Here is a 142,023-nt window from a genome sequence, read left to right on the forward strand (position 1 = left end):
TTGGACAGAGAGAGAGAGAGAGGTTGAACAGAGGGAGAGAGAGGTTGAGGGGAGAGAGAGAGAGAGAGAGGTTGAACAGAGAGAGAGAGAGAGGTGGAACTAGCAGTCATTACCATGTCGCTCCGGAGCATTGAACCGGACCTGGAGTGATGCCTTCACTAACTCAACTGCTCTTAACATTTTTTTCCCTTTATTCTTTGAATAAGTGAGAAACGCCACGGCCCGTTTCACAATCCCTGGGAGCCGTTTGACACCGTGATTAGTATTCAACGTAACGATTCACTCAGCGTTCAAAGTACCAAGGGACAAAGATACTTTCATAACGCTAGCCGGTTCCTGTCCAGAAACAATAGCTTAGCTTATCTTTGCTTTTCCTTCAGCAAAAACACTAGCATAACTTCGTTTACCGTATTCCTGAGCTGACAAACTAGCTGAGCATAGCCTAAACAGGGTCGTTTAGCCTTTTCAGTTTTTTTCACGTTTAACTGCCCTTTAAAAGGCACTAAGTCTATTGGCGGTAGACAACATGAATATTATTATAATGTTGGAAATAAATATGTATTTTTTTTTGGCATTTTCTCATTTAATTAGCAATAAGTGTTTTGAGAAAAGGTTAAAGATTTCACAAAGTGGTCATTATGTGATAGATCGAGATAGAAGATACGTCTATTATGCTCCTTGTTTATTAAGAGCTATGTTCACGAGAAGATGTGGATCTCTGACCCCACATCAGAACAAATGTTTTTTTAAAAAGCTTTAACCTGCTTTGGCCTTTTGATTATGAGCCAACTGAAAAACAAGACATCACGCATTGAAAGAATAATGGTTAAAAAAAAAGTGAAATCAATCATCCATAACATTCCTGTTTTAATTATTTAGCCGCTGCTTTCATCCAAAGCGAGTTCCAAGCGAGTGTGAGAACCATACGAGGCCGGATCGATGCGCCGCACTGCTAGGAGCCCAGCTCCCCCCAGCAGCGGACTGAGCCACGATCAGAGGGTCTTCAGATAACCCTGATGACTCAGTGCTACCTGCACGCCGCCGTGGAGCCTGATGAACGCAACAACAGGAAGGAATACTGACACCAAACAAAGAATTGGTCAGATGTTACTGGAAGAGCTGAGTGTGATGTTATTAAAAGTAACCCTTTTTTTTTTATATTGTTTTTGCATTGACATGATGAAGGATTTGATGTTTTTGGCTAATGATGCTACGGCTTCGAACGTGATGCTAACGCCGCTAACTTACATGCAAGTAACTTTCTAGATTCAGTAACCGGTATTCTCTCTCTCTCTCTCTCTCTCTCTCTCTCTCTCTCTCTCTCTCTCTCTCTCTCTCTCTCTCTCTCTCTCTCTCTCTCTCTCTCTCTCTCTCTCTCTCTCTCTCTCTCTCTCTCTCTCTCTCTCTCTCTCTCTCCCCTCCCCCCCCCTCCCCCCCCCCCCCCCCCCCCCCCCCCCCCCCCCCCTCTCTCTCTCTCCCTCTCTCTCTCAGAATACAGGCATATGTAAGTGTATGTGAATGTGTGTAACTAAGTGTGTATTTATGTGTTTGTGTGGTAGGCTTTATGAAGGGAAGAGGGGTGTATGGCGGGGGGGGGGGGGGGGGGGATGTGATGACTCTTTAAAACTAATGAAAAAATACTTTGTGAGTTCTGTGAAATCTCCGACCCGGCGCTCACACACCTCGTTACAGCGCCTTACCCACAAGCCACTTGGAGCCGGCTGGCCAATGACGTCCCTCCTACACCTGTGCCACCGCACGCCGACCCACCTGGAGACGAGGGGTCCTGGTCTGTGCAGCCGGGTCCTGGCGGGTCCTGCTGGGTCCGGGTCCGTCCCGGGTCCGTCCGGTCTACAACGGTTAGCGTGCTAACTCACCGTCTGGCTGAAGGTGGCTGGCAGCAGGAAGTGACCTCAATAAAGAGCAGCCAATAAAGGAGGTGTTCCATTTGGGCCTGACCTGAGGTCGCAGAACGACGTTCTCCTGGTGGGGGGGGGGGGGGGGGGGGGGGGGGGGGGGGGGGGTGGGGGTCTGAAACGTGTCAGGTTCAGCTGGTCTGACTGTAAGCAGCGGAGGCTAACTAACGCAACGCGGCGTGTTCAAGGCCGGGCTTTAGGGAGGCTGTTCCAGTGAAGAGCACGGGACTTAACGGATCTCCTCAGGACGGTACGAAGAGCCTCCAGACACGGTTCATACAAACACTGGAGCTCCATGGGGCCGGCCATCCTCCTTTCATCAGCCCAACCAGCGCAGGGTCTTCTGGGTGGAACCCCTCTCTGTCATTACAGAGCAGGCACCCCCTCCTCTATCAATAGATACCTGCCATTAGGTGGGGTTAGACACCCCCTACTCCAGTGATAGATACCTGCCATTAGGTGGGGTTAGACACCCCCTACTCCAGTGATAGATACCTGCCATTAGCTGGGGTTAGACACCCCCTCCTCTATCAATAGATACCTGCCAATAGCTGGGGTTAGACACCCCCTCCTCTATCAAAAGATACCTGCCATTAGGTGGGGTTAGACACCCCCTCCTCTATCAAGAGATACCTGTCATTAGGTGGGGTTAGACACCCCCTACTCTAGTGATAGATACCTGTCATTAGGTGGGGTTAGACACCCCCTACTCTAGTGATAGATACCTGTCATTAGGTGGGGTTAGACACCCCCTACTCTAGTGATAGATACCTGTCATTAGGTGGGGTTAGACACCCCTACTCCAGCGATAGATACCTGTCATTAGGTGGGGTTAGACACCCCCTACTCTAGTGATAGATACCTGTCATTAGGTGGGGTTAGACACCCCCTCCTCTATCAATAGATACCTGTCATTAGGTGGGGTTAGACACCCCTACTCCAGCGATAGATACCTGTCATTAGGTGGGGTTAGACACCCCCTACTCTAGTGATAGATACCTGTCATTAGGTGGGGTTAGACACCCCCTACTCTAGTGATAGATACCTGTCATTAGGTGGGGTTAGACACCCCTACTCCAGCGATAGATACCTGTCATTAGGTGGGGTTAGACACCCCCTACTCTAGTGATAGATACCTGTCATTAGGTGGGGTTAGACACCCCTACTCCAGCGATAGATACCTGTCATTAGGTGGGGTTAGACACCCCCTACTCCAGCGATATGCTATCAGCGGTGAGCGTCTGGTCCGTTAATCTCCTGGCCGTGCTCCAGGTATACAGAGTGCGTATAGCGTCTCCATTAGCGAGCGTGCGCCTCCTGGATCCTATGGAGTCCTCTCTGGTTAATGGGCTCCGCTGATCCGCCCCATTGACTACTTGTTAGTCCCTCTAATTCGAGACGCCGCCAGCGCACTCCATCTCGCCGGGATTAATTGTCGGTTAGCATTCAGGACGCGTCGCGGGTCCAGGAGCAGGAATATTCAGCACGGGTCGCACGCTAATCCCTCTCCGGCGCGGGGCTTCACTCTAATTCAATTTGAAAAAAAGTGATAAAGGCCTGAGAGGGAGATTGGAGACGGGGATAGGACTCAGGGTATTACCCCGGCTAGCGTTAGCGGTGATGGACGCGTATTGACTTTAGCGCTCCGTGATGTGTGCGGGTCTTAGGGGGGGGTCGGACGACCACGGCGATGCGGCCAGTGTTCAGACTTCGTCCTCAGCTGGAGGAAATTGGTATCGGAGATCTTTTGGATCTTATCACTGTACGCCAACATGTCAGGTCTCCGAGGCGCGGGATAATACAAGTCCTGATAATGTCACATTGATCCCCCCCCCCCCCCTCCCCCGCCACACCCTCTCACCCCCCAGTCCCCTTGAAGCCCTCCTTTGTGCAGCAGTCAGATTTGAAAAACCAATCGTTTGGAACAAGTTGGATAAAAGTTCACAAGAGCCTCTCCCGTAATATCCCCTCGCTCACCTTCTCCTGGAATCACATCTTAGCGGATTGATGTCCTTCCAACAGGAAATGGAGGAGAACCACAACGTCTCTCCCCCCAGTGGGGGTCCCTCTCCCAGTAGGGTGTCCTCTCCCTCTCCCAATGAGGTCTCCTTTTCCCAGTGAGGTGTCCTCTCCCTCTCCCAGTGAGGTGATCCTCCCTCTCCCAGTGACCTTCCTCCGTGGGGAGCAGGTCGCTAAAGGCTAGGACTGTCTCTTCAGTGCACTGCTGCATTCTGGGAAGTGTTCTTCTTCTGTCTCTTGCGTTCTGTTGTGACCGGAGGTTATCCGCAGGACCTCGCTGAGGTGGGAGGTGGTGGGTTGGACCAGTGGAGGGATAAGTCGCTGATAGAGATCTCCTCTAGGGAGTTCCAGGTTCAACCAGGAGGCTAAACCAAAAACGATTGATCCCAGAGAAAGCTTTTGTTCCCAAACGCCAGGTAATGTTGACAGATGCTGTTCTTTACCGTCCCTCTAAGCCCTTAGGTTATCTAGTGTGTGAAGTACAGCCAACAGGCGGGATATTTACATGGTTATATTGATGTTCCATGAAGGGTCATGATGAAGTGTAGCTGGCGTAAGGCTTCTGTCCCAGAGCAGACCTCCTCCTCTTTCTCCTCTTCCTCCTCCTGTGTCCTTCCAGTGGCCCAGTTAATCCATTTGAGGAAAGTTTGGCCTATAGGGGATTAGACTCAATAATCACTTTATAACGAAGGTAACTTTTAATGGCTTTCTCCTCTCTAACCTAATGGCCACATAAATCTACGCCAACATCTCAATTGCTTGCATTAGCATTAGCTCCCGCTCCGAATGGAAATAATGGGTGCGATGCTTGGAGTCCATCTTGGAAATGATTGAAAATGTTAAGTCAACTACTTTAGGTTGGCTAGACTCCGTATCCAGGTCAGGGGAGACCAGAGGCCGGTTCTGTGAGGAACATCTCAGAGTTCTCCAAGCAGCCGCCGACCTGACCGCGCCGACGACGACCAGTGATCTGTTTCACACTTACTATGTCATGATTGACATGATCGACGACACCATGGATGAGGCCGTTGAAGATGGATCAAAGGCATCTCGCTGGTCTACAGCTAAGGATGGATATATAGATGGATCCATGCTATAGATCAGGATGAGTTCTATAGATGCATCCATGCTATAGATTAGGGTGAGTACTATAGATGTATCCATGCTATAGATTAGGGTGAGTTCTATAGATGGATCCATGCTATAGATTAGGGTGAGTTCTATAGATGGATCCATGCTATAGATTAGGATGCGTTCTATAGATGGATCCATGATATGGATTAGGATGCGTTCTATAGATGGATCCATGCTATGGATTAGGATGAGTTCTATAGATGCATCCATGATATGGATTAGGATGCGTTCTATAGATGGATCCATGCTATGGATTAGGATGAGTACTATAGATGCATCCATGCTATGGATTAGGATGAGTTCTATAGATGGATCCATGCTATGGATTAGGATGAGTTCTATAGATGGAATAAAGCAGGACAGACAGCCGTGCAATGGCTCGCTCTGAACCACGCATTATGCTGCTCAATTATCACCTAAAGGCTGGTTCAAATAATGAGAAACACAGCCTGGCTAGCAGACTGACTGACTGGCTGGCTGACTGGCTTGCTTGCTAGGCTGTATATCTGCCATCATTTCCCAGAAAAACATGGAATCAAATCAAACCTGGAATTAAACATGGGCAGGAGCCCCCTGGCTGTCGGTGGACGGAGGGCCTCCGATGGGCTCCAGACGAGGCGCCGCGAGGGGGGAGAACACGCAGAACCGTGTTTACATTCTGCGCTGGCTGCGTCTGCGTGTTTCTGGACGGAGACGAGGAAGAGCGGTTTGGCACCGGGGGAGCGCAGCTCCCTCTGAGCCTCAGAACAGATTCTAGGAATGCATTATTTCCTTTCCAAAAAAGATGGATGACTAAACGGGCTCTCCAACGACACGTGAACGTCTCCACCGCCGCGTGGTTTCTGCTGTAGCTGGAGGAATAACGTCATAACAAGAAGAGTTTAAAGGGGGATGTTTGCGTGAGCTTTGTGCCTTTGAGGACAAAGTTATGACACGTACTGACTCCCCTCATGGAGGCTGGAGGCCCCTCCAGCCTCCAGAGCCTTCAGTACGGCTCCGTCTCACGCTCCCTCTCACCTTCTCCTGCTCCTTTACGTGTTCCTCCTCTCCTCCCCAGACCTCCTCCCTCCTCCCCTCCCTCCTCCTCCCTCCTCCCCTCCCCCCCTACACAGGGCACGAGGCCTCCAGGACGGGCACAGGGGCTCCAACCCACAGACTAGCCCCCCCGCCACCCCTCTTCCGGAGCTTTTTTAAGAATCAATCAGAAGCGGCGGCGCTGCGGCGCGGCTAACAAGACGCCGCCGCCACCGCGCCACCGAGGCTCACTTCACCGGTGGCAACCACCCAGAGAAGCACAGCAGATGGTGACGGAGACGCCTCCGCCCACGCCTCCGCCTGCACCACCCGAGAGAGAGAGAGAGAGAGAGAGAGAGAGAGAGAGAGAGAGAGAGAGAGAGAGAGAGAGAGGCAGAGAGAGAGAGAGAGAGAGAGAGAGAGAGGCAGAGAGAGAGAGAGAGAGAGAGAGAGAGAGAGAGAGGCAGAGAGAGAGAGAGAGAGAGGCAGAGAGAGAGAGAGAGAGAGAGAGAGAGAGAGAGAGAGAGAGAGAGAGAGAGAGAGAGAGAGAGAGAGAGAGAGAGAGAGAGAGAGAGAGAGAGAGAGAGAGAGAGACAGAGAGTGAGAGAGAGGCAGAGAGAGAGAGAGAGAGAGACATACAGACAGACAGACAAACAGACAGAGACAGGGACGGACGGACAGACATACGGACGGGATTATGGGATTAGAGGAGGGCGGTGGTCCCGGGCTCCAAACAGACGAGGTCATGAGTTCAGCGCGGCCCCCGGGGGCGGAGGAGCCCCGCGGTGTGACGCGCTGCCAGGGAGCCGGCCGGCCCCCGGGGGCCTCACAGCCGCCCTGCTGCCAGGATAACAGCAGCACACACACACACACACACACACACACACACACACACACACACACACACACACACACACACACACACACACACACACACACACACACACACACACACACACACACACACTTTCTCCGCCAGCAGAGCAGCCTGTCACGGGCACACTGGGTAGCACCACACATATACACACACACACACACTAACCACACACACACACACACGTATCAACACACACACCCTCACACAGTGCACACACGTTCACTGCAAACACGCACACACTGCACACACGTTGAACACAAACACACACACACACACACTCACTAACAATAACAGTGTGTTATCGTTTCACGGACGTTAAATAAAGATGAATAAAGATCGCACCTCTAGGGCCTCCTGCGACCGCTACAGAGGGTGTTGTGTGTTCTTTAGTGTGTGTGTGTGTTCCTTAGTGTGTTGTGTGCTCTTTACTGTGTGTTTCGTGTTCTTTAGGGGGTACGCAGTATAAGAACTATAGAGTGTCCTGCGTGTTCTTTAGTGTGTTGTGCGTTCTTAAGTGTGTTGTGTGTTCTTTAGTGTGTTGTGTGTTCTGTTGTGCGTTCTTAAGTGTGTTGTGTGTTCTTTAGTGTGTTGTGCGTTCTTTAGTGTGCTGTGTGTTCTTTAGTGTGTTGTGTTCTTTAGTGTGTTCTTAAGTGTATTGTGTGTTCTTTAGAATGTTGTGTGTTCTTCTGTGCGTTATTTAGTCTGTTGTGTGTTCTTTAGTGTGTTGTGTGTTCAGTTGTGCGTTATTTGGTCTGTGGTGTGTTCTTTAGTGTGTTGTGCGTTATTTAGTATGTTGTGTGTTCTTTAGTCTGTTGTGTGTTCTGTTGTGCGTTCTTAAGTGTGTTGTGTGTTCTTTAGTGTGTTGTGTGTTCTGTTGTGCGTTCCTAAGTGTGTTGCGTGTTCTTTAGGGGGTATTGCCCTCATTTGCGTCACCGTGCCCTGGCTGTATCTCGGCGTGTCATCACTACCGTCGTGGGGGTGCTCCGTCATCAGGGAGGCTGTACGGAGGTAGTCTGAGGGTTCAGCCTCTGTGAGGACCTCCTCGGGTTCATCTGACAGAAGAGGCTTACCGTCGCGCCTCCGCCAGCACTTCAATTAAAACGTCGGCGCCCCGCTTTCTCCCGGCGGCAGTCAACCTTGCAGTCGGGCTTTATCCATTTTTACATTCTCGTATTCATTATTCTTCTAATTGGTCGCGTTCCCAGCGTGGATTAAAACCGCTCGGCTTAACCTTGACGCGCGCTCGCGTCGATAGCGCCCGCCCACGGTAACCGCAGCGGGGGTGGGGGGAGGGGGGGAGGGGGGGGTGGGGGGGGGGGGGAGAAATCGGGGGTCACGGAGAGAGAGAGGCACAACGTGTTCATCCGCCGGGCGGCACTGAGCGGTCCTACACTGATCTGTACCGGAATTGAACCGGCAGCTTCAAAAGGCAGCGGAGCAGGTTCCACAAGCACAGACAATGAAGAGGAAGGCCTCCGACCCCCCCCCCCCCCCCCCCCCCCTCTATTGACCGGCCCGCCACAGCCCCCCCATAGCACCCCCTGCAGCCCTCCCATACAGTCATGGAACTCTCCATCACGCTGGAAATTGACTGGTTCCATCTGTAATTGCGCTTCCGGAGGAAGTTCAGCTGACTAAACGGATGTATTCAGCCGACGCAACGGGGGTCTGTGCCATCACATGGCCCTGGGGTACCCCCCCCCCCCCCCTCTTGCACAATGCTATGGTTTGGTTGTATAGGTCACGATGGGGGCGGCGGGGCGACCTACAGCGACGTTCAGCAAAACAAAGTCTGCGTTTCTGATCCTGATTGTTTAACTGCTGCGCACGTGTATGGTGTGTGTGTGTGTGTGTGTGTGTGTGTGTGTGTGTGTGTGTGTGTGTGTGTGTGTGTGTGGGTGTGTGTGTGTGTGTGTGTGTAAATGCATGTGTGTGTTTGTGTGCATGTGTGAGTGTGTGTGTATGTTTGTGTGCGTGTGAGAGTGTACGAGTGTATGCATCCGTGCGTATGTGTCCGTGTGTGTGTGAGGACGTGTGTGTGAGCGTGTGTGTGTATGTGGGTCAGGACCTGATGCAATGCACCCTGCTGTCGGTCGGCTCGGCCGTCGGTCACTGGGTCCACTGCTGGTCAACTTCACTCTTTATATCCGACAGACAGCATATCAGTTGAATACTAACTTGAGTATTTACTCAAGTATTAACTCAAGTATTAAACTAGAGTATTAACTAGAGCAGGGGTTGGCACGTGGCAGCATAATCATTGGCAATCAAAAAGAAAGTAGTATTTTTTATTATATTATTATTATTTAAAAAATTAAATGCACAATACGGCAGCATAATTATTAATCCCGCACTTTATTCTGAGTTTCTAAAAGGGGTGTTCTAAGATGGGACAGATGTAACTATAATTTGTAAGCCCATGTAGCAAATATGACAAAGAAAAAAACATTTAAAATGTTGATGCATGATTGTTGACGTAGGACTTTATGGAAATAATACAATTCCAGGTCTTTGGAAATGTTTTCGGTCGCTGTGTGATAATTCAGCTTCATACTTAATATATGGTTGCTTAAGGCACAAGTCCTTTTTCCATGAAAAAGTTAATGCGCTTTAAAATGATGCGCATCAAAAGTTAGTGCGACATATGTGATGGAAAAAGGGTTATATCGCTCTAACGCCGATTTTGTCGCACTAACTTAATTCGCTCTGCAGAGGTGGTTTTGGGAAAGTTCTAGCGACATAAAAGTAATGGAAAACGGCTGAAGTGATATAGAATGTCGCGCATGCACATTGTTGATGGAAAATCATCTAGCGGGTCAGAAAAATGCGCTTCAAAACGGGGCATTGTGACACAATTTTAATTCGCTATAATCATTCTGTCGATGGAAAACCGTTTAGGCGCTTCTTATGTCGCTACAAATTAATTCACTTTAAGAGTTAATTTGCTTGAAAATCTGATGGTAAAAAAATGCTAAAAATAACTAAATTACAAACTAGAGCACTAACAAGAGCGTTAACTAGAGCACTAACTAGAGCAATAACTAGAACACTAACTAGAGCACTGACTAGAGCACTAACTAGAGCACTCACTAGAGCACTAACTAATGCGTTAACTAGAGCACTGACTAGCGCACTAACTAGAGCACTAACTAGAGCACTAACTAATGTGTTAACTAGAGCACTAACTAGAGCAATAACTAGAGCACTAACTACTGCGTTAACTAGAGCACTGACTAGAGCACTAACTAGAGTGTAAAGTAGAGCACTGATTAGAGCGTCAACTAGAGCGTTAACTAGATTACTAACTAGAGCGTTAACTAGAACACCACTGAGCAGTACAGACCCCTCCCTGGTGGTGAGCGTCCTCCTGAGGCAGCGTTGTGCTGCAGCAACAGGTCTCCTATTAGAGCACAACACCATCCCCGGGGGAACGGCAATCTGTGTTCACAACCAAATGACATCAACCAACAAGGAAGAAACATAAAGACATTAACCAGGGAAACACACCAGAAAAAACACACACTTGTGTGCTCTACTTGTGTATGCGCTGGTGTGTGTGCGCTCTTCTAGTGTGTGTGTGTGCGTGCGTGCGTGCGTGTGTGTGTGTGTACTCTACTAGTGTGTGTGTGTTTGTGTGCTTTAGTGCTTTACGATTGTGTGTTAGTGTGTATGAGTGTGTTTGTGTGTGTGTGTGTGTGTGTGTGTAAGGTTGAGATTGGACAAATCACAAGTTATACTTAGCTCCTCCCGATAAAATCCATTTGCAACACTTTTCTGCAGTAATTCACACTTCTTTAAGTGATTCTTAAAGGCTTGATGGGAGATCCGCCCAGGAGAAGGCCTCTTGGTTTCCAATATCTATGTAAACACCCGTCTCCCGGTGGCTCAGCTCAGACCGCTGTCTGACACCACGGCCCAATCTGAACCCAGGCGGATGCCTTGCCTCTGTTTACATCGACGCACACAAACACACAGCTTGAAACCTGGCTGTCAAGCTGTCTACTGATGACAGGCTGCTGCAGGTAGCACTCTCTCCTCTCTCTCTCCCCCCCTCCACGCTGGTCTCTCCCTCTCCCCCAAGGTGCCCCTCCTCTGGGAGAGAGAAAGGAGAGAAGTGAGAGAGTAGAGAGAAGAGTTTATTCCCTCTGCAGGTCCTCAGTTGACCAGAGCTACGAACACCCTGCCTCTCTCAAGGGAATATTAAGTGAATTAATTGGATTTGCGCACTCAGTCACACCACCACCACCACCTCCTCCTCCTCCACCACCTCCTCCTCCACCACCTCCTCCTCCACCACCTCCTCCACCACCACCTCCTCCACCAACAACCCTCCCCCCGCTGAGTCTGAGTCCCCGCTGGGGACTCAGTACTGGATCTCTGTCTCTCTCCGCCGGATTATCACCAAGCACAAAAACTGATTGAATCCAAATGACGCGTTACTCTTCCTCAACTCAACACACTCAACCCCCCCCCCCCCCCCCCCCCCCCCCCCCCAATGGAGGAGCTTTGCGTGAGAAAATGTCAATCTAATTGCCATGGTGACCCCCTCTCTCTCTCTCTCTCTCTCTCTCTCTCTCTCTCTCTCTCTCTCTCTCTCTCTCTCTCTCTCTCTCTCTCTCTCTCTCTCTCTCTCTCTCTCTCTCTCTCTCTCTCTCTCTCTCTCTCTCTCTCTCTCTCTCTCTCTCTCTCTCTCTCTCGGCCGGGTTGTCCCTCGCCCGGGGAGACAGCCGCAGCGGGGGGGCCGTTGTACTGGGAGGGGATTAGTGGTGAAATGGAAACCATGGCGACTCGTGTGTGCGTGCGTGTGCATGTGTGTGCGTGCGTGCGTGCTTGGTGGTCTACTTCCTCCACTGATAAGGATGTGACAGCAGATTTAAGCACAGTGGAACCTCACTGGGTTTGGTCTCTCCAGTGAACCACACTGTCTGGTCTCTCCAGTGAACCACACTATCTGGTCTCTCCAGGGAACCACACTGTCTGGTCTCTCCAGTGAACCTCACTGGGTCTGGTGTCTCCAGTGAACCACGCTGTGTGGTGTCTCCAGTGAACCACTCTGGGTCTGGTCTCTCCAGTGAACCACGCTGTGTGGTGTCTCCAGTTAACCACTCTGGGTCTGGTCTCTCCAGTGAACCACACTGTGTGGTCTCTCCAGTGAACCACACTGTCTGGTCTCTCCAGTGAACCACACTGTCTGGTCTCTCCAGGGAACCACACTGTCTGGTCTCTCCAGTGAACCACGCTGTGTGGTCTCTCCAGTGAACCACGCTGTGTGGTGTCTCCAGTGAACCACTCTGGGTCTGGTCTCTCCAGTGAACCACACTGTGTGGTCTCTCCAGTGAACCACACTTTCTGGTCTCTCCAGTGAACCACACTGTCTGGTCTCTCCAGTGAACCACACTGTCTGGTCTCTCCAGTGAACCACTCTGGGTCTGGTCTCTCCAGTGAACCACACTGTCTGGTCTCTCCAGGGAACCACACTGTCTGGTCTCTCCAGTGAACCACACTGTCTGGTCTCTCCAGGGAACCACACTGTGTGGTGTATCTCACTTTACTGTCCAATACAGACAAACAAACTTACAGCAGTAAACATTATGAATTGATAAGTGAGAGGAGTTCAGCGCTAGAATGTGGGACAACCTCCTGACTGAATGCCAGCAGCCAAAGCACACATGTGAACGCTGTGTGTGTGTGTGTGTGTGTGTCTGTGTGTGTGTGTGTGTGTGTGCGCGTGTGTGTGTGTGTGTGTGTGTGTGTGTGTGTGTGTGTGTGCGTGCATGCGTGTGTGTGTCCGTTCCCCCATCATGCTCTGAGTTTCACAGACACCCTGCGGAGCTTTCCCGTTTGGTTGCCATGGGCACCATGAGGTTGTGGCTCCACTCATCGCCCTCAGGCGCGCTGGTTCGCCACTTGGAATAAAGACGGAATGCATTGACCACGCCCCCCTCTCCACGCAGTACGTCAACGTCTCCAGGGCCCATTAGACGCCCTGTACTGTACATATCATACATATCGTTGCATATGTTATGAATGTATACAGCAATTTGACTACTAAGTGCTCCGTAGTTGTGTATGTGTATTTCTTGTGTGTATGTTACTCGGTCTGCATGTACAACAAGCTGCTCACAACGTATAGTTGTGTGTATTATAGATATTGTTGTGTATATTGTATATATCGTTGTGTATATTATATACATCGTTGTATATATTATATATGTTGTTGTATATATTATATATGTTGCTGTGTATATTAGATATATCGTTGTATATATTATATATAGCGTTGTGTATATTATATATATCGTTGTGTATACTATATATATATAATTGTATACATTATATATATCGTTGTGTAAATTATATATAGCGTTGTATATATTATATATATCGTTGTGTATATTATATATACATAGATTCCACCCTTTAAATAGAATAAATAGGAGGAAACAGATGGACTGGAGCTAAGGAAGATTGCAAAGGATTCCCGGAGCATTGTAATAGCCAGATATATGTTGTCCATCACTCTCATTATTTTATTGTCCCCCTATTCTGCAGCGGTGGCACTCAAACGAACAGAGTTCCTCTTATTTGATTTGTATATTTCCAGAACAGTCTGTGCCACATCATACTGGTTAGTAACTTTCCATGACAGGTGAGTAGAAGGAGCCATCCTCTCAGGCTGAATCAATCTGTCTGCGTTCACATTCATGCTAGGGGCCGCTTAAGTAATGCTAAGCTCGTTCCTGTCAGACACGCCACGCTTCGACTGAGAACAAGTTGTTATTGAAGCCGACCGGGGCTATGCTAAGGGACAAAGGCTTTCGTCATGAGTTTAACAATATACTACATTTGCTGCAGTGTAGACACAGTTTTTTCCTCTCGGAAATGTGCCTTTGACAGCTCAGGCTAATTGCGATGCTATTTGCAATATTTTACAATTCGACCAATTCTAATTCCTGGTAAAAAAAACATAAGCAGCCTTTTGTTGAGAGAGAAACCTGTATTAGATATATTATTAACATACCGCCGCTTCAGTTCCCCCATTAAGTGTTTTTAAATCATGATTGGGTATAACGAAAATGTCCCAGTAAAATAATGCTAGTGAGTGAATGAAGAGCTACCTCTCAAACCTCTCCAATATGCTGCTCTACTTCATCGTCAGACTAATGCTTTCGCTTAACGTTCGCTTCAGAGGAAAGCTGCAAATGATGACAATTATTGACAAAAATAAACTCCCACACACTCCTCTCGATTCGGTGTGGAAATGATATCTTCCATCTCAACAGTTTTTCACTGCAGCGCTAAACTTCCGAGCAGATGGTGTCATCATACAGAAGGGATATAAAACCTTGAGACGAATTCAAAGAAATCACAACCAGCAAAAAAAACTGCAAATACTGCATTCATTTTTACACCAGGAGTCAAAACAATGCGTCTTTCGCTCGCAGACGTTAACAATGCTAATGGATTCTGTTAGCGGTTAGCGGTAGCCTTGGGGCTGGGGGCTCATGATCTGCTGTTTGATTTGTTCATCAGAAGCTGCTGGAGTCAGCGTTAGCCGCGGTAGAGCTAGCAGGGCTGCTACAGACCGGGTGGCCCCAGGGGTCTGGTCCCGGTCAGTGGGGGCAGAACAGTATTCAGTACGGTGGTCATGTGACCGGGGGGGGGGGGGGTGAGGGCTTTAGGGTTCGGCCAACAGGACCACAAGCGGGCGGGCGGGTGAAGAGGTCTCTCGAAGAATTCAAATCTGCTGTCACATTGGATCTGCTCCAACACTAGAGAGATCTCTACGGTGGATCTCCTCCAACACTAGAGAGATCTCTACGGTGGATCTCCTTCAACACTAGAGAGATCTCTACGGTGGATCTCCTTCAACACTAGAGAGATCTCTCCGGTGGATCTCCTCCAACACTAGAGAGATCTCTACGGTGGACCTCCTCCAACACTAGAGAGATCTCTCCGGTGGATCTCCTTCAACACTAGAGAGATCTCTATTAGGGATTTTAACCGATGACAGTTTGACCGATGGTTGACCCCATCAAGGTTAACCGATCAATGTTGTCGCTTGTCGGTTAAAAAAAAATTGGGGTCAGTGTGGACTGGGGAGCGTGTGTTGGTTTCACTTCACACAAAAAGATGATCAGATGAGGTGACTTACGGAAGTTGGAGGGACACCGCGTCTCTAGCCCGCTGTTTAATTTCTCCTCAAGTCTTAATTATTCCCGCATGCGAGCGGCGGAGAATATGATCTCAAAATCATTATTGACAGTAGACTAAACGCCATAAAAGTACGGTTAGCCATCTCATTCCAAGATCTTTTTGTGTGAAGTGAAAAACATTATCCCTCACTCTCAATTTTTCGGAGCTGTCAATTTCTTCAAATGAGCCGCGGCAATGTTTCAGATGAGCTCCTGACCCTGCCCTCTTCCGATTGGCCCCGCTCTCTACACACGGTCAACTTGCAGCAAGCATGCCTTGTGTTTCAATTCAGTTGAAACCTCCACTGAAGGCCAAGGACTTTCTCAGCGTGTTCAGCCCATGACTGAACGCCTGATAGTTCTCTTGACCCAGGCAGTGGCACTCTGTTTCTGGGACGCTTACATGATCAAAGCGTCTTACTGGAAACACTTGTTCCCAGTCAATATTAAAGGCAGAGCCAAGCCAAAGAATTATGTGCTGGAAGTCCTCATGAGATGCGTGTTTTACACGCATCTCATCCTCACACGCCTTGGATACGATAGAGGAACAGCCTAACCATTATTAATCTCTGAGGAGGGTAATGTTGTCATTGTGCTACCAGACAGCTCTTGTCAAGTAGATACTCGATATCTAAAAGGAACATGGCTGCCAGACAAGATAACACAAACACTGGGAAACGGGCTGGAGTCTATTCCCTCGTTTTCACCGAGCGGAGCGGGACAGCTTGGTTGCGCTGAATCTGGCACGCGGTTCCACCGCCGACGGTACCCTTATGGTGGGCGGGGTTTAAGCCGGATGGCGATAGCCGCGGCAGCTACTTAGGCATCGTGACAACGTAGCAGAAACACACAGTGTAGCCTGCTAATAAATGTCATGAAAACCTGTCATAAGACCGCGACACATTAAACAAAGGGAAACTATGGAGGACGTCCGCCTCTTGTTTCATCCAAGGCAAACTTTGGCGCGAGAAAACGAAAGTAACTACGTTTTCTCCGTTGTCCAGAAATACCTTGCGGTTACTGTGTTTGTTTGTTTTTATCCCCCTGGCGCACGGAGGTAATGATTCTGTCGACCAATCAACGGACGGCTTGTGTCGCTCCACCTTTTCGGAACCCTTTTCTGACCGCTTGGTTCCCCAACGGAGGAGTACCGAAAATAGGAGCTTCTCAGCGCGTTTATTTTGGGACCTGTCAAACATTTGGCGGTGGAAACGGCAACATAAGCGGACCGATCGGAACCGAAACGCAGCGCAGCGCTCGGGGGAGCCTATCGGCTCACTCCTTCCTTCGTTCCCCATTGGCTACCTAATGAACCCTATATAGCACACGATTGAGGAGTGCGTCAGGGGGAAGGAAGCTAGTCATGACATCATAACCAGTGACAGCTCGTCACTGGTGTGCCCAACATCTCACCATACTTGACCACTGGCCGGGCGATCACATGGGCTCTCTGGTGACACCGCGTCTGTCGGTTGGCCATAGGGAAGTGATGACATCACCCAAGGCCTTATAAGACCACGAGGTAGCCCCTATGAGGCCAGAGGTATAAAATGATCCAGGCATACTCAACTCAACTTGGCCTTTGCTTAAAAAATAACATACTTTAGTTTGAAGCAGATTGATTTTACCCTCCAAACACCACCATTTGGAGTAAAAGCATGATTGATGAATGATACTTCCCCTTATAAAGAAAACACTTTGATTAAGGGCGATTTAGCTCATTTAAAACAAAAAATTAATGACACTAATTCATGGTTTATAGACATTTTGGTCTAGTCCATGAGAAACAGGTGAGCGTGTGTGTGCGTGCGTGCGTTTGTGTCTTTGTGTGTGTGTATACCTTCTTTACATAATCTGTCAGAGTCATGGTCGGTAAAAACCACAATTGGATCCGAAACTCGATGTTTGGGAAACCAACGTTGGAGTTATTGTTGGAACACAAACACAAACAATGGAAAACGAGGAAATGAGCGTTGAATCAACCGGCCAGCGAAGCAGCGGAGGGAAACATGAGCCTGGCTCGCGCTGCGCTCACATCTAATGGCAGAAGATTAATCAACGTAATCACCGAACACATCGCCTCCCGGGGAGAGATCTGTCAGAACTTGTCCGTACTCTCTCTGGTCTATCTCTCTCTGTCCGTACTCTCTCTCCCTCTATCCGTCCTCTCTGGTCTCTCTCTGTCCGTACTCTCTCTGGTCTCTCCCTCTCTGTCCTTACTCTCTCTGGTCTATCTCTCTCTGTCCGTACTCTTTCTGGTCTCTCCCTCTCTGTCCTTACTCTCTCTGGTCTCTCCCTCTCTGTCCGTACTCTCTCTGGTCTCTCCCTCTCTGTCCTTACTCTCTCTGGTCTCTCCCTCTCTGTCCTTACTCTTTCTGGTCTATCTCTCTCTGTCCGTACTCTCTCTGGTCTCTCCCTCTCTGTCCGTACTCTCTCTGGTCTCTCCCTCTCTGTCCTTGCTCTCTCTGGTCTATCTCTCTCTGACCGTACTCTCTCTCCCTCTATCCGTCCTCTCTGGTCTCTCTCTGTCCGTACTCTCTCTGGTCTCTCCCTCTCTGTCCGTACTCTCTCTGGTCTCTCCCTCTCCGTTACTCTCTCTGGTCTCTCCCTCTCTGTCCTTACTCTCTCTGGTCTATCTCTCTCTGTCTGTACTCTCTCTCCCTCTATCCGTCCTCTCTGGTCTCTCTCTGTCCGTACTCTCTCTCCCTCTATCCGTCCTCTCTGGTCTCTCTCTGTCCATACTCTCTATGGTCTCTCCCTCTCTGTCCTTATTCTCTCTGGTCTCTCCCTCTCTGTCCTTACTCTCTCTGGTCTATCTCTCTCTGTCTGTACTCTCTCTCCCTCTATCCGTCCTCTCTGGTCTCTCTCTGTCCGTACTGTCTGTTCCTCTCTCTGTCCCCTCTGGTCTCTCCCTCCCTCTGTCCGCAGTGGATTGAGAGGGAGCTCTGGTCAGTAATAAAGTTGACCCCAGTTGAGTCTGCAGCCCTCATCTCTGGGTCACCCAGAGTCCTCTGTCTGCTCTGTGTGAAATGTCTCTGTCTCTCTCTGATTACCTGTATGTCTCCCTTCTCTCGCCCTCCCCTACGCCCCTTGTCTGAACGATGTCTCACTCTCTCTCTTCAGATTAAGTCTCCCTTTCCCTGTCTCTCCTTCCATCTCTCTATCCTTCTGTCTCTCCTACCGTCTCTCTATCCCTCTGTCTCACCTTCTATCTCTCTGCCTCCCCTTCACCATCTTTCTGTTCTTCTTTCCACTTCTGTTTCTCCTCTCCGTGGCACTTTCCTCTCCTCCTCTCCATTTCAGACTCCCCTCTCCCTCCCCCTCTCTAGTTCAGACTCCCCTCTCTCCCCTCCTCTTCCTCTCCTCTCTATTTCAGACTCCCCTCCCCTCTTCCTCTCCTCGCCTCTCTATTTCCGACTCCCCTCTCCTCTCCTCTCTATTTCAGACTCCCCTCTCTCCCCTCTCCCTCCCCTCTCTATTTCAGACTCCCCTCTCTCCCCTCTCTCCCTCTCCTGATTGAGCCACAGAGAGAGGCTGCCTGGAACAAGCTGCCTATTCCATTTTAAAAAGGGCAGCCCCGTCTTCTGATGTTTGGCCCTTATGCAGATGAGCTGAGTTACGGCTCTCAGAGGGGCCGTGCTGTGTTCTTCTTTGAACCCTTTCTAGAATTTATTTAATAAATCTAAATGAACTCCTCGCACTCCCAGAGAGACCTCCCAAAACCGCAGTCAAACTGCCATCACACCCCCTTTCCCGTTGCCCGCGTGCACACAGAGGAAGCTCCGCGCACGCCGTGCGGTCCGACAGTTAGAGTACTGCCGGAATATACGACGAAGGGCTGCAATGCAACTACTGTGTGTGTGTGTGTGTGTGTGTGTGTGTGTGTGTGTGTGTGTGTGTGTGTGTTTTGCTCCTTACATCACACAGACGGTCACACGGACATACAACTCATCCATCGTCGCATCATTACTGTCCTCCCCCTCCCCCATTACTGTCCTCCCCCACCCCACACACACACTGGCCGGCCGATCACAGATAATGGCTTTAATGTGAATCAGGTGCGGTGTGAGACGATCCCCCTCCCCATGAGGTCACTGCTCCCCCCAGCGGCCGCTGGGCCGACGCCGCGAGCGCCCGTTTGAAGACGGGCCGCGGGACACTGATCCCCACAACGGCCCTCATGCATAAACATGGCGGGAAACCGCGCACACATTCCCACCAGAGGAACCAGAGCCTGGCTGAGCACTGACCTCTCCGTTTCAGAGTCCCCCCCCCCCCCCAAGCCCCGCCCGGCGCTCCAGCGTGGATACTGGGCCATGCGGAGGTTCTGCCGTCCTGTTCTCAGGGAGACGCTTCCGCCCTCATATTGGATTTTCAGCGGTATGAATATAGATTTACATAAGAGGATGAGAGCCAGGAAGGAAGCTACACCGCAGAAAACCTGCTGTACACCAACCTCAGCGGGGGGGGGGAAGAGAGAGAGAGAGAGAGAGAGAGAGAGAGAGAGAGAGAGAGAGAGAGAGAGAGAGAGAGAGAGAGAGAGAGAGAGAGAGAGAAACAGCCAGACAGAGAGACAGACAAAGAGAGAGAGAGCGAGCAGGAGAGCAAGCGGGAGAGAGAGGGAGAAACCGAGAGAGACAGTCATGAAGCCGACACGGTTCTGAACGCACCGAACATCAGCCGGAGTGAATCAACCCAAAACCCTGCGTCAGCTCGGACCTAAGGCATGAGAGCTAGAGCCTCTTCAGGTAGTGGCTCACGGCAAGAAGGCATGAGAGCTAGAGCCTCCTCAAGTAGTGGCTGTTGGTCAGAAGGCCTTTATACCCAACTACCACAATCACTTCAGAATTGTTCCCACGTTCCTCTTGTTTTGAGTTTTCGCTAGCATTAGCAGCTGCTAATGGTTCCATCGCTAGCATTAGCAGCTGCTAATAGTTCCACCGCTAGCATTAGCAGCTGCTAATGGTTCCATCGCTAACATTAGCAGCTGCTAATGGTTCCCTCGCTAGCATTAGCAGCTGCTAATGAAAAAAGAAAACCATGATACAAAATACTTACAAAATATTTTCGAATTAGTTTGAGTTTGAGTTTTTTTTTGGTTATGGTGGCATTATCATAATAAAATGTATATTATCATTCATTTTTATTAATATTATGTTCAATGATAACGTATCATGTACCCTGTATGCTTAATGTATACACGTATATGTTTATATACTGTATTATTCGACACGCTGAAACTGTGTTTGGTCGTGGCACGCGCGTTTGTGTCTTTAACAGTTGTCATTTGTCACATCCTTTCTGCGGCGACGCCGGTGAATAAATTCAGTTTCATCCTCCGCTGCTTTTCAGACGCTCGGAACACAAGGACAAGAGAGCCGGGATATCTCTGATTGATGAGCTTGCAGAGCTCATCAATTAATTTCCTCGGTTGCCATTAATTGTGCTGCTAGCCAGATTGGTCGTCACGGAGATGAGTGGCGTCTGACGGGGTCTCCCCAGGAGAGATGAACGGGCGCAGAGAGGGTAGACTTCTGGGACATGGAGTCTTTCTCCTCTGCCAGTCCTTGGAGGGATAACTAGGAGCAGGAATCCCTCCTGAAGGAACATCTCCAGCCCCCGCCCCCTGGACAGCCCCCCCCAGGGGGGGAATATACCGACAGGGAAAGGAAAGCACTGAACCAATTCAATCCCAGCCAACATCAAGTTCAAGAGTTGTACTGGTCACATACAGATCCATGAAACGCCGTGAAATGAAAAGTGGCCGTGCCTGCAGAGATTGTGCAACTTTCAAAATAGTAAAATAAGCTGACACAAATAGAATAAAACATTAAATAAAATAACATTTAAAACAAATTTGCCCTATATAGAATATCAAGTCTGTGACCTTTTTACATTTAGAAAGTGAAACAAAGTCCGGAGCTCAGAGCTCATGTGTTTACCGGCTGCTGTGTTGTAAAGTCGTAAACTGTGAAATAACGCTGATCTTCTTCAGAGGGGTTTCCCGGACAGCACTACAGAGTGTAATTGGTTTGACCTCGAGTGATAAATGGAGCTGTTGTAAGTGGCTTTGTAACTGCTTCTCATTTACATTTTACAAAGCGACTTACGAGTGAGGCTGCGAATGATCAGAGCCTGCGACCGAACGAGGAGTCAAACTTCTCAGCGCGGAGAAGTTTGTGAAACAACCGAGAGTACTGAGGGGTCGGGAAGAGATTTACTATTTTTTGAATCATTTACTGCATATGACTCAACAAAGCTGACGCAAATCTTAGAGCAGCTCAAGAAATATTTGTCTTTATTTATTACATTTAATAAGATGGGACTTTCTCATTGAACGCGACTCAAATCTTAAACCTGCTAAATGAATCCTAGTGTTTGGGATCATTGGTGTTACTGCTCGTGATTGAATCCATTATCCCGGAGTAGCAGGAGTTCTGGTGGGACCAGGAGCAGTCAAACATCAGAGTACCACATGTTCTCACCCAACCAACGTCCTGGTTCACCACCCAGAGGCCCCACAAGATGCTCTCACCCGTTTGTTTTTTCTCTCTCTCTCTCTCTCTCTCTCTCTCTCAGACGCGGTTGTCTTGTTTCGTGGTGGGTACTTCATCTTTACCGCCACCCTTCCTGCCTTCCTCGCTCTAATCGTTCTTCTCCTCCTTGTCTTGTCCATGCTTGCAGAACAACTATTTCAGCTGCTGATTACTTTATTCTCCGTTCAATCTTTATCTTCTCTCCTTCCTTTGTCATCTCCTAGTTCCTAGCATCGATCCATACCAACACGTCTTCTCTTCTGAACGTTGTTGTTGTACCGTGTTCGGTCTTTATCTTCATCTCCTTTTCTACATGGTGTATCTCTCCTCCTCTTCCCTGGATTCCAATCTCGGCTTACAAAACAACAGCTTGTAGACATTGGATGTGAAGCAAAGCGAAGTCCTGCTGTGTGCGAACAGACAGGCAGCGGGCAGCGCACTCTGGGAGAACCACGGTAATCTGAGGGTAATGTCAAACTGAACTGTGGCGAACGATCAAACCAGTTTTCATTGTAGGCTTTCGTTTTGAAAATGTTAACAAAAAAAACGCATGTTAGGAGTTCAAAAAGTACAACACCATAATGTAGCGCATGCAAACCGAATGGAGGGATATCTGGGTCAGAACCAGGAAGCGGCGTGCAACAGCTCGGGGGGGGCTCGAACCTCCAGAAGGGAGCTTTTATCTCTCTGAAACCTGTCGTAGTAAACACGGCACGCATCCCAGATTCATCGACTGCCTATCAAACAACACGTCCACATTGGTTTTGCACGTCTTTTTTCAGTTCACACAGGACGTACGATATCATTCATAGGAGGCGGGATGGAAGCTTGTGGTCTGGTGTGTGACGGAGCGGCCGCTGGTTTAACATCTGAGGTTTCTGGAGTCTGAAGAGGAATGGTCCCTGCAGCCATTTTGGACATGGTAGGGCGCAGTACTTTCACCCATAACCACTCCGGACAGAACCGGACCTGCAGAGTTAATGCACCTGCCCTCTCTCTTTCTAACCTACTCCATCTTTCTCTCCCTCTCTGTTCTGCTTCTCCATCCCCCTCTTTCTCTCCCCCTCGTTCTCTCCCTCAGTGTCTCCCTCTCTCTAACTCCATTACTCTCTCTCCATCGCTCTCCGACATGACAGACATTTAAGTGACTACAACACAGCAGTAAGTGGCTGCCGAGCAGTCCTTGTCAGACACTTACAGACCATAATAACACCTTGAGTACGGTGCAATTACTGGAGCGCGGCCAGGCCAGAGTGCTCCACGAGACATTTCATCTCTGGCCTCGACCTCGCCACCCGGTCATCAATGTAAACATTTCCCATTAGGGCCGATTACAGCATGGCACTGAACTCAAGAGCCAACGCACTCTGGCCCGACCGCTTTCATACAAACATTCACCTGGAAACGGTCAACGGTCAACGAAAGCCTTCCTGTGGGAATGGAGTGACGCAAGATTGTCTCCAAAAGGCTTCCATACTTGTCGAGTTTTGGGCCATCTTAAAAAGGTTGCAAATATAGGTTTTTTTGATTAGAGATGGCTTAAGTTTAGAAGTTAGGTTAGGGATGGCTATTTTAGGTATTAGGTTAGAGATGGATCACTTTGGTGAGTTTAGTGGTTAGGATATGGATAAGTTCAACTGTTATGTTGCATACGGTTACGTTTAGGTATTAGTTTAGAGATGGTTCGTTTAGTTGTTAGGTTGCATATGGTTAAGTTGATGTATAAGGTTAAAGATGGGTAGTTTAGCCATTAGTTTGGAGATAGTTCATTTAGTTGTTAGATTGCATGTGGTTAAGCTTAGATGCTAGCTTAAGAGATGGTTACATCATGGACATATAATAAACAACCATCTAACTGCTTCTGTACTCACATCTCTGCATAGCTGACCGGCCAGTCACAGCTGCAGCTTGTTCATTTTGGGGTGCTTTCGGCCAGTCACAGCTGGAGCTTGTTCATTTTGGGGTGCTTTTCATTTTGGTGCAGCGGTGCGCCAGTGTACATGACCAGCACCGCCCGCACCGACTGGTCCCCCCTAAATGTAACAGACCCCTTTGATTACTGTAATTAGCTACACCTGTGCTCCCCTGCCGACGTGTGCCGGTTGGGTTTGACGGAGCGGAGAAGGAAGGCCTTAAACTGCGTTTAGGAGCACAAAGGATTCAAACCGGCACCTTCAAAGACAGATATCTCTTACAGACTATTGCCAGTAATAATGATGTCTAAACTTGAACAGTTGAGGGCTTGTTGGTCTCGTTGTTTGTTGTTGTTGTTGTGTTACTACTTGGTTACCATGGAGAGCAGCGCCTACACAATGTGCATTCAGAAACATGCCCTCATTTATTTTCGGGTGATTTCTCGGGGAGCTGTGCTCTTTGATGTTCTCTACTTTATTTGGCTCCTCCGCGGCATGCGGCCAATCAAAGACGTTTAGTTGTTTTTTTCTCGAGTCATTCCTGAAATCAAAGCGTTGGCGGTTCCTGAGGCTAATTTGTTAGCTTTGCCACATCCTCCTCCCAGCTCATCTAAATGGAACCTCTCGGGTGGAAAGAGCCAGGCCTTGGGGTCTGCGCTGATAATAGATCTATCTCGCAGTCGCTGCACAGCTGATCAATATTGATAACCTGCCCAATAAACTCCCGAACCATTAGCCGTGACACAGCGGCCGCCTGCTGATTGGCCGATAGAGACATGCCACGATTACGTTGTGACATGTCGATAACCTTTGATGACATTTTCGCAATTTCAACAAATGACGGACGTGCTCACTCCCGCCACCTATTACGGCCACGGCCACGGGAACACACAACCTGTCCCGGATCACAACTCCTTCACAACTACCAAGTAAAGCTCCGTTGGTGCGCCATTCCACGATTGTTGAAATAAAAAATGTATAAACCTAATTTTTTTCTTAAATAACCATTCTGTTAATTTACATTCTTTTCTGGGAACAGGTCCATTAAAAAAAAAAAAGCTAGATGCATCGCTGTCGCAGTCATGACTGACATGACTGATGCATACCTCCATCATCTACTGGGATTCACCCAGCAGCTAGGGCACACTGGTTTCATCCGCTCACGATGTCGTTTCCTGTCCAGCTGAGACGATCATTTCACGTCTCAAGTCTCTCCTTGTGTGTTTAGAAGGCATTACAACAGTACTGCTCCCTACTGGTACGACAGGCTTTAATAGCACTGCTCCATACTGCGACTGACTGCTCCATAATGGGACTGATCGCCTGTAGTCTACTGCCCTCCAGGGGTTTCAAACACGAACTACACACTGTAGCGGTCTACATTTTATACTACAACAAATGAAATATAGGCGATACAGGTATAGGTTTACATCCACAAATAAAGCTGACATCTCAATAAAATCAGATTACTACGAGATAAGTCGTTACGTTTCTTTTTTGCTTCGCGCATATTTTAACGGTGACGATTGGTCTTCGAGGAGACCCGTAGTCCACCTCCTAGTGTTGACGTGTGATTAGCTTAGCCCGTTAGCTGGCGACCCGCTACATACTTGCTGTCACACTGAACCGTCAGACAGGCACTGCCCTGGTACTGGTCCAATAACGCACTGGTCCGTTGAGCCACTGGTCCGTTACTGGACCGTTGAGCCACTGGTCCGTTACTGGTCCGTTGCCCCACTGGTCGGAGCCCACTGTGGACCTTGTTGTCAACATGGACGACGCCTGGGACGAGATCCGCCGTCTGGCCGCCGATCTGCAGACGGCGCAGTTCGCTCAGACGGTGCAGAGGTAACGGATCTCCTAACCCTAACCCTTAACCCCTAACCTTAGTTATGATGAAGCTTGGTACCGGGTCTGCCAGCTGTGAGCCGGCGGAGTCACATCTGGTCTATGGTTTCCTGCAGGTTGTCGGAGAGGAACTGCATCGAGATCATCACTAAGCTGGTGCAGGAGAAGCGTCTGGACGTGGTCCACACGCTGGACGGGAAGGAGTACATCACCCCGGCCCAGATCACCCAGGAGGTCCGCGATGAGCTCTACATCCAAGGAGGTCCGTCTGACCCCCGGTCACAAACCCCCTAATGCTGCTAGAGATTGAGTACTGCAGGAAAACAGAACTGAGTACTGCAGTATAGCAAGTACTGTAGTATATACACCACATAACACTGTTTTGAGTATTTTAGTATGACAGTAGTATGACAGCTCAGTGTTGACCCCTGAATGCTGGTTTCTCTCCCCAGGGAGGATCAACATGGTGGACCTCCAACAGGTGGGTGTTCCCCTCGTAGCGTTACTACTGAATCGCGACCGGTTTGATCCGGCTCCTCTTCATTCATACTACTCCACTCTCATGCACGGTCTGATGTCTGACGTTTCAGATCATCAACGTTGATCTGAACCACATTGAGGCCAGAGCCAATGAGATCACCAGAACGGAGAGGGGAATCCAGCTGGTCCTGGGACAGCTCATTGATGTGTGAGGAGAGAACTTCTAGGTTTACATTCAGGGCATTTAGCAGACGCTGTTATTGTAAGAGACTAACAACGTTTAATGCACACACGGCTGAGTCGACCATGCAAGGCGACAGCAAGCTGGTCAGGAGCAGTCAGGGTGAGGCGCCTTGCTCAATGACACCTCGACACTTGAGCTGGGGATCGAACTAGCAACCTTCAGGTTACCAGCCAATCCGCTCTACCTCCTGAGCTAAGCAGACCCCTGGTTGCCGTCCTCCCATGCTTTTCATTTTCTTTATGCAGGTTTGAAAACATTTGTCCATCTAAGACAACGTGCATATTTAGAAAAAAAATACTGGTATATTATACATGGAAATCTCACTTCTATGACTAAGAAGTTGAATTCCGCAAGTTTGCTTTCCAAACGTACTACTCTTTCTTGCGTGACTTTTACCAGCGCGAGGGGGCACTTGGTTATTCTGCTGTCCGCCCTGCAAGGAACTGAAGAATCTTTTGAATTCTATTCAATTATAATTTCAACAACGTCTTCTGAGGAGGGGCTGACCGCCTGTGCTCCTGCAGGAAGTACCTGGAGCGCCTGGCCGAGGAGGTGAACGACAAGCTGCAGGAGGCCGGCCTCATCACCATCTCGGAGCTCTGCAAGACCTATGACCTGCCGGGGGACTTCCTGACAGAGGTGAGTCCGCTGCCAGGTGTCTGTGAACGCGTCTCACTCGCTCTCCAGTCTCCAGTGGCGGCTTATGTCGGGACTAGACTCACTCATAGGGGTGTGAATCTTTGGCTTCAGACGATTCGATTCGATTAATGATTCAGTAGTTGGCGATTCGATTCAAGGAAAACATTTTTTCGGTAGGACTGACAATCGATTCATCGATGCATTGCATGAATCGTTACACCCCTACTCACTCATAAAGGTTTGTCTCTCGCCCGCGTCCAGGAGCTTTCCCGGCGTATGGGGAAGCTGGTCCAGGGCCAGTTTGACCAGTACAACCGAGGGGTCATCTACACCCCCGCCTTCGTAGCACGCCACAAGGCGCGCATCAGAGGGCTGTTCAGCGCTGTCACCAGGTAGGGAACGGAGCAGCAGCAGTAGTAGTGTGTGTGTAGTTAGAGTAACGCTGTCACCAGGTACTGAGGGAGGGCGAGGAGCAGAAGTAGTACAAGTGGTGGTGGTGTTTGGGTTAGGTTCAGACACCAGGAGGAAGTGATGCTGGTTACGGTGTCGTCCTCACCCCTTTAGCACCTTAACGCCATGAATCTAAAAACATAATGGTGATCATAGTGGCTTCAGTCCTCTGCTAACTCAGTGGTGGAAGGGCAGGTAAAGGTGGTTTGAACGCGTGATGCAGTGCTTTAACGGTCCTCCTCTCTCCCTCAGACCCACCCCAGTCAGCAGTGCCATCGGAGCCTTCGGATTCCACGAGCACCTGCTCTACTGTAAGCCCCCGCGCTACGCTGCTAGACTGACACACCATGACCTGTAACTTCAGGATCATTATCCACCATGGACGTGTTCCTCCCTGGGTTCGGGTCGGTGGTGTAGCCGTTCTATTCCCGACTCTGCTAATTCTGTGTTATGTTTTTCTCCAAATGATGAGTCGGGAGACAACTGTTGCATTGCCAACAGAGTGGGTCTTTAATCCGTGCAAAACTCAATATAAGCACACCAACAAGATGTCTGCCTCACATGCACTCATCTCTCCAGCATGGCAGGAAGGGACCTCGCGGGTCACCCCAGGGTCACACCACCCAATGCTCCAGTACAAAGCTCTCAAAACAAATATACATCCATACAAAAGTGCTTCAAGGTAAAATAATTAGTTCAAAGAAAAGAAAGGATTCTTGAAATCGAACTTGTACACGGTGACATTGGCACCGTGTGATTCTGTCCGGTCAGTTCCGCTCTTCTATTCAGAGAGCGTTCTCCCAGTAGGTGGTGCTGGCCCCCCTTTCCTAGAGCGCCTTCCTGTCGCTGCAGGCTGATCTACCGTCACACATCTAGGGGGACACGCCCACGTATGAGGTCACTAGAGGCTGCTCGTCGCCACTGCTGGGCGCCACACCTGGTGGTGGAACGGAGGCCGTCAACAGGCCCCCCCCCCCGACTGGCCCGGGTTCTAACGTGTGTGTGTGTGTGTGTGTGTGTGTGTGTGGGGGTGTGTGTTGCAGCCGTGCTGGAGGAGCTGGTCAACTCGGGGCGTCTGAAGGGGGCGGTGGTGGGGGGCCGGCAGGACAAGGCCGTCTACATCCCCGATATCTACTCCCGCACCCAGAACAACTGGGTGGACTCCTTCCTGCAGCAGAACGGTTACCTAGGTAACCCCCTCACCCCCGTCTCAGCCACTGCCCTCCCCCCGTATAACCCCCATCTGTTCCTTAATAACCTGTCTCTGTACTGTCTAACCCCTACCTGCTCCTTAATGACCTGTCTCTGTACTGTCTAACCCCTACCTGCTCCTTAATGACCTGTCTCTGTACTGTCTAACCCCTTCCTGCTCTGTAATGACTTGTCTCTGTACTGTCTAACCCCTACCTGCTCTGTAATCTTTCTCTGTACTGTCTAACCCTTTCCTGTGTACTGTCTAACCCCTAGTTGTCTTTACTGTCTAACCCCTAGCTGTCTCTACTGTCTAACCCCTAGCTGTCTCTACTGTCTAACCCCTAGCTGTCTCTGTACCGTCTAACCCCTAGCTGTCTCTGTACCGTCTAACCCCTAGCTGTCTCTGTACCGTCTAACCCCTAGCTTTCTCTACTGTCTAACCCCTAGCTGTCTCTACTGTCTAACCCCTAGCTGTCTCTACTGTCTAACCCCTAGCTGTCTCTGTACCGTCTAACCCCTAGCTGTCTCTGTACCGTCTAACCCCTAGCTGTCTCTGTACCGTCTAACCCCTAGCTGTTTCTACAGTCTAACCCCTAGCTGTCTTTACTGTCTAACCCCTAGCTGTCTCTACTGTCTAACCCCTAGCTGTCTCTGTACTGTCTAACCCCTAGCTGTCTCTGTACTGTCTAACCCCTAGCTGTCTCTACTGTCTAACCCCTAGCTGTCTCTGTACTGTCTAACCCCTAGCTGTCTTTACTGTCTAACCCCTAGCTGTCTCTACTGTCTAACCCCTAGCTGTCTCTGTACCGTCTAACCCCTAGCTGTTTCTACAGTCTAACCCCTAGCTGTTTCTACTGTCTAACCCCTAGCTGTCTTTACTGTCTAACCCCTAGCTGTCTTTACTGTCTAACCCCTAGCTGTCTCTGTACTGTCTAACCCCTAGCTGTCTCTGTACCGTCTAACCCCTAGCTGTTTCTACAGTCTAACCCCTAGCTGTCTCTGTACTGTCTAACCCCTAGATGTCTCTGTACTGTCTAACCCCTAGCTGTCTCTGTACTGTCTAACCCCTAGATGTCTCTGTACTGTCTAACCCCTAGCTGTCTCTGTACTGTCTAACCCCTAGATGTCTCTGTACTGTCTAACCCCTAGAGTTCGACGCCCTGGTGCGACTGGGCATCCCGGAGCCGGCCGCCTTCATCAGGAAGCGGTTCCGCTCGGGCCGGCTGCTGTTCCTGCGGGCGGCGGCCGTGGGCCCCGGGCTGGTGGACCAGCTGGAGGCCTCGGTGGAGGAGGCCGTGAGCTCGTCCACCTGGGTGGACCTCCAGGTACCTGCACCTCACACCTCCGTCTGTCTCTGGAGCGCGGCACAGAGGAGCCGGCTCCGTTAACCTCTGATCCCCACAGGGCCCGCTACAGGGATCAGACCCTCCCCACCTTTCAAAGACCCCGTCAGGCCTTTAAACACATGACAAAGTGGTCATGGGACACACCACTAGAAAGATTAGATCCTCAACTTTACATTTTTATCACAACTACTGTTTGCTTAACGACAGACAAATAAGAAGCATGCAACAACAAGATCAATATATATATATGCCGCGTCATTTGGCGCGATATCTAAATTATACTTCATGATTGAAAGTGATTCTCCAGAAGAGTCTCCAGTGATTCCAACAGTCCAAGTCCTATCACTCTGTGGCTAAAAGCCGCCGAACTAGAGGCAAAAAAACAAGCCTCAACCTTTTTCTAGTTACAACCAATGACTGTGTCTTACCTTTGTCTTTTAACACACGCACACACATGCACACACCCCACCATCACCTAACCCGTGTGTGTCCCCTCCCCCCCAGCCCATGCTGCCCAGCTCTCTGTCCCAGGAGGACGTGGGCATGCTGGTGAGCCAGGCCCTGAGGAACGCCGGGGTCACCACCTCGGCCCGCGTCCTGGGGGACAGCGTGGTGGTCAGCGAGAAGTTCATCAGCGGCTGCCTGGCGCTGTTCGACGACGCCATGCAGATGAAGGCCCACAAGGTACCCCCGACCCCTGACCCCTGACCCTAGCACGCCATGCAGATGAAGGCCCACAAGGTACCCCGACCCCTGACCCTAGCACACCATGCAGATGAAGGCCCACAAGGTACCCCGACCCCTGACCCCTGACCCTAGCACACCATGCAGATGAAGGCCCACAAGGTACCCCTGACCCTAGCACACCATGCAGATGAAGGCCCAAAAGGTACCCTGACCCCTGACCCTAGCACGCCATGCAGATGAAGGCCCACAAGGTACCCCGACCCCTGACCCTAGCACGCCATGCAGATGAAGGCCCACAAGGTACCCCGACCCCTGACCCTAGCACGCCATGCAGCGGTATATGCGAGTACCACACAGAGTACCACACAGCGAAAACGACCAAAACCACGTCCGAACAGACGGCCTGACTGTAGACATGCTGGGGACTCATTAACCCCATGACCTCAGGGGGACGCCGTCACTCAGAGGTTCTCCTTCTGTCTCCTCCCCCACCCAGGAGGTGAAGAACAACCCCGTGTTCCTGCTCACCGAGGAGGAGGTGAAGCAGACCTCCCCCCTGACGGACAGCTCTGCTCCCTCCAAGAAGGAGAAGAGGGAGGCGGAGCGCAGGAAGAAGACGACGGGTGAGGAAGAGGAAGGAGGAGGAGGAGGAGAGGATTAACCTCTTAACATTTAGGATTTATAACTTTAGTTAGATTTAACTTTAGTTGTAAAGAGTGAGAGAGGAAGAGAGCCACAGCCAAGCCATGGCCCCTCCCCCACAGCCTCCTCAACCAATGAGGAGTGTTGATTCTCTGAACCAATGGGGGAGGAGGAGTGGTAGAGGCGGGTCTCTGGTCTGCTGAGGCTGATCTGTGACGGGGGGGGGGGTTGTGTTTCTGTTTCCAGAGGGCAGCGGGAGCGTGAAGGGGGGCGGGGGGGGCAACGCCCGTGAGTTCAAGATCCGCAAAACCAAGAAGAAGGGAAGGAGGGACGAGGACAGCGACGAGGAGACCGGACCCCCCTCCCAGACAGGTGAGACCCCCCCTCCCAGACAGGTGAGACCCCCCCTCCCAGACAGGTGAGACCCCCCCTCCCAGACAGGTGAGACCCCCCTCCCAGACAGGTTACCCCCCTCCCAGACAGGTGAGACCCCCCTCCCAGACAGGTGAGACCCCCCTCCCAGACAGGTGACCCCTCCCTCCCAGACAGGTGAGGCCCCCCCCTCCCAGACAGGTGAGACCCCCCCTCCCAGACAGGTGAGCCCCCCCTCCCAGACAGGTGAGCCCCCCCCTCCCAGACAGGTGAGCCCCCCCTCCCAGACAGGTGAGTCCGGAACCCGGTGGGAGGTTCTAGTCATCACCGTTAATCCCCGGTGGGAGGGGTTAGTCATCATACCTCCTGGTAATGCTAAGCCGCTACATTAGCTCTTACATTAGCCCTGAGCTAGCCTGGCTAACCCCCCGCCCCCCCCCTCCCGCCCCCCAGGGCGCGGGCGGCCGGCGGAGGTCCCCTTCATGACGGCGTCGGAGGTGGCAGTGGTGTTGGAGGCGGCGGCCGGAGACTTCCCAGAGGAATCTCTGCTGGAGCTGGCGGAGCATTTAGCCAGGTAAGAGGGGGTTACCGTGGTAACGAGGGTTTAGCCAGGTAACGAGGAATAAGTCAGGTAACAAGGAATAATTCAGGTAACGAGGAATAAGTCGGGTAACGAGGAATAAGTCGGGTAACGAGGAATAAGTCGGGTAACGAGGAATAAGTCGGGTAACGAGGGATAAGTCGGGTAACGAGGGATAAGCCGGGTAACGAGGGATAAGCCAGGTAACAAGGGGTTAGCAAGGTAACGAGGGGTTAGCGAGGTATCAATGGGTTAACGAGGTAATGAGGGGTTAGCGAGGTAACGAGGGGTTAGCCTACATCGCTAATGTACTTTTAATGCACTCCTACTCTTAAAGTCGCCCCACCAGTGTTGTGGCAGATGCCTCAAAGCCGGACAAGAGTTTGGTTTCATTTCCCCTAACGGATCCCATAGCCATCCTATAACACTGTACTACACAACTGAACTACACAACTGCGCCAGGAGTTGCTCTGACCCTTGTGCTGTCCGCCCAGGCCTTTGAGCAAGGCGTACCAGGAGGTGGTGCGCTCTGTGTTCCTGTCCTCCAGCAGCTCTCCCTCGGGAGCCAATAAGAAGAAGAGCATGAAGGAGCTGCAGGAGGAGGTGACCAACCTCTACAACAACATCCGCCTCTTCGAGAAGGGCGCCAAGCTGCTCCCAGGTAAGACCCCCCCCCCCCCCCCTGTCGGTACAGTAAGGATGTTCCTAGAACCAAGCACTAACCATCACTAGGTTAACCCATTCCCCGTACACAACAGAGAGCTAGGATAAGATGCTACACAATGCTAAGTACTATTCATTAATAAAGCCGATTAATGGATTACTCTTCAGTGCATCAGGGTTAGTGGTATCAGGTGTGTAGTGACCTCACTGTAGGTCAGGTGTGTCGGTGACCTCACTGTGTGTGTGTTTGTGTGCGCGCGGGTCAGAGGAGACCCAGGTCCACGCCACGAGGCACGTGCTGAAGACGCTGTGCACCGACGTCACCAACGCGCTGGTGAACTTCCTGGCGGCGGACCTGATGATGTCGATGGACCAGATGACGTCGGGGGAGGAGCCTAGCCTGAGCGGCGAGGTGGGGGTGCCGCCTGTGCTTCAGTGACATCACAAGTGGGCGTGTCCACTGAGCTGTACGTTGGGATAGATCGGTCCACCGAACTGCCAAGTGGACCACAGCCATCACTGGCATGACTTTAGATCATGTCGTCACTACGATGGGTCGCTTTGTTCAAACCCTTTTTAATATTGGAGACCAACTCTGGAGAATACATAGTGGTACAAAGAGAAGTGAGACGGGTCTGAGTTATGAAATCCAGAGTGTTAAGGACTGGAAGTGGCAGCCTGGACAGCTAAAGAGTAAAGAAAAGTTCCCAAACCACTTAAACCTGGACTGCCAGCTGTGTTCCTCCGGGGGGGAGATCGGTTGGTTCCCTCCTCCGTCTGACTCCCCTCACTCACGCTGAGCGGCCGTGAAGCCGTCCTCCTAACTCTCCTTAACGACGCCAACATGGCCGACGGCTCGTTAACACCGGCACTGTGTCACTCAGGTCCGGGCCAAGATCCTGGGGAAGCTTCCGGAGGAGACCAGGGCGCCCCTCATGAAGCTCCACCACAGCCTGAGTGGGAAGGTCAGTGGGGGGACGGGGGGGACGGGGGGACGGTGAGGGGGGCCCGGATGGGGCTGGATTGGGGGGGGGGGGGGGGGGGGGGGGGGGGTTTATAAAGATAGCCGTTTTCTGTTCCAATTCTGCCGTCCGGAATCAAAGCCCGGTCCATAGACATGTTTAGGTTTCAGGTTGGAGATTACGTTTATTAAGTTTAGATCTGTTTGGGTTCGGTACTAGGTTTGGTGCGGTTAAGGTCTTTTGGGGGGGAAAGCAATGCATCCTGGGAATAAAGGCTAGTCTGCCGATAGGTGGGGCTCAGTGAAATCATCCTGGCATAGTTTAGCGTGTGAACAATGTTGTGTTGCGTGTGCAGAGCATCGAAGACTTCCTGAACAACGTTGAGACTGCAGCTGAGGCCTGTGGACTCCTTCTGAAGAAAGGCGACAAGAAGAGGGAGAGGTAACTCAAAGCTAATGCTAACGACACTGTGGCTAAAGCTAAGATACTATGACCTACTGTGGCTATTGCTAACCATGCTGTGGCTAAAGCTAACCACAATATGACCTACTGAGAACAGATGGACTTTATCCATCGTATCTCAAACGGTGGGCCACAATCTGTTGTTTAGGAAGTTCAGTCACAGAAATATCTCATCACGTTGATCTTCACACCTTATTGATTGCAAAATGTGCTCCTTTTCTGACCTCTTTACTTTATTTTACTGTTTATTTTGACTGTGGTGATTCAACATGATTGAATCAGTTCTCAGATGTTTCCAGTTTTATGCACTGGATACAACAACTGTCAAATGACCCTCAGACATAAATAATACCATGGATACTAAACCCTCTCGTCGTCGTCGTCCCCAGACAGTCTCTCTTCGTGCACCGTAACGCTCTCCTGGAGCAGCTGAAGCAGACGGAGGACCCGGCGCTGGTGCTCCACCTCACCAGCGTGCTGCTCTTCCAGGGCGCCACCCACTGCATCCTGCACGCGCCCGGGCGCTGCGTGCCCGGGGTCATCAGCACCCTCAGCGGGCGCATCCCCACGGTAACCCTAGCATCCCTACGGCAACCAGCCTCTATCTAATCCTAGCATCCCCACGGCAACCAGCCTGCCTCCAACCCTAGCATCCTCATGGTAACCAGCATGCCTCCAACCCTAGCATCCCCACGGTAACCAGCCTCTATCTAACCCTAGCATCCCCACGGTAACCAGCCTCTATCTAACCCTAGCATCCCCACGGTAACCAGCCTGCCTCTAACCCTAGCATCCCCATGGTAACCAGCCTCTAACTAACCCCAGCATCCCCACGGCAACCAGCCTGCCTCCAACCCTAACATCCCCACGGCAACCAGCCTGCCTCTAACCCTAGCATCCCCACGGTAACCAGCCTGCTTCCAACCCTAGCATCCCCAAGATACTTCCTTTCTACTTCAAACTGTTGTGTAGTTTGTTGGACTCCAGGCTGTCCAAGCTGCCCTCTGACCCCTACCTGCTCCTCAATGTATCTGAAATCACTGTCGTCACAATCTGCGGTCCTTTTGTTGGGATGAGTAGGTCACTTAATAGTAAATTAAATGGTACCAATATTTCCAGAAGAACCATGGGGAGGTGGTAGCGCAATGTTAGTTTGCTCATAGCTCTGTGTGAGTGGAAACCTCGATTAATGTGAAAGACGCATCAAGGGACCACAACACTGCGTTACACACCACCTCCTCTGTCTCTCTACACCCCCCCCCCCCCCCCCCTTCCCTTCTCCTCCTCGCTCCCGTCTCCCTCCATCTCTCTCCCCCCTCCTTCCCTTCTGCTGTCTCTCCCTTCCCTTCTCCCCCTCCTCTCTCACTCACTCTCTCTCTCTCTGTCTCTCGCTCTCAGGAGAGCCACCAGCTCCTCTCTCAGTACCAGGGTCTGGTGGTGAAACAGCTGAACCAGGGCAGGAAGAAGACCGCAGAGAAGGAGGTGAAGAAAGAGGGGAAGGAGGAGAAGGAGGACGAAGAGGAAAAGGAGGAGGAGGAGAAGGAGAAGGAGGAGGATATCCGCGGGGAGCTTTTGTCCCTGATGCCCCAGGTGAAAAACCTGGTCCTGGTCCAGAGGAAGACCTCGGTGGGCGAGGACTAAGACGAAGACCCCGTGGTCGAGGACTAAGACCCCCTCAGAGAGCAGAGGAGGGGTCGGGAGGTCTTGGGGTACTGATCAGAGGTCGGCTTCATTCTGATTAGAATGCGGCCAGAAGGGGATTTAATTGAGTTGAAATTGTATTCAAAATGTTTCCATGAACATGAAAGTCCTCAATGACGTTCAACTGTAATTCAATATAAATAAAATCCCACTTTCACAGAGAAAGTTCAAGCTTACTTTGGGTCTTTTGGTTTCATTTTTAAGATTTTGCTGGCCAAATCATGCAGCTCATCAAGTAAATTAAAAAATAATAAATTGACATATTAATACATATTAACCCGAGCTATTTGTGAACCGAAAAATACAGGAGGGAATATGAAATAAAAGTTAGACATATCGCACATAATACTAAATGTAAGTCACAACACATGGCGAGGAGGTGAGTCAACTGTCTAACTGCCCTCTAATGGACACTCGTGGTACTGTAGTGCCTTGTAATCCATGTTTTGGACACTAGAGGGAGTGGTGGAGCTCCTGAGAGTCACTAGAACCGTGCAAACATTTCTCGTCTCGCTTTTATTTATAATAACCAATTGTATTTCCTGTTCAGTTATTCCTCCACATCGGCGCAACCCTACATACGAGGCTATTTATATCTGCGCCAACTCCGCCTTGTTTGTTTAGTCTGAATACAGCACCAAATGTAATAAACAATCGCGCTTTTTAAATCCAGCCTCACTTGGACTACATTTCATTCTTTGGGGTGCTTTAGTTTTATAACGCCTACATGATAGTAGGCTAGTACACGTCCGTCATGATCCAGATCTTCAGACAGACAGACAGACGTCTAGAGGAGGGGTCTGAAGTAGGCCTCCCCACTCCAGAGAGGATTGCCATGGAAACAAGCATCTCTCCCGAACTAAAGCCAGATAATATCTCCTCCCCACTGCTGAGACCCGCGCACTAAAAAAAGACAACTTTCACCTCCCGTTGCGGGACGTCATAAATTCACCTCTCAGCTCCCGATGTTTGTTCAGGCTATATGACGGGTTTGATATGCTATGGTTTTGCCTGTTAAACATCAACATGTATTGGTATCGCACCTCAGGCGCGTCCGTTCATCGTTCATCGTTCAAACTAAACGAGTGACCACTTCTCTCGTCACGACATTAGAGTGTGAACCCAGGCGCCAGAAATTAGTCCTAGTTTAAACAGCGGCCCCCCAGGGTCCTGTTAGACGCCATTAACTCAAAGAGAATATCAACCATCACTTCAACACAGGATCACGGCGGCCCACGACACCGCGCGCCCTCCGGGGAGACGTTTAGAGTTACGGTTGCCTGGCAACCTCCTCCGCGATGATTAAAGCGGCCTTCAAAAGCCCGCCCCCCCGCTCACTCATTAGTCACCGCGGGCTGCATAATGAGGCCCTCGGAGCGCTGATTAAGAAGTGTCTGTGTGTTCCACTCACCGGTCTCCCAAGGAGTGGAAGGCGGTCATCCAGATCGAGGCCTCCCTGAGGGCCCCGCAGGTCGTCGGGGACCTGGAGGATAACAACACAGTGAACTTCTGCTGTGTTGAGGCACGACCGTGTCCGATTTCGGCGTGGGTCCGAGTCTCTGGACCTCTCTGGACCGCGACCTTCCCGGAGGTGAACTCCTCTTTGATGGTATTTTAAAGGACTGACATTAGGGAAGTCGGCTTGCTTTTAAACGCCTCGCTTCGTAAATCACTCGCACCGTTTAAATTAACGACAGCAGCCGAGTGAACTGGAGCACCGGGCCATCTGACACCTGCGCTGACTGGGAACTGACTGCTCCGGTGGGGCGATACATGGGGGCTCCGGTGAGGGGAGACACGGGGGCGTTGGACGGTTGTCGAGGTGGGCACGTCGCTAACACGTTACCCATGGGGCGCTGGTATCAACAGAGCTGCCACTGGTTCCAGTGAACACACCTGACAGGAAGTGAGAGTCCCCGGCGGGAAAGAGCAGGCGCGTGCATCAGACCTGAGCTAATTAGCAGCTAATTAGCAGCGCGCTAGCTCCGACAAACAGCGGTGTGTTCGTTATCCTGGCCGTGCTATTAACCCAGAAGGATAGGCGGGGTCAACTCGAAGAGTTCCACACATTGCCGATGATTAAAGACAAAGTACATTTAGTTACACGGTACAAACCGTCCAACCAGCTGCCTCCGTTTAATATACTGAAGAAAATTGGTTGTTGATTAAAAGAAACGAACATCTTAAGTCAGTGGTAACAAGGTAAGAAATGCCTGTTTTTATTACATTCAACTGAAGTACAGTACACTGTAATTGCACATGTTCACTAGATATAGCAGCAGTCTGACCGGCAAGTAGGCTAATCATCAATAGGCACATATAAAAAAAACACAATCGACAGAAATCCACAGTTAAATCAGGTATAATTCTTGTAATGTGGCCATTTATAGAACATGTTTAAAACGCACGTAAGCAGATATTATACAAGCCATGGAAAAACGACGCACCACCGCTTCAAGATTTGGCAGATGGGTGAGGAGCTGAAAGCCTTCCTCACCTCAGTGGCTCCCAGCCTCTTCGGCCCCTGACGCCCTCTGAAGCGCAGATCATTCACCCCCAGATACCCACCGAACCTCAACCCCAACGGCTGACATATCACCGTCCCAGTGACGGCAGGAATGATTCAAATTGGTTTACTTGTGGCTACGAATCATTAGGTAGTCGACACACACACACACACACACACACACACACACACACACACACACACACACACACACACACACACACACACACTTATCAAAAGTGTATCCTCAAATATCTACAACAGCTTACATGTCTGCAATCTTCCACGACCCTGATAATATGCATATCAGGCGGGGCCCACCAAGTAGTGGGTTTCCCCGGGGGGCCCCCCAGATCAGGGGACGGGGGGGACAGCGCCCCCTGGCGGCGCTACACCACCGAGCGGTGCTCCCCACAGACGTACACGGCGCTGGGCTGTATGCGACGCTTGGTGTGGCCCGGCAGCTGCGGGAGGAACTTGAAGTACTTGGGCATGAGGTCCAGGCAGGCGTCGCGGAACTTCTTGATCTGCCAGTAGTAGATGAGCGGGTTGAGGGCGGGCCGGAGGTAGCACAGCCAGAGCAGCCAGGCGCTGGTCTGGAAGAAGCCGTCCTTGTGGTAGAAGGCGCTGCTGAAGGTGGCCAGCAGGCTGTAGGCCGCGAAGGGCGCCCAGCACACGGTGAAGACCGAGAACAGGATGAGGATGGTGGTGAAGGCGCGCGTCTTGAAGCCCATGTCGATGTGCATCTGGAAGGGGCGCTGCAGGCTCATGAGGCCCAGCTTGCTGGCCTGGCTGAGGCAGATGCTGTCGGTGTGGCTGTGGACGCGGACGGCGTTGTGCCGCAGCGTGCTCAGGATGCCCAGGAAGGTGTACAGCATGACGGCGAAGGGCACGAAGAAGAAGGCCAGCGTCAGCGTCACCACGTAGCCGCGGTACGCCGCCTCGGGGCTGTAGCCGAACACGCACTGCGGCGCCCGCGACGGCACGGGCAGCGACGGGTGGCCCACGGCCAGCGGGAAGGCCAGGGCGAAGGCCAGCGCCCAGGACACGACCACCAGCGCCTTGGCCCGCCGCGGACTCAGCCGGTCCTGCTTCTGCACGATGATGAGGAAGCGGTCCACGCTGATGATGAGCAGGATGGCCGAGCCCTCCACCACCAGCAGCCAGAAGAGCATGGCCGACACGCGGCAGAACGTGTCGCCGAACACCCAGCGCGTGGTCACCACGGTGACCAGCGCCAGCGGCATGCTGAGCGCGGCCAGCAGGGCGTCGGCCAGCGCCAGGCTGGCCAGCAGGATGTTGATGGCCGAGCGCATGGCGGAGCGCCGGTACACCATCAGGCACACCACCACGTTGCCTAGCAACGCCATGAGCAGCACCACCACCAGGGCCAGGCAGAAGAATACCTGGAGGGGCAGCCCCACGCCCGGAGCTGGGGGCGAGGCCGTGGGCGGGGCCGGGGGCCGGGGGGAGGAGCTCTCCGTGGCGTTCCCCTCCATGGCGCCGGGGGGGGGCGTGGCCGACAGGTTCAGCAGTCCGACGAGGGCGGCGTGGACGGCGGTCTGGACGGGGGGGGGCGCGGCGGGGGCGCTGAGCGTAGGGCGGACCATCCCGCCCCGCTCCTCCTCCTCCTCCTCCTCCTCCTCTGGGAGGGGGGGGCGGCGCTAAGCATGCTGCCCGCCACGCCCGGACCCCAACCTCACTGCTGCCATCGGGCCGCCTGCAGGGGGGGGGGGGGGGGGGGGACACGTTAGAGAGAGACGTCACACACACAGAGAAACACACAGAGAAACACACACACACACACACACACACACACACACACACACACACACACACACACACACACACACACACACACACACACACACAAAGAGAGACACACATACAGAGATGAACACACACACAGATACACACACACACAGACACGCACACCTAGACAGACACAAAGGAAGGCCTTCAGAGTGTTTACTTAACACTAGCGACTGCGCTGCTTCGCAACGCTACACATGTAGCTCCCGCCCTAGCATGGAAAAACAGTCATAACCAATAATAACTAGTTGGTTTACTAACAAGGATATTCCGTCAACTAGTTGTTATACTAACAATGATATTCTGTCAACTAGTTGTTATACTAATATGATATTCTGTCAACTAGTTGTTATACTAATAATGATATTCTGTCAACTAGTTGGTTTACTAACAAGGATATTCTGTCAACTAGTTGTTATACTAATAATGATATTCTGTCAACTAGTTGTTATACTAATATGATATTCTGTCAACTAGTTGTTATACTAATAATGATATTCTGTCAACTAGTTGGTTTACTAACAAGGATATTCTGTCAACTAGTTGTTATACTAATAATGATATTCTGTCAACTAGTTGATTTACTAACAAGGATATTCTGTCAACTAGTTGTTATACTAATAATGATATTCTGTCAACTAGTTGGTTTCCTAACAAGGATATTCTGTCAACTAGTTGGTTTCCTAACACTACTACCCAGCGGTCAGCTCCCCGTACGCGTCACAGATTGGCCCGACGCTCCAGAGGTCAGGGGGCACTCAGAGAACCAGTCGTTTAAACACCAGTCATCTAACTGCAGCCTCATCGAGATCATCTATAATGGTTCCCACATTTCCGGGATTTAATAAGCCTCTTATCACAAACAATAGATCCTAATCACAACAATAACAGAGCACTCTAATGATGATGCGCTTTATCTCGTTCCTGTGGGGCAGCACGGGCGAATCAACCAATTACAGACAACTAGCCCGCGGTCCATTAGCCGCGCGACTTCCTAATGGACGTTAAAACAAACCCGCTATTCTGAAAACACGTGTGCTGGTTCAACTCTTGGATAAACACAGATCCTCTTTATCTCCGGTCCATTAACCCTGACCCAGTGTTTGATGGATCTGCCGTCTCTTAAACCCGCGGAGCAGCGCTCATCACTTATTGAACGCACTAATTGTATGTCGTACTTATTAGTAGTACTTCCAATGTGTAGCATCTTATCCTAGCTATCTCCGTGTTTCAGAAAGATGAGGAGCAGGTACATATGAATATGGTAACTCTTTCATACTCATGATTACAAACAAGATCTGTCCTTCTGTGTTATGGTCGCCCCATAGGAACTTCAGGTCCTGTTCCATGTATCAATCAGTCCTGCCTTCGACATCATGTGGGAACATTGGTATCAATGGCAGTTATCTTTAACTCCAGAAAGCTCAGCAAACATCTGGTAGGCCTACCAGTCTTCAGGTTGTGCACTTCCTTGTGTAGCATCTTATCCTAGCTATCTCTGTTGTATACGGGGAATGGGTTGACCTAGCGATGGTAAGTGCTTGCCACTTGGTTCTATGAACATCCTGACTGTACCAACAGCAATATATTGTTGTCTCTCCTTCTTCTGACAAATGTACTTATTCTAAATTGCTCTGGATAAAAGCGTCTGCTGAATGCAAAAGATGGTTCTGAGTTCAAGATCTATCAGCATAGATTTCACAGCTATAACAAACGTCCTACGAGATCAAATACTTTGCACAATTGACAGGCCTCTCACGCTCGGTAAACATTCCTGGAGACCGAAGCAAAGCCGTGGTCAACCTCAGAACCGGTAAGGAACCTCAGGTGAGGAACCTCGGGCAGGGAACTCCAGGTTAGGATGTCCCTAACCCTAGACCACAGACTATATCTGATTTAGTCCCATTACATAACCCCCCCTCGCAACCAGGTCACCGTGTTTCAGAGAGATGTGGAGCAGGTACGAATGAATATTGTAACCCTTTCATACTCATAATTACAAACAAGATCTGTCCTTCTGATTTATGGTCGCCCCATTGGAACTTCAGGTCCTGTTCAATGTAGCCGTATCAGTCCTGCCTTCGACATCACGTGGGAATCAATGCCACTGATTGGTATCAATGGCAGTTATCTTTAACTCCAGAAAGCTCAGCCTACATCTGGTAGGCCTACCAGCGTTCATGTTGTGTACCACTTCTAGAACCCAGTGTGTGCGTGTGCGTGTGCGTGTGTGTGTGTGTGTGTGTGAGCACAAGCCGCTTTCTGAAACGTGGTAAGACACCAAAATGGAAACACACACACACACACACACACACACACACACACACACACACACACACACACACACACACACACACACACACACACACACACACACACACACACACACACCTAGAGCTAGGGGACACTAAGCAGAGCAGACACTACGGTCGCTGCATTTCATCATTTAGTAAACAGCATTTCAATGGGGTTGATGGGAGATGTTTACTGATCATATCGATCGATCACGTTACCTCCTTCATTCTCCCATGACGGAGCAGCTGCTTGAACCGGAGCAGCGATAGCAGCTAGGTCTCCGTCCTCCAGACCGTCTTCAGATCTCTGGTGCGGCCAACTATCCTCCGCTTCCTTCGACGTCGTGTGTTGTTGTTCTCCAGAGCAGATCAATCCCCGGGATGTACAGTGATGCTCCTCCAACACAACGGAACGATCCAGGAATCAGACCCGTGGATCACAGTCGCTTTGTCTCCGTAGGAGTCCGGGAGCTTCCCGACATGGACTGATGGAGAAGAACCAGGATCATGAGGGCCACTTTGCTCTCCTGGATGGTGATGTCGTGTGTCTCCGCAGCCTTCCTCCCTCCACGGTGACGACCCCCCGGGGTTAAACGACACCGACACGCACCAGTCCGGAGCCGCGGAGGAGGGCTAGGTCCCGCCTCCTGGAGTTACCTCCAATGGAAACCGAGAGATTGACGAAAGAAGGCGTCGGTCTCCAACGAGAAGGTCTCTTTAAGGGCAGAGGAAGTCCCGCCTGGTCCAATCACATCCCCCCCCTCCAGAGGAAGTCCCGCCTGGTACAATCACATCCCCCGCGTTGCTCAGTGTTATAGTTCTTTAATGTTAACATCTTGTACCATGGAACTTGTGGATGTTTGGAACGCGCATGTGTAACAGAGTTAGAAATAACCTATTTTGAATTTCTAATCATCTTCGGGTCCACTTAGTTTGAGCCACCGGTTGAGTTGTAGTTTTAGAGGGGAGTTGTAGTTTGAGTGGAGTTGTAGTTTTAGAGACTCCTGGTGCGTTGTAGTATCCCTCGTTGCGGAGGAAGGGCAGGTGGTTGTAACACAACAACCATCCTGTTAGGAATTATAACTCATCTAGTATTCTTTAGAAAGCACATTCTATATCAGAAACTCAGTAAACCTTTTGAAATTATCGGAGAAAGAGATTCAGTGAAATATGGGGCAAGATATGAAAAGACAAAATGTATAACAAAGTAGTTTATTAAGAAAGACCATGTGCGCATCAGCGGCTTTCAGACGACCAAAGAATACAAACAAACCTTTTGCACGTCTGAGTTCAGAGAACCAAGTTCTCCAGAACCAAGTTCTAGTTCAGACAGCCCGCTGCCCATCTTCATCCTGAGAGCAGCTCTACAGTAGAAGCTCTAACCCCTCTGATGACAGAGCAGCTCTACAGTAGAAGCTCTAACCCCTCTAATGACAGAGTAGCTCTACAGTAGAAGCTCACCCCTCTGATGACAGAGCAGCTCTACAGTAGAAGCTTTAACCCCCTGTGATGACGTAATATCGCTACTCTTGATATAAATTAATTATGTGGCCATTGTTTTATGGCAACATTTTTGGACAGAATTATAGACAAAAGATTTGAACGAAAAAAAAAAAAGGATTTGAATGGAGTTCCAGAATGGGAGGCTGTGGTTGGGGGCTGAAGCCGCCTCACTTGACCTGGCTCTGGTGGACTGGGTTAGGCTGCACCACTGAGGCCCTTCACTCATCAGATGGATTTTAACCCTCATGGTTGACTGAAATAAAATGGAAATCCCCCAAACAAACCCAGTCATGCCTGACTGAAGCCTGGACCCACTCATGATCGAGCTCCAACATCAGGGCCTTCAAACGGGGGGGGGGGGCATCACAGACACGTCCTAAAGCAGCATCACAGACGCTTCACTGCGATCAATAATAACTTCACTGGGATCAATAACTACTCCGCCCGCTGCGCCCCTAGGAGCCCTTGATCTGCTTCTGGCCGTCGCGCTGCGGCGGGAGGATCTTGACGTTGAAGGGGATGAAGAACTGCAGCAGGGCTGTGGTGTCGGCCGGCGCCAGGCAGTACTCCAGGGCCACCCTCTCCGCCGTCCACGTGGCCGGCTGCGTCTTGTGGCTGTTGAGCGCCCGCAGCGCCTCCACCAGGGACAGCCGGCCCTTGGGGACGTCCGTGATGTCCGCCAGGCCGTGGCCGGGCCCCGGCAGGCTGAACTTCAGGGGGCGGCGCTCCACCGGGAGGGCCGGGGGCCCGGGCACCGGCTGCAGGGGGGGGGGGGGAAAGAAAGAAAAAAAAAAGTCCCTTGTTTTGCAATTTGTGACATCACAAATGGGGGCCTGTTGCACACCTGTTGATCTATCCAATCCATGACATGGAGCATGGTGTCCGAGTAGAAATTGGTTCCTCCCAGCTCCCATGGCCTTCCAGTTCAAGGTTTTATAGAAACTCGAGGTCAATGTCGACTCATTAAGACTCGTTTGATCGCTGGGAAACTCATTTAAAGTCTTGCAAACACAATACAAGCAAACCATTTAACTCCACTACCACAACTGGTCTGTTTAAAAAGGTCTCATGGTTCAATATGGGATCACCGCCTGTTGATGCTCTAGTCCTAATCATATCTTTATACCTCAACAGGCTCGTGATACTAGGACACATTTATGTCATGTATAAAGAAATTTCCAGAGAGTAACCGCCTCTTAACACGGGTGAAGGTTCGCATCATAACCCGGTGAAGGTCCTCCGTATCATAACCCGGTGAAGGTCCGTATCATAACCCGGTGAAGGTCCGTATCATAACCCGGTGAAGGTCCGTATCATAACCCGGTGAAGGTCCTCCGTATCATAACCCGGTGAAGGTCCTCCGTATCATAACCCGGTGAAGGTCCTCCGTATCATAACCCGGTGAAGGTCCTCCGTATCATAACCCGGTGAAGGTCCGTATCATAACCCGGTGAAGGTCTATCATAACCCGGTGCAGGGTCCGTATCATAACATTATAACATGACGCAGGTGATGTAAGATGAGGACGGGCTCTGACCTCTGCGGGCAGCGGGTCCTCGGACTGGACCCACACGGTCTTCAGGAGCGACACCAGCGGCTCATTCTTCCCGTGGATGACCTCCGAGACACCGGCCGCTGCCGAGGGAAAGGTTGGGAGAGAAGGTTTAATATCCCCGGTACCGGAGACGACCCCGGGCCTCCAAACGGGACGGTGTGGACTCACCGTCTGAGCTGCTGACTGGAGGTAGGACCGGGGTCTTGTGCCTCGGCGCGACGAGAGGTTTCTCCTTGGATATCTCACGGATAACGCGGTTTTCTAGATTAAAATTCCTAAACATACGCGAAACCCGTGCGCCCATGTTTGACATGTTACTTAACCGGGTGACTAATAAAGTTCTGGCCTTTATTTACGGCGAGAGAGGAGGTTCCTGCGCCTCCGCCGCGTGGTCGGAAGAGGAACTTTAACATCGTCATTTATTTTCAATGCCAGCAGATGGCAGCATTTACATTTATTAATAAAAGTGGCGCAGTAGAAAATAGACTATAAATATGACTGGCTGAGGTAAACCAAAGCTGCTCATTATCAGGCCAAACAATGTGTTAGGTGGAGAAGTTAATAGTTATGGATAGTTTTTTTAAAACTATAGATCGAAAATAAAAGTTTTTCTAGTTTTCTCATAAAATGTAAAAAAGTAAACAAAACTGTGCATGCGTGTGTGTCTGCGTGTGGTTACTGAAAGACCGATCATGGCATGGGATTCATCAATACAATGTTACGTGTCCACTGATTGAAGGAGGTCTTTGGCTTTCTCAATGCTTGAATTCGTTCACCACCAATCACCAAAAAGAAGCAAAGTCGCCACCAACTCATAAGCATGTAATCATTTTAATACCCAATACACAAAAACAACATCACAAAAATAGATCATGTTTTTTCCGTATATATATACACATGTTTACGTGTTCGAAGGAATAACCTAGATATGTTGCATCTCAAGTACAGGAGGATGAGACAGCATCAGGGGCCTGGACAAGACATCAGGGGCCTGGAGGAGGCATCAGTGTACTGGAGGACAGAGGAGGGCCTGGAGGAGGCATCAGTGTACTGGAGGACAGAGGAGGGCCTGGAGGAGGCATCAGGACTGCCCTTGAGCAAGACACCTCAGCTGGCCCTTCATTTGATGTGCCTGAGTATCAAGAACCTCCCAGTAAGAACCTCCCAGTCAGTCACAGGATAAGTGGAAAGGCTGAATGGTCAAACTGAACGGGGGCTGGTCAGCCTGACAGCGGATTGACCCAACTGGGGGGGAAACTCCCTGGTGAGGTCGGTACAGTGTCGGATTTGAATCGGTTGTCACGGCTGCTTAAGGTCCCCCCGCGTTTCACCAGGTGACCGGGTCACCTTGTGGATCACTCCTCAGCATCCCGTTCTGGTTCCCCTGGTAACGACACTGGGAGGGGTGCGCTGGTCCAGGGTCCGGCCTGACACCCTCATCCCGGGGCCTTTTTTTCCCCGCCCCATCCTGACCTAAAGACATCCAGAGCTCTGGGGACCAGACTGTTGTAACAAACACAGCCCCTCCTGGTGCAGCGCACGCGTCTCAACATCCCTTCTGGGATTCGTGACCTCCCCCCGGGATGGCCCGCGTCGCACACCGATGACATCAGCACTGCGCGCGGGAGCAGGAGGAGTAGAGGTACAGCAGCACCGCGCTGTCCGCCAGCAGCAGGCCGTAGAAGCCCTTCTGGAGGCGTCGGCTGCGCGGCTTGGGCAGCCTGAACAGCATGGCGCCCAGCAGCAGGAAGAAGGTGCTGATGTTCCCCAACAGGAACAGTCTGATGTAGGCGTTCGCGGCGGGCGGGCCGCCGCCCCCCGCCCCCGCCGCCGTGGGCGCCACCTGGACCTCCTTGAACTTGCGGCCCTTCACGGAGGCGTCCTTCCGGTTCTTGCGGCTGTCGGCGTACTCGATGAAGGCCCGCGAGTCTCCGTCGCCCTCCTCGGCATCCTCGGAGACGCGCCGCGGGCTCTTCTGCCGCTCCTTCTTCTCGCTCAGCTCCACCTGAGCGAAGAGGTCGGGCAGGCTCTCGGAGAGCTCGTCGGCCATGTTGACCTTCTTGCCGCCCTTGCCCTTTCCCTGCTTCTTGGACATGCTGAACATCTTCTCGATGACCTCCTCCGTCCGCTTCTTGTCAGAGAACTGCAGCAGGCGCTCGGCCGTCTTGCGGAAGCTGGCGGTGTTCAGCACCCGGCCCAGGATGTGCCTCTCCATCTGCTGGAAGACGGGCATGGCGTGCTGGAGGTTGTCCTCCACCACGTTGACGTACTCCTCCACCTCCGCCAGCGGCGTGGGCGGCGCCGACGGCGTCTTCTCGAACACCACCTTCTTCTGGTCGACAAGCACCATGGCAAACAGCGGCTTGCTCGGGGCCGCGGCGGTCAGCAGGTACACCGTGTAGCTGTGGTCCTGCGTGGACAGGTACAGGTCCACGCGCTCCGCGTCCCCGCGCAGACTGAAGCTCCTCACGACCACGCCCGGGCCGAAGAAGACGTAGGCCACCCGGGTGCGAGGGTACCTCAGCGGCATGGTCACGTTCACGTAGTTGGAGCCGTTGTAGGGGTACCCCCTGGGGTAGCCCCAGTACCCCAGCTGCCCCTTGTCGCTGAAGCCCGTGTCGTCCATCCAGAACATCTTGTAGGAGTCCTGGCCGTGCCTGATGCAGGCCCCGTGCACGCCGTCCACCTCGGCCGCCCGGAAGGGCGCGTCCGTGTTGTGGAAGAAGGCGCTCATGGCGCGCGTGGGGCTGTCGGGCTCCAGCTCCACGTGGTCCACCACCACCAGCAGCTGGGGGTGCAGCAGCAGCAGGTTCCTCTGGAAGCTGCGGAGCTTCAGCTCGGGGCTGTAGGTGGACCGGGCCTCCCCGCGGACGAACACCAGGCCCTGCCGCTGCATTGCCGCCTCCACGCTGGCCTGAGCGTCCGCCGCCGGACCCTCCTTGTAGCGCAGCCACTTGGAGTCGCAGGCCTCCGTGACCTGGCCGGCCCAGGGCCCGAAGCAGCCCCCGGCGGCGGGCGCCACGGGGCCGAACAGCACCGCGTTGTTCAGCAGGGTGTACTTGGGCCCGTACAGCGCCTCGGTGATGAAGGGCACGCCGTTGGGCGCGAAGGTGAAGGTGTTCTGGTCGGGGTGCTCGTGGCCCGCGTTGAAGTTCCTCCAGCCCTTCACCCACTCGCGGTACTTGTTCTGGTGGACGATGTCGAAGATGGCGCGGCCGCCCAGTTTGCCCGCCTTGAAGGACAGGAAGGAGTGGTTGGTGTCGGCGGTGAGGGCGCTGCCGTAGGTGACCACGCCCCAGTCCAGGAAGTGGTGCAGCTGGGGCGTGCCGAAGTCGGGGGGGGGCGTGGCCGTCAGGCTGGGGTCGTACCTGCAGGTGGCCAGGGACAGAGAGGACCATCAGTACATTATGATAGACAACATCTGTATGGTGGAAACACCAGGACCCAGGTCACTTTATTATCTAAGTCAATCAATAAAGAAACAAAGAAATAGTTTTAACTAGATAAGAAAAAGGTATCTTTTTATTTATACTTCAATCTACCCCTCTCTCAGTATCCCCCCCCATGCCCCCTCCCCAGAGGACCTGAGTCTGAAGGGTCTCTCTCTCCCCAGAGGACCTGGTCTACAGGGTCTACAGCAGGGGTCTCAAACTCGCGGCCCGGGGGCTAATTGAGGCCCGCGGGACGATATTTTGTGGCCCCCTACTTGACACCAAAGTTTAGTGTTAGTGTGTTGTTATCAAACACACGGCTTGCCACGCTTTTTTATCGCTTGTGATTGGGGGACCAGATGTCCCAATTTTGAGTTCCGTGTCCTGAGGCCCGACAAAAGCCAAAGGACGCTAAAATATCCCGGTTTCCACCAACCGCTATGAAATGTCCCCCGCTGTCAGCGATTACATAGCCAACGTGATCTAATTATAGCCCAAGCATCAACTTAGATTGGATCAGTTGTGCTTCTTTATTTTTGTTGAATACTTGATACGGCCCGGCCTGACCCAGACTCTACCTCCAGCGACGCCCAGGTAAGGTGAGTTTGAGACCCCTGATCTACAGGGTCTACAGTGTCTGAAGGGTCTCTCTCTCACCAGATGAACTCTGTGTGCAGGGTGCACCAGCGCTGGCCTTTCCCCCTCACCCCGGGTCCCTCCGTCACCCGGTTCTGGTTGATCTGCTCCGCCAGCCAGTTGCCGCTGCCGTTGCGCATCACGAAGCGGTCCAGGAAGACCAGCTGGCTCTCGGGGCCGTAGAACCAGTTGTAGTTGGAGTCGGCGATGGCCACCGTCCTCTGGAAGCCTGAGGAGACAGCGAGGGTCACGTTAGGAACGCACTGGAGACAGGCTGCTAAGAGAGACAGGCTGCTACCGGAGAGACAGGCTGCTAAGAGAGACAGGCTGCTACCAGAGAGACAGGCTGCTAAGAGAGACAGGCTGTGAAGGGCCTCACCTGCACCTCCTCCTGCTCTTCCTCCTCCTCCTCCCCCGCTACCATGAGGAGGAAGAGGAGGAGGCGTACCAGGCAGGATGGTGCGGTACATGAAGAGGAGGAGGAGGAGGAGGAGGAGGAGGAGGAGGAGGAGGAGGAGGAGGAGGAGGAGGAGGAGGAGGAGCAGCCTACCAGGCAGGACGGTGCAGTACAGGAGGAGGAGGAGGAGGAGGAGCAGCCTACCAGGCAGGATGCTGCGGTACATGAAGAGGAGGAGGAGGAGGAGCAGCAGCCTACCGGGCAGGATGGTGCGGTACATGAAGGCGTAGTGCTGCAGCAGCCATGGGTGTTGGAAGTGTCCGATGGAGAAGTGCCTCTGGACCAGGTGGATGTACTGGAAGAGGGAGCGCGTGGTGTAGCTGCCGTACGCCACGCCCTCGTACACCGAGCCGTCCGTCACCTCCTGCAGGAGCACCATGGACTTCTCCATCACAGACAGTGCCTGCTTCGCCCACACGTACGCCTCCTGGAGGTAGCCTGGGGGAGGAGGAGGAGGAGGGGGAGGGGGGGGGGGGGCGGAGCAGAGAGGAGGGGGGAGGAGGAGGGGGAGAGGGAGGAGGAGGAGGGGGAGCAGAGAGGAGGGGGAGGGGGAGGGGGAGGAGGAGGAGGAGGAGGGGGGAGCAGGGAGGAGGAGGAGGAGGAGGAGGGGGGAGCAGGGAGGAGGGGGAGGGTTAGAGACCTGTAGCTTCTCACGGGTACATGCAGCCCTGGTGTATTGACATCACATTCCCGTGGAGTCAGTAAACAGACTGTAATCCAAAGCGCATTACAGGAGGAAGACTATCAAAGCAGACGTTTACAGCAACAAGGAACAAAACAAAACCTGCTTACACTCCAGAGAGCAAACCCATCCAGATCAGAAGCTGACAGAGTGATAGATAAATAACACATTGGAATGATTAGTTGCTAGTCAGAAGGGATGTTGTTGAGCGTGATGTAACCTGTACGAGACCGCAGGCTCAAGAGCAGAAACCGCTAGCTGTCCGGCTAGCATGAGCTACGTCTCCCGTGTCGTTTAGGACTTCTGTTCATTATCGAAATACAGCAACGCTTTTCCTTTAATATCGCTTTCAAATGTTCATATTAACAGTTCATAGCTGTAATAAAAACAAGCATGTCTAAAGAAACACGTCTAAAGAAAGAGAGCTAGTGAAAAGGCCTTTCTCTCCGAATACTACAGAGGGGCTCAGACCGCTAGGAAAATATGATGCTAGGGGACAGAGCCCTCTCTCTGTCACACACACACACACACACACACACACACACACACACACACACACACACACACACACACACACACACACACACACACACACACACACACACACACACACACACACACACACAGTTTACTATGGGAACTGGGACCACATAATGAATGCACACAGCCGCAGGTCTTTGAGAAGTGGTGGTAGTGGTTTCCACCGTCTATGGGTTTACATGGCGGCAGTGTTACTGGGTCTGTTTCACCTGGGGGGCCGGGGGGGGGACAGCACTCAGAAGCTATTGCCACCAAACACAAACTCCCATTTAACCCAGACAGCCGGTCTAACAGACCCCGCCCCGCCTGCTTTACCTAGGAGACGGTCAGAACTAGCAGTACTATGTGACCACCTATCTTTAAGTTGGACTGTCTATCTTTAAGTTAGACCGTCTATCTTTAAGTTGGAACGTCTATCTTCAAGTTGGCCCGTTGATCTTTAAGTAAGACTGTCCTTTGTAAACATCCAAAGAAATGAAGTCGAAACTAGGCTTTAGAAATGCTATTCCACACACACACACACACACACACACACACACACACACACACACACACACACACACACACACACACACACACACACACACACACACACACACACACACACACACACACACACGCAGTAGAAAAACACAGTGCTAATGCTAATATAACTACATTGCTACGTAACGTGGGTTGCCTGGTATGTGGCAATTTAGCCTTGCGGCTAGCAGATAGTAGCTCAGTCAATCAATCCAATCACAAATTGTCAGGGTTCTAGATGATCACGGACCAAACAAGCACATGGCTTCAGTTGGAACTGAGAGCCAGTTAGCTAACCCTACCCCTAGTAGAAACTAAACCTGACCGCTCCGCCAGAGAGGTAAGCCGATGAGTGGAACGAGGTTGGCTCAGTGCTTAAGCAGGCAAACGGAAATACTTGAAAATAACTCATTTCAATAATAAACAAGGAATAAATATAATTATTTCTCACTTGCACAAATGACTCAAATATTTTAACCATGATCAATGATCAACAATCATCAATGATCAATGTTTCAGCTTTCCCTAAAATATCAAAATGGTAGCCAACGAGAGGCCAGCCGTCCCCAGGTGGATTATGGGTAACCAGTCCGATTAAACATCTGTCTGGGAGCCCAGACGTGCAGACACCTGCATCGGAATGCTCCCGTCTACCCTCTGAACCCCGTCTGTCCCCGAACCTCCCCGTGTGTCCAGGGTGAGACCGGGTCCAACAAAGAGACCGGGTCCTATAGAGAGACCGGGTCCTATAGAGAGACCGGGTCCTACAGAGAGACCGGGTCCTATAGAGAGACCGGGTCCCACAGAGACACCGGGTCCCATAGAGAGACCGGGTCACAGAGAGACCGGGTCCTATAGAGAGACCGGGTCCTATAGAGAGACCGGGTCCTATAGAGAGACCGGGTCCTATAGAGAGACCGGGTCCTACAGAGAGACCGGGTCCTATAGAGAGACCGGGTCCTATAGAGAGACCGGGTCCTACAGAGAGACCGGGTCCCACAGAGAGACCGGGTCCCATAGAGAGACCGGGTCACAGAGAGACCGGGTCCTATAGAGAGACCGGGTCCTATAGAGAGACCGGGTCCTATAGAGAGACCGGGTCCTATAGAGAGACCGGGTCCCACAGAGAGACCGGGTCCCACAGAGATACCGGGTCCCACAGAGAGACCGGGTCCCACAGAGAGACCGGGTCCCATAGAGAGACCGGGTCCCATTGAGAGACCGGGTCACAGAGAGACCGGGTCCTATAGAGAGACCGGGTCCTATAGAGAGACCGGGTCCTATAGAGAGACCGGGTCCTATAGAGAGACCGGGTCCCACAGAGAGAACGGGTCCCACAGAGAGACCGGGTCACAGAGAGACCGGGTCCTATAGAGAGACCGGGTCCTATAGAGACCGGGTCCTATAGAGACCGGGTCCTATAGAGAGACCGGGTCCTATAGAGAGACCGGGTCCCACAGAGAGACCGGGTCCTACAGAGGCCGGGTCCCACAGAGACCGGGTCCTATAGAGAGACCGGGTCCCATAGAGAGACCGGGTCCCACAGAGAGACCGGGTCCCACAGAGAGACCGGGTCCCACAGAGAGACCGGGTCCCATAGAGAGACCGGGTCCTATAGAGAGACCGGGTCCCACAGAGAGACCGGGTCCCACAGAGAGACCGGGTCCCACAGCGAGACCGGGTCCTAGAGAGACCGGGTCCCACAGAGAGACCGGGTCCTACAGATACCGGGTCCTATAGAGACCGGGTCCTACAGAGACCGGGTCCTACAGAGAGACCGGGTCCTATAGAGAGACCGGGTCCCACAGAGAGACCGGGTCCTATAGAGAGACCGGGTCCTATAGAGAGACCGGGTCCTATAGAGAGACCGGGTCCCACAGAGAGACCGGGTCCTACAGAGACCGGGTCCTATAGAGACCGGGTCCCACAGAGACCGGGTCCCACAGAGAGACCGGGTCCTGCAGAGACCGGGTCCCACAGAGAGACCGGGTCCCACAGAGAGACCGGGTCCCACAGAGAGACCGGGTCCCACAGAGAGACCGGGTCCGTTAGACCTCAGAAGTTGCGGGGCTGCTGAGCTTGAGGACATTGACCCGCAGGCCGATAAAGGACACCTCCGTCTTGGTTACCACGGCGACGGGGCGGCGTGTTAAGGGTGGACGGCCGGGAGTGAAACCGGGGACGGGTGAGAAGGAGCCAGGAGCCCTTCAGGGTTCAGGCAGAGGGAAGGGAAGACGCGTTCCCAGACTTCTAAGATAATTTCACAACCCAAAAAAAAACAGAGACACCATCCAATAATTCCAGCGTCTACTCCTCAAAAATTTTACTGGGAGCCAATTCGATGACTCCCCAGAGAACAACAAGTGCTGGCTGAGAGAAACCCTTCTCCCCCAGGCCCTGCCGGGAACTGGTCGACGTAGAAAACCTTTTCCATGCATGAAAAGAAAGAAAATAATGTTTAAAACCCAACTGACTTCCTGAATAGACCTTTCAGTGCGTTTAAACCTGTATTCTTTCTTTGTTGCTGACATTCTTTCTTTCCTTGTCGTCCACAGAGAGAAGGAAAAGCCCGGAGGAGCCTTCAGCCCAGCGCCCAGACAGAAGCCCTAAAGACCGCCTCTTTGTACCAGGAATCTAATCCCTCATCCTATCGTACTCCAGTAGAGGCCAGACCTTTCACAACGGCCCTACCGCCTCTCTCTGCCAAACACACAAACATAATCTGTCTTTAACTTAGACCAGCTATCTTTTATTAAAACCATCTTTAATAAGACCATTCATCTTTAATTAAGACCATCTATCTTTAACTAAGACCATCCATCTTTAACTTAGACGATCCATCTTTAACTAAGACAATCTTTCTTTAAGTTAGACAATCTTTAAATAAAACCATCTTTACGTAAGACCACCTATCGGAAGGTAAGACCATCTTTAAGTAAGACAATCTATCTTTAAGTAAGAACGTCTATCTTTAATTAAGACCATCTCTAAGTAAGACTATCTATCTTTAATTAAGACCATCTCTAAGTAAGACTATGTATCTTAAGGTAAGACCATCTTTAAGTTAGACCATCTGTCCTTAAGTACGACCAGCTATCTTTCTCTCGCAGTGCCTTTAGAGGTTTGTATTCTTTCTTTCCAACACACCAACATAACGAAGGACAGCTGAACGTTTTTCAAGGAGCAGGGTATGACCTGCGGTCTGCAGCTCAATCTGATGCGAGGCTTTGATAAACGGGAGAGGATGGTGGAATGGGGGGGGGGGGGGGGGGGGGGGGGGGGGAGGTCCTGGGCGGGTGACTGAACGGAGGTTTCAGGCGGATAACATTTCCTTCCAAGAGAGGAAACACTCGCCTCCCGTCGCCGTGGGAACATTTGACCAGGAGGGGATGGAGACAAAGCTGAGCCGTTTATGAATAATGAATTTATAGTCTGGAAGAGCTGGAATACGACCAGATTATTAGGAAGTTCATTTTTCCATTGGAATAGTTTTAGTGTGACATTATTTTGATATTTCATGAAATAATGTTTTGGAGCATTGGGTGAAATCCAACTTTAGGTCATCATTGTGTCTGCCTATTCGCTTAAGAATTGTTTACCAGCCCAGTGGAATGGGGTTGGCAAGGTTAAACAGCAGGTGGTGTCAGCAGACCGGTGGGGATACAGATCGGAGGGGTTAGGTTAAGGTTAGCAGGAGGTGTCTGTAGCTTGGGTCATGCACAGGTTGGAGGGGTTAGGCTAAGGTTAGCAGGAGGTCTTCTTACCTTGGGTCATGCACAGGTTGGACGGGTTAGGTCAAGGTTAGCAGGAGGTCTTCTTACCTTGGGTCATGTACACCAGGCTTCCCGTCAGCAGCGCCACACAGTTGGTTGGCTGGTGGTTGTGGAGGTACTGGAAGCCCCAGCCGCGCACGTACGACTTCTCGTACATCAGGCGCGTGGCGTTGCCGATCACCTGCAGGAAGCGCTCCTGCTGAGCCTGGCTCAGGAACTCAAACAGGAAGTCATATGCCGTGGCGAAGCCCGTCAGGGAGTGGGCGACCGGGACCTCGTCCCAGGGAGCGTCCTTCACCAGCCTGGAGGAGACAAGGGGAGAGGAGATGAGAAGAGGAGCCTGGAGGAGACAAGGGGAGAGGAGATGAGATGAGAAGTGAGGAGACGAGATGAGACAAGAGGAGAGGAAAGCAGAGGAAGGAGAGGAAGGAGAGGAGAGGAGACAAGAGTAGAGCAGAGGAGAGGAGACGAGAGGAAGGCAAGGCAAGGCAACTTTATTTATATAGCACTTTTCATACACAAGGCAGACTCAAAGTGCTTCACATATAAACATTGTCATACAATTAAATAAAATAATAGATAAGTAAAACAAAAACATATGCAAAGAAATGGGTAAAATAGAAAGTTAAAAAGGCATTTTAGTATTAAAATAGAAAATATAGGCAAAGTTATTTTTAGAAAGTGCAATGTATTTAAGATTTAGCAGAAAGCTATAGCATACATAAAAGTCTTCAGTCTTGTTTTAAAGGTGCTCAGAGTTGGGGCAAGTCTTAAATCCTCTGGGAGTTTATTCCAGCTATTTGTTGCATAGTAACTAAATCCTGCTTTCCCATGTTTCGTGTTTACTCTGGGGATAATTAACAGATTGGTCTCAGAGCTTCTTAGTGGTCTAGAAGGCTGATGTAGTGGAAGCATATCAGTTAAATATTTTGGGCCTAAACCATGTAGGGATTTATAGGTTAGCAACATGATTTTAAAATCAATTCTCTGACCTACAGGAAGCCAATGTAACGATTTCAGAATTGGTGTAATATGATCAAATTTTTTGGTCTTTGTTAGAACTCTAGCAGCAGCATTCTGAACAAGCTGAAGCTTCCTCAGAGTTTGTTTTGGGAGACCTGTAAGGAGACCATTGCAGTAATCAAGCTTACTAGTGATAAAGGCATGTACAAGTTTTTGTAAGTCTTCGGTGGACATGAGCCCTCTAAGTCTTGCTACATTTCTAAGGTGATAATATGCCGAATTTGTAACTGATTTGATGTGACTGTCGAAATGTAAATCTGAATCCATGACAACCCCTAGATTTCTGGCTTTGATTTAGGTTTTCAGGGACAGAGAGTGAAGGTGTTGGGTTACTTTAAGCCTTTCCGTTTTAGAACCAAATACAATTATCTCTGTTTTGTCCTCATTTAGTTGAAGGAAGGGGGAGAAGAGAGCAGAGGAGCCAAAGAGGAGAGGAGAGAAGAGAAGAGAGGAGAGGAGACAAGAGGAGAGGAGAGAAGAGAATAGAAAAGAGGAGGAGGAGAGAGAGGAGAGGAGAGGAGAGGAAGCTCTTTGACCCAGGCAGGGAACATGGGACCTGCTAGAAGGGAAGGGGCTAAGGGGTCTGTTTCTAGGAGGCCTACAGGTAGACTGAGGACATTAAGGAGCAGGTAGGGGTTAGGAGGCATCCTGCTCTAGTCTACTCAACAACCCTTGAGTAGACAACGTGTTCTTTCTCTTGAGCTGTCCCAATATAATTCATTGACCATTAGAATTAGCCAGATGAAACTTAAATCGACACAGAATAATTCCAACAAAAATATTTGCTCCACTGAAGCAAACTGGGAGGCTGAGTTTCCAACACATGTGATGCAAAAAGCTTTGTTTTAATTTGCCATCAGCAATCAGGAAACGCGTAAAAAGTTTAATTTCCTCCGCCAAACCTTGTAATTAGAGTTTTAATATACGTGTTCTCTTTTGAATTGTAAAAACACTAGGTAGGTAGCGTTTTAGAAGGCTGTAAATCTGCCTGGTGAGCATGGAGATGAAACTAAACGTCTTTTAAAAGTTACAAACAGCTGACTCTTCTCTTTTGTAAAGCACCAAATGGTTTCTGTGGTAAATAAAGAAAAGGTGTTTTCTTGGAAGTATCTTAATTAAATATAGACAAACATAAAAGGGGATTGAATTCAGATGTTTCTTAAACCACGGTTGGAGGTCTGGTAAAAGCACACAACACCAAGACGCAGCAGAGCACGGCTTTGTCCGTTTTAGACGCGACCGTCAGGACACCAGCGCGTTCCCCTTCCCCTCCCAGTGAATATCAAAGACAGGCCTTGGGCATCGGCACATCCGCCCTGCGTCCGTCTCCCGGGAACGTCCGCATGTATCAGAGGGGCTGAAGGCTCCCCTTTCAACATGGGCTTATACTGCACCCCCAGGAATCTACTCCTGGGGGGGGGGGGGGGGTTGGTTTCCTCTCATTCATTCGAGTTAGCAATCATCATGGCACCTATGAAAATATCTAGAATTGCATGGTTTATAATCAAGTACATATTTAATCCATGTCCATACTTTACAGCGATCACATATCTAAAAGAGAGAAACGTTAAGTGGCTTTGGATAAAAGGGTCTTTTAGTGACCGAATAGTGAACCACAGACCAGGGAAGGTGAACCTCTACCACTGCTCCTGTAAGTCCTGTTCCATCCCGCAGAAGGAATCCAGACCTCCAGCCGGGTTATTGAGCCTTATCTCCGTGCTCCGCAGCGTCTCAGCCCCAACAGGAGCACTTGACGCAAGTCATCACCGGTACGTGTCCTGAACTCTGCCAAAGCACACAGAGCACTTCACTCCAGTGTGTGTACACAAGACTCTGCTGCCATCTGCTCCTCCTACGTCAGGGTGGTCTGATACCTGCAAATACATCGTGGTGCAACCCTTAGCCTAACGCCTAACACTAGCAGCCTCAAATCACAGAGCTACGAATACAACTCTTCAAACAAAACCTGTGGTTCAGTGGTGTTTATTTTGCTACACGCCGCCATGTTCACTACGCTATCTAGATTCTCCCGTCGCCAAGTAGATCCACGAGTCATTGCCAGCCAACAGTGGGAGTGATCAGCAATGCAGCAGCAGCCTTCTATTATCAGAGGCTGAAGGCATTCCATGGGAGGGAAATGTATTGAAAGCCAGCATTAGAAAGTTAGAATCACTCCAGAGGGATTATCGTCCCAGAAAGGCAGGAGGTTTACCCTTCAATGCCTGAAGAGGAAGATTAATGCAATTCTTCAAACCGTGAGGCAATACAGAAAAAGAGCCTTGAAATCTAACAAATGCGTCTTTGGCCCAAACCCAGACCTGTACACTGACCTCAACCTCCAAACCCTCAGCTTAACAATACCACATGGCTGCTTAAACATCTAGACATCTCTACGCCTGAACCTCCACCGCCCCACTGAGGTAGCGGGCCTCAGACCTCAAACCTGAGCATCTCGTTCCATCCCAACCGGGGCTTTGCTGCAGGACTCCTACAGCTGCTGAACACATTTCCTGCAGCCGGCTCCTTGTGGGCCCCAGACAGCGATGGAGGTGAACCCTGGGCTACGTTCTGATTGGCCGGTGAGCCAGCAGAGGGGCCCACTGCCTCAGAGGTCAATTCTCCAGATACCTTTCTGTGATTTCAACCGAAAAACAAGCTGTACATTATCCCCTTTGTCCGATAGCTGCCATGGCAACGATGGAGTTTAACAGTGTCATTCGTACTTAATGCTACCCGCTGCTTGACTAGGGTACTACGCTAGTTCTATCCTACGGTCCGGGTCTGGTTCTTTGCTAGTTATTTGCCACTATTCTATGCTACGGGGGGGTTAGATGGGTTCTATGTTAGTTCTATAAACAGGATTATTTGCTACTGTCAGTTCAGTTCCGGACCAGTTCCTGACGGCCTAGGACAGCAGTGAACAGCCTCCTCCGAATATTGCCGTCGTCGATGAAGACGACTTCAGGAAGTGGACTGCCGAGGCCTGGGAGATGGTGATCGCTACAACGCTTCGATTCCAGAGGGACTCAGATGGGATCGAGATCCATTAAAGAGCAGGACGAGGTCGGGAACCACAGGCGGGCTTGCGTACGTCCGGGGCTGGACCCCGGTGCCTTGGACCGGGGGGGAGGGGGGGGTCTTCGCCACTCTCCTTCCTTGTGTTGATCATACACAGACAGTGAAGGGGTAGAGAACGAAGCAGAAGCAGAAAAAGTACCAACTAGGCTGAGCGGCCATCCTCTCCATGTAGTCGCGGGCCAGGTCCAGGGCTCCGGCGCGGTGCGGGTACAGCAGGCAGAACATGGACAGCGCCCCCAGGTTGTTCCCGTACACCTCGTTCCAGCGGGCGCTGAACCTCGCCGGGCTCCAGGGGGGCAGGTATTCCTCGGGGTGCTCCAGCATGGCCTCCCCGGCCTCGCGGATCCTCCGGGCCAGGTCCCGGTGGGTCCCGGACGCCCGGGCCTGGAGCTCCTCCACGTCGGCCCGGTCGAAGTACAGCATGGGGTGGCCCTCGTAGTTCCCCCCCATGAAGGGGACGCCGCCGCTGGGGTCCACCTCCTCCGCCGCCGCCGCGGGGGGAAGCAGGGGCCACAGCAGGCTTAACAAGAACACCGTGGGGGCCCCGCGCGCAGTGGTGTGCCTGAACGCGTTCATCGAACGATAGTTCATGAACTCGTTCATATTTTGGGACGAACGTGAACTGGACGTACTGTATTACTGCCTGATGGACGTCACTGTGAACTCGTTCATTGTGGTTTCTGTGGTCCGGCCCGCTGACTCGGTTTAACGTCGTTCAATGAGGGAGGTTATTTGTTTATCAACACGGCGGATGCGCGCGCAGAATGATCGCAAAAAATAACGTTTGTTTGACCGGTTGCCATGGTTATCTCCGTGTAGTTCTTTTGCAGTTGCGGTGTTGTCAGCTTACTGTTACATTAAACTGCAATCAGAAAACGCGGTTATATGCTATAGACCCTAGTATCTGTGGTAAAAAGGCTGGGACGAATTTCAAGTTATAAATATGTACACTTTATGTTGAAAGTATAAACCGTCGCGATTCCGATTGAAACGAATGGCGCAGTGATTATTCTTCAAAACGAGAGCTGGTCAATTGTGAAACATGGGTTTATCTGTAATCAGACAACGTGGTTATATGATATAGACCCTAGAGTATCTGCGGTATAAAGGCTGAGACGAATTTCGAATTATAAATATGTACAATCCATAACGTTAGCTCACGTGGCTCATAGCTCAGCGGACTAGTATACCTCCTAGAATCATTGCTTGTTGGCCGTAAACGGAAAGGGGGGCTGTTTACGTTTGGTTGTAGTCTTTTCGCTCGCTTCTCCGTCTCAACAGTAGGGCTAGAACCGAGCGAAAAGACTACAACCAAACGTGAACACCCCCCCTTTCCGTTTCCAGCCAACGAGCAATGAGTCTTCCAACAGAAATTAATTGGATTTTCAAAATGCGCTAAATGTGCAATAAAACACGATAGAAACTGTATTTCGCTACGATACTTGATTCAACCACTCTATTTCATTCTAGACAAACCAGAAAGGGGGCTCAATGTTCAAAATACCGGATAAAAATAATAGCTCACAGCAACATATTGAAAAAAAGAACTATGAACTAGTTCATTTTTTGGAACTGTGAATTTAGCTCAAAATTTTGAATTATGAGTTCATTACCAGTTCATTTTAAAATTTGTGAACTGAAGATTTGAACTAGTTCACGTAGAAAGTGAACTTTCCCAACACTGCCCGCGGGTGCAGGGTCCCATCGTCCCATCAGAGAGACGGCCGTGGCATTGCCGGGGGGTGGGGGTCCTCAGCTGGAAAGGAGAAGATGCAGAAGAAGAAGGGTGGGTTAGGGATTGATCCACCAACCACCTAACTGTAACCTAACCCTCTCACCCTAACCTAACCCCCTCACCCAAACCTAACCCCCTCACTCGAACATAACCCCCTCACCCTAACCTAACCCCCTCACCCTAACCTAACCCCCTCACTCGAACCTAACCCTCTCACCCTAACCTAACCCTCTCACCCCATAACCCTCTCACCATAGCCTAACCCTCTCACCCTCTTACCCTAAGACTCTCCCCCTAACCCACTCACCCTAACCCTCTAACCGTAACTTAACCAGCTAGCCCCAACACTCTCATCCTAACCTAACCTAACCCCTGTAGACATGTCCCCCCCCCCGCCTCCCCCAAGTAGCCCCCCTCCCCCGTGCTGACCAAATAAATCAAAGATTTTATGGAACGGAGCCACGATTTCTGCTGTTGCAAGAGTCGAAGGTCAGCAAAACAAGTTCAGTTTGTCAGTGACTAATTGTTCTTGCACATAACCGTGTTACGGTAGTTCCCGACACTGATAATGAAATAACGTTTCTAAATCTCTGGCCTCGATATATTTAGAAACGTAATCATATCTAAGCAAACTCATCGAAGCAGAAGCAGGTATCCAAATGTCAGTATCCTAGTTGGGTCTAGGCTACACAATGTTGTGACGTTAACCACGTATTTTCATCCGTTTCGGCTGCTTCATTGGGATAACAAATACATTTGAGTAAAGAGTAGCAGGCTATCTGCCCGTGTTAAGTAGTTTTTTTCTTCTAATAGCAGCTACCCTGAAATGAGGAAAGAACAGGGAAGTTTTCTTCCCTGCTTAGGCCTAAAAAAAAAAAAGTTTGGTTGTCAGTTGAGGTCATGGTAGGTAGGGAATTTATTCTATTTTTTTATTTAATTTTTTTCCAGCGGCAGCGAATGATAGGTAGGTTGTTTTCATTTAAAAACGAGAAAATTCGCTCATCCTTGTACAGAATGAAGAGGTGCTGTACCAAAACGTAATTATAGTTTGCATTAAAAAAATAATAATCTTTTTTTTTTTTAAATATAGCTCATAAAATAATTTGGGTCGCACATAAATTGACAGGGTCGGTCGGAAACCGGAACCAAACAAAAACATATTTTAGGCCTTACAGGAAAGGTTTCTATAACCCTTCCGGGAAGGGTTTGTTATATACAGGAAGGGTTTCTATAACCCTTCCTGTAAGCTCAGCCTCTTTTGGAACACAGTTTCTCTGAAACTGATAAGAATAAATGGAAAATGGCACATAGTTTTGCACTTCATTGTTTTTGTACCCTGTAATGTATTTTTAATTTTTAATTATTTATGGCCCTACATCTCTTGCACGGTTGTACAAAACAAATGTTAACATGATTTTGATGATTTAGGCCATAAGCTCCATCAATTTAAGATAGTTCAACAGAAAAATACAGACTGTTGAAACTCTTGAACCAATTAAATGTTGGATGATTTTAAAGTAACGCAAAGTTTATAACCTTTAAATATAATTTGCCTTTTTTTTGTGCCCTTCTTGTTAAACACTGAACCCTCCTTGGCCCCCCTAGTAAAAGATTTCTATAACCGCCACTGAACCTAACCTTCATCTAACCCTAACCTAATCCTCAAACCTGACCTTCTCACCCTAACCTAACCCTAACCTAGCCCTAACCTTCACCTAACCCTATCCTTCACCTAACCCTCAAACCTGACCCTCTCACCCTAACCTAACCCTCTAAACTAACCCTAACCCTCTCACCCTCTAAACTAACACTAACCTAACCCTCCAGAAGGGTCTGTTTTCCTTTGGCTTTCGTTTTTTCTTCCCAAACCCCGGCATTCCTGGGATAACAAGAGCCAGATGTGTTGCTGATCATATGGCGCCCTGCTTCAGGCTCGGCCCGTCATTGGGTAGAAAGCGACTCCAAAGACCAATCAGGAGGGGCGATTTCTACCGATACACCCCTACGTCAGGGTTGTGTTAAATGATGACAGTGTCCATATCGATATGAATGTCTCTAATATCTACTCATCGGAGGGGATGCTACTGTCTGCTGTCGTCCAGATATGATATAGTGTGTATAAATATTGAGGACAGGTTTAAGGTCTGTCTTTCTTTCACCGCTATCTTAAAAAAACAAGTTAGGCGGATGCAAATGAGTGACGTTAAATGATGTTTCAAACGATATCTGCATTCATACAAAATATGCAGAAAAAACATGATAATTCACGACGTCATCAAACGTCATAATTCATTGCTGGTCTATTACTCCAACATGGCTAGAAGCTGAACACTACGTTCGTTAATGAGTTGATTATGTGTGAAACAAAATGGGGAAAAAGGTGATCTGCAGCAGACTGCTCCCACCTATGTGGCAGAACGGTCGAACAGTTTAAGTTTTTATTTGAACTGCGATAGGAGACTCATCTGGAGTCGGTAGACAGGTCGCCGGAGGTCCAGACAGACCTCAGTAGTAGGCTATCTTGTTTTCTGTGTGTGTCGTCAAGTTAAACAGGAAGTAAGGGTTAGGGGAGTCTGCCATTTGACTGGACGTTTCTACTGCCTTTCAAAAGAAAAGTATGATGGGTTGCTGTTAGATGGCCTGAGAATGCACAGAAATTGTACATGGGTCCTATTGTGTCTATTGAAATGATAGGCTATCAAACACGCGTGTGTATTGGTACAAACATGCAAACCTCATTGAAGGTACAAACATCTGCTCTTACGATGGAACTTCAATGGAGTGTATTTATCACGTGGCTCTTCACACACACACACACACACACACACACACGTTGGAGTAGCTTGTTGGAGTGAAGGGGTTAATGAGAGATTTGGACAGATTTCCTGAAAGCACGACCGGCAGTAATGTAAAGTGATGTCACACACAACACATACCACACTGGCCTTCCTGAAAAACATTTAGTTTGAAACAGCTGTACAATACGGCTGTGTAAAATATCGAAATATGAAGGCCTGGAAATGTTTGTTTTTAACAGAAAATTCCGATGTTGTTTCTCTTGGCTTGCAATCTGATTTCTGATAAATCCCATACTTATGAATCCATAAGTATGGGACACAAACCAATGCACAGAAGGAACCAGAGGAGTGGATGTGGGGAGTCCCAGGTAGCCCACCACGAGTGTTATCAGGCTACTGATAATTTTGGCATTTTGGCATTCCAAAATACAAACACACCAAAAACCGGCTAATGAATGCAGCCATGCTACATGAGTGTGCTTTGGGCTTTAGGGATGAGAAGTGCAGCTTATTTCTTTAGAAACCCTTCCCAATGAAATAAGCCTTTGTGTAGACTATGCCCCCGACGTCTGCTTCCGTAGATTAGGTATACAGTAACAGCTACCGCTAGCAAAGAAGCTAACCTACACTGATCTTGTGGAATAGTCAGCATTGTTTCAATGTAAACTATGACGACATTGATGACCTGAAAGATTTCCAGAAGTCCTGAGAGGTTGTCAATCACGATATTATAATGAAAAGTTGATGAAGTGTTTCAGTTTATTGGCGGATGCGACAGTGTGTCGACCAGGACTGCTCTGATGAATACTGTACTACATGAAGCTAATCGCTTCATAAATGTGCATGACAAACCAGAAGCTAAACAAAGACAGTCTCATTTCCTATCAGCTCTTATGTAGGCCTAGATCTACATAACATATATCTATACATATAGATAACACATATCACACCCAGAAATAGAACCAACATTTATTAAATCGAACGCATGCATCCAAAAGGATAAAGGCAACAAATCAGTATCAAACTAGATCGTTCTATACCTTATTTAGTGACCTATGCACCATCTAGAAAAATCAAATGCATGAAACCTATTCCTCGGGATTTGATTCGCTCTGATGCCTGTCAACGGAAAAGAGGGCGGGGCATATCCACGGGCCGATATAAACAAACTAAAGGCCTTAATACAAACATTGTGGTAGGATGGGCTGATGTCGTTAATGAGGCTGAAGAGGAAGTATGCAAAACCTTTTTAGCACATTTTAGAAGTTTTAAATATTAGGAAGTGCACCTTTAAATAAATCTAAACCTTCTCCTCCGTGAGTTGATTTCCTTCTGGTTCACATGATAATGAGTTGACTTCCTACTGCTTAACATGATAATGAGTTGATTGCCTCTACTGGTTCACATGATAATGAGTTGACTTCCTACTGGTTTACATGATAATGAGTTGAATCTCTACTGGTTCCACCCTTCCCCTACTCAGCAGGCCCTGTCTCTCCCAAGTACAGGTCCTAATCCCAGTACATGTCCAACAGAGTAATCCCAGTACATGTCCTAATCCCAGTAGGTGTCCAAGAAAGTGATCCCAGTACGTGTCCTATAGATTTATGTTCTAATCCCAGTAGCCTACATGTCCTAGAGAGTGATCCCAGTACATGCCTTAATCCCACTACTAGAGATTGATCCCAGTACATGTCCTAATCCCAGTAGGCTACTACAGAGTGATCCCAGTACATGTTCTTATCCCAGTACTAGAGAGTGATGGGCTGACTGGCCGCCGTGTCGCAGAGGCTGACCTTAATTGCAGGCTTTGACCGCGCGACACAGAAACCAGTAAGAAACCAGTATAATTAACCCGCAGTGGGTCCAAACCACCGGTACCTCCTCCAACCAGAAGCTGTCTTCACATCTTACAAGTTATTTCTTAACAAAGTTAAGACCTGAGTACTTAAGAGGGTTAGATGATTCCAGGTTATCTCTCTGCGTGATTGTCGATATTAACCTTAAAACGGTTAGTGATCCTTGGTCATCGCTCTTTGTGTTAGTCGATATTAACTGTAAGAGTGTTAGATGATCCCAGGTCAGCTCTCTGCGTGTTAGTCGATATTAACCTTAAGAGGGTAAGATGATGGCAAGTTAGTCGATATTAACTCATCTGAACTAAGGAACGAGGATCAGGAGTTCTTACCGGTCGGAAGGTGGAGGAGCATCACCTCGTCCTCCGCGGGGTTTCGGGCTCATTCTTCGGATTAAAGTAGAGTCCGCAACGATATTCGATAACGGAAACTTTGAGGGGCGCAAAGTTCCACGGCGGCGCGAGGAGGAATCTGGCATCGGACAGCGCGTCACGAGGAGGGGCGGGGGCGGGGCTTAAAGGAGAACTAATGAATTAAATGGTTCTCCAGCCAGACCCCAGGTAGGCGGTCCCCCTCCCTGACCCACACACCGTCTCTTACACACACACACACACACACACACACACACACACACACACACACACACACACAGTAGACCCGACACAGCGTCACACAAATACACACGGACGCAAACACAGAAGGGCCCCACACACCATCACCAAACACACACACACACACACACACACACACACACACACACACACACACACACACACACACACACACACACACACACACACACACACACACACACACACACACACACACACACAGTAGAGTCGACTCTACCAACCATCTTGCTTGTGGTTCACACACAGTAGGGTTAGGCAGTACTTCTGGTCCACAGTGGGGTTAGTCAGTACTTCTGGTTCACAGTGGGGTTAGTCAGTACTTCTGGTTCACAGTGGGGTTAGTCAGTACTTCTGGTTCACAGGGGGGTTAGGCAGTTCTGGCTAACTCTGCACGGCAGCCAATAAAGACACAATACACTGCATCAAAAATCCCAGTTATATTTTATTGCCAGAACATCAACACAACTCGCCGTGTTCCTCCGGCCCCTGGAGACCACACGATGCCCCCGTATAGCTAACGCGCTGCGGGACCCTTCAGGGGGACCCGAGTGCTACAGCAGCATCACTCTGGCCGGCCCCCCCCCCTTTACCAGGAGCTCACCTTAAACACACATTATGGCACAAATGACGCAAACCAGCCGCACGAGCGCTCGAGACTCAGCTATAGCATCTCGCAGCGTCACTCCGAAGGAAAGGAGAGGACTCGCATTTCACTCCAACACATTTCACGGAAAATATGATGAGAACATCAAGCATGAGGAATATTCACCTCATGGTTCTGGATCCTGGTATGGTTTTTGACACACACAGCACGGGAGAGATAGGATTTGACTCATTCATTTCTTTACGAACAATGTCCCGATTAACAACTTCACAAAATACTGGCAACAGGAAAACATCCAACTTTAATATTATATCCCAGTTACTAAAATACACATATATGATGAAACAGAAACTAAACTAATAAGTGGTGTAATAATAACACTGAGTGGCACACAAATAATTTTTTTACCCGAGGTTTGATAAATCATATTCAGGAAGGAAAAAGGAAAGAGAAGTAGGACTTTTATTGTGGTAAGCATCAGCATTCTTATGTTCCTAGAAAAGCTCTGCTGATCAATAACTGGTGCATTGGTATTTATAAATGTGCCCTTCACAATAAGATTAGGGAGCGCTATGCGTCTTTTAGAACTAGCTGCTGAGCTGCTGACTCACTACTTCACACGCACTTATTTTGACGAGTGGTATTTCCACATGTACGGTACACATTAAGACTACGCCACGACGTTCAGAGGACACGGAGGACTACATTCACATTCCTCTGCAGCACAATAACTGCTGCTGCAGAGTGGACCATAGAGAGTGTGTGTGTGTGTGTGTGTGTGTGTGTGTGTGTGTGTGTGTGTGTGTGTGTGTGTGTGTGTGTGTGTGTGTGTGTGTGTGTGTGTGTGTGTGTGTGTGTGTGTGTTTGTGTTTATGTTGGCTCTGGGGGTGGGAGGGGTCAGGGGTGAGGGGTGTGGAGGCACATGTGATGACGTTGATGAAGGTGGAGGAGGTGGAGGAGGAGGAGGTGGTGGTAGTGTCGTCGGTGGTGGAGGAGGAGGAGGTGGTGGTAGTGTCGTCGGTGGTGGAGGAGGAGGAGGAGGTGGTGGTAGTGTCGTCGGTGGTGGGGGGATGGAGGAGGTGGTGGTGGAGGAGGTGGAGGTAATTGGGGTGGGGTGGTTCCTCATGACGCGTCCCGGCTCCGTCCGCCCTGCAGGGAGTCGGGGGGCCGAGGGTAGTAGCCGCTGGTGGGGGGCCGGTCGGGGGAGAAGCGAGGGAACTTGTAGTCCAGGGGAAGACCTGAGGGGAAAAGGTCAAAGGTCACCTCTGAGTCCCAGTGTCTCAGCTCCACGTGTGTGTGCGCGTGCGTGCGCGTGCGTGCGTGCGTGTGTGTGTGTGTGTGTGTGTGTGTGTGCGCCCCACCGGCGATGTGCTCCACGCTGGGGATGGCCATGGTGCTGTACTTATGGATGCTGTGGCAGCACCAGGTCAGCTTCTGATCCTGCTCCTCCTTCTCCACTCCTGCCTCTCCGGAGCTCTTATGGGCGTCCATGAAGTAGGACCCCCACTGCCGGGAGGAGTCCGAGGGGGCCTTCATGCCCTGGTCCTGAAGAGGTAGAGGAGTGGACACAGGAGTGAACACGGGAGTGAACACGGGAGTGGATACAGGAGTGAACGCGGGAGTGAACACGGGAGTGGACACAGGAGTGAACGCGGGAGCGGACACAGTGAATAGGCTGGTATAATATTTGTATTTCTAAAGTGTGTACAGTAGTTAGTATGAGATACTGAGAATACGTCTCAACAAAGCTCAGTCAAACATGACAGCTAAAAACAACAAGGTGCACAAGTTCAAAGTTCAAAATGCGCTTTCGCATTTGGAACACACTCAAAGACCTACTTGCACACTTGCTTCTGCGAAAACATCTATATTTTTTCCTAGTATTTGCTTGAAGGGCACGCGCTGAATACAACCGGTCCTTGAGGTTCTTCCCTCCCTTTTCAGGCGACAGGAAGTCGTGGGCTCATCGCTCACGTACACAACGCCTAGTTAGTGTCACACCTGAAACACCATGAATAATATTTATAACATGTATTCACGAGTGCCTTTGCAAAACAAATATTCAAATATGATATTTGATATCTATCTTTAAAAAATAAATAAATAAAAATAAGACAAATAATCTTGCGAAAATACTATTTTGTTAATAGAAAAGACCAGTGCTGGCCAGCTACCCCCCCTGCTGGTTTGGAGGTTGGTGTTCAGTTGCCCTACACCCTCAGCCCCCAAAGCTCGGGTCCAGACCGCCGACACCATGTCAGCTTGTCATGTCTTCCAGTATTGGGCAGCAGTTCAATCCCCTCCAGGGATTCTCACCACCAGCCGGTGACTCACCGTCCTCCATCTTAAAGAGACAGTGCATCCCGGCCCTCTGGCCAGGGGGGGCAGCAGAGAGCACCGGCTCCGTGAGGCCGTCATGTTGTCGACACAAAGAGCGAAAAAGAAGCAAAAACCGAATTGGTTTCACACTTTCCAATTGGTTTTCTCGTTTCATATTCACCCCATTGGTCGGCACAGACCAAATTAAATTGGCTGGCGTCCTGGACTTGAATTGTATGTATTCGATATTATACTATAATATAGAATCGATATATAATACATATCGATTCTAGATTCTTCCTTTCCTTATTGACTTCAATTCGAGCTAAAGCCAAATCGTGCAAAGTTCCGCAGCGCGTCTCTTTCAGCATCTGTCGCAACATCAGAGGAGCGCTGACTCGGCAGCTTTGTTTTTGCAGTCTGAAGAACAACATCCTGTGAGCATCGATAACCTTCTAGTGAACCAGAGACCACTTCAGGGTAGAGAGAGAGCGAAACAGACAGAGGCAGAGACAGGAAGACAGGGAGACACGGAGACAGGGAGAGAGAGAGAGAGAGACAGAGACAGAGACAGAGACAGAGAGACAGAGACAGAGACAGAGACAGAGACAGAGAGAGAGAGAGAGACAGAGACAGAGACAGAGACAGAGAGAGAGAGAGAGAGAGAGAGAGAGAGAGAGAGAGAGAGACAGAGAGAGAGAGAGACAGAGAGAGAGAGAGAGCCTGTGTTAGCGGGCTTTGTCAAACCCTTTCTGAGCACATCTTTGGATTTTGGCGTGCAGGAATGTTACATGATCGTTGCCGCGGGCTGCGTGGTCGGGCCCCGGCACGCAGGGCCTAGCAGGCCTCCACACGCCCGCCAGAGACTGAAGCTATCGCTGTGTTAAACACGGCCGTAGACCCCCCACCTCAGGACCAACCCCCCGGGGTCAAGGGCTTACACACACACAAAACACATCCACGGCGAGGAAGGGCCAACAAACACACAAACACATCCATGTTAAGGGAGAGCCAACAAACACACAAACACATCCATGTGGAGGAAGAGCCAACAAACACACAAACACACAAACACATCCATGTTAAGAGAGAGCCAACAAACACACACTAACACATCCATGTGGAGGAAGAGCCAACAAACACACAAACACACAAACACATCCATCTAGTCCGCAGGCGAACACAGGTGCATCATGGGTCTGCATCATGTCTTCGTGCCCATGGAGGGGGGGGGGTCTGAGGGTGTCTGGGGGGTCTGATGGGGTCTGGGGGGGTTTGGGGGAGTCTGGGGGTGATTAGTCACACTTCCAGAGAAAGGAAAGCTGCAGAGGAGGGGGGAGGAGGGGGGAGGAGGAGGGGGGGGGGGAGACGGGGGAGAGCCCTTCACGCTAAACGGAAACAGCTGCCGGCTGGGAATGTACACCGTGTGCACAATTATTAGGCCAGTGAGTGTTTTGGCCATATCATAATTTTTATGCATATTTTCCAACATCAAGCTGTATAAACCTTAGTGCTTATTGGATTTAAGCATACCAGGTGATGTGTATTTGCGTAATGAGTGAGGGTGTGGCTTAAGGAGATCAACACTCTATATCAAGGTGTGCATAATTATTAGACAGCTTCTCTTCCTCAGGCAAAATGGGCCAAAAAAGCGATTTAACGGACTCTGAAAAGTCAAAAATTGTAAAACGTCTTTCAGAGGGATGCAGCACTCTTGAAATTGCTAAGATATTGGGGCGTGACCACAGAACCATCAAACGTTTCGTTGCAAATAGCCAACAGGGTCGCAAGAAACGTATTTCGAAGAAAAGTCGCAAATTAACTGCCAAAGATTTGAGAAGAAACAAACGTGAAGCTACCAGGAACCCATTATCCTCAAGTGCTGCCATTTTCCGGAACGGCAACCTACCCGGAGTGCCCAGAAGTACAAGGTGTTCAGTGCTTAGAGACATGGCCAAGGTAAAAGAGGCTGGAACCCGACCACCACTGAACAAAACACACAAGTTCAAACGTCAAGAATGGGCCAAAAAATATCTGAAGGCAGATTTTTCAAAGGTTTTATGGACTGATGAGATGAGAGCGACTCTTGATGGATGGGCCCGTGGCTCGATCAGTAACGGACACAGAGCTCCGCTTCGACTCAGACGCCAGCAAGGTGGAGGTGGGGTACTGGTATGGGCTGGTATTATTAAAGATGAGCTAGTTGGACCTTTTCGGGTTGAAGATGGCCTCAAAATCAACTCCCAAACCTACTGCCAGTTTTTAGAAGACACTTTCTTCAAGCAGTGGTACAGGCAAAAGTCTGCATCTTTCAAGAAGACCATGATTTTTATGCAGGACAATGCTCCATCGCATGCATCGAAGTACTCCACTGCATGGCTAGCCTGTAAAGGCCTTAAGGATGAAAGAATAATGACATGGCCCCCTTCCTCACCTGACCAAAACCCTGTTGAGAACCTGTGGGCCCTGCTTAAACGGGAGATTTACAGTGAAGGAAAACAGTACACCTCTCTGAACAGTGTCTGGGAGTCTGTGGTTGCTGCAGCACAAAAAGTTGATCGTCAACAGATCAAGAAACGGACAGAAAAGAAGGGTGGCTATATTGGTCACTGATCATTTTTTTTGACGTGTCGGAAATAAATTTCGAGTTTTATTATTCTCACAAAAATAAATAAAATAAACAAGTGAGATGCTAAATCTTCGTTTTTCATTTAGTTGCATAATAATTGCGCACACTAATAGTTGCCTTATAATTGTGCACAGATATAAATATTCTCTTAAGAAAGACAAATCCTCACTTTCACTTTCTTAAACATTCAGGTTTAGGTTGATTAACATTTTGGATTGACGGAGAACACCATAGTTGTTCAATAATAAAAATAATCCTCAAAAATACAACTTGCCTAATAATTGTGCACACAGTGTAGAACAGAGAACATAGTACCTCGAACTTGGCCTTGGTCTCCTGGTCCTGGTCCTGGTCCTTGTCCTGGTCCTGGGTCTGGGTCTGGGCCTGGGCCTGGTCCTGGGTCTGGTCCTGGGCCTGGTCCTGGGCCTGGTCCTGGGCCTGGGTCTGGGCCTGGGTCTGGGCCTGGTCCTGGTCCTGGTCCTGGTCCTGGTCCTGGGTCTGGGCCTGGGCCTGGTTAGCCCTGGCGGCGGCGCTGGTGGGCACGCCCTCGCCCTCCATTTCCTCCACCACCATCACCGTCTCCCAGCGCCCGAAGCTGGAGGCGGGGAACATGTCGGAGCGCATGCTGTCTCCGAAATACACCACCTGGGGACAGGAAGTACACCAACACTCAGTACACCACCTGGGGACAGGAAGTAAACCACCTGGGGACAGGAAGTACACCAACACTCAGTAAACCACCTGGGGACAGGAAGTACACCACCTGGGGACAGGAAGTACACCAACACTCAGCACACCACCTGGGGACAGGAAGTACACCAACACTCAGTACACCACCTGGGGACAGGAAGTACACCACCTGGGGACAGGAAGTACACCACCTGGGGACAGGAAGTACACCACATGGGGACAGGAAGTACACCACCTGGGGACAGGAAGTACACCACCTGGAGACAGGAAGTACACCACCTGGGGACAGGAAGTACACCACCTGGGGACAGGGGGCAGTCTCATCGCTGAGGTAAGGGAGACCTATATATACTGCATATCTCCCCACTCTCCTCTTTCAGTGCATTCAGTCAGAATTCCATGAGACTTTGTTTATCCCCGGTTGTCATAGCAATGTTTTTGACCATCCGAGAGAAATGAAAGCATAATCAGTCATGGAGCAGGAAGGGGAGGGAGGGAGTCCCTCTGATCGGTCCTCTCAGCCTGAGTCACCGTCAAACCCCCACAAGCTGTTTAACGGGAGTGGACCTCAACATGACGGACTCCACACACGAATACACACACAGTGGAACAGGGCAGATGTTGAGTGGATGACATCATCAGGGCCCCCTAGGCCGGGGGTCTAGCCCCCACCGCCACCCCCACCGACACCACCACCACCACCATCCCCACCACCACCAACACCACCCCCACCCCCTCCAACACCACCACCCCCTCCAACACTACCACCACTAACTTTTGGTGACCCAGAGACTTCCACTCCTTTACTCCACCTCCCTCACCCCCCACCTCCCACCCCAACCTCCGCAGCTTAGAGATCAACCACACCTCTTATGATCACATCTCAGGGAGCTTAAGTCACCTGAAACTGGTTTAGACTCTACTGACGCTGGCTGGCTGACTGACTCACTGACTGACTGACTGACTGACACGGGAGGGATAGTAGAGAGATATGCCAGCGGCCTGCAGGTGCGCCCGTCTCACGCCAGGGTGAGATCCCTGCGATATGATTGGCAGGCGAGCCCGGCCCTTTGCCCGGCGGCTTGGCGGTCGACGGAGAAGCTCCTGACACCTGCGTGAGGAACGCTCCAGCTGCCCTGAGCTCCAGCAGCGGCCCTGAGCTCCAGCAATAGGGTTGGTGTTTTTATTTGGTTGATACTGACAGACATGGCATTCCATGGAGCCCTGGTTGGAAGGAAACCCTGGCTGGGACGGGATGGGGAGCCTACCTTGGGCTCCGGCTTGCCCGTCATGGTCTTGAGGAGCTGGTGGAGGTGAGGCCAGTTCCCCTGGGAGTACCAGCCGGGTTTGTCGAGCGCCTGCAGGCCCTCGCTCTCCTCCACGTCGTCCACTGTACCACAAAGATGGAGGAGGATGGGGGGGGGGTCATGCGGCGGCCATCTTTGGAGGACAAGGCTATGACTGAGGAATGCTATTTGTTTACCTTTGTTTGACATGCATTTCGTAAAGCGACACAAAATAACCTTTCGACTTTACGATCAAAACACATGAAAATAGATCATATTCTGATTTAAAACTCCATCCCGACACTCAACGCAGAGCGTAGCTACAGGGTGAGGGTGAGGCTCAACCTCTCACCCTGACTGCTAAGTGAGGGATGAATTTACTGGCTGTGGCTCAGAGCTGAACCAGACCTGCTGACACGGTCAAAACAGACCGCCGTTACGTCACCACGGCAACGGAGGGAGATTCAGAACTTGAGTGGAACCAGAGGGAGGCTGGTCTGCATTAGTGCCACACACACACACACTGATACCACACACAGTTACACACACTGATACACAGTTACACACACTGATACCACACACAGTTACACACACTGATACCACACACAGTTACACACACTGATACACAGTTACACACACTGATACACAGTTACACACACACAGTTACACACACTGATACTTCACACAGATACACACACTGATGCTGCCACACACACACACACAGCGCAACTATGCTGGGTAACCTCTTCCAGTCCTCCTTCCCATGATGCATTAGAACAGGTTTGGAAGGCAGTGCAGTATGAGAGCGTGTCTAAAGACCGGAGGCCTGGGTACTAGGGCATTACTCTGCAGAGGTGAGACGGGCCCGACACATTGTCACACACACAGCGGAGACCTCAGCAGTGAGGATTCAGAGACAACAATTCTGAGAGAATGGCATGGAGAGAAAAGAGCCAAAAAGAGAGAGTTTCAAAGAGTCTGCAATAGAATGAGAGAGAGAGAGACACTGCACTCTAAGAGAGCTAAAAAAAGAGAGTGCAGAAGAAAGGCAGGTAGACTGAGAGAGGTACTGAAAGCACGTGAGCGATAAGGAGATAGAGAGATTGGGGGGGCAGTAAATGGTTTGAGAGCTGTCGTGTTAAACAGAGCCAGGATCTAGATAAGCCCTCCGTGAGGACTCTCTGCTCTGTGCTTTGAGACCCCCAGCATACAGGCCTGCCACCTAAAGTCAATATTTAAGAGCCTGGCTCGCCTCAGCCGTAGAGATCCAGGCGCTTGCATCTCATGTGTGCAGCAGCTTCCAACAGACAACACACCAGCGCCCTCTGAAGCCAGCAGTCTGTGTGTGTGTGTGTGTGTGTGTGTGTGTGTGTGTGTGTGTGTGTGTGTGTGTGTGTGTGTGTGTGTGTGTGTGTGTGTGTGTGTGTGTGTGTGTGTGTGTGTGTGTGTGCGTGCGTGCGTGCGTGTGTCCTTCACATATCTCTAGAACCAGTCTGCTCTTCTTCACACGTGGTGTGACTATGGCGGCGAACGCGAGGATTCATTCAACATGAATCAGCCTCTAAACAAACAGCCGCACGGGGAACGGGCAACACGCGGAGCGCTTCACTGTCCGCACTCGGACGCTAGATGTAGACCGTTATATTAAAGTGTGTCTGTCCATATGGCTCCACTTCACTCAGCGTATCGTTGGGAACCCAAGGGAACGCGGTGTAAAGGTGGAGAGGCTCTGATGGTTCTTAAGAGTGGTTCTGATCAGGTTCTGATGAGAGGTTCTCATGAGAGGTTCTTAAGATTGGTTCTTATGAGCGGTTCTTAGGAGGGGTTCGAGAGAAAGAGGTTCGGATGAGCGGTTCTGATGAGCCGTTCTGATCAGTGGTTCTGATGAGCGGTTCTGATCTGTGGTTCTGATGAGAGGTTCTCATCAGTGGTTCTCATCAGTGGTTCTCATCAGTGGTTCTGATGTGCGGTTCTTGATAAACGTTCCCAACTGGCCCGCTCTGAGCGGCTCTGCACTCATAGCTTTAAAACTCTCCCTCATCCTAGACATTGAAGAGCCACACATCTCGGAACACGGTGGGAAATGATTGCGTCCTTAAAAATAAAGTTCAAAATAAAGGTCATTAACTGACCAATCCATGTGTCACTGGATGACCAGGGTAAGAACCAGCGGGAGAGAGGAGAACCCTACTAGATCCTACAGGAATCATCAACAGGGTCTTCTGACAACGTGGCAATATTTAGAGAGCGGGTGGGGAGAGGAGTGAGGGGGAGAGAGAGAGACAGAGAAGGGGAACATTGCAGCAGCTGGATCTGCAGCACACTTCCATTCCCTGTCCACTGATGACATTCCAGAGGAGGGCAGAATTCCTGGACAAGAATTCCCGCCTGCTTTTGACCTCCAGCGCTGAATGCTTTCAGGGTTTTAGGTCTAAATATACATTTTTTACCTGCTTTACTGATTGATACGTTTGTTTATAAACTGACCAAATACGTTGTGTTACAAAGGCTGTGAACCGACCTGGGAACATCCAGTACTATATAGGGCTGTGAACCTACAGCCCCTATATAGGGCTGTGAACCTACAGTACTATATAGGGCTGGGAACAGGGATCTACTGGGACAAGAATTTAGCCCGGGACTTTGGGAGGGAGAGGCCTTTACTGAGACCGCAGGAATAGCGCGTTTAGAATTTTGCCACTGTGTAAAATAATAAAAACTAGTCCTTACCCAGTGGATATGTGCAATGCAACTACATGTCAACATAGGGATGTGCGTGTGGTCAGAATTTTTGTGAAGATCACAGGCAGATATTTGATAAGCAATCTTGTACATGTACAACATATTAGAAATTGTGTTTTTTTGTTCGGATTTTTTGTCAGCACTATTATTCTATTCTCTGTGTGTGTGTGTGTGTGTGTGTGTGTGTGTGTGTGTGTGTGTGTGTGTGTGTGTGTGTGTGTGTGTGTGTGTGTGTGTGTGTGTGTGTATGTGTGTGTGTCCATCTGTGCGTGTGTATGTGTCTGTTTTCCGTGTGTCCATCCTTGTGTGTGTGTGTGGGGGGGGGGGGGGTGAGGAGAAAACAGTTCCCACAAGATCTCTGATCATTCAAGAAGCAATGGGAGAGGCAGGACATATTTCCCACGAGAGCTCACCGACAGTTCTCAACAACTCTGATCATTCTCGCAGCACGGGGGGTTAGGGCAAACATATAACCGCGAGACCTCTGGTAATTCTTGCAGTATGTGGGATGGGGTGCTTTTCACTTTAGGTCAATGAATGAGATCGTACAGTGATTTGCATATTTCCCAATAGTCATATTCAATCAATACTTGATGTATAAGGGGAGGTTAGGGGCAGTCATGTATTATTTACTGGGCTATAAAGATGGTCAGTAGAGAGGCCTACGGTAGCTGAGAGAGAAACTTACTTAAGACTTTTAGTTACAGTAATTTTCTGCATTGCTCGGGTCAAATTGACCCCAAACATCATAGCTGTACGTTTATTTGAACATAATAGTTGGGTTCAATTAATTCTTATTTTCTTAAATTGAAAAATGACCGCCCGCCGGCTTTGCCTGCAATGGTCTGGCCACTCGGGAAATCTCCCGAACCTCCGGATGTGCCGGTCCACCCCTGGCTTTGAACCCACCTCGGGACTGCAGTACTCCATAGGAAGCGATTGAAACGTACCGGTACGACCGAGGGCTGTGATTGGACCAAGACTTTACACACATATTCTGTAACGGCGTAATGCATATCATATCGCAGCGTATAGCATAACATATATATTGCAATGTATATCCTAACATATATTGCAACGTATATCGTAGTGTATGTCAGAACTAAATCAACGATTAACGTCGCGCAAATATCAGCGTATTTCAACAAGGTAAATCAGTGTTTATCGTTACGTATATCGTAACGTATCATAACGTACATCATAGAGTATATTGTAACACATACTAGTAATGAATGAAAACGACATCGTAACATATATCGTAACATATTACGTAACGTATCTCAACGCATATCGGAACGTATTTCGTGACGCATTTCAAAACGTATATCGTGACGTACATCGTAATGTGTATCGTAACTTAACGTAAAGCATATCGTAACATATATTGTAACGTATCGTAACGGGGCATCGTAACGAATATCGTAATGTGTATTGTAACGTTTATCGTACCGTATATCGTAACATATCGTATTAATGTATGAAAACGACATTATGACGTACATATTAACGGATACCTTGACGGCATTCAGCAAACTTTATAGTAAAGTCCTTTGTATTGTTTATCGGGACATTCTCGGGGCGGGGGGGGGTGGACAGGACGCTCACCGAGGGTTCTGAAGGGACGCTGGTGGGGAACCAGGGAGAAGAACCCGGGCTTCAGCGCGTTGGTGATGATGATGTCGAACAGATCCTCGTAGTCCTTCCTGTAGCACAGAAACAAGATGGCCGTTAGCCGGTGGACGACCTCCGACCGGTCCTCAGAATAAACGTTGTGACGAGTTGATGGCGCCACTGCATTTGAGGAAGCTGGCGCGACGAAGCACTGCACTAAGCTACTCATCGGAGCATGCTAGCTAGTGCAGTGACTTCTAGTGGATGGATGATGTTCTAGCAAGGCTGAAGGTGTTTGGAACGCAGCCCGAAGGTTCTGCTCATTCATCTAAAAAAGTTAAAAGGATAAAAGCAACAGCTAAAACGACTAAAGAACAATGGATTGTTTTTTTTACTTCACTTGTATTTTTCCATAGAATTGTTATTCTTCATGTTTAAGGAAAGGAAGCACCCGTTGGGGCTCAGTTCCCACGGTCTCCTCCCCCCTCTGTCCTCTGAGAGCTGAGGGCTGTCCGGCCTGGAGTCCTCTGAGACGTCCTCATACTAAAGGACTGTACACTATCGGCCCACTCATCCACCATTCTGGTGCCAATGGTCTAGCTCACTTTATTTGCTATACTGTGTAGCAGTTATTTCCGATATTTTCATTGTGTTCATAAGTACACAGTCACCATGATGTTGGGTAGATGGCTAGATGACGAGCATCTTTAGCCTAGAGGCTGGAAGGCCACTGCATAGTGGCTTAAAGCTAGCTCGCGATGCCAAGCTATGCCAGTTAGCGGTGCCAGGAGGATGTGGCGGCTAGCCGTGAGTCACAGCCCCTGGGCCTCGCTAGGCCACAACTCACAGCTGACCGTCACTGGCTCTCTACCCGCCAGGCCCACAGTGGGAAGAGAGGGACCCAGAGACAGAGGCCCCGGGGCCCAGAGACAGAGGCCCCGGGGCCCAGAGACAGAGGCCCCGGGGCCCAGAGACAGAGGCCCCGGGACCCAGAGACAGGAGGCCAAGAGACAGGGGGCCAAGAGACAGGAGGCCCCGTGGCCCAGAGACAGGAGGCCAAGAGACAGGGGGCCCCGAGGCCTGAACCAGTAGGAGGGGTTACCTGACCCTGACCCAGTAGGAGGGGTTACCTGACCCTGACCCAGTAGGAGGGGTTACCTGACCCTGACCCAGTAGGAGGGGTTACCTGACCCTGACCCAGTAGGAGGGGTTACCTGACCCTGACCCAGTAGGAGGGGTTACCTGACCCTGACCTCGTTAGTCTGTAACGACGATCAATGCATGGATTACTAATGTACCCCATATAAACACTCTGAATGTTGACATGCAGTTTATTTATTTACCTTCCTTTTTTTTTTTACGTGTAATATTGATATCTTTCCGTCGTTATTTATCTAATTTGTTACTCTTATTTAAATGCAACATTTATAATCTTCTAATTCGTTAAATCCTCATGAAGATCTCCAAATTTTTAAATCCAAATGACGGTGATAACTAAATATTTGATCAAATCCTCATCAAGGAAGGTAGACAGATTAATATAAACCTATTCCTTCACCTCCTTCACACAGTGTAGTGATTCAGACTCTTTTTATTCTTTATTATTGTGTTGATGCTCGGTAAATATTCGACATCTAACCACGAGAACAGCTAACATCAACACACGCATTTGTTTGGACTGAGGTAAACATGTCAATGTTTGCAAGGCGGTTGTTTAACAAAACTAGCTAAGAACGATTTGCTGTTTTCATATGGATAACAACATGAGAAATACTTTATGTACTGGGTAGGTACTAAGTGTTAAGTATGAAGTATTAAGGTACCATTAGGCATTTTGTGAACTTTGTACGTTTGCCCGAGGCGGATGCTGAAGGGCCCGATTAAAGCTTTGGAAACGCATGGAAACAGCATGGAAACAGCATGGGAACAGCATGGAAACACATGGAAACAGCATGGGAACAGCATGGAAACGCATGGAAACAGCATGGAAACACATGGAATCAGCATGGGAACAGCATGGGAACAGCATGGAAACGCATGGAAACAGCATGGAAACACATGGAATAAGCATGGAAACAGCATGGAAACGCATGGAAACAGCATGGAAACGCATATCGTTCCGTCGTTATTTATCTTATTTGTTACTCTTATTTAAATGCAACATTTATAATCTTCTAATTCGTTAAATCCTCATGAAGATCTCCAATTTTTTTTCTCCAAATGACGGTGATGACTAAGTATTTGATCAAATCCTCATCAAGGAAGGTAGACGGATGAATATAAACCTATTCCTTCACCTCCTTCACACAGTGTAGTGATTCAGACTCTTTTAATTCTTCATCATTGTGTTGATGCTCGGCAAATATTCCACATCTAACCACGAGAACAGCTAACATCAACAGACGAGGTAAACATGTCAACGTTTGCTAGGGAGTTGTTTAACAAAACTAGCCAACAGCAGAGAACCATTTGCTTTTTTCATGTGGATAACAACATGAGACATACTTTATGTACTGGGTAGGTACTAAGTATTAAGTGTTAAGTATGAAGTATTAAGGTACCATTAGGCATTTTGTGAACTTTGTACGTTCACCCGAGGCTGATGCTGAAGGGCCCGATTAAAGCTTTGGAAATGCATGGAAACAGCATGGAAACACATGGAATCACATGGAATCAGCATGGAAACACATGGAATCAGCATGGAAACACATGGAATCAGCATGGAAACACACCCATGTGTTTCCATGCTGATTCCATGTGTTTCCATTGAATGGTAACAGCATGGAAACACATGGAATCAGGATGGCCGCACACCTGGAGCCCCCCCTAAAGGGAGCCCCCCTCCAGTGGGACCCACCCCCAGTGGGACCCCCCCCCAGTGGGAGCCCCCCCCCCCGTGGGAGCCCCCCAGTGGGAGTCCCCCCCCCCCGTGGGAGCCCCCCAGTGGGAGTCCCCCCCTCCAGTGGGACCCCCCCCCCCAGTGGGAGCCCCCCCCCCCCGTGGGAGCCCCTCCAGTGGGAGCCCCCCCCAGTGGGACCCCCCCCCAGTGGGAGTCCCCCCCCCCAGTGGGAGCCCCCCCTAGTGGGAGCCCCTCCAGTGGGAGCCCCCCCCCAGTGGGAGCCCCCCCCAGTGGAAGCCCCCCCCAGTGGGAGCCCCTCCAGTGGAAGCCCCCCCAGTGGGAGCCCCCCCCCTCCCAGTGGGCGCTGAGTGGCCCGCGGCCCCCAGAGTCTGACAGATAAAGGGTCTGCCTTCACTTCCTCAGTCACGTTGGCATGACGACCGGAACCTCGAGAGCAGCTACTCTAACACACACACACACACACACACACACACACACACACACACACACACACACACACACACACACACACACACACACACACACACACACACACACACACACACACACACACACACACACACACACACACAGCTGGGCCAGGACCCAACATGCCTTCTCTATGGGAGGTGACACATGCTGGTGGGGTCAAAGGTCGGGTGGGGGGATGTTGTTCCAGCAGAGAGGGGGGAAGAGGAGGTAGAGGAGGAGGAGGGGGAGGAGGCTGGGAGAAACAGAACGGCCAGTCTGCCGTTTGGCAGGAAGTGGTTAAGAGGGGAGTAGCCTCGAGTCACTCTGAGATCCAGGAAAAACCCCGCCCCCAACTAACCCTAGGGGTAAGGTTAACTCTAGTAGTGTTAAGGTTAGGTAAGGTTAACTAACCCTTAGGTTAAACTAACCCTCACCCTAGGGCTAGGTTAACCCCTAGAAGTGTTAAGGTTAGGTTAGGTTAACTAACCCTAACCCTTAGGTTAAACTAAACCTAACCCATATTATTATGTATCATAAAGTGTATTGTATTATGTACCTTGACACTCAGCTAGGAGGAGCCGGGTATCAAACTAGCAACCTTGCGGTTACCAGTCCACCCGCTCTACCTCCCAAGCTACTACTCTACCGCCCCACAATCTCTCTAAATCTCTCAAAATTAATAAACTGATATCTCTCCACAGTAATTATCTAAAAGATAACATCTAAAACCCATCTCCTTTGAATCCTTGTTGCCATCCGGTGCTTGTGCCCCAGACGTCCAGATGAACAGCGTGTGCTCTCTAGCTCTCTCCTGCTCCAGCCCCGGCAGCAGCGTGGCTCACCGCGTGGGTCCATGGGTGTGATGTGGCTATCGTTCCCTCCTGCGTGATGAGGCGTGAGTGTGGCTCTGGCCGTAGCAACAGCCCTAAGCCCCGGGTTGACTCTGCTAAGTGGGGTCTGAACCAGACGCTACAGAGAGCCGGCTGGGACAAAAGGGGTTTGTGTGACTGGACTCCAGACCTATAAAGACAGAGCTGTTAAGGCAGCCGGAGGTGGCGGCCTGGCTCCCACGGTGGGGCAGTGTAGGAGGTACAAGTTACTCCATTATCAAAGAGCTAGGGAATAACTTCCATCTTAGTCTAAGGTCGTATTATTAGGTTAAGTTCAACTTCCCTGTTTTAAGTAGTATAGTATCAATATCATTGAGTTTAGTATAACTTCCCTGTAAAGTAGTAATATTATTATTAAGGAGGAGAGGAGAGGAGAGGAGGAGAGGAGAGGAGAGGAGAGGAGAGGAGAGGAGAGGAGAGGAGAGCGTTTGAATCACCAGAGGCATGCCAGGACTGTAAGGAATGCCGGAAGTTGGGGGAAAAACTCCAGACCTGAGGGTCCAGACCTGGAATTCTACTCAACCATGTGTGTGTTCTCTGTGTGTGTACGCATGCAGGGTGTGTGTGTGTGTGTGTGTGTGTGTGTGTGTGTGTGTGTGTGTGTGTGTGTGCGCGCGCAGGCGTGTGTGTGTGTGTGTGTGTGTGTTTGTTTGTGATTGAACAAATGTTGCTGTGCTGTCATAGTATTAAGTATTAAGGTATAATGTCCAAATAATAAGGTATAGGGGCCCCAGTAAAGGGTGTTGGGGTACAGGGGCCCCAGTAAAGGGTGTTGGGTAGAGGGGCCCCCAGTAAAGGGTGTTGGGGTACAGGGGCCCCCAGTAAAGGGTGTTGGGGTACAGGGGCCCCCAGTAAAGGGTGTTGGGGTACAGGGGCCCCCAGTAAAGGGTGTTGGGGTACAGGGGCCCCCAGTAAAGGGTGTTGGGGTACAGGGGCCCCAGTAAAGGGTGTTGGGGTACAGGGGCCCAGAGGGCAGGGGTCCGGGTCCGTCTGGCCCTCACCCCAGGACGTGTTCACAGATGAGCCGGCAGTAGTCGCTGTGGGAGCTGGTGATGAGCAGCAGGACCTTCCCGGCCTCCTTCATGCTGCGCAGCCACGCCTTCACCTCCTCGGAGCAGGGCTGCAGGTAGCGCCCAGGGTCTCGCTTCACGCTGGGGAAGTAGGTCCCGGCGTCCTCTGCTCCCAGGGGACACCAAACACACACACACACACACACACACACACACACACACACACACACACGCCAGGAGTTAGAGCCGCACAGCCCTGGAGAACCAAGCTAACTCAGTGGTGGATTGGATGGCGGACATGCTAGCTCGTTAGTAGCTCGTCATCATCTCGTTATTATCTTGTCAACGAGCCGCTGAGCAGATTCTTCATCCAAGGAGTTCCACTGGTTGAGATCGTGGCATAATGAAGGGCGCCTGGACTCAAGGAGGCCTCCAAGAAGGCTTCCGACATTGGGCATCGAACCCAGAACCTCTCAGATAAGGGTCAGACACCCTCAACACTAAACCGTCTTTTTATTTTATCCAAAAGTTGAAAGTTGAGGAAGCATATTTCTAGCAGCTATCATTATCAAATCCTTATGTTAACACCATACTGACATCTTTCAACCCAACCCTAACTTAGCCTACCTTACCCTAACACTCTCCTTTCCTGATCAACTGCCGTTATCTTCACCAGCTTCGTGGTCAGAGAGAGGATGAAGATAAACCACTCAACGGAGAGGAAGACCTGGTTCATGATCAGTCAGATAGAGGATGAAGATAAACCACTCCACGCAGCGAACTTGAACTTTCTTGCATTGCAATGTGTTATCTAATTTTGAGTTAACAGGAAACCCAACTGTCACACGATGTGCTCGAATCAGGATCTGAACATGAGATTATAAACGGCTGGAGACGAAGGGTCATAAACCCGTTCACATCATGTAATATGAAGTGTATTCATTCAGAAGGCGACCGTGTGTTTGGCCTCATATCTGTAGAATCCTTCGTTCCAACGGTGCGTGATCCAGGATCTCTTGTTGTTTAAATATGATCTGTCTGTCTGGAAAGGTGACCCGGGTTGTAGGTCAAATTGAACGGATGATTCTGATGAATGAGCTTATGAGTCTGACGGGCTGAAAAGAGGATGCAGCTCAACGGAATAGACTGGAACATGCTGCCCCCTGGTGGTCCAGCTGTGGACTAGCGGTGCAGAGACGTCCTTCACCCAGAACACAGACAGGTGTTACAGCAACACCTGCCCACCAGGAGAGGACGACAAAAACTAAGAGAAGCTAGAGAACAGCGTCAGAAATAAAAGGCTCACTTCATGAGTGCATAAGTAACAATCGAAAACAATGAATTGAGAAGATAATAAAGCAATGTAGATCAGTTTTTCAACCAAATCCCCTGGTCGATCTAAGGCAGGGGTCTCAAACTCACGGCCCGGGGGCCAATTGAGGCCCGCGGGATGATATTTTGTGGTCCACTACTTGACATCAAAGTTTAGTGCTAGTGCGGCCTGCGCGTTGTTGTCAAACACACTTTTTAGTCGCTAGCCACGGTTTTTTATCGCTTGAGATAGGGTGACCGTGTGTCCCGTGTTTGCCACGACAGTCCCAATTTTGAGTTGCGTGTCCTGAGTCCCAACAAAAGCCAAAGGACGCTATGATGTCCAAGTTTCCACCAACCAATATGAAATGTCCCCTGCTGTCAGCGATTACATAGCCAACGTGATCTAATTATAGGCCGATCATCAACAGATTGGGTCAGTTGTGCTACTTTTTTTTGTTGTGGCTCTGGGAGCGACTGATCTGGTCTAGGGAGGTCAATAACCTCTAGTCATCACTCAGCCCCCTGGAGAGGGGGGGGGGGGGGGGATCACTCAGCCCCCTGGGGAGGGGGGGGGGGTCTGGCCGTCATTCCAGACGCCCACTTCCTGTTCCTGGACACGCCCCTTCTGACGTGATAAACTGCCATTATCTTCACCAGCTTCATGATCAGTCAGAGAGAGGATGAAGATAAACCACTCAACGCAGAGGAAGACCTGGTTCATGATCAGTCAGAGGATGAAGATAAACCACTCAACGCAGAGGAAGACCTGGTTCATGATCAGTCAGAGGATGAAGATAAACCACTCAACGCAGAGGAAGACCTGGTTCATGATCAGTCAGAGGATGAAGATAAACCACTCAACGCAGAGGAAGACCTGGTTCATGATCAGTCAGAGGATGAAGATAAACCACTCAACGCCGAGGAAGACCTGGTTCTTCAGAGCATACCGGTCCTCAGACTATGGGGACTGAGACAGAGAGGCAGTGAGACAGTCAGATAGGGAGTGAGACAGTTAGATAGGGAGTGAGACAGTCAGATAGGGAGTGAGAGTTAGATAGGGAGTGAGACAGTTGGATAGGGATCGAGACAGTCAGATAGGGAGCGAGACCGTTAGATAGGGAGTGAGACAGTCAGATAGGGAGTGAGAGTTAGATTGGGAGTGAGACAGTTAGATGGGAACTGAGACAGATAGGGGGTGAGACAGTTGGATGGGGAGTGAGATAGTTAGATTAGTAGTGAGACAGATATGGAGTGAAACAGTTAGACAGGGAGTGAGGCAGTCAGATATGGAGTAAGACGGTTAGATATAGACTGAGACAGTTAGATAGGGAGTGAGACAGTTAGATATAGACTGAGACAGTTAGATAGGGAGTGAGACAGTTAGATATAGACTGAGACAGTTAGATAGGGAGTGAGACAGTTAGATATAGACTGAGACAGTTAGATAGGGAGTGAGACAGTTAGATATAGACTGAGACAGTTAGATAGGGAGTGAGACAGTTAGATATAGACTGAGACAGTTAGATAGGGAGTGAGACAGTTAGACATAGAGTGAGACAGTTAGATAGGGATGGAGACAGTAGATAGTGATTGAAAAATATATGGAGTGAGACTGTTAGATTGGGAGTGAGATAGTAAGCGAGAGAGTAATCTTGAGATCCGGGCTTTATCTCCGGTTTAACCACGCAGAGAGTTTAATTGGACGTTTAGGCCTCCGATTAAAAGACACGCCTAAGATCTGCTGAGTCACGATGGAACAATGGAGGAGAGAGAGTCTGGAGCGAGAGGCTTGTGGTTCTCAGCGGGATTGGAGGCTGACGGTCTCCTTTCAGGGCTCCTTTTTCTGAGCCACTGGTGTTTATATCAGGTGGTTACATCAGAGGTTTGTGCGTTTGAGGGCCGGTGGCCCTCAAACGCTAAACCGAACTTTGATGGTCTTCAGAAAGACCAAAGAGACTTAATTCTGTTATTCTTCATCTACAACATTACAGGACAAGAACAAATGTGGCATGACCAAGAGTCTGGACGTTTCTTGGAATATTGCGATGGCACCTTCATGGCAAAAAGAGCATTTATCCAATTTTAGCTTGATGGATGTAATACGACATCTGTCGGTTAGCGCATCGACAACTTTCAGCTGTTTAAATCCACGACGTCAGAGCAATAAACAGGGCTGCTGACAGAAAGGGAGAGTGTGGAGAGAGACAATCTGCTGAGAACTAGGTAATACTGACCCTAACAGCCATCACAGCCTTAAAGAATCCTCTTAGAACCGCAGAAAAGGGTTTAAGCGTTCTGATTAGAGCAGCATCGAGTGACCGCCTCAGCACTCCTCATTCTGAATCAGCTCTCAGTTCAAAGGTTACATTCAGTTTTTACAGGCCTAAATATCAACATAATATTTTATCCACTACTATTTTGATTCTCTCTGAAAAGGTGGTACTGGGGTCCAAACCATTATAACATTGTTAATGTGCTAGGCCTACTGTAGTCCAAACTATTATAACATTGTCAATGTGGTGGGCCTACTGAGTCCAAACTATTATAAGCTTGTCAATGTGGTAGGCCTTCTGTGGACAAACTATTTAAACATGGTCGATGTGGTAGGCCTTCTGTGGACAAACTATTTAAACATGGTCGATGTGGTAGGCCTTCTGTGGCCAAACTATTATAACATGGTCGATGTGGTAGGACTAATAACTATTCATTATATATTTAGTTGTATTCTATTTATTTTTGTATTCTAAATCTATTTTTGCAGATACGTGACCTGATGATGATATAAAACCTAAACCCTAATGGGGGAACTTCAGCAAAAGGTCAGGGTCTTGCGTCTCTGGATAAAAAACAAGATCCTATCAGAAAAGACCAGCCTCAGTCTTAAGACGAAAATGAAAATAAAATGAATATACCACATAATTAAAGGTTGTATAGGTGATTTGCTTTTTTGGCCATTTTTGCAAAATTACTTGAAATCCTTATCATAACCCGCTTACAGCCACTGAGTTAGAAGTACTGACATGAAAATTAAACAAGTCAATCATCTGTGGAACGGGCAGGGCTCGAAAAACTCCAGCCAATCATTTCCATTGCCACCGAGTTGCATTGGACAGTAAGTACGTCAATCAAACGGTCGTACTGCACTCCCCCTCCCCCGCGCCCCGCGCGCGACCCCTTCGTGCAGTACTCGTGACCCAGAGCTCGTGACCCAGAGCAAGCTCCTGTTTGTTGTTATCCTGCGGTAGCTACTGGAACTAGTTAATCCACATTTGGACCTAGCAGTAGAAGACAATTTCCATGGCAGACAAGGCGCCACCATCCCCACCACCACCACCACCACCAGCAAAGAGAAGGAAAACTCTTTTTCAGAGAGTAATTGATAATAAAAACGCTGAAAGAGAAAAACTGAAATCAAGAATAATCCTAGGCGCTGCTTTCGAACGTTGGCGGCAACTGAAGGACGAGAAGGGTCTAAAAACCGATGCTTGTGTGGCGGTTGACCTAGTTTCAAAGTTTATACCGTTTATACTCGGTAATACCGGTGTGGAGACGAGTGTATTACTCGGTGTGAAAATGTCCACACCGCGGCAACCCTAGTGAAAACCAGGACTTCCAATACAATTATATGAAACAAACATACATTTTCTAAAAATAGTAATGATTTATGTGACCGTTTAATGTTTATAACATCTGGTCCAACCATTGCAGCGAGAACGTATTCTCAGCAGGGGGTGCTGGGAAAAAAACAAACTCAGCCTGCACTAGACTCGCAACTCGTTACATTGATAAAAAAGATGTATAGCAGCGCAGCTCAATTACACCAGTGCATGCGCGGACAGTTGAAAATCGATCGTTCACATCCAGCTGCTCACAGAACAAGTTTAGCGCACCACCGCTACCCTCACACTTTTTCATATAACCTTTTTTCAGCACTAGGTCATATGAGCATTAAATAAATGCTGCGTCTCAAAATGCCTTGGACAGCAGCGAGGATGACTCGCTTTGCCACGGGCCGAAACAGTTCGGAGCGACCACAGCCAGAGCGAACACAGCGGGGCAGAGGAGTGTCAGGAATAGTCTTTGGTGTACACATCAGTACGGCCTATTTGCACTACTGTTTAGTGACAATGCAGTGTTTTATTCGATGCCTTTTTATTTTCGTATATTATTTCAATGAATACAATTTATTTATTCATAAAAAACGGATCTGGTCTTCAAATCTTTTTTCCAAATATAGGTCGTCTTACAATGGGGTTTGTGTTTATATTCGGACCAATACGGTACAGCGGTCGCTCACATGACGTTAAGCATTTCCTGGTGCATGATGTGACGCTTCAGAACCTAAAATCCCGTTTCTCCCCGTTGACACGACAACACATAACCGGCGTTTTCAGAAATCTCCACTTTGGCCGGAGTTTTTAGAAATGATCGTTTTCTGTGATAAGACAGGGCCTCGGACAGGGGGTGTTGCAGCACCCCCAGCACTCCTACTTCCCGCGGTACTGGGTGCAACTTACAGCTGAATGTAGTGCCATGTTGTTAAACGAAAACCTACTCTAGCCTGGCTCGCTCTCGCGCATCTCTGTTCGCGCTCGTGCATGATTGCGCGTCCAGGTACTTGGAATGGGTGGAGTCAGAGTCAGCGTTGAAGGAGAGGGGGTAGGACCATTTGAGTTGTGTTTTTTCAAAATCTGCTGGCGTTTCGCAAATCACCTACCCAACCTTTAATAAACCACAGAAGCGGCCGAATAAGTTGTTTATAACCGGCCACCGCCCGCCATAACCGGAGGCCAGACTAAAACAGTTTAATCTGAATCCCAGAGATCCACCCAAACCAGAAGCACCAGAGCAGTCTACACCACAAACCAACAGGAGTGAGAGTGAGGTAGACATACTGTAGGAGTGAGCTACAGATGGGTTGGGAGAGTCACCGATGCAGTGATGGAAGAGTGAGCGAGACAGAGATAGAAGGCTTCACCTGTTGGTGAAGCCTTCAGACTGGTGGTCTCCAATCCCTGAGGACACCCCTCCCTGGAGTCGAAGCCTTCAGACGGTCTTCTGCGGAGGGTTGGGTTCAGGTTGACATCTTGCAGCCCACTAATTGTTGCGTTCTTGGGTGCATTTTTACGATCAGAACTCGTCTCTCCTTCAGAAAGTAAAGAATATATTTCAGAAAGCGGCGGGTCTGGGCGTGCGAGGGCTTGGCCACGCGTGTTTCTGTTGGCAGTAAACAGAAGCTTATCTTCCAGCAAACAACAAACATCAAAAACCCAAACGCATCAGGACATTTGAGAGTTTCATCATAACAGTGTGCATTCCCACCCAGATGAAGGAGGTCTTCACACGAAACCCGTTCATCAGCACAAGTCTTGAAGAAAGTTTCATTGTGACTTAAGTGTGTCAACATGCTGATCTGTGCCGCCTCTCTGATGCAATAAGACCTGTTTTATTACGTTAAACACTTCTTAAACACGTCTTCTACAGAGTTAGATTCAGGTTGACATCTTTCAGCCCTCTTATTTTATAATTGTTCTAACTCGTCTCACTGGTCGGAGACAGGAAGTGAGGAAGACGAGGTAAACACGCTTTTCCTGTATATAACAAGATGGCTCCCGTGTTGAGATAGACGACAAATACTGCGTGCTAGTGAAAGTCATTAACTAGATGATAACTTCGGTGATGAGGTTTGCTGCTCAAGAAATCCAAGGTTCTCATTTGCCGTTACAGTAGATGTTGATTTATGTTATCTCTCGTGTTGACTGTACTACTTGTATTACATGTGGTACCTGGTTGTAAACATAGTGGTTAACATGTCAACTCCTCTAGTGATCTCCTTCCTGCAGCGACTGCACTCAGTCCAGCTGCCCTTTAGAAACTCAGGCGAGCAGCAGTGGGAATGTTTTCAATCATCAATCAAGTCAATCATCATGAAATGCTGAGATGGCCTCCAGTCCCAGATGAAGGTTTCTCTGGATGAGAAACTCCCTGATGAGCTCATAGTCAGACAGACAGACAGACAGACAGACAGACAGACAGACAGACAGACAGACAGACAGGGATCATACCTTCTTCCTACTCTCTTTATCCTCGTCCAACGACATGACAACCTGTGGCATCACACATCAACAGGCTCCTAGCCACCACTACATATTACTATTATGTCCGACATCAACAGGCTCCTGGCCACCACTACATACAACTATTATATTTTGACATCAACAGGCTCCTAGCCACCACTACATAGTACTATTATATTGGACATCAACAGGCTCCTAGCCACCACCAGATATTGGAATCCCTTATTATTTCAAATCCCTTTTCCATGCCTCGCTGCCACTAAACCGAGCAGATCCACTCCGACGGAGTGCGTCTGAAATGCTAATCAGGCGCCCAATTTTGCGACCGCGCGACTTTCCAGACTCATCAGGGAGCCGGAGCCGGGAGGAGGATGACTGCACGGTCTCAACTTGTCTTTTTATGAATCCCCTAAAAAAACACCACGTCTGTTTCCACAACAACGTCAAAGCGGCCACAGCTCATAGCTGAGATCAACGCACCACTTTCACTAATTGTGAATAATGACAAGACTGGGGCCCACGGACAATTAGAGGGGCGGAGACGGAGGTGCAAAAGGAGAACAAGTAGCAAAACCAAACCGAGGCTTCTGGTTGGTCACAGGAGGTGGATCCCCGCGACCAGATTGGCAGGTGGCGGTGGAAGGAGGAGAAGGGCTTTTATTGTGATAGTTCAACCCAGCAGCATGTTAACCACCACTGGCGCTCGTCTGCTCATTAAGCACCAGGAACATTAAGCACCTCATTAAGCTTTAGCACCAGGCAGTAGGAATCGAACAGGCAGCGAGAGGAGAATGACTTGAGGACAGCCACGCTGTAGGCTTTGTATCCTAATACTATGTTTGCTTTGGGAATTGCTGACTTCAAAAACAAACCTATTTTAGATACCGTCAAAACCAGCACACATGTCTGGCTGCCCCACAACTTTACTGGCTGAATGTCTCTCTCTCTCTCTCTCTCTCTCTCTCTCTCTCTCTCTCTCTCTCTCTCTCTCTCTCTCTCTCTCTCTCTCTCTCTCTCTCTCTCTCTCTCTCTCTCTCTCTCTCTCTCTCTCTCTCTCTCTCTCTCTCTCTCTCTCAACCCTTTTCCTTCCATAAATTCTTTGATTCTGATATAAATTTAGGCATTTTAATGGAGATTCTAAGGATAATTTTTCATGGGAGCAACAAAGAGAGATCTAGTACTATGGGCCAGGATAATGTAGCTGCGCACTTTTAGATAAATACAATACAATTCAATTAAATAGATTAGAAAAAAAACTGGAAACTCAATTTTTGGTAAGGATTTTAAATAAACCACCTGTTCATGAACACACAAACAGGTCAACAGTAATGCGTGTATCCCTCATATCCCTATATAACCCTTACCCTAATCTCATCAGCTAACCATGACCTCATCAGCTAACCCTAATGCTGACCTCATCAGCTAACCCTAACCTCATCAGCTATCCCTGACCTCATTGGCTAACCATAACCTCATCAGCTAACCATAACCTCATCAGCTAACCATTACGCTGACCTCATCAGCTAACACTGACCTCATCAGCTAACCCTAACCTCATCAGCTAAACTAACAGAGGTTACAGTCATCAGTGGCCCCCTGTTTACCAGGAGTTTAGGTGCAGAACCTATATTCAACATAAACCAACCTACCTGGTTTAAAATAATCAGCTGAGTACTCAACAGAATGAACTGCCTTCAATATCCAAGTCGCATTAAATGTGCTTAATTTATCCCCTATGGAGAATGTGGGTCAAAACAGGACAGGAATAGAACTTAAAAAGAGATTTACAAATAAAGATAATAACAACATCTAACAACATATAAAATGACAAGCTTAAAAGGAGACCAAAATTGACCCAATCCGGTTTTCATAGTGGAAACCAAAGCCGTGGAAAAATTCCTGACCAGATTTGATGGGCTAGTTAAGTTCTGAGGTCAGCTGTGTACATTACAGTTGAAATGGGGTGAGATGAACGGACAACTGCACACCACCTCTCTCTTTCCTCTCTCCAACCCTAACCCTCACTTCAGCACATCTTAGCCAAAAGCTACATAGCATAAAAACACACTCCTATTCCCACAAGGATTCAACAACACAACAGAATCTAAAATATACCTCGTAAACCTTGACGCTCCATTTAGAGCACGGGAGCCTTCTGCGAAGGTGAGGTACAGTTTGAACCCCAGCAGTAATTGCTGTTATTGAAGCCATTACAGCCGTTCATGAGCTAGTGCGTGTCCATCACTATCTGTGCATCAGCCGTGGACAGAATGTCCCAGAAGGAACGAGTACTGCTCATAGCTCGTTCCTTGTTCCTCTCTGTTGAAGGGTAGCGAGTTGCAACAACAACTAAAAGCCCTCCACACCCCTTAGCGCTAAGAATAGCATTGGGAGTCCATCCCATCTCGGCACCAAAATACCACCAAACCGACAAAAACAACAGACCTGAGATTGCAGGAGAACGATTTATACGCAATATACCCGACCCAGGATACCAGAGAGTGAAACTACCAGAACCACACCCAGGTTCCATTCCTCAGATTGGACGAGGTGGGGAAGGTAGTTTCCTCGAAAGCGGATTATCTCAAACCTTTTATGACTCCTTGGGGATAATTGAAAGGGGGGGGGGGGGGGGGGGAATTGAACTGCTTTCATTGAGCTTTAACTTCAGTGATATGACCTTTGACCCATCACCTAGAGCCAACCCTCTGAGGAGTCTCTGTGAACTGATATGTGATGTCCTGCTCACTGGCTTTTTTGAGTTTTCCCACAGTTTACAGTTGGACAAATATCCCAGCTTTGATGGCGTCAGTAAAAATAGTCCAGAATGGTGAGCGTCACCTAAAGGATCGCGTAGGTTGGGCTCCATGGACCGCGGGGAAAACCTCCCTGCCAACGCTACACTTTTCCCTTCTGTCCTTTTTTTCTATCCCGTAATTATTTTGAGAGCTTCGTAATTTGGTAAACACCAACCATGCTTCCTGAAAGAAGCATGAAACCTCAACGACTGTGTTTAGAGGGATGGGTTTGGAACCAAACACCTCCACTGGCCCCTCAGGGGTCAAGCATGGTAAACGGGGCCACATGGGCATGAGATAGAACCCAGAATAGTCTGACACCGACCAAACAACAACCCCAACGTCTGACAGCCACCGTGCACCAGCCAGTCTAAAACAGTGTTCCTCTTCCCCTTAGTGGGGACCCCACCCTGAGTCGCCGGGAATACCGATGGATCTGCGGTCGCGACAGCAAGAGCAAGAAGTTCAATACCAAGCAGAAATTAAATGATGGAACAGAGAAGTCTCCCAACGGTGCACTTTACGATCCACTTTAAGCGGTGCTTGTGAAACTGCAACCTGCATCGATTGCTGATCATGTTCACCTGCGTTAATACGTCCTTTACCATAAAGTCTGAGCACCTCAGAGAGGGAGACTGCACTGTCGGGAGAATACCAGAAAAGGAAAAGCGACGTCCTGCTGCATGGAGCTCACTCGGTACGCTCTGACCGCTCTCACCGCCAGATAAACAACAGTGTGAAACCGTAGGGTGTGAAGTCCCCGGTGAATCCCGGGATATCTATACATTCAAACATTCCAAACTCGGCTGAACTCCGGCTGGTCACAGTGGAGCAGCACTCAGCTTTAGGAGTCTGGCCTGTAAAAGTACCAAAATAAAGAGCCCAATAACGGGATATGGGTTTAAGGGAAACCTCACAGTGAACCCAGGCATATTTAACATGTGGGATTTGGGGAAACGGATAACGTGGGTAAGAGCTATTTATTTGTTCTTCAAAGGCAGTCTGGTGTTATGGGGTTGAATCCGGTGATGCATGCATAAAAAGTACAGTACTGGTCATTATGGATTCAGGTTATTGACCTGAAACAACAACACAGACACCAGAGGGAGCCGCCTCATCTAATCCACATCCTCGTGTGGTAATAAATTAAATGAGCCGTGTCCTGCAACACCAAACAGAAACCACAAATGGTTGTGGTATTTCACTGTCTTAGGTTCAGGAGAGTGACTCTGTGTTTGACTGTCTTCAGGATGGTGACTCTGTGATTCACTGTCTTCAGGACGGTGACTCTGTGGTTCACTGTCTTCAGGACGATCTCTGTGGTTCACCGTCTTCAGGACGGTGACTCTGTGGTTCACTGTCTTCAGGACGGTGACTCTGTGGTTCACTGTCTTCAGGACGATCTCTGTGGTTCACTGTCTTCAGGACGGTGACTCTGTGATTCACTGTCTTCAGGACGGTGACTCTGTGGTTCACTGTCTTCAGGACGATCTCTGTGGTTCACTGTCTTCAGGACGGTGACTCTGTGTTTCACTGTCTTCAGGTTGGTGACGCTGGGGTTCACTGTCTTCAGGACGGTGACTGTGGTTCACTGTCTTCAGGACGGTGAGGGAGACCAGCAGGAATCCGGTTCACTGTCTTCAGAAAGGTGACTGTGGTTCACTGTCTTCAGGACGGTGACTCTGTGGTTCACCGTCTTCAGGACGGTGAGGGAGACCAGCAGGAATCCGGTTCAGGTATTCCCAGATAGGCTCTGTGTTTTTTCCATCTTGGTTGTTAAAATTGCAGCCAGCGCCCGCCTGGAGACCAAACCGTTTGTTGAAATCCAACGGCCAATTAGTGGCCTTTTCACTTCTATTCAGTTTATATCGGCTCCTCCGTCAATAGCAGTGTTCGAAATTGTTCCCTATACACTCACTCACTATCCCCTATATAGTGTTCATGATATGGTGCACTATATAGGGAACGAAAAAACGATAATTCGGACACTACACTGAACATTTCTACACGTCATTTGCATCAGTAAATGCGCCGGGTATTTGTGTGACGCAGACGGATGCGCCCACATAATGTACGAGGAAAGCTGGATGTTGTATTGATGTTGAATGTTACATTTCCTTGTTCAAGTTTTTTTTAATTAATTTTGAATGTTAAATTTTCTATGTTAAATCCCAAATAAATTGTTGACATTTCTAAACGAAAGCCGGAGACTCCAACATTAAATGTATTCATTTTCGCGGTTATTCAGCTTCTTCTCCTCCGGAAAAACACGACCGCATTGCATTGTGGTATACGGGAGTAACATGTAGAGTACATCATATGTACACTCAAATTTTGGGTATTTTAAGTGCACTATATAGTGCACTGAAATTGAAAGTGCAATTAACCACTGAGAATTCGAACAACACTACAAAATGGCGAGCACCCTATATAGTGCACTATATCCGTGATAGGGAACAATTTCAAACACAGCTAATGGCAAAATTACTCTCGGTAAAAATATTAGCCAAGACAAGATAATGGAATGACCGGGTACTGGTGGGGTGATTTACATGTAATAATGCCAGGTGCCCTAGAATGTAAACCTGAGCTCCATCATAGACCTCATGTAAACTACCTCCAGGCCTGAGGTCAATCATATACCTCATGTAGAGTACCACCAGACATGAGCTCCATCATAGACCTCATGTAGTCTACCTCCAGCCCTGAGCACCATCATAGACCTCATGTAGACTACCTCCAGCCCTATGCACCATCATAGACCTCATGTAGACTACCTCCAGGCCTGAGCTCCATCGTAGACCTCATGTAGACTACCTCCAGGCCTGAGCTCCATCATAGACCTCATGTAGAGTACCTCCAGACCTGAGGTCCTACATAGACCACATGTAGACTACCAACAGACATGAGCTCCATCATAGACCTCATGTTTACCATAGGGTGTGTTACGCAGGAACTTGGCCAGAGCCCAGTGACTTCATGTGGTCACAGAGCATCACGTCATGTCTGCGCCTCAGCCCCTGTTTACTCTATAGTGGACTTGAAAGATTCAAGGCGACAAGCTGGCAGACCATCCTCCCAACAGAACCCGGCACACAGTGTTGATGTGTCCCTGAGCAAGACACTTATCCTAACTGCTCCTGACGAGCTGGCTGTCGTCTTGCATGGTTGACTCTGCCGTCGGTGTGCCAATGTGTGTATTTAACGATGTAAGCCGCTTTGGATAAAAGCGTCTGCTAAATGCCCTAATTGTATATTGTAAATTGTACACATTAGGTAGGGTCGGGTTTACTTATTACATTCTGATTCTGAAGGACGATACATCAACCAATAAACAGATTGCTTTGTTAGGTTAGTTTAGGTTAAGGGCTAGGGCTAGGTTAGGATAAGTTACGGGTAAGGTTAGGTTATGGGTAAGGGCTAGGTTAGGTTAGGATAGGTTTTAGGTTAGGTTAGGTTATAGGTTAAGGGTTAGGTTTGATTAGGGTCTAGTTTTAGGTTAGGTTGAGGTTAGGTGAGGTTTAGGGTTAGGTTAGGGGCCACTTTCATGGTCAGATAAAGGGGAGGGAAACACACATTTCACAGACAGACAGAAGAGGGGAAATGAATCCATGACACATCAGGTTATTTTGGTCTGTGGGTTTTGTGTAAAACTGTGATAAAGAACAAAAAAAAGGTTTCTCAGCATCAAACCTACCGATTATGTTCCTAATGGTGGATTATCCACTTTCTTCTTTTTCATTCTGTATCCTCAGCAGGGTGTGACACTGTGCCCACGCCAACTTAATTGAATTTAAATCACAACGTTCTGGCTGTGGGTAATAAAGTATAAACCAGGGATCTATTTTAATATCTTGAGTGCCGTTGAGCCATGAAGCAACGTGTAATCATTCGTATACAACCTCTGCCGTCCGCACGCACACGACACCACGCTGGTGAAGGTCCACATCCAGAACTCGACCACATCCAGACTTGGACCACATCCAGACCTGGACCCCCTCAGACCGGCTATCGGATCAGGGGTGGCTGTGGCCCGTGAGGACTAATCTAATACTTTGTGCAGTAAAATAAACAATGCTTTCTCATCGCTGTGAGATATGAACCTTCTCTGTATGGATATCGTAAAGTCCCCTCGGTCTCCTGCTGGAACCCCCCATGTGTCACCTAAACAACTTTACTACCTTACTAGCATCCACGTTTCTTATGGCGTGAGTAAAACACTACCCTTGACCATAGGCTGGGGGAACCCTAACCCTAACCCCCATGGAAGAGGGAGACCCAACTCTGCCCTCCGGTGTCTCAGTGTGGTACTGCATCTCACTCACATTTGATTATATTTTTGCACACAAAATAGAGTGGCACATAAAAAAGCTCTCGTTCAACTGACGCTGATGTATCCAGAAGTATTATTGCATGTCAGGACATTAATATGTTGGATTCTGACCAATATCCTTCAAAAGTGCCACATTGGTCTATTGGTTGATTGATGATGCTAAAGTGCCAGTATTGGAAATACATCAAGAGTTAGAGACTTCATGATAGAGTTATTCTTTTTGAATAAGACGTTCGACACCAACACCCCACAAACAGACTCCAGAAGTTTTCTGAACCTCCTCAGCTTGAGTGGCTTCAAAACAGAAAGGGAAACTTAACTTAACCCTAACCCTTTAAATCGACTACCACAAAGCGGCGGACTTGTGATAATGTTTCAACACAAAAGACAGAACAGAGGGATCAGGTCGTCTACCCAGGACCCGATCACAGGTCCAAACTCAAGACAATACCTAAACCCGCTATCTGCAGCTCCTCAGAAGACCAGTTCCTCACCAAAAAAACCCAAGACCAGGTCTAAACCAAAGACCGGGTCTAAACCAAAGACCAGGTCTAAACCAAAGACCAGGTCTAAATCCAAGACCAGGTCTAAACCCAAGACCAGATCCTAACCCAAGACCAGATCCTAACCCAAGACAGGAGCAGCTTCACAGGAGATCAGGAGGATAGAAGGAAAGAGAGGAGAGAAGAGGTGGAGGAAGAAACAAACAGCAGGAGGGGCGGGGTCCAGCCGTAGTCATGGTGACGACGCGGCACCCCCTCATTAAAGACCATGACATCAGAGTGGGGCGGAGCCTCGGAGCCTGGACCTCTGTGGGATGGAGAGGACCAGGGTATAAAGACCTGCAGCCCAGAGGCCCAGGAAGCAGCAGCAGGAGGTCTGAGCAAAGACGTCTTCACACTCTAGGATTTAACCCGGGACAGCAGCCTCCCGACCGCCCCTCTGTTCTCTGGAGCGTGAACCTAAGGTAAGGGCTCTTCTCTCTCTGGTCTGGCCTCCACCTAGTCTCGCTGTCCCTCTGGTCTCTCCTGGTCTCTTTCCTGGACTCTCTCTGGTCCTTCTTCTCATATCTCCTGGTCTTTCCCTCTGGTCTTCCTCTGGTTCCTCCCTGGGATCACCTGGCCCTCCTTTTCCCATGGGGGACAGGTGGTCTTCAAGGGGGACAGGAAGTCTTCATGGGGGACAGGAGGTCTTCATGGGGGACAGGAGGTCTTCATGGGGGACAGGAAGTTTTCATGGGGGACAGGTAGTCTTCATGGGGGACACAAGATTTTCAGGGCATGTGGACCTGGTCTGACCAGGACAATGGGAGAGGTGGGAAGTGGAGCAGAGAGGTGGAAGGAAGGGCAGAGAGGTGGGAAGTGGCGCAGAGAGTTGGGAGGTGGAGCAGAGAGGTGGAAGCTCAGCTAAGGAGCAGGAATGGCCAAACTGGTCTGAGATTAACCCAAGTGCTTCTTACTGAGCCAGCAGGTGCAAAATTGAAGTATTATAGGTTGTAAATGGTGTGTAACTGTAATCCAACACTCTCAGTACTGGCTAATGATTGACCCATTGTCTTTAATTTGACTGCTTGTGTCCGGTGGAGTTTCAATGTGTTCACGTTGAGTGACGTTACCCCTGTATTGAAATGCTCTTCCTGTCTTTCCCAGGTTTAGCGTCCCATCATGGATCTCCGCGTTACCAGCGTTCTGTTCGTCCTGCTCGCTCTCGTCGCAGCGACCCCCGATCGGCACTACCAACACGCCAGGGTCACCAAGAGCTACCCCGTCAAGGGCCACCAGGTTAAGGCCATGCAGGTCAAGAGCCAGGGTGAGCCACGTCCCCTGGGACACCACCTCTACACCTCCACACCCGTATGCAGGACAGGATCCCGATCGTCTGTCACCCGTCCAGAAAGTTTAAATAGGGGTCGTATAGATAGTTTAGAAATGGGACAAATACAAAAACAATGTCGTCAAACAAAATATTTTTTGATGAGTTATCAAAAGTCTTTCTCGTGAAAGTCATCAACCAATGAGTTGAAAATCATAATTAAATAGTTTTAATTATGATTAATCCAGTTGCTCTTAGAGCCATCAGTTCAGCAAGCTTCCAAAATGAAATGCGTTTTTCAAGGCCCAATTCAGCAGGAACTCTTCGTATTGAATAGGACTTCAACTCCTCTCTAAACCTACCTTCATGGACCAAGGTGCACTTTTATTAGCCCTTTGCCCAATACTGTGGTTAAATGGTCAGAGACACTGACTTACGAATGTGTGTGAATGTGAAATGGGAAGAGCAGACCTCATGAGGACTGCAATAAGCTCAGACCTCAGCGGTCTGGGTTAATTGCTGAGGGCATGTCCCTCATGAAAGCCCCTTAGGCCACCAAGTCTTGGCAAAGTTAAAAATCTACGCCCAGACAAAACACCTATTTTTTCTTTTTAAGAGACAGTGGTTCATTCTTTATTTATTTAACAACTGCCTGACATAAAAGTGAATTACACCCAAACGTCAACAAGAGCTCAAATTAAAATAACTCCATAAAACCAGAAGCACCAAACTCATTACAACAATCTTCTGTGGTTTCGTCAGTCTGGCTTCTTTGAAAGAAAAATCCCCAAACAACGTAAATAGCGCGGCGTGAATTCCAGACATCAAGCTCTAAACGTAAACACACCGTCGCTATTTAACGTAGCTCGCGGCTGTAGATCGCCTGAAACTGACTTATTTTACTTCCAGTACGACGGAGTACACATTTATTTGATTCATGAAGTTAATTTTGCTACAGACGTGTACATTGTTGAGATGACTTATTCAGTAATGACAAGAGATGGCAAATGAAGTGGGATATTGATGAGCTTCAGAGGTCATGATACTTGACTGGATCCAGATAGACGTAGGAACAGTTCGTCACAGTTCAGGAAGGGTTGGGCGTCAGGACTATCATCACCGTCACGCTGCGGTGATCCCGGAAGGTTCCGCCCTAACACACACACACTCCACCCTAACACACACTTAACCATCTCTGGTTTGCTTTGGAACAGTTTCGTGTGGCGGGGGTTCTGCCAGCCCTTTGTTTTTAAGTACACGTGCAGTTGAAGCACCATCGCAGTGTTGTGTTTTCGCTCAACCTTTCTTCTCGTTCTTTCTCTTGGGAGCAGGTGACTGGTCCTCCTCCACACATTTACACAAGCTGATAGAATCACAAAGCCCAGAGTGGACTCCATACGAGGATGTTTTGTAGAACATTTCATAGTTTCAAACTACAGATTTAAGTTTAAACTTCTGCCCCCCTGGACTATGTCAGCCACTACCACTCACTATTAGTAACCGTTTCAAACCACCGCAGGTGCGACTTCTGCGGACCTTGAACCAACCCAGCTCGGGTCAATTTGATCCTCCTATCAACGGGGAGGCTGCGGTCAAAGCCAGAGGGAACTCAAGCAGTTGAGGTCTTTATGCAGCGTGTCCGCAGCGGTAGAGCAGTACAAATACAGTATGACGGCATCAGGCTTCCCCAGCGAGGAAGTATGTTTATGTTGTGCGCCGCGTCCGGTCCCAGACACTAAGAACATTCCAGAACACAAACCAAGGAGCTGCACTGCCCTCAATAACAAATTCAGTGGCACAAAATTTGGGCTCAACAACTGGAAAACCACTAACTATACATTCAGCCGCCTCAGCTGGCCCAGGAAGTTAGAGGCGGAACGTATGGAACACGCTCGTTAGAGGGCAATGCCCATGAACTGGTGCGGCACCCACAGGATAGTGGGACTGAGTGGGAACATCCTGTCTACAACTGGTGTTGTCCCTGACCACACTACATGATTAAAGGTGGAGTGGAAATGATTCTACACTCTTTAAAAAGGTCGTGGTGCAAAGATCCATGGCTGGTTCAAGTAAAAGATCACATCTAAACTTTGAGTGTGTCAGCTGTATGTCGAAATCCCCCTCAGCAACACAGAGCAAAGAGCTGATGTGTTCTATCAAGTGATGCGTGACAGAACAGCTAATCAATACTCCCTGTGTCACAAATAACTCCTCCATGTGCCCTCATCTTCATCCGTGACAGTATTGAGTATCGACAATAACAATGTCCCCTGCTGCAGGTTCAGCTGCACCTGCCCCCACACTCAAAAAGAGAAGGTTTGGTTTTTTTTGACACCAAAAACTAATGAGAACTCTTCTAAAATGGAGGGCTAATCAGCCAGAGTAGATTCCCCGTCTGCGCCGCCTTATGCGTTCAATATAAACTCTCTTCTTGACGTATCATGAGTCATAATATTTCTGCCTTCCTTTTCTTCCAGTTGGTGCCCAGGGCCTTCCCGGTGAGCCAGGCCCCATGGGCCCCTCTGGACCCCCTGGTGAGGCCGGCCACGGGTACCAGGGACCCGCCGGCCCCCCCGGCGCCCCCGGGAGCCCGGGCCGTTCTCAGGCTGGCAAACCCGGAACCCCCGGGAGCCCCGGGAAACCAGGAAGCAACGGGGCCCCAGGCCTCCAGGGTGAGCCCGGGTCCCACGGGGCCATGGGCCCCCGAGGGTCGCCAGGGTCCTCCGGGATCCCGGGACCCGCTGGGTTGACCGCCTCGGGCAAACCCGGCCCCCACGGCCTGCCTGGGTCCAATGGGGCCCGTGGAGAGACCGGTCTGAAGGGACACCCCGGCATCCCCGGCCTCCCCGGCCTGAAGGGAGAGAGAGGCCACGGGTCGGTCGGACCCCAGGGCGCCCCCGGCGCAGGAGGCCCTCAGGGGCCCTCCGGCATGCCCGGCTTACCCGGAGTCGGCAAGCCCGGAGCCTCCGGGTACCCCGGCGAATCAGGGAAGGGCGGCAGCCCGGGAAGAGACGGCGCCCCGGGAGCGATGGGCATGCAGGGGCCCAAGGGCCACACCGGGGCCCCCGGCATGGGAGAGGTCGGCAAGCCTGGTCAGAACGGCTCGCCCGGTCTGCCAGGGTCCCACGGGCAGAAGGGGCCTCAGGGGCCCTCCGGACAGCCCGGCGCCCCCGGCATTCCCGGTAACGGTAAACCAGGAACCCCCGGGAACCCGGGCATCAGGGGGTCCCCCGGTACCTCCGGCACCACGGGACAGAAGGGAGAGCCCGGCCACACCGGGTACACAGGCCAGCCCGGCGGCCTCGGCGCCATCGGCCCCGTCGGCCCCCAGGGGGCCAGAGGGTTCCAGGGAGAGACCGGCGCTGTGGGACCCAAGGGCGACCTCGGGTTGGTGGGCGAGCCAGGGTCCAAGGGGACCAAGGGCGACCAAGGTGCTCAGGGATTCACAGGTAAGGCTGGAGCCCCAGGGCTGACTGGTCCAGGGGGAGCTACTGGTCACACTGGTCCCCAGGGCCCCAAAGGAGTCCAGGGACACGGCGGGTCCCCAGGCAGCCCCGGCTCCAACGGTGCCCCCGGGCCAAAGGGCCACACCGGACACTCCGGACCCCCTGGGAAGAGCGGCGAGAACGGAGCTCCAGGCGGCAGAGGGCTCGGCGGTCCTCCCGGCATCACCGGCCCCGCCGGAGCCAAGGGCCACCCCGGCCACCCCGGCCAGCCCGGCCCCGCCGGCTTGACGGCTAAGGGGGTCAGCGGCCCCATGGGGCCCCCTGGAAACACGGGAGCCCGTGGCCATGACGGGCTCCCCGGAGCCGCCGGAAGGCCCGGCCCCCCCGGCCCCCCAGGAGAGATGGCCTACCACCACGAGAAGGCCATGCCCATGAAGGCCGAGGAGTACGTGATGCCCCACGAGATGAAGGCCCCCATGTCGGCCTTCAGCGCCGTGCTGACCACTGCCTACCCCACCGCCGGCCAGCCCATCGCGTTCAACCAGGTGCTGTACAACGGGGAGAACCACTACGACGCCCACAGCGGGGTCTTCTCCTGCCAGGTGCCCGGTCTCTACTACTTCTCCTACCACATGCACGTGAACGGCGCCAACGCCCTGGTGGCGCTCTACCACAACGAGGAGCCCGTCCTCTTCTCCTACGACGAGTACAACAAGGGCTTCCTGGACCAGCTGTCCGGCAGCACCGTGCTGCAGCTGCAGGTCCACGACCGGGTCTTCATCCAGGTCCCGGACGAGGAGAGCAACGGCGTGTTCGCGGCGGACAACGTGCACTGCTCCTTCTCCGGGTTCCTGATCGCCTCCACGTGATTCCCCCCTCCCTGACCTCCACCAACCTCGACGGGTGAGGAGCTGCTCCGTGGAACAGCTCGGTCCAAAATAGGAGGGAAAAATGCATTTGGAATTCTTGAAAAAAATATCTAATATGGCTAAAATTTGACCAAAAATTAACCTGTTTCCGGTGGTTCATATTGTTCCTGTATCCCCGAGTAGAGATTGGGCCAGAGCGAGTTTAGGAATAACCAATCAGAAGATCAGAATAGAAATGGTGCTCTCCAACTTCCTGTAACATTTACAGCAAACCTTTAAGTGTATGTTATTGTATGTCGTCAAAATGTTGTACCTGTAATTGACATGGAAATAAATGTGCTGTATTTGAGACTGATGCTTCTTAATCTAAATGATTACAAGGAATTCATTTCTTTAAAACAGCGATATCCTATTGGTTGTATAAAGGGAAAACAATAAAGTTCGAGTTCGAAAATGAGAAAGAGGATATTTCTGTGAACAAATCGCCGTTAACGAAACGCTGAATTGCACCCACTCAGCATCTTTGAATTCATAACATTCAACCTTTTGGAACCAAATCCTTGAACTGAATATTAAAGTAGAAGTTGAAGGCTCACCTTTAAAGGCTGATGTGTTGTAGTTGTGGTCGATGGCCGCCACCATGTCCTTCCAGAACTCTGCGTTCACCTCCTCGCCCCGCTGCACAGAGACAAGGACACACTTTACCATTTCTATTCCATGTGACAAAACTAACTAGAATGCGTTTCGCCCTCACGAACTGCGAGTGTGGTTGCTAAAATGCTAACGTCAGCGCTAACGTCAGCGCTAACATCACCACTGCCTGAACGTCGTAAAAAGTGGTCCAATTCAGCAGTGCCGTCTGCCCATTGACTTACATTGTACAAAAAAGAAGCAGAAAAAGCGTAATAGTTTATAAAGTTGAAAGAGTTGAAAAACGCCAACATGTCGTTAAAGAGCTGGACTTTTTGATATTTGAATGGTTTCTGTAGCTGAAAGTATGCAGGAGCAGTTGACTGCACAGATAACAGGCAAAGGGAATAAAGAAAACTTAAGAAGAACAGTAGATGGGCTTGCAGTATCAACCACGCTAATAAACAATTATTGATTACTGGAAAGACGAAGAGGAAGAGGAGAAAAGGGTACCTTGTTCAACATGTCCACCACCCGACCACACAGCAGCGCCCCGGGGAGGTCGAAGTAGTTGTCGTAGAAATAGTAATGTGCTGTGGGAGGCAACGGCATATCAGACAGGTTATAGTTAACATCAACATGATTTATTAGAATTACATCCACATGATTTATCATAATAACATCAACATAGGACTTATTATAATATCATCAACTTGATTTATTATAACATCCCATAGGATTTATTATAATAACATCACCATGATTTATAAAGAGTTATTATAATATCATCACCATATGATTTATAATAACGACATCACCATGTGAGTTAATATAATATCATATATGTATCTATATACATATATGATATTATATATACATATATCTATGCAAATATATATCACCATATCATTTATTATAACATCACCATATGAGTTATTATAATATCATCACCATATGATATATTATAACATCACCATATGAGTTATTATAATATCATCACCATATGATATATTATAACATCACCATATGAGTTATTTTAATATCATCACCATATGATATATTATAACATCACCATATGAGTTATTTTAATATCATCACCATATGATATATTATAACATCAACATATGAGTTATTTTAATGTCATCACCATATGATATATTATAACATCACCATATGAGTTATTTTAATATCATCACCATATGATATATTATAACATCACCATATGAGTTATTTTAATATCATCACCATATGATATATTATAACATCACCATATGAGTTATTATAATATCATCACCATATGACATATTATAACATCACCATATGAGTTATTATAATATCATCACCATATGATTTGAGGGGGCCATGGGGCCCGGGCCCCCAGCGGTCAGAGCCCAGCTCCACCAGGGCCCCGGGAACCCCCAGAGGTACCAGAGCGTACCTGAGCGGGTGAAGGAGGTGTTGAGGCTGTGGAAGTGCTTCCACTGCCTCTGGGGGCCGTAGTGCTGCAGGATCTCCGCCTCCGTCAGGTCCCTGGTTCCGTGCGTCGCTCTTCGGAAACAAAAAACACATGAAAACATTCAGAGAGGCTCGGGTTGACCCGAGGCGCAGCGTAGAATACAGGGTCGCATGGAGGCTGCAACAGCACCAGATAGAGCGTCAGTAACGTTGGACGATCTTGCGAAAGCGAAACCGCGCGGACGCTGTGTGTTCAGGGGGGGGGACGGAGCCAGCAGTTAGGGCTGGGACTCACTCCCTCCTCTAAAGGGTCTGGGTTCAAACCCCGACGTCCACGGTGGACCTGCTCCTAAGGATTCGTATCTCGATACAGTCCCTGTACATTTACCTTTAGGGCATTTAGCAGAAGAGAGAGAAACAGAAACCGATCGCTCCCGGTAGTACGGTTAGGTAGTTCATAACCATGTGAAGGGTGAGCACCAAGCACTAACAATAACTAGGTTAACCACACAACAGAGATAGCTAGGATAAGGCGCTACATGATGCTAAGTACTATTTTTAAGGGCATGGACATCCAACATACAGTAAGTTTGGATACTAAGTTCCAGGACGTACAACGTACAAGAAGTGCTTAAGAGGGGTGTTTTAAGGAGAGTGAGGGAGGAGAAGGGGCACTTGGGGGTAAGATGGGAGGCTAGTATGCAGAGTCCAGATGACCTCTGAACCAGTGAGTCTTGAGACCCTTGCGGGAGCTGGTGAGCGACTCTGCGGTCCTCACGTCGGTAAGCTGTGTGCTTGCTTTGGGTAAAAGTGAATAGTGAGGAATGTGTCTGTTGACCTTCTTCCAAAGACGTTGTGATGAAGTCATGAGTGCATGTTGATGTCCGGGTCTTACCGTAGGACGGTTCCATCTGCGGCTAGCTTCACCAGGTTTCCATCCTCAAGGTCCACCACCAGGCCTTTGAAACTGGGGCCCAAGCACACAAGCACCATCAAACCCCATCATCACCATCAAACCCCAATATCACCATCAAACCCCATCATCACCATCAAACCCCAATATCACCATCAAACCCCAATATCACCATCAAACCCCATCATCACCATCAAAGACCATCATCATCATCAAACATCATCATCACCATCAAACACCATCATCACAATCAAACTTCATCATCACCATCAAACACAATCATTATCATCAAAGACCATCAAACACCACCAAGCAGCTTGTAGAAGTTAAAAAGCATCACTCATCGCACAGATGTACAAACTAATAATGGGATAATAAGAACATATGGGGACTTCTGTATATAGGTCATAATATAATAGATCCATGTCAAGTCTTTTCAGAATGGTAAATCACAATTTAAATCGTATTAATAACCCTGTTAGTTTGGTGAGGCCGTTGGTAGGGACAGGACGGAGGAGAGAGACCTACCAGAAGTCCCAGGTGGCCGGGGTGAGGAGGAGCAGGTCGGGGTCATAGCCCTTGTGATCCACCAGATACCTGGCGAAGCTCTCGTAGATCAGCTGAAAAGGGGTGACGGGGGAGGGTTTAGAAAACACTGAGGACATCCATTGGGGTCTCGATAGCTACATCGTGACGGAAACGATGGAATATACGCGGCTTTATAAAACAAGACGGCGGCTCGCGTCCGTCAGACCGACTACAGCGAGTGGCCATGACCGCAGCTCATCACCGCTGGGGTCTATTGATGGCGAGACGCTGTAGTGAATTCAGAGGTGATGTCTAAACACGGAGTGAACGGTCGCCCTCACCCCCAGCCTCCAGCTCGTGAGTCACGCGCTGTGGTGCTGATGCTGCAGCATCCCTGCATCACCTCCGAGCCTGCTGCCTCCTGTCACTCAGAGCATCCTGCCCCCTGTCACTCCACACCCCCAGCGGGCCTCATGCGTGTCTTTACAGACCCTCGGATGGTGATGGGTCGAGGCCCCGGACTCACCCTGGAGGTCTCCTTCAGGTGGTACCGACACAGCGTGTGGTCGAGGTCGAAGCCGATCACGTCGCAGTCGGAGAGGCTGAAGTAGTCGCTCATGGTGAAATAGGTCCCACTGTGCACCGACTTGAGCACGGCAGCACAGCAACACACACACCGCCGCTCCGTCAACGTCACTGGTGCCGCGGGGTCCACGTGGGGTCCGCCTCCCCGACCCGGAGTGGACCAGAGTCCGGTCTACGAGCCCCACGACCCGGAGTGGAGCCAGAGTCTGCTCTACAAGCGCTTATCCCTGCTTCGATACCTCAGTGGGTTGAGCACATGTCAAAACAAGTCGTTCTGATCCGTGCCAGGAGAGCGTCAGAGAGACGGGGGCGGGACGCGGCTTTTCCGGATATCAGACGGTACCGTAACACCGCGTGTAGCTGCGCACTTGCTATGTGCGTTACATCTGGACGCACATTTCCAAATTGTGGTTTAAAAATACAAATATGTAGTCGCATAGGCCTACTAATATATATCTATATCTGTGAAATATATCTGTAGAAACAGATATGTATACATATTTATGTAAATTAAAACGTAGTGTATTACGCTATAACTTTACTACACCTCATTACTTATTACAACCGTTTTCGTTTTTTTATGGTAACTTACTTTATTTTATCATTATTTATTATTGTGACCTATGCTGCTAATTATTTTTACTTAGTTATTTTTAAAACCTATTTATATGTTTGCCTATCTATTTACCTTATCTTGTATTGTTGCTGCTATGTGACTGTTGAGGAACGAAGAATTGTACTCGTATCTGTTCAATAAAATGTAAAAAAAAAGTTACAGATTCTGATTATAACAAAACCACCAGTAGGGCTTCCTACCGTAATGACGATAGCAGGGCGCTGACTGCTGCTCAGGTGAGGAAGGTGCAGCTGATTAAGCCGCACTCTCGACATCGGCCATAAACCAAACTGCTGCCCAAACAGATTCTTGTTGTTTCCATGGTTCGGGTCCAACGAGCGAAGGGGACATCTTTACGACCCGGCGGGCATTTAAAGTCCGCTATCTCCAACTTCTTCTTGACAACCACCGATCAGATACCCGATGGCCCGATGACATTCCGGGGACAGGACGGCTGGTTGAGCTTTTCACGCAGGGGGATCATCTGGATCATCTGACCAGCTTCAGTCCACCATGGAGACCCGGTTCCAGGACCTCCGGGAGGCATGCCGCTCCTGCTGTTCGGCGTGTCTGTCCTACTTTAAGAAGGCTCCTCCGGACAGCCGGCCGGGCCTCAGTAAAGGGGACATCGAGATTTTGGCCCCTCAGCCCAGGGTCCCCGGCCTGGCACCCGAAGCGGTCAAGTACGTCTACGTCGCCCTATTTGATTACGCCGCGCGCACGGAGGACGACCTGAGCTTTAACACGGGAGACAAACTGGAAGCTCTGGACAAAAGCGCAGGCGACTGGTGGGTTGCCCGGGCCCTCACCGGGCTGTCGGTCAACCAGCAGGGCTACATCCCGTCCAACTATGTGGCCCCCGTGGAGAGCATCGAGTCCGAGCCGTGAGTAGCCGTAATATGACTTATGATGAGGATGGTGCAGTCACGGGTAAACAAGGAGCACCAGGACATTATGCTGTATAAAGGTGTGGATCATCTGGATGGGGATATGGGCTAGGGCCAGGGATTTGTTTACTGAAGTAATTCTGTTTCAAACCCTTCCAACGCAGAGTTTATTTGTAATTAAGTTAACTTGATTAGAAGTATTTACTTGAACAACCCTGATGTCTCATGGACCTTGGTCAAATTACAGCCGAGTAGGTTTAGCTTCATACATTGTATTGAATTTAATTTATTTTACTTTAGTTGTTTTTCTTCATGAAGTGTTTTGAGTCAGAATATTAGTTCTGGGAGTTTAATGATTGGCTCTTAAGCAGGAAGTGAAGGCAGGCCAATGCCTTAACGTTAATAATTCTCATGGTGGGGAAAACCCGGTCAAGGTTCATGATAACCTGGTCGAGGTTCATGATGACCAATCCCTTTAATGGGACCAGGTGTCCGCTCAACAGGGGGAGAGGAGATAAGGTCTTCCTCTTTAGATGCTGGCTTCAGCATTTGTTAGAGGATCCCTTACTGATACTTGTGTTTCAGAGTTCCTTCTGGTTTTTCCTGTTCTCTTCTAATAACAAGTTGCAAGCAGATACGCCCCGTGACCATGCTATTGTTTCATCAGGGATGAGAGGCTATTTCCATTACTCTGGAATCATGTCACGTCAGTGTCTATGGGGAACCAGTTCTGCCTAGACTGAGGCGAAAGGTCCCCAGCTATTGTCCTATTATGGGGTGTGAGTAAATTTCCATTCGTTTTGACACCGAAACCAGCAGAGTTTTCAATGTGCTGATCAGATACCGTGCTGCCAGATCAGATTGACAGTTTCCAGCCCGATCACAACTTAAAACCCTTCAGACTAAACGAAAACCACGTAAAGCTGCAAAGTATTGAGCTATATACGCCATAGACCACGCATCTTGTGTGTTGTTGTCCATTAAAGGACCTTGTTTTGACAAATATTGACAACCGCAGCCGAAATTTCATCTTCCATTCCAATGCAAAAAAAGAAATTTGCGCCCAATGAATTGCGGGGGGGAGGGAGGACCTATACAATATGGCAACACGGAACAGGTACAATATCATCTAATCATCCCACCCATCATCTATTGTGGACATGGATCACACATTTAGTGTGTGTGTGTGTGTGTGTGTGTGTGTGTGTGTGTGTGTGTGTGTGTGTGTGTGTGTGTGTGTGTGTGTGTGTGTGTGTGTGTGTGTGTGTGTGTGTGTGTGTGTGTGTGTGTGTGCGCAATAAAGTCTTCTTTTGAATACCAGAACCATCTAAAATCTGTTCTAGCTAATTGCTCCATTTATGCAGACTGTTCAATTCTAACACAATGCGATTTTTCTGGGATTAAGTTTCCAATTGTTGAAACGATAAAGTGCTCAGGGGTGTGTGTAGCCCAGGCTGGGACTGGTTGGACTGGTTTGGTGACGCTGGTTTGGGTGCAGGTGGTATTTCCCGGACACCAAGAGACTGGACGCGGAGAAGCAGCTCCTGGCTGGAGGCAACAAGCACGGAGCCTTCCTGATCCGCAACTGTGAGAGTCAGAGAGGAGAGCTGTCCCTCTCCGGTAAGGACCCCCCCAGAGGGAACTGGGAGCTTTCCGTCACAAACTGGGAATTAAAAGATGCCCCATAGCCGGGAATTGATTAACGCCCCATAGCTTCCCCTTAATACCCCATAGCTTCCCCTTAATGCCCCACAGATTCCCCTTAATGCCCCACAGCTTGCCCTTAATGCCCCATTGCTTGCCCTTAATGCCCCATAGCTTGCCCTTAATGCCCCATTGCTTGTCCTTAATGCCCCATTGCTTGTCCTTAATGCCCCACGGCTTGCCCTTAATGCCCCATTGCTTGTCCTTATTGCCCCACGGCTTGCCCTTAATGCCCCACGGCTTTTCCTTAATGCCCCACGGCTTGCCCTTAATGCCCCATTGCTTGTCCTTAATGCCCCACGGCTTGCCCTTAATGCCCCATTGCTTGTCCTTAATGCCCCACGGCTTGCCCTTAATGCCCCACGGCTTGCCCTTAATGCCCCACGGCTTGCCCTTAATGCCCCATTGCTTGCCCTTTAGGCCGGGCACAATGGGGGGATCACCCCTCGAACCCTCGGGACCAAAACGAAGCCCTCGACTTGTTTCCATCACTCAGACCTCAGACTCTGACTGGGTTTAGACGCAAGTTCTAATGGAGTTCAACAACACCCTTATTGTTCCTCATGTTCCGCTAATGTTTAACCCGCTCAGTTAAATCCCATGCGGCCACTCCCAGAATGGTGCCCTTTACTTCCTGCTCCAGAAGAATGTTCGCTCCGTCAGAGATGTCATTGTCTCCACCGGTGGAATGATGTAATGTTCAGGTTGTAAAGTTAAACCAATAAACCTGGGGGCCCTGTGTTGTTTACTAGTGAGTGTTACCGACTGGTGTGTTGTTTACTCGTGAGCGTTACCGACTGGTGTGTTGTTTACTAGTGAGTGTTACCGACTGGTGTGTTGTTTACTAGTGAGCGTTACCGACTGGTGTGTTGTTTACTAGTGAGCGTTACCGACTGGTGTGTTGTTTACTAGTGAGCGTTACCGACTGGGGTGTTGTTTACTAGTGTGTGTTACCGACTGGTGTGTTGTTTACTAGTGAGTGTTACCGACTGGTGTGTTGTTTACTAGTGAGCGTTACCGACTGGTGTGTTGTTTACTAGTGAGCGTTACCGACTTGTGTGTTGTTTACTAGTGAGTGTTACTGACTGGTGTGTTGTTTACTAGTGTGTGTTACCGACTTGTGTGTTGTTTACTAGTGAGTGTTACCGACTGGTGTGTTGTTTACTAGTGAGCGTTACCAACTGGTGTGTTGTTTACTAGTGAGTGTTACCGACTGGTGTGTTGTTTACTAGTGAGCGTTACCGACTGGTGTGTTGTTTACTAGTGAGTGTTACCGACTGGTGTGTTGTTTACTAGTGTGTGATACCGACTGGTGTGTTGTTTACTAGTGTGTGTGTTACCGACTGGTGTGTTGTTTACTAGTGAGTGTTACCGACTGGTGTGTTGTTTACTAGTGAGTGTTACCGACTGGTGTGTTGTTTACTAGTGAGTGTTACCGACTGGTGTGTTGTTTACTAGTGAGCGTTACCGACTTGTGTGTTGTTTACTAGTGAGTGTTACCGACTGGTGTGTTGTTTACTAGTGTGTTACCGACTTGTGTGTTGTTTACTAGTGAGTGTTACCGACTTGTGTGTTGTTTACTATTGAGTGTTGCTGACTGGTGTGTTGTTTACTTGTGTGTGTGTTACCGACTTGTGTGTTGTTTACTAGTGAGTGTTACCGACTGGTGTGTTGTTTACTAGTGTGTGTGTGTTACCGACTTGTGTGTTGTTTACTAGTGAGTGTTACCGACTGGTGTGTTGTTTACTAGTGAAGCGTTACTGACTGGTGTGTTGTTTACTAGTGAGCGTTACCGACTGGTTTGTTTTATTACTGGTGAAGCGTTACCGACTGGTTTGTTGTCTACTGTTTAAGCGTTACCGACTGGTTTGTTTTATTACTGGTGAAGTGTTACCGACTGGTTTATTGTCTACTGTTAAAGTGTTACCGACTGTTTGTTTTTTTTAACTGGTGAAGCGTTACCGACTGGTTTGTTGTCTTCTGTTTAAGCGTTACCGACTGGTTTGTTGTCTACTGTTTAAGCGTTACCGACTGGTTTGTTTTTTACTGGTGAAGCGTTACCGACTTGTTTGTTTTTTACTGGTGAAGCGTTACCGACTGGTTTGTTGTCTACTATTTAAGCGTTACTGACTGGTTTGTTTTTTACTGGTGAAGCGTTACCGACTGGTTTGTTGTATACTATTTAAGCGTTACCGACTGGTTTGTTTTTTACTGGTGAAGCGTTACCGACTGGTTTGTTGTCTCCTTGTCTCAGTGCTGGACAGGGGAAAGGCGAAGCATTACCGACTGCGTCGGGGAGAGAACGGCCACTACCACGTGTCGAAGAACAGGCCGTTTGAAACCCTCAAGGAGTTGGTGCAACATTACTCTCTACAAGAAGATGGCCTCTGTGCAAAACTTCTTGAACCATGTAAAAGGGTAAATGTGTTCATATTTATTTTTCCTGTAGTGATGGAAATCAATATACCAATCTGAACCTGCTGATTTCAAATTTCTGCCTGATTTTAGTTTCTTCTTTCTTTGCATGTCCTGTTGTGCTTTTGTCCGGGTTCCAGTCGATCTCAATGTGTCAATAGTAGTGAGCCTAATTTAACCTCCACTGTGTCCAGTGAGCGTTCGTTCTGTACTATTGGAGCTGTGTTCTCCAGCTGATCTGGAGCTAACTCCGGCCTCCTTCCAGATGGAAGCGCCCCAGACCCACGGCCTCTCGTACCAGGACCAGTGGGAGATCCCCCGCAGCTCTCTGAGGCTGCTGAAGAGGCTGGGAGCCGGGCAGTTCGGGGAGGTCTACGAGGGCCTCTGGAACAACACCACGCCAGTAGCTGTGAAGACACTGAAACCGGGTAAGCAGGCTAAGCTAGGCGGCTACTCCACTTAGGAGCAAGCTAACCTACCGCCACCTGCTAAGCTAACCTACCGTCACCCTGCTAAGCTAACCTACCGTCACCCTGCTAAACTAACCTACCGTCACCCTGCTAAGCTAACCTACCGTCACCCTGCCAAGCTAACCTACCGTCACCCTGCTAAGCTAACCTACCGTCACCCTGCTAAGATAACCTACCGTCACCCTGCCAAGCTAACCTACCGTCACCCTGCTAAGCTAACCTACTGTCACCCTGCTAAGATAACCTACCGTCACCCTGCTAAGCTAACCTACCGTCACCCTGCTAAGATAACCTACCATCGGCCGGCTAAGATAACCTACTGCACCCTGCTAAGCTAACCTACTGCCAGCCTGCTAAGCGACCCTATTACCATATGTTGAAATATGCTACTACTACCAAGCTATGCTAAGCACTTAACCCGCTAAGGGGACCCCAACCTCCACCCCGTTGAGGAAACTAGATGCTATGAGCCACTGTGACCGCGCTGATCTTGCCAGCCGAGTTAAAGGATGTCTAGACGTTTCGGAGAGATTACAGTCGAGGCCGCGCATGCGCCTCCACTCCCTGTACTGATCCTAACTTCTGGTGGCTCTGCCAGGAACCATGGACTCTGAGGACTTCCTCCGGGAGGCCCAGATCATGAAGAAGCTGCGCCACCCGAAGCTCATCCAGCTGTACGCCGTGTGCACCCTCGAGGCGCCCATCTACATCATCACCGAGCTCATGAGCAACGGCAGCCTCCTAGAGTTCCTCCAAAGTAAGAGCCCCCAGCTTTATTAAAGCCATTTATTAAGCCAGTGCTGATTGCATTCTTCCTGCTAAATTCCTTCGAAGTAGGCGTAGCTATAGAAGTCCCTCAAATAATTGCGCCCTGCTTCAAATGAAAAAAAAAAAAATCAAGCAAACACTGATTGTATTTTAGCTTCAGAATTCCTCCGCTTTTGAGAAGGAAGTGTTGGGCATGCTTCAGAATCCCTCCAAAGTAAGGGCGCCCTGCCGTTGTTTTACCAAACAACCAGCTGAGCTTAGGGTTAGGGCTAGTGGTACCTACAGGTTCACCTTGTCATTCCAGGGCGCTGATTCTTGGCTCCCATGTGTAGGATGCCACATAATGTGACTTTGAAGACTACTGGCATCTCAGAGCCTATACTTAACTTAAACTGGTTTGGGGCCAGGCTGGAAGAGGGAGGACAGCTACAATCTCTTAAGCCCTCAGCTCTTCATGGTGATGTGTGTGTTGATGTTTGTGGCGCCGTGTACACAGTGCATGTTTGGCCGAGGGCCGCTGCGAAACATTCAGGTAAACCTTCCTGTGTATTTTCAGTGACGTCACAATGCAGATTATTTTATGTCAATTTGCAGGTCCTAATTTAATTTTTCTCCTAGAATATTTATTGCATGGCCAGCTGCTATCTGGCTGATAACAGATCGGCCTCCAGGTTTATCATTGGAAGAGGCTGCCTCTACATTATGACCTGATGCATTGTCCTGTCAGAGGCCCGGGTCTCAGATCGGTCCAGGGTGTGAGGTCACGGGGGGTGGGGGGGGGGGGGGTGTCACTGACCGGGCAGGGTGATGGCGGCTGTCACACCGACCGCCCGTTGGATCGACGTCAGCGGCAGGCCTTACTGTAACTCACCACTCAGGCCTTACTGTAACTCACCACTCAGGCCTTACTGTAACCCACCACCCAGGCCTTACTGTAACTCACCACCCAGGCCTTACTGTAACTCACCACTCAGGCCTTACTGTAACTCACCACCCAGGCCTTACTGTAACTCACCACCCAGGCCTTACTGTAACTCACCACCCAGGCCTTACTGTAACTCACCACCCAGGCCTTACTGTAACTCACCACCCAGGCCTTACTGTAACTCACCACCCAGGCCTTACTGTAACTCACCACTCAGGCCTTACTGTAACCCACCACTCAGGCCTTACTGTAACCCACCACTCAGGCCTTACTGTAACCCACCACTCAGGCCTTACTGTAACCCACCACCCAGGCCTTACTGTAACTCACCACCCAGGCCTTACTGTAACTCACCACCCAGGCCTTACTGTAACCCACCACCCAGGCCTTACTGTAACCCACCACCCAGGCCTTACTGTAACTCACCACCCAGGCCTTACTGTAACTTACTGCGACAATACAAGATAAAGTAAATAGGATAGTAAAAAGTAGTGAAAGTAATATGATCGTAGCACTGATGCGTCGGGTTATTACAATTTTTATGCCTGATAATATTGGGTAACAGGGCGTTCCCAGATGTCCCGACATCACAAAGCAATCGATCTTTACCCCAAACCGTTGCTTTACTCGTTCATTAATATCATGTTCACTGGGACGGTTAGTTAGACCTAAGTGAGAGTCCTTCATTCATTGTGTGTCTGTGTGTGTGTCTGTGTGCATGTGTGCGCAGAGGACAACGGGAGCAAGCTGGGCATCAGAGACCAGATCGAAGTGGCGGCCCAGGTGGCGTCGGGGATGGCGTTCCTGGAGCTGCAGAACTTCATCCACCGAGACCTGGCGGCACGCAACGTCCTGGTCGGGGAGAACAACGTCTGCAAGGTGGCCGACTTCGGACTGGCCCGCGTGTTCATCGTAAGAATATGGACTACATTACCCATTCAAACACAAATTCACACGAGTGTCGAGACACCTAGACACTCTACCAACCCGCTCTACCTCCTGAGCCAAATGCCCAGAAAGCTTCTGTGTGTGTACGGGAACACTGTGATGAACACTGCGGGGGTCTGGTTTGGTCACCTGCCACCCTAAAAACGTGTTTTTGGCAGAGTTTGCGGCTCCTACAGGTCATTTGGTTAATACCTTGATGGTCAATATTTCTGGCCGATCATAGAAAAGTAACAGTTACTTTTTTCTCAAGTATGGCCTGTGCTAAAGGGTTGATGTCATGTTTTTTCGACTTTTCCCTTTGCTTTAGACTGTTATATGATGTATATATGCATGTTGTACGTCTGCTAAACTAGAGAAATCGAAGTCCGAGCCAGGGGGAGTATTCGCGCCCATCGAGAACGCCCCCTCAATATAAGGACTCTTTATATTGACGTCAAACGATCGTTTGCGCTCAAAATGTGCTTCTGTAAGATTGTGACGTCAGAGTGGGAAATGTGCAGTGGGAAATGAACAGTGAAAATTATAAGGGGTATTTCTAACATAGAGGGCCTAACCCTAACTCTAAAAAGGCCTGATATGGGATCTTTAATGTTGTTCCTCAAGGTGGAGAACGAGGACTACTACGTAGCCAGAGAAGGCACCAAGTTCCCGGTCAAGTGGACGGCCCCGGAGGCCATCCACAACGGCAAGTTCACCATCAAGTCCGACGTGTGGTCCTTTGGGATCCTGCTGCACGAGATCATCACCTTCGGCCAGATGCCCTACCCGAGTAAGACCCCATGACCCTCCTAGTCAGCTGTACCGGCAATACTGGAAGCATGTCGACCAATCATGATTATAGATTGATGATTCGGTTTCTTTGCTCATATCCAAATGTCTAACCTAGAAATGTATGAAAGCAGAATAGCATTCTTGACTCAAATGGGACTGTTGTCTTTAAAGCTAGGGAAGGCCATTTTTTAAAAGGATGGTCATATTTGTTAATTCTGTTGACAACCCAACGATTTGGTTGGCCTACCTGTCTGCCTACCTGTCTGCCTACCTGTCTACCGACCTACCTGTCTACCTACCTACCTGTCTACCTACCCTGCACGGCCTTGGCCCGGGCTCTCCTCCAAAAGGCTAGGCAGGCCAGTGGCTAAAGCCAGCGAGATAGGCATGTTTTGGGGGAGTGGCTTTGGAGGGAGGCCTGCAGGGAAGGCTGATGTTTGATTCATTTGGGAACTTTGAAGAGGTGAAATCAGGCCACCAGGTCTGAGTGTGATTAGCTGGTACATGCCGTTTGAAAAACTGGCTTTTCCTGTGCCCTAGTGACATCACTAGGGGGTGTGTCCAGATGAGCAACATTTGCCACATTCCACTGGGTAGGATGGTAGACTGATCTATCCATGATGCATCTAAGTTGACACGCCCACTTGTGATGTCTCTAAGGCACAGGGAAAGGTAGATTTTCAAATGGCCTGTAAGTGCTTCTCACACTGACACCTGGGGACATGATATGGCCCCTCTTAAGTGTAGCCTACTCGTGCTGATTTCTCCCAGTTGCCTACCTGCTTTTACTCTTGCATTGCAATCGTCCAAATACTATCGGTAATGGGGTTGATACAATCCATTTACATTTTTACATTTACATTTAGGGCATTTAGCAGACGCTTTTATCCAAAGTGACTTACAATAAGTACATTTGTCATAAGAAGTGCATCAATATATCGCTGTCGGTACAGAAAGGATGTTCATAGAACCAAGTGCAAGTACAACAATCGCTAGGATAACCAATTCCCCGTGTTACAGCCATGATGGCAGCTACTGCAGTTGCTACAGCTACTGCAGTTGCTACACAGTTAAGTACCAATCCCTACACTGGATTGGTCCCTAATCCTCTACCTTCGGATGCCCCCCCTCCCAGACATGTCCAACTTGCAGGTGGTCTCCAAGGTGCCCACGGGGTACAGGATGCCCGCGCCCCCCCACTGCCCTAAGATGATGTACGCGATCATGCAGGACTGCTGGAAGGCAGAGGAGCAGGACCGGCCCACCTTCGAGACGCTGCAGTGGAAACTGGAGGGCTACTTTGACCAAGACGTGACGTCCTACGACGACGCTAACCGCTACTAGGGGCACGGACCGCCCAACGGGAACTCTAACCCGCTGACGCTTGGTCGGGCGGCAAAGGGGGAATCGAGTCACTCGATTGTCGAGGAAAAAGTGGAATTGTTTTTAATGATGCTGTACAACTTAATTTGAAGCACATTGCCAACCGAACAATTGCTGTTTGAATGAAGGATCATGTCCCGTGCTACTGCGTTGTGTTATCGCTCGTTGTAACCGACCCCAGGAGGAGCGACGGGGTGCGCGTCCGGGCGTTTGAGTGGTTCACTCGTTGGTGTTCATTTTGTGACGACTCGATGCACTTTAGATGGTGAGCGAGGACGCGTTCCTGTCCGGTTGGTCAGGTGTACGTTCCCCTCGGCTTGTGGAGAACAACGATGAGGTCTAGAACCCGTGGGTCAAAGTGGAGCAGCTCGCTACGCTGTGGCTACGACGACATGGGGAACCAGTTCGGCATAGCGCACATTCTCTGCATTGTTTGCGTGTCAGAGCGATGCGTAAACAAAGAACTGAGGTGTATGTAAGGGTTAATTTGAACACTGCCTCCTCCTCTATTATGATGACGATGAAGAGAACCTGCGCAACAATTATTCCCCGCTCTAGAAGCACAGTATTCTCGAAAGCCTTTTTTAGGTGATCAGAAATGTTAGTGTTTAAGTTAATATGTTGGTGTCATGAAGGTGAAAATGGGTTTAAAAACGTATTGATGGCTTCATTTATTTATGCCAGTTCACTATCGACATCCTGTGAAATGGATTCGATGTATACTAATTATACAAACCTATATATTTGACCTTGATATGTAATGGTTCCTTGACGATAAGATCGCTTTGAGGTTAGGTTGATAACCCGTCAGTGTAATCAAGTTATCTGAGAAACACGTTGACTGTCTTGTATTGTCTAATCAGATGGTGTTGATAAACGCAGTGCCGGAGATTAAACCGTATCACATTTGAATTCACTGTTGTAAATGTTTTACCTTGAAGTAGGTTGAACAAATCTTATTAACACTGGCCAATGTTTCAAGGTCTTTAAATGTATAATTTGTTTTAGCACTGATATTTCTTATGCAAAATGATTATTAAAATAATTTTATTTAGTAGGATTTGAGGATTTGAGTATTATCTAAGGCTTACCTAGTTTAGTTCATTCGAAAATCTGCATGATATTCATATTTGAGAGACCGACTAACTTTGCCATATGAATCCTAAACGCAACGTCTCAACTCACCACATGATGGCGGTGGTGCTCTCCCTATTTCTGTAACAAGTTCGCCCACTACGTGCACACAGTCTACTTTGACAAGAAGTTTGTGGAAATGGCCGGTCTGGCCTGAACTTCAGCAAAACAATCAAGTGGTGAGAGCTACTTTGAGCTGAATAGTTCGTTCCCCACGCCTCTGCATCACGGAAAGCACCAATCGACGTTTTTAATAGGCTACTGGTAAACACAGTGCCCTTATACCATGAGGCCCCTGGTTCCCAGTCCCCTTATACCATGACACCACTGGTTACCAGTCCCCTTATGATGCAAATGGTAAACCAGTAAGGATGGCCCAGAAATACAGTTTCATGTTTCAGACGCTGCCTTTGAGACGCAAGTATGATAAAGCCACGGTCAAAATGTAACTTTTTCCAAAAATTAAATGATCCTTTTCTGGGGTCCCCTGGTGTTTAAATATTCCCATTCCATCCCCACTCTAAATGAGAGACCAGGAATCAATGCGTTCTAATTGGAAACAGACAAGGCTGTTGGACAGTTCCCTCCGTTAAGGGCGTATCCATCATCGGAGAATGGGTCTCATCCCGACCCAGACGACGGCGGTTCAGCGGCTGCTCTGCCGCCCCAGAGGAACACGGGCCGTCCGGCTCCTTCACAGGCTGCTGAGGAGGAGGCGGGGTCAACGCCTCCGGGAGCGCATGGGTTCACGTCCCAGCTTATAGATGAGTGATGATATATTTAGATATTTTTTACTTTAGTTTTTATTTAAACAGCCTAACAAATCATACATAAATATACTATTAATTACAGATGTGGATTTCTGAAAGATATGCGGCAGGCTTTTAATGACGTTCGTGAATCTTAAACACTACTTTGTACCTTTTAAGTACAAGTCTTAAGAAGCATAGAGGGCTAAGCAATGGCTAAGAGTGCAGCAGGTTGCTGCCCTCTTAAAACAGGAAGACCACACACCACTCTGAAACGATTCTACTTTGTAAAGCATAACAATCTTCTGTTCATGTTTGGTGTTCCAAAAGCAGGCGGGATGGGACGCCTTGGCGGACATGTTGGAGTTCAGGACCGTGGACTCTTCTCTCCTGTCACGGCTTCATTCTGATGGGCAGCAAATTACCCAGAATCCCACTGTGTCCCCATATGGATCACCATCTTAATCAGCCCCTCCCAGGGAGGGCGCTAACGAGATGAGACCCCGCCCCTCAAACACAAAACCAGTTGTACCAAGATAGTTACCAAGTTACCAAGTTACCAAGATATTAATGATAGTATGATGGTTGAAGATAGTGTTTTACATACACACAGTGTTAAAAGATTGTGGGAGTATTTGTTATTTATTTTAGACGCTGTATTTATAATCCTCCTGAAATGTCACATAATGAGCTGAAAGAACCAGAGTAGACTGTTGAAGAAATTGAACAGCAAAAGGGTTTTATGGCTCCCCTTGTGGTCGGTCCGTCCAGCGACCGGTGAACTTCATCAAGTGCTCAACAGCCCCTGTTAGTTTGGAGAACGAAGCAGACAACAGAAGCTAATCAAACGCTTGTGTTTCACCGAGCAAATAAATGGCTGAACAACAGCCAGTTATGTCCCTCTGCACCTCGGGACAATAAAATATATCTGCCAAGCCCAGTACTCTCTGACATTGCCAGCAGATGTCCAAGTCCATCACACAGTGTTCAAGGTCTGCCATGACCGGTGGCAGTGCTGGCCAAGAAAGCACTCGCTGTATCCAATCGTCTGCAGGCCTCTCTCTCTCTCTCTCTCTCTCTCTCTCTCTCTCTCTCTCTCTCTCTCTCTCTCTCTCTCTCTCTCTCTCTCGCTCATTCATTCTTGTTCTCTCTCATTCTCGTTCTCTCTCTCTTGTTCTCTATCGCTCATTCATTCTTGTTCTCTCTCTCTCTCTCTCTCTCTCTCTCTCTCTCTCTCTCTCTCTCTCTCTCTCTCTCTCTCTCTCTCTCTCTCAATAACCTTCAACTCGGATATCCATCGTTGTTCGTTCGTTCGTCCGCTTGAAGGAGCAGCAGCATTGTTAATAGAACAGGATGCTGTTGTATTTTTACCACCAGTGAACCACATGGCTGGACGCGCTGTGGTGATGAAGGGTGTTTCTGCAGCAGTGCTCCTGTACATGAATCAAACTGATGGTGGTTGTTGAGTCCACATTGGCCGGTGTAGTTGGAGGTCCTCCCAACACAGCAAGGCCAACAGGGGAAGGAGTTTCATTCTCAAAACGTGAAATAGATTTCACAATTCACTGTGGTCATCCCCTGAACTTGAGTTCGCCCTGCACAAGGGTCTGGAGAACTGCAATAAGTTTCTTTCTAATTCCGATACGTTTTTTTGCGGTAGCCAATCACCAAGCTGGCTATTCCCCTTGGCGCGCTATCGGCTGGTTTAACACAATGACGACAGGGAGGCGACGGCAAGCAGCCAATCGCGTACAGAGTCAGTTCAACTAGGCCCGTTGATCACGCCTCTTGTGCTGATGAAAATGACAGTAGCTTCCCCGGACGAATGTTCAATCTACGATTAAGCTTGGTGTGGCAAATAGCCAGACTACTTAACTTCACCAATACCCCTGGATATTGGAGTCTGTGGCTCCCCATGTTTATAACCTGTTATCATCCCCCTCCTCCTCATGTCCCGCTCCTCCTCATGTCCCCCTCCTCCTCATGTCCCCGTCTCCTCCTCATGTCCCCGTCCCCTCCTCCTCAGAGTTCAGTGGAACCAGAGTTCAGTGGAACCAGGGTTCAGTGGAACCAGAGTTCAGTGGAACCAGGGTTCAGAGGAACCAGAGTTCAGTGGAACCAGAGTTCAGTGGAACCAGAGTTCAGTGGAGCCAGAGGAACTAGAGTTCAGTGGAGCCAGAGTTCAGATGAGCCGTTAGACTTGAGGACGTGTGTTGGCTGCCCGTAGGAGACTCGTCCTCCGAGTGGACAACAGGTCTTCGGTGGTCCGCGCTGCTCAGCAGGAACTCAGGGTTGGGCCTTAGAAATGGGAATACCATTTCTACCCCTTACCCCTTCCCCATACCCTTCCCCCTTGTTTTGAAGGGGTAAGGGGAAGGGGTAAGGGGTAGAAATGGGATTGGGCCTCAGTCTGCTTGACAGACAGGTAAGCAGGCAGATGACTGCCTTTTACCACCACCACCTCCAGGCTTTCATAAGCCACGTGCCGACGTCCTGGAGGAAACAGAATCAGAATCAGAGTTACTTTGATCACATCTTATTGTACAGGTACAAAGGAGTAACATTTTTAGGCTGGGTTCCTCAACATGCAGATAGTAGCAACCATACAATATAAAGTAAATAAGAAGAAGTACAAATATAAATTTGTAAAAATAAGTATGAATACATGGTTTTGGTGGATCCGAGCCTCAACAGAGCCCTGCCAAGAGGTCCATGTATGGTTCTGGAAGGGGGGGGGGGGGGGGTCAGGACCTCACCTGGACCAGGTACACTGCGCCCATAAGACTGTCAAACACTACATGCTGATTCAATCCCGTCATGAGGTTCAGTCATGCTGTACTCTGGTGGCGGTGGTGAACAGTGAGAGCAGATCAACACAGTGTTACCGAGGGTGTTGGTTCTAGACCCACATCAGCAGAGTGTTACCCAGGGTGTTGGTTCTAGACCCAGATCAGCAGAGTGTTACCCAGGGTGTTGGTTCTAGACCCAGATCAGCAGAGTGTTACCCAGGGTGTTGGTTCTAGACCCAGATCAGCAGAGTGTTACCCAGGGTGTTGGTTCTAGACCCAGATCAACAGAGTGTTACAGAGGGTGTTGGTTCTACACCCAGATCAACGCAGTGTTACCCATGGTGTTGGTTCTAGACCCAGATCAACACAGTGTTACCCATGATGTTGGTTCTAGACCCAGATCAACACAGTGTTACCCATGGTGTTGGTTCTAGGCCCAGATCAACACAGTGTTACCGAGGGTGTTGGTTCTAGACCCAGATCAGCAGAGTGTAACCCAGGGTGTTGGTTCTAGTCCCAGAACAACAGTGTGTTACCCAGGGTGTTGGTTCTAGACCCAGAACAACAGTGTGTTACCCAGGGTGTTGGTTCTAGACCCAGATCAACAGAGTGTTACCCAGGGTGTTGGTTGAAGACCCAGATCAACAGAGTGTTACCCAGGGTGTTGGTTCAAGACCCAGATCAACACAGTGTTACCCAGGGTGTTGGTTCAAGACCCAGATCAACAGAGTGTTACCCAGGGTGTTGGTTCAAGACCCAGATCAACACAGTGTTACCCAGGGTGTTGGTTCTAGACCCAGATCAACAGAGTGTTACTCAGGGTGTTGGTTCAAGACCCAGATCAACAGAGTGTTACCCAGGGTGTTGGTTCAAGACCCAGATCAACAGAGTGTTACCCAGGGTGTTGGTTCTAGACCCAGATCAACAGAGTGTTACCCAGGGTGTTGGTTCTAGACCCAGATCAACAGAGTGTTACCCAGGGTGTTGGTTCTAGACCCAGATCAACAGAGTGTTACCCATGGTGTTGGTTCTAGACCCAGATCAACACAGTGTTACCGAGGGTGTTGGTTCTAGACCCAGATCAACAGAGTGTTACCCAGGGTGTTGGTTCTAGACCCAGATCAGCAGGGTGTAACCCAGGGTGTTGGTTCTAGACCCAGATCAACAGAGTGTTACCCAGGGTGTTGGTTCTAGACCCAGATCAACAGAGTGTTACCCAGGGTGTTGGTTCAAGACCCAGATCAACAGAGTGTTACCCAGGGTGTTGGTTCTAGTCCCAGAACAACAGTGTGTTACACAGGGTGTTGGTTCTAGACCCAGAACAACAGTGTGTTACCCAGGGTGTTGGTTCTAGACCCAGATCAACAGAGTGTTACCCAGGGTGTTGGTTCAAGACCCAGATCAACAGAGTGTTACCCAGGGTGTTGGTTCAAGACCCAGATCAACACAGTGTTACCCAGGGTGTTGGTTCTAGACCCAGATCAACAGAGTGTTACCCAGGGTGTTGGTTCAAGACCCAGATCAACACAGTGTTACCCAGGGTGTTGGTTCTAGACCCAGATCAACAGAGTGTTACTCAGGGTGTTGGTTCAAGACCCAGATCAACAGAGTGTTACCCAGGGTGTTGGTTCAAGACCCAGATCAACAGAGTGTTACCCAGGGTGTTGGTTCTAGACCCAGATCAACAGAGTGTTACCCAGGGTGTTGGTTCTAGACCCAGATCAACAGAGTGTTACCCAGGGTGTTGGTTCTAGACCCAGATCAACAGAGTGTTACCCAGGGTGTTGGTTCAAGACCCAGATCAACACAGTGTTACCCAGGGTGTTGGTTCTAGACCCAGATCAACAGAGTGTTACCCAGGGTGTTGGTTCAAGACCCAGATCAACACAGTGTTACCCAGGGTAACACAGTGTTACCCAGGGTAACTCTGTTGATCTGGGTTCAAGACCCAGATCAACAGAGTGTTACCCAGGGTGTTGGTTCAAGACCCAGATCAACACAGTGTAACCCAGGGTGTTGGTTCTAGACCCAGATCAACAGAGTGTAACCCAGATCAACAGAGTGTTACCCAGGGTGTTGGTTCAAGACCCAGATCAACAGAGTGTTACCCAGGGTGTTGGTTCAAGACCCAGATCAACAGAGTGTTACCCAAGGTGTTGGTTCAAGACCCAGATCAACACAGTGTAACCCAGGGTGTTGGTTCTAGACCCAGATCAACAGAGTGTAACCCAGGGTGTTGGTTCAAGACCCAGATCAACAGAGTGTTACCCAGGGTGTTGGTTCTAAACCCAGATCAACAGAGTGTTACCGAGGGTGTTGGTTCAAGACCCAGATCAACAGAGTGTTACCCAGGGTGTTGGTTCTAGACCCAGATCAACACAGTGTTACCCAGGGTGTTGGTTCAAGACCCAGATTACCCAGGGTGTTGGTTCTAGACCCAGATCAACAGAGTGTTACCCAGGGTGTTGGTTCAAGACCCAGATCAACAGAGTGTAACCCAGGGTGTTGGTTCAAGACCCAGATCAACAGAGTGTTACCCAGGGTGTTGGTTCTAGACCCAGATCAGCAGAGTGTTACCCATGGTGTTGGTTCTAGACCCAGATCAGCAGAGTGTTACCCAGGGTGTTGGTTCAAGACCCAGATCAACAGAGTGTTACCCAGGGTGTTGGTTCAAGACCCAGATCAACAGAGTGTTACCCAGGGTGTTGGTTCAAGACCCAGATCAACAGAGTGTTACCCAGGGTGTTGGTTCAAGACCCAGATCAACAGAGTGTTACCCAGGGTGTTTGTTCAAGACCCAGATCAACAGAGTGTTACCCAGGGTGTTGGTTCTAGACCCAGATCAACAGAGTGTTACCCAGGGTGTTGGTTCTAGACCCAGATCAACAGAGTGTTACCCAGGGTGTTGGTTCTAGACCCAGATCAACAGAGTGTTACCCAGGGTGTTGGTTCTAGACCCAGATCAACAGAGTGTTAGCCAGGGTGTTAGTTCAAGACCCAGATCAACAGAGTGTTACCCAGGGTGTTGGTTCTAGACCCAGATCAACAGAGTGTTACACAGGGTGTTGGTTCTAGACCCAGATCAACAGAGTGTTACACAGGGTGTTGGTTCTAGACCCAGATCAACAGAGTGTTACCCAGGGTGTTGGTTCTAGACCCAGATCAACAGAGTGTAACCCAGGGTGTTGGTTCAAGACCCAGATCAACAGAGTGTTACCCAGGATGTTGGTTCTAGTCCCAGAACAACATGGTGACCTGGGGCTAATTGACGACGCTGACTCGATTTTGGTGCTCATTTGGGAATCTTCCTGAAGGCAACAAACCCTCTCTCCCTAATCCCCCGCAAGATTTACATTTCTAATGAATTTGTATATTTTTGGTTACAAACGTTCAGTACTTCCCCCCCTTTACAAAAGCCCAGATTGTTTTCCTGTTGGATGCGGCTTAGTGCCGGGAACAGACGCTTAGCGCAGGGAGGCATGAAATCGGTTCTCCCCCCCCCCCCATCCAGAAGTGTCGGGGGGGGGTGAACTGATTTGTAATGAATCTACACCGTTACACCTCGGCATGGTGTGGGTCTGGCTGCCCAGAACGAACAGCCAAACTAAGGCATCCTAGTTAAGGAGGTCAAAGCTACATGGAGCAGCTGGTATGAACCATTGGGACGCCGTATGAGCTCTGATGGGCTCTTCTATGTTAGATAGCATTTCACGGCGGCCAGTGTTATATAGCGACAAAATAACTCCCACCCACTCCTCCTGATAACTACACTAGTCCTGTAGTGTGAGGACATATTTACTGAACCTGGTGGTTCCTTTTTCTGGCCTTCCCCAAGGATAGAGACAGGGTTTTGTGATGTGTACCTTCAGCTAATGATCTATACAGACGCCAGGGCCTCGGGGTTAGCATATTAGCAGGGTCACAAGGAGCTAATGAGGCTAGTGGCAGGAGACACCAGATGGGGCCGGAAACAGAGCGTGGGAACGAAAAGGAAAACGGTAGCTTAACGCAGCCGTGAGGACAGCCCTAAAGCAAAATGGTCGCAAACTTTTAGATCGTCTGTTGGCATGACACATCGTAATCCTTGTTTTATTCACCGTGCATTCAAGGCTCTTTTCTGTACACAAACATGATGTCATGGTGAGGTATATGGTGGGTACTGCGTTGATATGTTGTCTCTATTACTCAGGCCTACATGCTGGGCGGCGTTCCACACCATGAGAGAGGGATCCAGTTGGCTGGTCGGTTCATGTAAGAGCGGGAAACGCTCAATCACAGAGCAAGGTCAGTCGATCATTTCAAAGATTCATTGGCAGTTCTGTTGCCCACTTTTAAAGCTTTTCTGCCAACCTTTTGGTGCTACATCTATCATGAGAACCAACCAGCGGCTGATGACCTCTAGGCAAGTGAGACACCGGCCTGAAGGCGTTGCCGCCAACAGAAAGTGAGACCAGAATCGATACTTATAGATTAGATAGATAGATTACAGCTGTCTGGAAGGCTTCAGCCAAGGACTTGATGAGAAACAAATGTCCACAGATGATAAAAGATAGACTTCATCGATCCCAGATGGAGGATTCGGCACTAAGATTTGGCACATCACGTCAAATATCAAACATTATATAAGTGTGTAAATGAGTGAATATGTTAAAAAATACGTCGGCTTCAGGAAGAGCTTTAGAAGACCAGAGGATGGATCAAACCAAAGCCCTCCCTGCGTTCAGGGTCAACGGCTGCAACCTCCAAACCTCAGGGCGGTCTGAGCGACTGGTTAGCGACTAGTTAGCGTCTGGTTAGCAACTAGTTAGCGACTGGTTGGCGACTGGTAAGTGACTGGTTGGCGACTGGTAAGCGAATGGTTGGCGACTGTTAGTGACTGGTTAGCGACTGGTTGGCGACTCGTTAGCGACTGGTTGGCGACTGTTAGTGACTGGTTGGCGACTGGTTAGAGACTGGTTAGCGACTGTTGGCGACTGGTTGGCGACTGGTTGGAGACTGGTTGGCGACTGGTTGGTGACTGGTTAGTGACTGGTTGGCGACTGGTTAGCAACTAGTTGTTGACTGGTTAGCGGCTGGTTGTTGACTGGTTAGAGAATGGTTAGCGAATGGTTCGCAGGCGTCTTGAGGGGACGGGGAGAGCACGAGATGCGTCCGTAGAGCAGGCCATTACCGGGTTTACAACGGTCAGGGGAGTGATGTGTGGGAAGGCCTCAGACAGAAGGAGGTATTTAATTGCGGCCGTTAAGGCTCCAACCGTCATTAAAGTGTAATTCCATTAGATGAGCTTCTACAGGCGTTCATTAGCTGACAAGAGCGGGAAATGGGAGACGTTTGGGGAGTTGAGGAACTTAGCCACATAAATACACACAAATATTTTAAACACACTTGCACACAGCCATATGCAGACGCACGTTGAAATATACTCACACCAATACAGACATATACAGTTACACACATACTGTATGAAATATACCACACCCATATGTGTTGGTAATTTATCTATCACTACTATGTACAATTTGGTGTATTGGCACCTTTAGCCAAAGCTAAAGAAAACATGAACTTCAGGGTTTGAACCTAGTACCTTTAGACTGGGACTCAACCAGACTATCTGGCCTCACCATCAGCCAATCACGTGACAGTGTCCTCCCATCGATCAAAGTGAACATGCTAGTAGGAGCTCTAGGTGGAGGGGCTGGGGAAATAACCCTTAAGCCAAGAGCCCTTAAGCCAAGAGTCCTTTAGCCAAGGGCCCTTAAGCCAAGGGCCCTTAAGCCAAAAGTCCTCACTGTGGCCTTCAGAGGAGCTGCATTTGGAGGAGGAGGAAGAGGAGGAGGAGGAGGAGTGACAGGAGGAGGAGGAGGAGGAGGAGGAGGAGGAGGAGGAGGAGGAGGAGGAGGAGGAGGAGGTTCTGCCCAGAGCGGTGACTCTCAGTCTGGGTCAATCTCTTATCGGCCATCCTGGACAGGTTCATCTCCGATACGCTACCACTTTCAAAGCAGTATGAATAGAGCAAGTTTGGACTTCTTGCGCACTGTGTGTGTTTTGTGTGTGTGTGTGTGTATCTCATCAGGGGTATTATTTCTTAATCTGCTCGACCTTTAAGTCTCTAAAACTATTTATTTCTCTGCTTTTTTATGCATCGACAACCCGAACAACAACGCATACACACACACACACACACACACACACACACACACACACACACACACACACACACACACACACACACACACACACACACACACACACACACACACACACACACACACACACACACGCGCCCAGATCCCGGAGGACTTTGTGAATGATTAATGCGCTGCTTTGTTCCCCCTTTAAGAGCCCTTCTTTACAAACCTCCATTCAGAGGCTCTCCACAGCCCCGGACGAGGCTCTCTCTCCGGGCTCAGAGTCGTATCTCCTGGCTTATTGACCACCAAGCAGCGGCCTTTCACCGGGTGATTCATCGCTCCGAGCCAAGCGTAGAATACTCTTAATCCCTCGGCCGGGAGATCGACAAAAGAACGCCGCGTCAACCTTTGGGTCGTTTGTCACTTCGGTGAAAGTGAAGGTCACGAACAACACAAACCCTTCATCGGGGATACGGAGGGTGTAGAATGTTCCTCCATGGATGGAGGACTGGTTCTGGGGCAGCGGGGGGGGGGTCCTACAAGAGGCAACTCTGAGCCTCTCCTGGCACTGTGGGGTCGGCGACGACTAGGCAGGACAACATATCGATGCGGCCGGATATCGCCACCCTTCTTCGTACGATACGAGAATCGACACACTGGCGCCAAATATCGATATAAAAGGTGCCGATAATTTAGGATTTATTTAGCATTTTTATGCTTTGTTCCTGAAGTTAGACAGGAAATATCGCCCCAGATGTCGATCATTTTTGCAATAAAATATTGCGCTCTAAACAGATTGCCCTGCTCCACCGGGTGGCGCTCAACACACGAATTAAGGAAGCTTGAACCAATAAACGAACCAATGACGAGACCGGGAATAAAGACCGATACCCAGCATTTACCTTTCACTCATGTTGTATTCATCGTTAGACATATATTGTGATGTATCGTTATAGGATTGTCGAACAATATATCGATTATTGGAGAATGAGGTGAGGGTTAGGGTGAGGGTGAGGGTGAGGTTAGGGTTAGGGTGAGGGTGAGGGTGAGGTTAGGGTTAGGGTGAGGTAACCTGTGTCCCCCCCCGCTTGCAGAGACCCTCGCTAACTCCGGAGCTAGCGACAGATGAGGAGGCCGCTTAGCGTCCATGCTACCTACGAGCCCAGTCGTGGTGCGGAGTGTGGCTCCTGGTTTGTCGTGGTACATTCGGGTTTGTTCATTAATTGATCGTTGGGGGGGGGGGGGGGGGGGGCCCTCCGCGGGAGTCTGGTCAGTAGAACGACACCTCGGTAAGTTCCTCTGACGTCGTGTCATAACACTGCTACCGACAGGCCCTTTCCGTTGTATTATTTCCTGTGAGCTCTGTTGGATCCTTCCTGCATTCTTCCCTTGAATCGTTGAATCTAAATGAACGGAGCGGTTCAGCTGCTAGCATGCGGCGGAGCAGCCTGTAGACGTGATGCTGTCACTATAAGACAGGAAGGGGGAGGGAGTGCTCTGACCCTCTCCTCCTCCTCCTCCTCCTCCTCTTCCTCCTCCTCCTCCTCCTCCTCTTCCTCCTCCTCCTCCTCGCCGGGTTTGAGCTCCGGGTCACGGACCTGTCCGTCTCTCAGCTGTCAGATCACGCAGCTTGTGTGTGTGTGTGTGTGTGTGTGTGTGTGTGTGTGTGTGTGTGTGTGTGTGTGTGTGTGTGTGTCTGTGTCTGTGTGTGTGTGTGTGTGTGTGAGAGTGTGACGGGGCCGTATCATAACACACACGGTGTGTTTTGAGAGTGGGTGTGAATATGATATCAGGGTGTGTGTCCCTGATCGGAGGGCATGTGTAGAAGTGTGTATGTGGTAGGAGGGTGTGTGTACACAGTGTGTGTGTGATGAGGGGGTGTTTGTGTGCAGTGTGTGTGTGTGATAGGAGGGTGTGTGTGTGATCAGGAGAGTGTGTGTGTAGTGTGTCTGTGACAGGTGGGTGTGTGTAGAACTAGAAGTGTATCTGTGATAGAAGGGTGTGTGCGCAGTGTGTTTGTGATATTATGGTCTGGACTCGCGGTGTATTTGCATGTAGAGGAGTGATGCTGAGTGAGTGGCCTTCACTACCGACGGGCAGGACTCCTCATCTCCACGGCAACGGCTCCCAGGGCCCCTGTCTGCGTTCTGAGGGCCCCTCTTACGCCAAGAGACGGCCGGCCCCGGACCACCAGGACTGCTCCATCAACCCCGTCTCCACCCCTGTCGTCTCCAGGGGGGGCGGGGACTAAATACAGAGGACGGCTCGCTGTTCAGTATTAGGCCCCGCCCCGCCCACCACACCGTCACGCAAGGGACCCAACCGTCGTACAAAGCGCACACAGACACACACAGACGCACACAGACGCACACAAAGACCAGCGGACAGACAGCAGTCCCCCCCCCCCCACCCCCCCTGCTCTGGTCCACTCCAGGGGCGAGCAACAGATGTCTCTCTCTCTCTCTCTCTCTCTCTCTCTCTCTCTCTCTCTCTCTCTCTCTCTCTCTCTCTCTCTCTCTCTCTGTGTGCTGCCCCCCCCCCCTGCTGGAGACTGACAGCGTCATCACTCTCGCCCTCGCTCGGTGACAGCTGAACCCCGCCTGGGGGAGGGGCTGACAGAGAATCGGGCCACGCCCCTCATCACTGATCCCCGGCGGCGGCGGCGGCGGCGGCGGCGGCGGCGGCGGCGGCGGGAGACGCTTCAGAGCGCTGGTACGCCTCATGAACACAAGACGGACTCAGTTGGATCAACACAGAGCGCATCCATCATCCAATCACCTTTCAGACCGAATTAGGAGACGCCGTGGAAAAGGTCAAGGGCGCCTCCCCGCCCGCTGCCCACCGCACGTCACCACGGCCATGTTGGTTTTCTGTTGTGTTAGTACCGGCTGTGTGCTTGTCCTTTAGAGGCTCGCTGTCACTCAAGCAGACAGGGGAGGGACAGCCCCGAGCTCATTACCATACCGGCGGGCCGCTGACACACTCTGACACCAGAGGAACTACACACCCACTACCCACAACCGCCCAGGGGGGAAGTCTAGAGGAAGGATCCAAGGAACGGAAACCGCCGTGAGAGAGGAGAACCTCCCCGGACAGCCCGGGCAAACGACACATCCATGGGCGGCGTGTGGCTCAGGAGGTAGAGCAGGGCTTGGCTGGCAACCCGAAGGTTGCTGGTTCCATCCCCGCCTCCTCCCAGCGGAGTGTCGAGGTGTCTCTGAGCGAGGCGCCTCACCCTCACTGCTCCTGACGAGCCGGCTGTCGCCCTCCGTGGCTGACACCACCGTCGGCGTGTGAAGGGGTGAATGAATGGTTGAAGTTCCTTTGGATAAAAGCGTCCTCCACCTGCTTCATCAAAGACGGAGGGGCGGTGTCCTGGACCAGCTCTGTGTGTCTGGAGGTCTGTGTGTCTGGAGGTCCTCTCCCCTATCTAACGGTCCTCAGAGGCGGTGTGTGAAGCCCTTGAGGCTGTGGCAGTGATGGACGGTTAAAGAGATGAAGCCCTGACTTGAATCGGGTGCTAAACAGACTCACCTGCCTCAGACTTCTAAACTGGCAGGCAAGATCCCATCACTGCCTGGGGCCAATTTAATAACATTTATGATATTGCTTCTTGGCCAACTGTGAATGTGTTCCGCATAAATAGACGCTGTCAGGGCTTCAACGGCATACTAATTCAACAGTTAACCCGTTCGCAGCCGTCTGTTATTACCAACAATGTCTTTATGTCTGCAAAACGGAGGCATGTTTAGATTGGAGCGAGAGCAGCCTAGCTTGCTGCTAAGGGTATGAGGTGTGGGAGTATGTGGGGGCTGTAACTGTGATCTTCAGGGTGGGCTCCAAGCCGCCCTTGTCCTTCTCCTCCTTGGGGTCGCAGACGCTGGTCCTTTGAGATCAGAGAACGATTCATTTCAATCAGTGTCTTCTTCTTCTTGAGCTGTTATTCGCTCTCTACTGGTCAGAGTGTGTGTGATAGGAAGACACTAAAACACTGTAGTTGTCACTCAACCGAGCGCTTGCACACTAGGATTATGTTTACTGTTATCGTGGGTTCCTCTCTCAGAACCTGGGAAAAATAAAACATTTTCCAGGACGCTTTCAGTTCAAGTTTTGATCTGGAAAGTGGGATGAGAAGTAGAAGAATAATTTATGCACAACAACGACAACAACAACAACAACAATAACTCTAAGAGAGATGCCGACACCGCTTCTTAGGAGTACCAGATGTTACACACACACACACACACACACACACACACACACACACATACACACACACACACACACACACACACACACACACACACACACACACACACACACACACACACACACACACACACACACACACACACAGGTTGAAGATGAGTCCCCGTCAGCCACCTCCTGTCTGGCTGCCCTCGCTCCCCAGAGGAGGAGTTGTGAGGAGCCAGGGCTGGGGGGGGGGGGCTCCCCTCGGGGCCCGGGGCCCGGGAACAGACAGATGGCAGGAAGCAGGAAGCAGGGGCCGGGGGCACGGGCGTGTTCACGGGCCTCACTGGGCCGGTGAACGCACGCACGCACGCACGCGCGCACACATTGTAGTGGACAATACTAATATGTAAATTCCGAGGTTGTGTTGTATTTCCAGTTCAATAGCGCATGAATATTGAATATTTCATTAAAATGCTTCATGTGTATTTTGCCTGGATGTCTGCCCTCAGATTTAAGCATGGAAAGATAAGTCTCTTCATGTTCCTAAAGGCCTGAACCAGAAAATACGAAATAATCCTTAAAGAACTACAGAACATACATGGTGTTGTGGGCCTGTTGGTTTAGTTTAGTTTAGTTTAGTTTATTAGGATCCCCATTAGCCATTGCACTTGGCAACAGCTACTGAGGGTGTTCTAGCGGGGAGAAGGTCTGGGCGGCCGACCTGATTATGGATAACAAGGTTATTAATGATAATGATAATAATAATAAGAGGTCTCCATTGAAGCTCCTTTAAACAACGTCTTCCCCGTTCCACACTGTCGGGCATCACGGCTCCGTCTGGAGAGACACCAGAAGCCGTTTGATGCACTCTTCTTCTCTCCCTTTAATGACTGCTTTTGATTTCCGTTGACGATGGTAGGATGAGGGCGAAGCGCCTAGCTGTGAGCCGCGGGCTAAGAGTGGCACTAGCTCGCTACGTTACAGCGAGCATTAGCTGGAGTTAGCGGGGCGGTTGCGGTTAGCGTGCTACGTCGAGGAGAGCCTCCGGGGGAAGTTAGCAGTAGCGGCTAGGGCTAGTGTCCTTCGTCAAGGAGAGCAGTAGCCATAGCTAACCGTGAGCTTTCCGATGCTACAGAGTTCCCCTTCCGGGGGCGGGGTCTGCAGTGGTTTGGGGGTGTGACTCCCAGACAAAGGCTCCGGGTTCCAAGCCCGATGTCCGCGGCCTAACCCGTGGGTAAGTTGAGCTAACGTGTGTCTGTGTTCACGGTGTGGCTTATGAGCACAACGCAGGAACCTACCAGATCAGAGCCTCAAGAAAGAGCTGACGAAGGGAGACGACTCAAAGGTTGGGCTTAGTTTGTCCTTCTGAGTGTGTGAGCATGTGTGTGTGGGTGTGTGCGTGCGTGCGTGCGTGTGTGTGTGTGTGTGTGTGTGCTTGTGTGTGGACGTGTGTGTGTGCGTGTGTGTGTGTACTTGCGTGTGTGTTTGTGTGTGTGTGCGTGTGTGCTTGTGTGCGTGTGTGTGTTTGTGTGGGTGCATGTGGGTTTGTGTGGGTGCGTGTGTGTTTGTGTGCGTGTGTGTGTTTGTGTGGGTGCGTGTGTGTTTGTGTGCGTGTGTGTGTTTGTGTGCGTGCATGTGTGTTTGTTCGCGTGTGTGTGTTTGTGTGGGTGCGTGTGTGTTTGTGTGCGTGTGTGTGTGTGTGCGTGGCGGTGGGATGGATCTGTGTTCAGGGCGGGGGCCGGACCAGCAGCAGGTGATGGATGGGGCGGTTGGTCCGCTGGGATCATTTTATATACTCAGCCCCCGGTGAAGGATCCACCCCCCCCCCCGCACAGACACACACACACACACACACACACACACACACACACACACACACACACACACACACACACACACACACACACACACACACACACACACACACACACACACACACACCACGCACACACACACACACCCTGCTGCTGGCCGACCTCAATATGAATGTCTCTGGCACAAACAAGTCTTCAAAACAAACACAAGGACCAGGGCTGATGGGATGGTTAACAATGCAGCCTCTGTCTGTCTGTCTGTCTGTCTGTCTGTCTGTCTGTCTGTCTGTCTGTCTGTCTGTCTGTCTGTCTGTCTGTCTGTCTGTCTGTCTGTCTGTCTCTCTCTCTTTGTCTGTGTCTCTCTCTCTCTCTCTCTCTCTCTCTCTCTCTCTCTCTCTCTCTCTCTCTCTCTCTCTCTCCATCCTGTTGTCAGTGTGTCCTCCCTCGCTCGCCCTCCGCTAAAACATAACGCATTACTCCACTGTCTCTGCGTTCCTCTTGGGTTGCCACGGAGATTACCCCCATAAGTATTGCGTGAAGGTTGCCGCGGCAACGCATGGGCTGCTGGGAGCTCGTTGCCGCCGCCGACTCGTATTGTTTTCTCTCTGGTTCTTAACTTCCTCTTCAAGCATTTAAACGTCCTGCGAGCGGCTAGCCGGAGACGGGAGGTAGTGGGGGGGAGGGGCTTCGCTAGGGCGCTGCGCTACCACGTCATTAGGTCATAGCACCATCATAACACCGTCATTAGGTCGTAGCTCCATCATAGCACCGTCATTAGGTCATAGCACCATCATAGCACCGTCATTAGGTCATAGCACCATCATAGCACCGTCATTAGGTCATAGCACCATCATAGCACCGTCATTAGGTCATAGCCCCATCAAAGCACCTCACTACATAACCACCTCCATCACCACCTCCATCACCTCCTCCGTCACCTCCTCCTTCCCCTCCTCCTTCCCCTCCTCCTTCACCTCCTCCGTCACCTCATTACATCACCTCACTACATCACCTCACTCCATCACCTCATTACATCACCTCCTCCATCACCTCACTCATCACCTCCATCACCTCTACTACATTGATGGAGGCAAACGATCAAATATTCTATACATATCTAACTTATGAGCATGTGTGCTGTTGGTTACTAATATATCTCTCTGATATCTGATGACTCATGTAAGTGAGTTTAGTTATTCCAGTCAGGTCTTAAAGCAAAACCGACGTTAAAAACACATGAGACTGACATCAGCCTCAGGCTTCTGCCGCCAGCGCTGCCAGGCCCCTGACGACAGCCACTGACGACAGGCACTGACGACAGGCACTGATAACAGGCCCTGACAGCCTAGCGCTCAGCTAGCATGCTAGCCTAGCCACCAGAGACCTCGTCTCCAGGGAACAAAATGTAAACACTGGTGCTTTTTCTGTTTTATTTTTAAACTTCAGCACCTTCAGATCCTGTTTTACTCCCTAAACACAAGATTCAAGATTCAAGAGTTGTATTGGTCAAATACATATGCAAGAAGTGCTGTGAAATGAAAGTGGCAGTGCCTGCAGAGATTTTGAAGCATCAAAATATTCTACACTATTCTATTTGTCACCATAAATTAAGCTGACAAATAGAATAAAAATAAGAAGTAAAATACTTCACTTGTTTTGTATCCCCTGCCTGCCGACCTGTGTGCGAACAGCCGATAGCTTTGAACGCTCACTTAGGCGCTAAAGCTAATCTTTGTGGATTAATTTCGCAGTGCTCTGTTTTCACAGAGGTTCTCATCTCTGTCTGACGTTCCCTCCGGAGCTGCGCTCTGTTTGGAAAAGCGACGCAACCGCAGCTACTAGACTACTGATCAAAAGAACAGCAGTCACCCCAGAAGGGGTTAGCTAACCCTAACCCTAACCCCAACCCTGTCATGGTGCTGGGTGGGTTAGCTAACCCTAACCCCAACCCTGTCATGGTGCTGGTTGGGTTAGCTAACCCTAACCCCAACCCTGTCATGGTGCTGGGTGGGTTAGATAACCCTAACCCTAACCCTTTCATGGTGCTGGGTGGGTTAGCTAACCCTAACCCTAACCCTTTCATGGTGCTGGGTGGGTTAGCTAACCCTAACCCTGTCATAAAGGTGGAGGCCTGGGGAGGTGGTGTCTGACGGTGTTTCCTAAACTCGGCGATAAGGTGGATGTGCGTGGCTCCGTGCGGGGAGGTGGTGAACAGAGGGACTAGAGGCAACATGTAAACACCCCCTCCCCCCTCCCCCACACCTCCCCCTGCCCCCCTTCCCCCCCACTGTGGGGATTCCGCTGAGCAGAGAGAATATTGTAAATGTCAATCGGCTTGAGAAAGTCAGTGGATCCAGAAGAGCAGAGTCGGCACTAAAGCAGGGCGTCGAATAACGCTGCGCACGCAGAGCGGCCCCCAAAGCGTGGACCCAGCTGCCCCCCCCTGACCCTAGGGGCCTACGGTCAGGGGCCCTAAGGTCAGGGCTTCTGAGGTCAGGGATTCTAAAGTCAAATGCCCTAAGGGCAGGGCCCCTAAGGTTAAAGGGGACCTATTATGCTTTTTCGACTTTTATGACCTATAAACGTTGTTATAATGATTGATAGTCATGTTTAACCATACTAAAGTGTCTAATAATGACATACATGCATTTCGACGTATTCCCTGCTGACAGTCTTGGGTGGCTGTTCAGAGCGCTAAACACTCGGGACAACGTTTGCGATTCACTTTCTGGGAAATCATCCACGCAAAGGCACTCCTGCCACGCCCCCATATGCCTGGTCAAATCTGCCCGCGTGCGCGCTTCAAGGAAAGTAACCAATCACAATGGAGTTGGGTTGGCAGGAGGGGGGCGAGGGGGCGGAGAAGGACGAAACCGAGCGTTGACAGAATGCTGAAAGCGCCCAGCTGAGAGGTTTCCCGAAAATCTACATTGTTTTTTGTGTATGGTTAAACATGACTATCAATCTTTATAACAACGTTTATAGGTCATAAAAGTCGAAAAGCATAATAGGTCCCATTTAAGATTAAGTGCAGGGTCCCTAAGGTCAGGGGCCCTAAGTTCAGGGGACCTAATGTCAAAGGTCCTAAGGTCACGGCCCCTAAGGTCAAAGGCCCTAAGGTCAAAGGTCCTAAGGTCAGGGCGCCTAGGGTTAGCTGTGTTAGCACCGAGCGCTTTAATAACAGCGTCAGGCTAAAACCGTCCTCCATAGGCCAACGCCGGCTGGCCTATTAGAATCATCTGGTGCTACCTTGCATCTAAAAGGACCAGTGATCCATCAACCAGAGAGAGAGAGAGGGAGGGGGAGAGAGAGAGAGAGAGAGAGAGAGAGAGAGAGAGAGAGAGAGAGAGAGAGAGAGAGAGAGAGAGAGAGAGAGAGAGAGAGAGAGAGAGGGAGAGGGAGGGGGAGAGAGAGAGAGAGAGAGGGGGAGAGAGAGAGAAGAGGGGGAGAGAGAGAGAGAGAGAGAGAGAGAGAGAGAGAGAGAGAGAGAGGGAGAGGGAGAGGGAGGGGGAGAGAGAGAGAGAGAGGGGGAGAGAGAGAGAGAGAGAGAGAGAGAGAGAGAGAGAGAGAGAGAGAGAGAGAGAGAGAGAGAGAGAGAGAGAGAGAGAGAGAGAGAGAGAGAGAGAGACTGATTAGTGGAGAGTGATGGAGTTTTTTTTGGCGCGGTGTTCATGTTTGGTTTGTGTGCAGTGTCGTACATAAATCCTTGTGTGTGTGTGTTTTTTTGTGTGTGTGCCTCTTCGTCGTCTTCCTCATCTGTTCATTTTATCAGCATCAAATAAATCTGAACAACGTTTAGCATGAAAAATGGTGGTTATGTGCTTGTGTGTTTATCTCCATGTTTCATCTTTTTCATACACTTTCTCTGTGTGTATGAGGGTTACGTCTTTATCTGTGACGGTGTTCAGAGAGGGGGGGGGGGGGTGGAGTAGAGGGGCATGCAGAGAAAGGTGGAGGAGGAGAGATGGGGGAGGTGGAGGGGGAGGTGGAGGGGAGGGGAGGGGAGGTGGAGGGGAGGTGGAGGGGAGGGGAGGTGGAGGGGAGGGGAGGGGAGGTGGAGGTGGAGGTCCTGGATGGATCAGTATTGGATGCGTGTCGACAGGGCGTCCGTGGTAGTCTGTCCCCTGGGTGGCTGGTATACCGGGTGCGTGTGCACACGCACACACACACACACGGACACACACACACACACACACACACACACACACACGTGAGCACACACACACGTGAGCACACACACACACACGCACGCGCACGCGAGCGCACACGCACACGAACACACACACACACAAGTGAGCACACACACACATGCACTTCATCGCACACACACACACACGCAGGCGTTGCGGGAATTGGATTCCGATCATGTGTCTTTGAAAGGTTAAGCTCCACGCAGAGACTTCCTCTGAGACCAGGAGACAGACAGACAGACAGACAGACAGACAGACAGACAGACAGACAGACAGACAGAAAGACACACACACACAGACAGAGAGGATAAACCGTATCTATAAAGTGGTTATCTGTTATCGGTGAGTTTCTGAACACGCTTTGTGCTTAGCTTCGTCCTACCGTCCGGTTCATGACACTCCTCACTAGAACCAGATCGTTAGCAATCTTGCTGTCCAATTAATGAGATCCTAACGAGCTAAAGCTAAACATGCTCTCTCCTGCCCCCTAATTAATCAAGCCTCACCTTGATTGAACTTCATTAGCCGTTTCTCCTGCCTATACATAACATTGACTCAGCTCTCTCTCTCTCTCTCTCTCTCTCTCTCTCTCTCTCTCTCTCTCTCTCTCTCTCTCTCTCTCTCTCTCTCGCACACATCCTTGTTATAAAATCCTTGGTATCTTATGAAGTAACTTGTAGGGTATCTTGTAGGGTATCTTGTAGGGTATCTTGTTGCGTATCTTGTTGCGTATCTCGTAGGGTAACTTGTAGGGTATCTTGTAGGGTATCTTGTAGGGTAACTTGTAGGGTATCTTGTAGGGTATCTTGTAGGGTAACTTGTTGCGTATCTTGTTGCGTATCTCGTAGGGTAACTCGTAGGGTATCTTGTATGCTATCTTGTAGGGTATCTTGTAGGGTAACTTGTAGGGTAACTTGAAGGGTATCTTGTAGGGTATCTTGTAGGGTATCTTGTAGGGTGTCCACAGCGTTTTGGAGCCAGGGCTAATGCTAGCTGGGCACTGACGTAGCCCAGAGCTAACTCCGACTAGCACTCCTCCAGAACGGTGGTTTCTGATTTACCGGCCGTTCCCTGCTCTCGTCTCCTTCAGTGGGTAATATGCGTCACTTTTACAACGTTGTCAAATTGAATTGTCGGGGTGGAAGGTCAAGTGGAATAGATTGGTTCGTCCTTAAGTGGGTGTGGGCGCCGCATCAGAGCTAAGATAGCGGCGATGGAACTGTAGCATCGCTGCCCTTCAGTCGTCTGAGGAGAAGAGACGGGACCGTGGTCGGCCATGTTGTCAACGAGAGTTCACCTGCTGGGCTCCATCTCGCCTGCCTAACGCCCAGGTGAGGTGACTGACCTGTCTCTAGCTCTGCTGAGGTGACCGACCTGTCTGTAGCTCAGGTGAGGTGACTGACCTGTCTCTAGCTCAGGTGAGGTGACTGACCTGTCTCTAGCTCAGGTGAGGCGACTGACCTGTCTCTAGCTCAGGTGAGGTGACTGACCTGTCTCTAGCCCAGGTGAGGCGACTGACCTGTCTCTAGATCAGGTGAGGCGACTGACCTGTCTCTAGCTCAGGTGAGGTGACCGAC

General features: G+C 49.7%; 7 protein-coding genes across 9 annotated transcripts; 3 read left to right on the top strand and 4 right to left on the bottom strand.

The window, feature by feature from the left end:
- The first annotated feature begins 25,142 nt into the window (after positions 1 to 25,142).
- Positions 25,143 to 36,050, top strand: ufl1 (UFM1-specific ligase 1). The gene is made up of 19 exons (XM_030345489.1): positions 25,143 to 25,452; positions 25,569 to 25,714; positions 25,905 to 25,933; positions 26,043 to 26,140; positions 26,701 to 26,815; positions 27,077 to 27,207; positions 27,518 to 27,576; positions 28,309 to 28,455; positions 29,609 to 29,784; positions 30,310 to 30,489; positions 30,989 to 31,115; positions 31,381 to 31,506; positions 31,960 to 32,080; positions 32,581 to 32,747; positions 33,016 to 33,161; positions 33,634 to 33,714; positions 34,067 to 34,152; positions 34,563 to 34,743; positions 35,572 to 36,050. The coding sequence occupies exons 1-19, from the start codon at positions 25,376 to 25,378 to the stop codon at positions 35,812 to 35,814; spliced, it is 2,436 nt and encodes an 811-aa protein (XP_030201349.1). The 5' UTR covers positions 25,143 to 25,375; the 3' UTR covers positions 35,815 to 36,050.
- A 2,012-nt stretch (positions 36,051 to 38,062) lies between these two features.
- Positions 38,063 to 43,091, bottom strand: gpr63 (G protein-coupled receptor 63). Its single transcript, XM_030345496.1, has 2 exons — positions 42,706 to 43,091; positions 38,063 to 40,100 (listed from the first exon to the last, which is right to left on the bottom strand). Exon 2 carries the CDS (start codon positions 39,988 to 39,990, stop codon positions 38,770 to 38,772), a length of 1,221 nt encoding a protein of 406 aa, XP_030201356.1. The 5' UTR covers positions 39,991 to 40,100; positions 42,706 to 43,091; the 3' UTR covers positions 38,063 to 38,769.
- A 591-nt stretch (positions 43,092 to 43,682) lies between these two features.
- Positions 43,683 to 45,943, bottom strand: ndufaf4 (NADH:ubiquinone oxidoreductase complex assembly factor 4). The gene is made up of 3 exons (XM_030345498.1): positions 45,713 to 45,943; positions 45,527 to 45,624; positions 43,683 to 44,747 (listed from the first exon to the last, which is right to left on the bottom strand). Exons 1-3 carry the CDS (start codon positions 45,855 to 45,857, stop codon positions 44,445 to 44,447), a joined length of 546 nt encoding a protein of 181 aa, XP_030201358.1. The 5' UTR covers positions 45,858 to 45,943; the 3' UTR covers positions 43,683 to 44,444.
- A 413-nt stretch (positions 45,944 to 46,356) lies between these two features.
- dse (dermatan sulfate epimerase) lies at positions 46,357 to 66,565 on the bottom strand. Of its 3 annotated transcripts, XM_030345487.1 has the most exons (6): positions 66,408 to 66,565; positions 61,300 to 61,442; positions 55,634 to 55,887; positions 50,267 to 50,506; positions 49,633 to 49,840; positions 46,357 to 48,912 (listed from the first exon to the last, which is right to left on the bottom strand). In XM_030345487.1, the coding sequence occupies exons 2-6, from the start codon at positions 61,305 to 61,307 to the stop codon at positions 47,154 to 47,156; spliced, it is 2,469 nt and encodes an 822-aa protein (XP_030201347.1). In that variant the 5' UTR covers positions 61,308 to 61,442; positions 66,408 to 66,565; the 3' UTR covers positions 46,357 to 47,153. The 3 variants fall into 3 exon arrangements, with proteins under 3 accessions (XP_030201347.1, XP_030201346.1, XP_030201348.1); XM_030345486.1 differs by lacking the exons at positions 61,300 to 61,442; positions 66,408 to 66,565 and adding an exon at positions 59,826 to 60,540; XM_030345488.1 differs by lacking the exons at positions 61,300 to 61,442; positions 66,408 to 66,565 and adding an exon at positions 59,830 to 59,969.
- A 566-nt stretch (positions 66,566 to 67,131) lies between these two features.
- On the bottom strand, positions 67,132 to 108,884 carry nt5dc1 (5'-nucleotidase domain containing 1). Its single transcript, XM_030345495.1, has 12 exons — positions 108,500 to 108,884; positions 107,974 to 108,065; positions 107,428 to 107,499; positions 106,516 to 106,625; positions 105,591 to 105,670; positions 105,044 to 105,125; positions 83,790 to 83,964; positions 78,583 to 78,680; positions 74,218 to 74,339; positions 72,575 to 72,904; positions 68,673 to 68,856; positions 67,132 to 68,549 (listed from the first exon to the last, which is right to left on the bottom strand). The coding sequence occupies exons 1-12, from the start codon at positions 108,590 to 108,592 to the stop codon at positions 68,434 to 68,436; spliced, it is 1,554 nt and encodes a 517-aa protein (XP_030201355.1). The 5' UTR covers positions 108,593 to 108,884; the 3' UTR covers positions 67,132 to 68,433.
- col10a1b (collagen, type X, alpha 1b) lies at positions 97,463 to 104,802 on the top strand. The gene is made up of 3 exons (XM_030345490.1): positions 97,463 to 99,287; positions 99,970 to 100,129; positions 102,610 to 104,802. The coding sequence occupies exons 2-3, from the start codon at positions 99,985 to 99,987 to the stop codon at positions 104,445 to 104,447; spliced, it is 1,983 nt and encodes a 660-aa protein (XP_030201350.1). The 5' UTR covers positions 97,463 to 99,287; positions 99,970 to 99,984; the 3' UTR covers positions 104,448 to 104,802.
- A 493-nt stretch (positions 108,885 to 109,377) lies between the features above and the next one.
- frk (fyn-related Src family tyrosine kinase) lies at positions 109,378 to 120,505 on the top strand. Its single transcript, XM_030345770.1, has 8 exons — positions 109,378 to 110,058; positions 111,560 to 111,681; positions 114,020 to 114,183; positions 114,446 to 114,608; positions 115,249 to 115,407; positions 117,074 to 117,255; positions 117,895 to 118,060; positions 119,198 to 120,505. The coding sequence occupies exons 1-8, from the start codon at positions 109,688 to 109,690 to the stop codon at positions 119,404 to 119,406; spliced, it is 1,536 nt and encodes a 511-aa protein (XP_030201630.1). The 5' UTR covers positions 109,378 to 109,687; the 3' UTR covers positions 119,407 to 120,505.
- The last annotated feature ends 21,518 nt before the right edge of the window (positions 120,506 to 142,023 follow it).

Source organism: Gadus morhua, chromosome 21 (assembly GCF_902167405.1).
Source record: "Gadus morhua chromosome 21, gadMor3.0, whole genome shotgun sequence".
Classification (NCBI taxonomy): domain Eukaryota; kingdom Metazoa; phylum Chordata; class Actinopteri; order Gadiformes; family Gadidae; genus Gadus; species Gadus morhua.

What these genes read in the sequence shown, in the direction of transcription:
- ufl1 (XM_030345489.1), top strand. Translation starts at nt 25,376, where the DNA reads ATGGACGACGCCTGGGACGAGATCCGCCGTCTGGCCGCCGATCTGCAG. An exon ending in TGAGCTCTACATCCAAGGAG is followed by an intron (nt 25,715 to 25,904) that starts GTCCGTCTGACC and finishes TTCTCTCCCCAG; the next exon opens with GGAGGATCAACATGGTGGAC. An exon ending in GCAGCAGAACGGTTACCTAG is followed by an intron (nt 28,456 to 29,608) that starts GTAACCCCCTCA and finishes TCTAACCCCTAG; the next exon opens with AGTTCGACGCCCTGGTGCGA.
- gpr63 (XM_030345496.1), bottom strand. Translation starts at nt 39,990, where the DNA reads ATGGTCCGCCCTACGCTCAGCGCCCCCGCCGCGCCCCCCCCCGTCCAG.
- ndufaf4 (XM_030345498.1), bottom strand. Translation starts at nt 45,857, where the DNA reads ATGTCAAACATGGGCGCACGGGTTTCGCGTATGTTTAGGAATTTTAAT. An exon ending in TCCAGTCAGCAGCTCAGACG is followed by an intron (nt 45,625 to 45,712) that starts GTGAGTCCACAC and finishes TTCCCTCGGCAG; the next exon opens with CGGCCGGTGTCTCGGAGGTC. An exon ending in AGGACCCGCTGCCCGCAGAG is followed by an intron (nt 44,748 to 45,526) that starts GTCAGAGCCCGT and finishes CCCCCCCTGCAG; the next exon opens with CCGGTGCCCGGGCCCCCGGC.
- dse (XM_030345486.1), bottom strand. Translation starts at nt 60,289, where the DNA reads ATGAACGAGTTCATGAACTATCGTTCGATGAACGCGTTCAGGCACACC. An exon ending in ATGGCCGCTCAGCCTAGTTG is followed by an intron (nt 55,888 to 59,825) that starts GTACTTTTTCTG and finishes TGTCTCCTCCAG; the next exon opens with GCTGGTGAAGGACGCTCCCT. An exon ending in CCTGGTGTACATGACCCAAG is followed by an intron (nt 50,507 to 55,633) that starts GTAAGAAGACCT and finishes CTCCTCCCCCAG; the next exon opens with GCTACCTCCAGGAGGCGTAC.
- col10a1b (XM_030345490.1), top strand. Translation starts at nt 99,985, where the DNA reads ATGGATCTCCGCGTTACCAGCGTTCTGTTCGTCCTGCTCGCTCTCGTC. An exon ending in CATGCAGGTCAAGAGCCAGG is followed by an intron (nt 100,130 to 102,609) that starts GTGAGCCACGTC and finishes CTTTTCTTCCAG; the next exon opens with TTGGTGCCCAGGGCCTTCCC.
- nt5dc1 (XM_030345495.1), bottom strand. Translation starts at nt 108,592, where the DNA reads ATGAGCGACTACTTCAGCCTCTCCGACTGCGACGTGATCGGCTTCGAC. An exon ending in CACCTCCTTCACCCGCTCAG is followed by an intron (nt 105,671 to 106,515) that starts GTACGCTCTGGT and finishes TGCCTCCCACAG; the next exon opens with CACATTACTATTTCTACGAC. An exon ending in GCGTCCCTTCAGAACCCTCG is followed by an intron (nt 74,340 to 78,582) that starts GTGAGCGTCCTG and finishes TTTGTGGTACAG; the next exon opens with TGGACGACGTGGAGGAGAGC.
- frk (XM_030345770.1), top strand. Translation starts at nt 109,688, where the DNA reads ATGGAGACCCGGTTCCAGGACCTCCGGGAGGCATGCCGCTCCTGCTGT. An exon ending in TTCTTGAACCATGTAAAAGG is followed by an intron (nt 114,184 to 114,445) that starts GTAAATGTGTTC and finishes GCCTCCTTCCAG; the next exon opens with ATGGAAGCGCCCCAGACCCA. An exon ending in CCTCCTAGAGTTCCTCCAAA is followed by an intron (nt 115,408 to 117,073) that starts GTAAGAGCCCCC and finishes ATGTGTGCGCAG; the next exon opens with AGGACAACGGGAGCAAGCTG.